This window comes from Fringilla coelebs (assembly GCF_963513975.1).
Source record: "Fringilla coelebs genome assembly, chromosome: 9".
Classification (NCBI taxonomy): Eukaryota; Metazoa; Chordata; class Aves; order Passeriformes; family Fringillidae; genus Fringilla; species Fringilla coelebs.
This window is the reverse complement of record NC_140067.1, coordinates 14,491,443-14,613,283: the sequence shown is the minus strand read 5'-3', so window position 1 is coordinate 14,613,283 and position 121,841 is coordinate 14,491,443. Positions and strand designations below refer to the sequence as shown.

Genomic DNA, 121,841 nt, shown 5'->3' with positions numbered 1-121,841 from the left:
GTGATGTTGTTTTAATCTTCGTCATTCAACACCAGCTTGCACTGAGTGCTTGATTTTATGCCTACTATGCTTACTCATTTATTTTCCTCTATAAACTATTTGTCACAGAAGGAACAAGCTATTTCTGTGTAGTGTTGTTACAGCATTTCTTTTAATGTTTAGACTTTTCAGCATGCTTGAGCTGAAGGACTATCAGCTTACAAAGAGTAAAGGCTCTTGTCTTGAATGAAAACACTACTTAAAAAAATTAAAAGCATAATGATGTCATCCCTTTCACAAACCTTAAAGGACAAAAATAGAGCATAGCTAAGCACACAGCAATAGCTGGGAGGTAGGACTGAGTCAGCCATGGGAGAGAACTTGGTTCTTTTCCTTTTTTGTATAACTTCCTGGGGGTATGAGGCATAATTGAGTTGTCATGGGTAAACAGCGTTGTACCCCCTGTCAGTGTAACAGCTCAGTTTTGAATGAACACATTCGAATTCTTAGTTTTGCTGCATTTATCTTGGCATTAGGAATTGTTGATCCATAGAGGAAAAGAGGGTCATGCCACAGAATGTGTGTCTGGCACTGGTCCTTGGAGGCATGCTGGACCAGTTTTTGTTACTCCAGTCAACAGTGCAGTTTTACTCTGCGTTAGAGGAACACTCAGTGCAGAACTCCACTCTGAAGCAGTACCTGGGTTTCTGAGTCCATGGCAGTGCTGATAGCAAGTCCCAGCTCTGTGTTGTGTATCAGCATAGCTGGGATTCAGTCCTTGCCCTGCCAGATACGGCTGTTCTCTGTTGACATCTCTAGGAGCTGAGAATGTATAACACCGTGCAAGAGCAGGCTTTCCAAGTGTAAATATACAGCCCTGATGATGTAACTTCAGGCCCTGTTTAGTCACAAACATTTCATTCTGCTTGAAGTCCCACACTCTTTTCCTGAAAACATTTATTCTTCTGCCCTCCAAAGGAAAAAATATCTTGAATTGATGTTTATGTTGTTGCTATGACATTCAGTTAAACTGTATGCAGATGCAGGTTCTGTTAATAAGAGAAAAAGAAATGAACTGTGTACTTCAGTGAACAAAGATTACACTGTGTTTGTATTAAAATGTTGCTATGGTAGTGCATATGGTTTTATTTGCTGGAAATCTGTGGTGAAATGGAAAGAAGTCACATGAATGCAATACAAGAAATGGTAGCAAAAATAACTCAAAAGAAATACTGAAACTGAAAGGGAAGTTCTAGATGCCATGTAAAACCAGGTAAAAAGAGGGGTAGTTGTTCTGCTGTCTGTGATTTGATAGCAGAAGTGTGTTCTCATTATGCCCTAGCAGGTCTCAGAGACCCATAGTACAGTGACTTTGCTCTAGAGATGCTTTTGTAGCGAGAGCTTCTTTCCCTCAATGGTCCTGTGCATTGTAGCTTTTTTGTTGTTGCTTTGGAAGCAAAGTTCCCCTGGCCTAGCCTGATTTCACTCTGCTAGCTTTTCCTGCAGGAAAGCATATTCAGGATATTTTACTATAGTTGAGTTTTTTGGCAGGAAAAATCAGTAGGGTGATAAAACATGAAAAGCCAGTAGAGCTTTGGCTACCTTTGGGGTAAGGGAAAGTCTTTGTGCACTCACGATAGAAATAGTGAAATTAATTCCTTTTTATTTGACTGTCACAGTAGTCCTTGTATTTATCTAATCCATTTGCATGAGACTTCTTTTTCTATCAGCTGCATCAGTACAGCTGTTCCTGTGGTTGCATGGCAAATCAGAATAAGGTCAAAACAATCTGCCAGAGAAGGAAGAATAGAAATGAGAAGGGAGAGGGAATCTTTTTTTAGAGAATAAATGACTGCACTGGGAGCTGGCTGGTTCCTGCATCATTTCAGCTGGTGGAAAAGCAAAACTGTTTTTAAAATTGCATTGCCACTTTCTGCATTTTCCTGTTTGAAGTTCCTAATAGACTGCTGGTTTTACAGCCATGGCATCTTGATGTCTGATTTTGTCAAGTTAATAGACTAAGTAGGAGTTGTTCTCAAACCTGGTTGGTTTGAGATGATGAAGGAAATGAGTAGTTTAAGAGAAACTGGTGTCTTTGACTTGGCTGGTATACTAGGCTTCTTTAATCTGACATTCAGTGGTCTCAAAACACTGCTGGGTTGCTGATTGTTTCTCTCACTTAAATTGAGTCCCTTCATCCTGATTGAAACTGCCATTTGTCAGGAGGTGAAATAGTTAATGTTTATGTCCCAGCTGGATTCCCATCTGGGCAAATGTGTTCACCCCACCTTTGAATTTCTTCTGACTAGAAAATGAAAACTTACAAAAAATTGTGTAATGTTTTCCTCCTAGATGGTTGTTACATTCCATCCCATAAGTGGTTGTACTTCAAGACAGATGAAGCTGCTTATGTGAATGGTGCCTTGGGGTCTTTCAGGATCTTCTCCAATATAAATTGTGTACATAGAAGTCATAGCTGTGTAGTTTTATGGAGGGGAACCATAGCATAGTGGATGCCATCTATTCAGTTTCTTGGTGTTTGGTATTTACTGCATGATAGTGAGATGCTTAGTATATTATTCTGTTGGTTGGAGTCTATTTTTGGAGGATTTATATTTTCTAGACACCAAATCTCACTGCATTTTAATGCAGTTTATTTGTGCATTGCAGTGCATTTCTAAGTACCTCCAAAGCTACTTTTATGTTACTCCTTTCCCTGTGACACCTCCTTGTTTCTGTGTGCTGTTTTAATTGTGGCTATGTAATATGCAGGAAGAAACTGTGAAGGTGAAAATGGGGACATGTCTTCATGAAAGGAACTGGCTTGAGGCAGAGCAGCTGGTAAAACTATATTCCCTTGCTGTGTGCTGAGCACTTGGAGCCCTGCATCGAAATAGTTTCACTGATTAAACAAGTGAGCTAAATTGTGCACATGCATTTCTGCAGGATCAGCTCAGAATGGCGAGCATCTGGCAAGAGCAAGCCTCTGGTGTGACACGTTTAACTGCTTCTGTGTAGGTAGGTGGGTTTGACTTCCAACCAGCAATGACTGCCCACTGCAAACTTTTCTGTTTCAGTCCTCAAGACGCGTGAGGGATTCATGCAGGTTCGGTGGACTGGAAATCCTCCTGCAGCGATCCCACTGACCACAGGGTCGCTGCCTGTTCCTGCATAGCCCAGTGGCTGCCCACCAGTAGCAGGGAGATGGCTCGGCTCCAGACAGTGTCAGCGGGAGGGTCAGGCAGCCCGGGGGACTGATCTGCCATGGGCTCTGCAGTAGTTGGTGTGTGGATAAAGAGATTCTCACAGCCCCACGAGGGTTCAGCGGTAGCTCGGTTGTCCCGTGTCAGTGCGGTATCCGCTTTTCCTCCCCCTGCCGCTGCTGCAGAGGAGCGAGCCGGCAGCATCCCACGAGGACTTTGTGTGGTATGGAAGTCCGTCTGTCTGTTCCTGCTTTTGTTTTGTTTCCTGTCATGGAGCACTTATGGAAGCTGAAACTTTGTCTTCAATAATAGTAGGGAAGATTTTATGTGTAACCTCGATATCCCAGCTCTTACCACCATCAAGGAAAAAGGCGTGGGGAGCACAAGGCTGCGCGTTCCTTCGATCCCGCACCTGTAGTGTGAGAAGCGCTCCTTGTGGCGGCAGCACCGCCTTGGGCCGAGTGCCCCGTGCCGGTGCGGCGTGACCGTGCCAGCGGCCGGGCAGGGAGCGGCCAAGGACCGGGGCGCAGGAGAGGGGACAGGCGGAGTGGCTGAGCAGGGCTGCTGTGGAGGGACAGTGCTGCAGCCCGCGCTGGAGGCTGAGGCGGTGCCGCTCTCCCTCCTGGCGTGTCGGGACTCCCCCGGCTCTGCCCAGCTCCGGGGAGCTCCACACAGTGCTAGTGGCTTCACTTTCAGGGTTTGAATTTGCTCCAAATGCACAGCTTTTTGTTATGTACATAATTTATCGTGTTCCTAACTCCTCATCTAATATTCCTCTGGAAGCAGGATATTGATATTTTAGTTTTTGACAAGAAATACAATTATAGTTGTGCTCATTACTTTACCTGTAAGCTCTGCTGCTTCACTTCATGGAATCTGAGTTTATAATCCTTTATATATCCACACCCACTACTTAAGGTTTTTGTTTTTTTTTTAAATTCTGCTGGAACAACAGCAGATGTAAAGGTTTCAAAGCAAGCGCAAAGATGACACACAAAAAAATGACAGTGATTTGTTTTACAGTGTTGTAAAAGTAGTTTTGCCCTGTAATTGTGAAATGCAAAATAGAAGGGAGGACTGTATGGATGATGACCAGTTGGTGTGACAGCCCCACTTTGAAAGACTTGCAGGTCTTTTTAGTGGGATTTATTTTACTCTTTTTATATCAGGATAACTTCACTTAGTGTATTTTGTTTATCTGACCTGCCTCTACAGCTGTTATTCTCCCAAGAGCACATGTTTCCAGTGAGCAGGGTACAGAAGCACCCCTTACCATGGAAAAGCCAAAGGGCAGGTTGTAAATGCCGGGGCCTGGCGAGAGCCACGCTGCAGGCAGGAGTCGGCAGGGCCGCTGGTTGTCCCTGACGTGTGTGTCACAGCCATGGGCTCTGTGCACAGCACGGTCACACGTCCGTGTGATTTGTGGGGAGATGTGACTTGCGTTGGTGTGAAGATGGATGTCATTCACGCGTGCCCTGCAGCTGCTGGGTGTCTGGGAGCAGTGGATCCTCTTCCCTGCCCGACAGTAACCCAGTGTGTAAACTTGATGGTTTCCCAGCGAGCAGCTGACGTCGTGAAGTGTTCAGTGCTAGATCTACATAGAAGCCAAACAAAAGTGCTTCCTTGCTCTGCTGTCAACAAATACTGTACAGACAAGTTTAGGTACAGCTGAGACTGGTGGCCAGGTGGTGAATTCCAAAACAGTTCTACTTTTGAATGCCTTCAGGGAGAAAACTTGACTGAGCAGAAAAAAGGGAAGGCTGTAATTTCTCAGATGAAGCATTAGCTGCCAGAGATAAGCTTCTGAGATATTTGCCTATTTATTTTATTGAGATATTTATGTCTAATTAATAAAAAAATTGACCCTTAACCAATTCTGCTTGTAACTAATGACACTGGATGACACCCCTTCACAATTCTAAAACCTCAAAATCAGTCTGTTTTTTATGAGCAGGATCTTTCTTACTAAAGATTGTGGGAGAATATTTTGACAGAGAAATACCCACACAAGGAGAAAAAAATAATACCCTGTTGCAGGTTTCCTGTCAGTCTTAATCTGTAGCACAGCTTTAGGCTAACAATAAGTGTACAATGTTGGATGCTTTCTCAGATCCTGCTCTAGTTAATTTCTTTAAATGTAATTTTTTTTACTGCGTGCCAGCGAGCTCCCTTCCTTAGCAAAATATCATCTGTGTCCCACAAGGTAGTAAAGTGTAATTGCATATTTAAAATTGGGAAGGGGAAGTGAGGAAAAGAGTAGCTCCCTTGCTTTCTACTCCAGTACTACTAGTTTCTACTCTGGGACTAGTACTTGAAATTCCTCACATTCTTCTCTTGTTAACAGTATGTTTACTTTTCATCACTGTGTTATTAGGATTAACAAAAGTCATTGCTTCAAGCTCATTTAATTTGAATTTAGTGAAAGCAAACTACCTCCTGCAGCCTGTAGGAAGCATTCCTCTGCCATAGAAATGTATTAATTTGAAAAAAGCAGCCATCAAAAAACGTGGGACCTGATGACCGTTTTCACCCCAATGTTCAACATCACCATGCATGCACTGCATTCTAATGAAGTGCCTTATGTTGCAAATTCCAGGACAGTTTGAATAATCTGACAGTCTAATTAACATTTCAGTCTATCAAAGATTTGCATTCAGTGCCAAGAAGCTCTTTCTATGTATACTTTCTAAAGCATGGGGTTGGAGGCTGCAGACACTCCTTCAAAACATCATTTTTCCAAAGAATTAGACTTGGCTATTTAGTCTATTTCTGCATCTGCAGTAGACCTTGCTTTCAGAGAATCCAAACTTTTCAGAATTCCAAGTTTTTACAGAAACCTCTTGCATGTGCTATATTTAAGCCCGTTGCCTATCAGAATACTCTTAAGAGTAGTTAGGTAAATATTTCTTTATTAAATGATTAATTCCATAAATAAATTCTTTTAATTCATTGAATATAAAATTAAAATCATTTACAACTTATTCCAGTATTACAGGGTCTGGAAGGGGTAAAAAAAACCTCAGAGGAAACAAACAAACAAAAAGCTACAGTTTGATAAATAAAATACTCAGCTTTAAAACAACTGATTTCTGTTTGCCATTAAACTACAGTTGGTACATAATAGCTGCCACTGTGAACACCCCACAGGTGCCCACCTCAGGAAGGAATGTAACTTCCAACTTAGTTGGGAAAGGGTGGGAGAAGATTGAAGGAAGGGGAAGAAGCATAGTCTTAAATTGAACAGGACAGAAAAGTTTTCTTAACCAGAACAAAACATTAATCTGATCACTTACAAACAGAAAACAGTATATAATTAGATAAGGTGCTCCAAAAAGAAGCAGTAAAGTTGCTCCAGTATTATGAAGCTTTAAGTATGCTTAAATCTCTGTTGCATTAGTGTCCAGTTGCACAGTGCACTCCTGTAACATCTCGATGTTGCCCTCAAATGGGCAAGGCACCACTTCCATCAAAGGTCCTTTCTCCATGGCTGGGTACTTCAAAATTCTGTTTTGCATCCCACCCCCAACACAAGTTAGTCCCTAAATTTATGAATGTCGTTGACCAGTCTGTAGTAGGGGTAGGCTTCGTTGGCGTGCGGGCAGTTGTAGCTGCATCGGCAGGACTGGATCATCATGACACTCTTGGTGAAGGTCTCCCCGTCATCGCAGCGGAACCTGACCTTGACAGTCCTGGTCTGCTGGGGTGTGCAGCACCTGCCATCCACACAGGAGCCGCAGTACTTGGGCCGGTACTTCTTCACACTGGAACATCCAGCATAAGTAAACTTCACCGGGGAGGGGGACTTCCTTGTCTTGGTACACTTCTTTCCCTTCTGCAAAAGAAAGGCAATAGCATTATTAGCAGGAGATTCTTTTCCAGCTGTTACCCCCTACCTGAAGCAGCTTAGAGAAAAGAGGAGCACCAGAAGAGTCTGTATTTACCTTTAGGGAGGCATAGCTGGGCTGGCCACATGGCCTCACTTCACATATCCTGGTCTCTTTGATGAGCTTGCAGTCAGGATTGTCGTTTGTCACCCTGGTGGAGATGCCAGTTCCACATGTCTTTGAGCACTGGGACCAAGAGGTTGTTTGCACGATGCATTTGGGATTCTCAAAAGTTCGGCTTTGTGGCTCGGATCCAAAAACTGGGAAAGAAAAGGAGGGGTTAGTCTAAATATATTCTCTCACAAGGTTTCTTTCTTTCCCTTGGGGTCTAAGGGGTCTAAGGTCTAGCCACCCTCTAGCCTCCTCCCCTTAACTGTCACCCAGATAAACCCACACTCACCAGGTAGCATTTTCAGGCCTCCCTTCACAATGGCAATTAGCTCATTGTTCCTGGTTAATTCGCCTTCGGAATCATCCGGACCAAACTCTTCGCCGAAAAAGCCTTCCAGCTCCTCCAGTGCATCCTTGCTTTCGTCACAGACCCACTCCTCGCAGCACTGCCCGGGGACTTTGACCAGCCTGGGGCTGGAGCAGCCCAGGTTGGGAAGAGAGAGCTCCTGCGGGCAGAGCGGGATGCAGCCCACAGCTCCATCTATGCACGTACACTGGTGTTTACAGTTCGGCTGGAAGCTCTCGCCGTTCTGGTAGATTTTGGAGTTATATTCACACGGTCTTCCCTCGGACTGTGCTGCAGAGATCAACAGGAAGGGAAAGAAGGGGGTGAGCGGCGGGAATCGCTGGTTTAAGCACAGGTATTTGCTGGTCTGTTAAACTCAATGTACGGCGGAGCTCCCAACAACCCCCCGGGGACGCGGGGCCAGAACAATAACTTAGTCAGGAATCACTTTTCCTTATGTGCGTTTAGCGGAGCCCAGACATACTGAATCGCATTCCAGACTGCTGAAGTCATGTGCCTTTCTGCCAAGCTACCGACAACAAAGCATAACCATACATGGGCTCGAAATTACCGAACCCCGGCACGGCGGGGCTCGGGGTGCGTCCCGGGGGAGCGGGGTCGCCGCTTACCTCTGCAGATGCCTTTCAGGGCGGCGGGGCTGGCCCCGAAGTTGCACTCCAGCCCCTTGGTGTGGTCGCAGGGCTGCGATCGGCTGCAGTCCTCGTTCAGTTGCTTGGCGCAGACCTTACAGCAGCCGCAGCCGTCCGGCACCAGCCCCACGCCCGGGGCGCACTGCGGCGTGGCCGCCGGGCACTGGCACACGGCGGGGCAGGGCGAGCCCAGAGCCTGCGGAACGGAGCGTCCTGTGAGCGCCGGGAGCCGAGCGGAGCCACCCGACCCCCCGCCTCTCCTTCCCTCTCCCCCGGACCGCGGGAAGACCCGCGGCACTTACCAGACGGGCCAGGCAGAGGAGAGCGGCCGCCAGAGCGGGCCGGGTGCCCGCGGAGCCCATGTCCAGCGCCGGTGCAGCGGGAGCCCGTTTGAGCGGAGAGCGGGAGCGCGGCCGGCGCGGTCTGAGGCGGCGGCGGGCGCCACCGCCTTATATAGGGCGCGGGGCCGCCGCGTGCGCCGCGGCGCTGACGTCGCGCGTTCCGGGCCGCGGCCGCGTCCAGCGCTCGCGGCATCCCAGGAATGCGGCTGGCGCGCGCCGCGGCCGCCCCGCCCCGCCCCGTCTCCCGCTCGCGGCCGCCGGCGCAGCCGCGGGGGGTCCCGGCCCGGCCGGGCCGCGCGGGGGGCGCCGAGGCCTCTCCGCCTCACGCGGGGTCTGCGCCCCGCGCCCAGAGCGAGGCAGTGTCACCGGCAGGGGCCGTGCGCACCCGGGACTGTGCCGGTGGCGCCCCGCGACCGGCCACCTGCGCGGGCAGCGGCGGGGGAGCTCCCCGGGCCGCCGGGAGCGCCCGCAGCTGCCCCGCGCTGTGGCACGGCCCGCAGGGTCACCCGGCCGTGCCGGGGATCGCCCCGCACTGCTGCTGCGGTGCGAGCGAGCATCCGAGCGGTTCCCGGCGCGGCGGAGCCCGGGAGCCGGGAGATGCCCGGCGGCACCGGGCCCCGGCTTCCCGGGCAGGAACGGGCTGAGCGCGCAGCGAGCAGCCCCCCTCAGCCTGTGTATCCCCGGGTGCTCTGTCCCCCACTCAAGTTGGGCGCCCGTGAATTGTATTGCCTCGTTGAAGTTTAATATTTGGGGATAGGGAGGAGGGTTTCAGCTTCTGTTGTGGCGTCTTTTCTTTTCCTGGCTGTAAGTACTTCCAGATGGGATTTAGACCCCAGACGTAACAATATTTCCATATTTGGTATGGCAGTAGCCCGCATTTTTCACATTTTTCTGCTCTGTTATCCAACCACAAAGCATTCTTGACAGCTTCAGATGTTGTTAAATATAGCCTTAACTTCTGTTCCCAGGGCAGGAAATTCTTTGGAATTCCTGTTTTTCACGCAATCTGTCCATCATGATTTAGGAGAACTCTGCTGGAGGAGCCAACTGGCGTTCTGCTGCAGTTCGCTTCTTTATTGAAATAGCCCAGCAGTTGGGTCTGCTGCCCAAAGGCGTTACAATGAGTCCCCATTCCAAGGATTTTTCTTTGCAAATGAGATTACTGTTCCCAACACGAGTTTGGGGTTTTTCTTGTCGCCTTCAAGGCCGGAAGGTAGAGAAGCGGATTCAAAGGAGAAGCGAAAGCTTGCAAAACCCCCTCCAAAGGCCATGAAAAGTGGAGGGGGAGAGGGCGAGGGGAGCAGAGGGTGGGGGGGGATGTGATTAACCTGGTTGCGGCATTCCCGTACAGCGGGTGTCCCTGCGTGCCGCCCGCCCGGACGGGCAGCCGGGGAGGGGAGACAGCCGCAGCCCCGCTGCTCGGAGGAGCCGAGCCCGGTCGTCTCGTCGCCTGTCCGGTGCCACGGCCCAGAGGGTGACAGCAAGGACGGTGCGCAGGGCTCCGGTAAGTGCCGCGGGCCCGTGTGCTGCTCCCGTGCATTCCCACACCAGCGGGACCCTGCCGGGGCCGCAGGACGGGGGAGCCCGTCCGGGACGGCGGCAGCGCTGCCGGGTGGTCTCGCCTCGCCACCGCGCACCTGCCGCCGCCGGCCCGGCACGGGGGCCGTGAGGACAGCCCGGCTCTGCCCCCGGCGCTGTCCCCGGCCCTGCCCCGGCCCCGCAGCGGCTCCGCGGGCGGCGCGGGGCCGGACCGGACTGGATGGGGGCTGCGACGAGCGGGCTGGGCGCTGCGGATGGGGCAGCCTCTCCCGCAGAGGGTGCCGTGATGCCGTGACCCCGGGGACGGGGCGGTGCCACGGGTGTCCCGCAGGGGACAGGATGACGCTGCCTGCCGGGCTGCGGGGCCCGGCTCCTCCTGCTCCTCAGGGATGTCCCCGCGGCCCTGGCCGTGCCGGCAGAGGGGCTCATGTCCTCAGCACTGCAGACCCTCCTCCCGGCCGCGCCAGGCCCTGCCCGGGCCAGGCCTGATAGAGCGTTCCCTTTGTAGGGTTTTTCCCCTACTCAATTTCTTGTCTTCATTGTCTTCTTTTCATTCAAGTAAATTGACTTGACTTGACTTTGTGGTAGTTTGGGGGTTGGGAAAGGTGTTGGGATGAAATCTCCATGAACACTTTGCCTGGAACTTGTGCTTCAGAAAGCAGCAGTGGTTTTGTTCATGCCCCAAAATTTGGCCAGAAAAAACAGCTGAGAGGCAAAACCGGTCCTTAGTGATCTGCAGCTCTCTGACTGCCAATGTGTACCATGTAGTGCCATTTCTAATGACAGAAATTATTTTATGTGTCCATCAAGAACTGGAGAGAGACCACCAACAAGCTTTGATGGCTGCCAGTAATGGGAGTAATGACTTTCTATCCCTGCTGATTTAGCTGAGCCCCAGCTGGTGACAAGGAGGAGCAGGGCTCTAGACTTCAAGCTATCCACTATGCTGGTTTTCTCTTAGTTTTACACATGTATGAGTTTTTCTGTGGTACTTTATTTTTAAAAATCCAAAGTACTTTTTTTGATGGGGAATCTGACTGGTACTTTTTTCCCAGGATAACTCTTTACACTGCAGCGTTATGATGAGAGGAAAACGTTTGTGATTCAACACCTTGATTACTGAAAAATTTCAAAAAAATTTGAAAAAGAAGAAGCTAACACACAATTGTGTGTGTAAATTGGCCAGTTTTGCTTTTCAGGGATTTATGCAAACACTTGTTTGTTTAATTACATTTAATTTAAGGACATGCACCCAGCTTTGATCTATGGCTTTCCCAACATTCGGCAAATGCCACAGGAAAAGTCAATGAATAGTGCCTTTTCTCACTTGGTTTCATGTCTTACCACACATTCACACAGCTCTGATGGGAAACTAGCTGAACCTACATTTGCTCAAGAAAAGGTCACCTCAAAAGCTTTGAAGAACCTTTTAACAAACCTGTCCTGAATTTCAAGTAGTTGACAACACTTGAGATAGGTTGAGTTTGTTTGGAGTTCAGGCTAGACTGTGACCCTTTCACTGCACACAGTTCCCGGTCTCAAACCATGACCCAGCACTTGCACTCCAGGCTGTGCTACCTATCCTGGATGTACATCAGGAAACAGGAAGAAGTTTGGAGTATCTTTCTTTTTTTCATTTTGTCCAGTGTAATGTCCTGTTTACAGAACAGACATTTGTTTTTCTACTGGGAAATAGCCCCTGCTTCATGTCATGAAGAGTACTTTACTGGTTTCTCACTTTTAGTGCTGTAGGTAATCACTGGGACCTTGGCTAATGCAAAGCAGGAATTTGATGCTGTTGGCTTACACAGCAGCTATTACAGATTTACTGAGTATATCCTCTCATTTTCAGAGACCTGTGTCTCTCCGGGGAACCGGGACCTGTGTCTTTCTGGAGAAACAAATCAAGAAAAAATAACTGGCTTAATTTCCCTCCACCCAGCGACAGTTCTTCATAGCTGTACATAGAGACCATGGAGCAACCAGAAGGGTTGTGTGCGACAGAGGCTCCCCAGGTGCTCCCACTGGCAGTAAGTATCCATCCCCAAACTGGAGCACACCAGAGGTTTACAACCATGTGGACTCTGGAGGAAAATATTACTAAATCCAGCATCCAGCCCATTTTCTGTACTGTGTTTAATTTCTTCTTTCTCTTTTGTGGATCCATTGCTGTATGCTTCTTCCGTCACTTCTGCTCTTTCTTTTATTTTTTGTTGTTCCACCACATCCTTCCCTTTTCTGCTATGTCCTAGTTTTGGCTGGGATAAAGTTAATTTTCCTCCTAGTAGCTGGTACATTGCTGTGTTTTGGATTTAGGATGAGAAGGCTGTTGATAACACACTGTTTCAGTTGTTGCTGAGCAGTGCTTGCAGTAAGTTGAGGACTTTTCAGCTCCTCTCCCTACCCCACCCACGAGGCTGGGAAGCACAAGAAGCTGGAAGAAGACACAGCATAGACAGCTGATCCCAACTGGCCAAAGGGACAATTCTGTATCATATGACACATGGTCAGTATGTAAACTAGGGGCCCCTGCTTGGGACCTGGCTGGACACTGCTCAGGGGGTGGTGGGGAATTGCATTGGGCATCACTTATTTTGTATGTTCCTTATTCCTATTCCCCTTACTTTGCATCCTTTTCTGTTCTGTTGAAGGGTGTCTGTCTAACCCATGGGCTGTATGTTGCTCCCATTCCTCCCCCAGGCCGCTGCAGCCCGTGAGCGGCTCTGTGGTGCTCAGCTGCCTGCCGGGTGAAACCACGACCGTGTTTACCTACCTTGGGCTGGGCCTCTCCCGCAGCCTCTGCCAGGCCGCTGGTTCCTGCTGCACTAAATCAGTCCTCCCTGACTCAATGGCTCCTCTCAGTCACTCACAGGAGGTGCAAATCCAGTGGGGCAAATTAAGCATAGCAATGCACAGGCAGAGCGGCCAAGTAGCCAGGAGGCTTCGGCAGCTAAAATTCAAGTGGGTTCAGAAGTTTTTCCTTGCTTTGATTTGCTCAGAGTTTATGCTGAATTCTTTTGAGTATGGCATTTCCTATTTGTTTTCTTCCTCTTCCCTACTGCCCTCCCTTCAGCTAAGCTCATGCCTGTCAGTTTTTTTAAGTCTGTGCCTTGCTTGTGGTTTCTAATATGTGGGGTTTGCTTTGCAGTAGTTGTGCAGTGAGAGATGCTGTGCTTTGTAAGTGTGCTGCATTTTCCCCTGGCTGCTGTCAAGGTGTCGTGGAGGTTCCCATTGTGTGGAAGTGCAAGGGGGACTTGTGAGCCTCCTCATCCAGCAGGGAAACAGAGAAGGAAAATCTGATGTCATATTCAGTTGTGCTTATTTCTTCTTTGGTGTGTGAATTGCACGGCCATGCCTGCAGCTTACATGGATACAAGGATACCTGAAACTTACATGGACATGAGGGACACAGCAATGTGACAGAGGCAGCAAGCATCCCTGCTGACAGTCAGGCTTGCCATGCTCCTGTTGAACCCCTGCTGGGCTGTGTGTCTGAACTGCATGGCTTCCTCACACCAAGTTGGATGCAAAAACGTGCAGCAGTTATAGCCAGCTCCTGCTTAGCTCCTCCCCAGTCAGGGACTCAAAATACCTTTGTCGTGGTCATTCAAGAATCTGGTATTAGCTTTACTTCAGCACCAGTAACTACCATTACCTTAGTGAGATGAATTAATTACTTACACATGTTCATCTACTCTCATGCAGGTGTACTTCAACACTAGGCTACATCCAGAAGATGCAGTTTGCATTGAGCACCTCCCTGTAGCTGAAGTTTGCAATGCTGAGACTGTTGTGGGCCGTGTCTCTCCATGCCACAAAATAAAAATCATCAGGTGGTCCTAGCTACACCGGGCTGCACATGTATTAGTTATGTCTATTGTTTTCATCCCATGCATTCATGAAGCTGAAAACATCTTAACTTTAAACTGTGGTCTTCAGAGTGCAGGATTTCCCAGTGGAGCTGTGCATGTGCACTGACATCAGCTAAGACAAAATAACCAAGCTCAGAAGAAAGTTGCTCATGATCTCAAGGAGTTACTGGAGCCAGCTGAACCTGAGATTGCAGTCAATTGGGCTGTGCCTGAGAACTCCTTGATCAAAGCACACTTCCAGGCTGTGATCTGTAATGGTTGTCAGCTGCAGTCTGCCTTAGTCTACAGCCTAACTGCACCTTGGAGGCAACCAGCTCCTGCTGGTATCTGCACTGTGGGACTGTCTGCTCAGAACTCTTTGGTAGGTTCAGGTTTGTTTCTTTTCCTTGTCTACATTTGAAATATATTACAAACTCTTCTTTTCCCAAAGGTGCTTTCTTTCATTATAAATAATAATCACAACTACATTTCCTTAAGGTTAGTCTGTGTTAAGGGTATGGGAATCCTTTGCCTTCCTGCTGATGCTTTCCCTCCCTTCCTCCCTGCTGTTTATGACCTGACAGAATAGTTTTCTCTCACTGATTTGTGGACATTCAAAGGAGTTGCCTAGCCCTTAATTGTATTAACAAGTTTTTGTAGAAGTTTTCTTGAAAAATTAAGGAAGTATTGATTATTTATTTTTTTCTTTGCACGCAAATGGGAGGAGAGGCCTGCTCTGGCAGGATGCTGAACATGCTCCGCCACACAGTGCTTTCTGTCACTTACTGTGCTTTTCAGGCTAGCTGCTGGAAATGTCACTGGATTAATTTCAGAATCCCCTAAGGTGCCTGTTGGCTTTGTCCAAAATCATTACTCATTCTCTGCTATGTACTCATTTTTTGTTACTAAAACACAGTGAGACCTTAGCTGTGTTTGCTGCATTACTGTTTATTTCTATTCTGCTCCATCTGGACTCCTACCCTTTTCCTTCTCCCAGTATGTTATGTGAGCACCTTGCAGTGGCAGCTAGCTGTGTTCTTCTCTTGGGCATCCTTATTTCATGAGCTAAGTGATGCAAGGAAGTCAGCCACCCCCTCCTCCAGGGACACTCCACTGCTGGAAATTAGTTGCTTCACCTCTTGCTTCCAGTCTGTGATAGCGCAGTGGAAAAATCAATAGCAGGCACACAATTAGACGCGATGTCATCCTTGCAGATAGGGAGGACTTGCAGGCAGACAGCAGATCATGTATGTGCCTTAAGAATGCTTGTGGAAATGGAGTTATGATCCAAGAATGTGCAAATAGCTGCCCATCCCAGTGTTGCATGCCTGTGATGGGGAGGAAGTGTTAAACCATCTCTAGACTTGACTAGCGTACAAACACAAAAGATTTGTCTTGTTATGGGAGCTGGTTGGGGTGATTTTTCTAGGTGAGCAAAGAAGAAACTATATTAATGGAATCTTTCTTTACCTTCTCTCTGCTGGGGGCTAAAATAAAACTGGAGGGAGCAAGGTGGTGAGAGCTGCTCTGAGGAAGGGTGCACACATGGGCTCCATCCAGCAGCTGTGTGCAGAGCCTCAGGGAGAAGGACACCTCTTTGAGCCAGCCAGGAAGCCTGTCTCCTGCCCACTGCTTTCCCAGCCACCAGTGTTCTCAGGAAGTAGAAGGTTAGCAGAGGCTATCAGCAGACTGCTTTGGTGCAGAGACTTTTTTATGACTGCATTAACATCACTTTTCCTGTTGTTGTACATAAGTTATGGCTCCTAGTGTCAGGGTTGAGATGAAGCCAGGAGCTCTTCTGCATGAAGCAAGCATTAAAAGCTAGTTGATACGCTAATTGTAAAAGAAAATTAGTGCTGGCCACCAGCTATTTACTTTCAGATAAGTTTGCTTTTGTATTTTAATTCTTTTAACACTTTTCATCCATCTCTATTCTCTTGTACATGCTCAACCACCAGTTTGCCACTGTCCTCTCACTGCCTAACCTGGAGTCTGCTTCTATTAGACCCCCCATGAGCTCAGATCTCAGATTTAAAAGATAATTTAGGATCAGAGCAGAAAATTGGTGGATAGGATGGGTCTTTCAGGTGAGCAGTGTGTGATAACGTGATAATGTTTGTAACTGGCTGTGAGAGGAGAGCCTCTGGTTCCAAGGATGTACCCATGCAGCCTTTAACAGTGCCATGTCAAAATAAAAATCATTGATTAAAATTGTGCCTTGCTTGTGCTGCTAAAAACACTTCTAGATTATACACACTGAAAACAGTAAATATTTAATGTACAGGTTTACTTTTCCTGGTTTATAGAAAGCTCAGTGGGCCTGACAGAGCAGCTAGACAGATGTGTTTATAGCGTGCTCCCCAGGCAGGTACAATGCTGCAGTGTTTGGCCTGTGAGCTCTGCAGGGACATGCTTAAAAAAATAAAAGTGTTCCATTTACATTGGGGGGAAAAAAATCCTGAGAATGTTTCTATTAATATTAGCTGGTGTAAAATCCCAAACTCTACATTTCAGACCTTACATACTTCAAAAGTAGAGGACTGGATGGTAGGGATGTGCAGTAAGAAGTGTTTCCTCTCTTATGTAGCCAGGGAAAGGGGACAGTCATGGGCAGTTCTTCTGGCAGGAGAAGATGGTTGTGGCTGAAATGCCCCTGATGAAGGTGGGGAGTGCAATGAGGGGTTCAGGAGCGAGCAGAGCAGGGCAGCAAACCCTGTGCATGGGGAAGCCTGGGTAGGTGGGGATGCAGGCCAGAACAGAGTGCTTGTGGTTTTCCACAGACAAGGAGCTGGTGCTCAGGACCATGGCTGAGATCCTGGATGTTTATCAGTAGGGACATTTCTAAAAGCTGAGAGGAACCAGATGCTGTGGGGAAAGCAAAATGTGCAGAGCCCTCCCCACCCAGACACACCTCCCACACACCTGAGATGCTGAGAGGAATGGTTGTGAACCTACTTCCATGTTCAAGAAGATTTTTATATCTTAGTTCTGACATTGGTTGAGGTATTTTCTGAGGACTAGCTTCCCTTTCATTATGCTGACATTAAGGCTGATATATCTGGTCAAAATTAATGGCACCAATTAATTAGCACACATTGATTAACTGAAACAACTGACATTTGGGTTTTGGAAAGTTCCCAGGGAATGGGTGGCTGCCTCTCTCTGATTTCCTCAGAAGTTATCTTTGTTTGAGAAGTGAGTTTATTTCAGTAATCTGATTAAATAGTTGGCAGCTTTTGAAGGAAAAAAACCCTAAACTTTTAAAAGGAGATCTTGGGCTGATTAACTTCTCATAAAAGTTTTCTGTTGAAAAAAAAGTGGAATTAGGAAGCAGAAGCCTATCTTAGGGCTAGCTGAGCACTTTATGATTAAATATATATAAGTATATATTTAAAAATATTAACAGGCATCTCACATGTGTGAGAAAGCCAGGAGTCCTGGTGAGATGGTTTTGCTTTCTCCCCAGCTTCACCTGCCAAGGACATTTTTCCTGACTGCAGGTGACCTGCCATCCTGGTGACACATGGGGCTGGGGCTGTCCCCTGGGCACCTGTTCAGGGCAGGACAGCCCCATGATGGTGAAAGCAGCTCAGCACCTCTCCTTCCTGGGGCCTTCCAGCACAGGGGTGAGGGGCTGCCTTTCCTTCAAGCCCTGGCTGCAGCTCCCTTGCCTGCCAGCTCCTTTTGGGACAAGGATGCACAGACCACCCCATTGCCCAGGGAGCATCGGGAAAGGAGGGTGCCAAGAGAAGGGGGATCCTGGGCTGGGGACTGGCACTGCCAGCCACAGCAGCACTCAGGGCACATCCAGGAGAAGTGGCAGAGCAGCACCATCTTTTCTTTGCAAGCTGAACCACAGCCCATTTTTCATTTATGGCCTTCTCCCACCTCTTTGCTGTGCATCAGTTGTGAGCTCTGGCTCAAGCAAACCCGACCATGCTGGACCCAAACTGAGGCTCACTGATTCCAGCAGTCCTGCTGGCCTGAGGCAGCCTGCTGGCTGCTCCCTGGAGTCACGTCCCCTGCATTTATGACCCCCACATCCCTTGATGCTGGAGTGGCACACAGGGCTGCAGTAAAGCAAAGGCTCCTGCCTGGGCCCCCCAGGGGTAGCAAACAGCACATTAACCCTCTGTGAGACCTGGCAAGGACCGGTGACTCTCAATGGGTTTTATGGACACTCTTGCCCAAGTATCACACATTTAGGAGGCTGCACAGTTGATGCACAGTCAGCTCCTGAAGGGCAGCTGGCACAGTGACAGTAGCCTTAGAAAATGAACTAATTGTCAGCTCCAGTCTGGATGTCACCACCATTTTAATGCGAATGGACTTTTTCCTCAGCCAGCCTCCTGTCTGAATGGGGAGCACAGAAACATCCCAATATTTATGGGATTTTAACTAGATTAGTTACAAACCTATAAAGCAAAGAAAGAGACAGTTCATCCAGTATTGGGGAGGGGAGTGTTAAAAATGCCACCTCAGATAAAATATTATGGGAGTTGAGTAACTGTAAATAAGAACTTCGTCTATGAAATAGCTTCTTATGTGAGCTTGGGATGAGGGCCAAGAGAATGTCTAGGGCTCAGGGAAATTTATTAGCCCAGATCAACGGGATTTCTGGGACTCAGGAGATGGGATGGCAAAGAATTTGCCTGTTGGAGTCTGCACTTTCTCCATTCATGCCTGAAGCAGGACTTTCACTTATAAAACTTTCAAGATGGTTCGTTTGCATGTTTTACATTTTCTTGGTTCTCATTAGGAGCTGCAGTTCTGACCTGGAACTTGGGAGAGCTGGGTTCAAGCTCTGGGTTTCCAGAGTCTGCCAGCATGGCCTTGGACAAGTCATTCATTTCCCTGTACTCAATGTCTCTCTATGGACAGTAGATAAATGTTATTGCCTGACTCCTGGGATCAGGAGGGTGTGCTAAGGATGAGGTACATGAAGCAGAAGTGAGAATACAATGGATGCTCGTGAATGATAGGAGCATATGCAGAGCAGCTACAAAGGTTGACCCTTCTCGTGAGGAAGATTGGTATCTTTGTGGGGAGCAACGGGTCTTCCCTTTGACTCCAATATTTTTAGCCAATGTCATGATTTTAAATAGTCAGGCACATTTATTTTGTACCCTCTGCTGGAGCAAGCTGGCTGTCCCGATAGGGTCAATGGTATCATGATAATATCAGGGTCTTCTTGCTATGGATTTATTTTTTTAAAGGGTACATGTACTTCAATAGCACACAATTTGGAAACCCACTACTTTTTATCCCCCCATTTTTCATCTCTCTGTTTCCTGTTTACATCCTTCTGCTATTCTTTGTTTGGATCCAGTTTTCTTTCTGGGGTCTTCTAGATGTGTCTTCCCTCTTGTCCTTTCTTTGGTATTTGTGCTTCCACTTCCACCCTCACTTCCATATTTTGTCTGTGTTTTATTTTTCTGATGTTCTTGGAACCCATCCTCAGCCTCTCCTATATTTCTCTTTTAATCTCTCTAGAGCCAAGAGCTTTTCAGTAAACAGCATCCCTCCCCTCTCCCTTCTGACTCACTTCCCACTGACAGTGGAAAAATTTCATCATGAAAGTGATGTAAAAATCTCCCAGTTTAGAGTGCAGGGTAGGTTAGGACGACCTTGCTCCATGTGTCACGTGAAGAGCCACAGAGTCTAATTCCTCAGCCAATGCCAATTTGCCAATGTATCTCTCGTTCCGTGGTCCTTTGCTCCCACAGCGGTTTAAGCACCTTTGGGTGTTGTGGGGATGCTGCCCCATGCCCTGGATCCTCCTGCTCCTGTGCAGTGCCTGTTGGTAATGTACTCAGCCAAAGTGTGGGAAAACTCTCAGACTTGAACTCTGCTTTGTATTTCCATGCCATATGAAACTCATTGAATATTTGCCGTCCCTTCACATGGCTGCTGCTCTTGGCTTGCACCAACATATGTGAAATCTATTTGGTCCCCTTTTTAATATGGTGCTTACACTATAAATACAAAAGCAGGCAGTGCTTCTGAAGAGAAATAAATGTGTTTGTGGTGGTGGTTGTTGTTATAAATAGTGCAAAGGATTTAGAAGCTATTTAGTCTTTTTGGGCAGGATCCACAAGTGCTCTGTGTATTATAACCTTAAAGCTCTCATATTTAGCTATCGACACCTTCCCAGTTGTGATTGGTCCAGTTCACTCATTACTGTTTGGCTCCCATGCAGGGTCAGGATGCTCTGCTTTTCACAGGAGCAGGGCTTGGCCTCCGAGCCTGTGGTGTGCTAGATCACATCTGACCTGTACATGCACACAGTACCTTAATCATGCATTTGCATGTGTAACCAGTCTATTTGCATAAAGAGCCATGGTATTTCCACACAGGAATTTTTGAGGTTTGTTCCCAAAATTAGTGCTGCATTTTTCCTCTCCTGGAGTGAAATGCAAATATTTATTTATTGACAGAGCTGGAGCTGATCGGTTTCCCTGTCCAAGTCTGAGATGTCTGTTCTGTCAGATGAAAACAAGTAGTATTCTGATTTATTTTTGAAGTGCATTTGTTCATAACTGCATTTAAAACAATTAGTGCCTGCGCTCTGCCAGTCCCAGCAGAGTGCTATATATATATATTTGTGTGTGTATGTATATCAAAAGGGGCTGAACGCCCAGAAATTCTCTTGGCAGCCCTGCTGTCTGGTTAGAAAAGGAAGTGAGCCACAAAATTTGAACATTCAGTTCTGAGACTTGAAAGCTTTCTGGATTTTATTACTGACTCAACAGGGTTTTCATTATGTATGTGGCCAAGAGGAGAGGTTTACGCAAGAGGAACATATTGTAGTTGAATATGTTTGTAATTTTACACATTGTTAAATAATTGAGATAACTAGATGTCTCCTAAATGGACAAAATAAATTAGGTGTTAGTGGCAGTGTCACTGTGGCACAGGCAGTCAATAGGAAAGAGTGGCTGGCCCATCTGAAAGTCGATTTCCAGTGCAGAGGAGACCTGATTCAGTTGCTGAGGGACATTTTGCTGTTGATGTGAAGGAGAGCCATCTTTCCCTCAGCTTGTCTTGAAGTCTCTTGCTGACTCTCAGTCTAGCCTCTTTTACTCCAGATGATAGCATCTTCAGCTTGCTTTTTTTTTTTTACTTTACCTTTTAGTAACCCAGTGCTGTTCCAACTGCAGTTTAAGGCTATGTTTCTTCTGCTTTAATTTTCATGTTAGTTTTAGGAAGAAAAATATTATGGGAAGCAGATTATCGCACAAAGAAAGTAAGTGTGGGATGCATGGAGTAAGCTGAAAATACAGACCAAGGCCATGTCCCGCTGTCCTGGTCGCCTCCTGCAGCAGGGGATGTGCTGTTGGATCCCACCCTGTGGCCAGTCAGTTCTGCCACAAACCAGTTTGACAGCAAAGTGAATTCGTGTCCCACAGACAACACGGTCCCAGCTAATTTTGCACTTGTTCACGTGATGGGTATTTATTCTTCATTGTCTTAAAAAGGTATTTATTTTTAAGCCTCTGTGGTCTCTGGTGCCGCACAGTCTCAGTGCATGTGTTCTGCTGTCAGTGGGAAAAGCTATCTATATGGGCCTCTGCATTTTACACGTGGGAAGCCAAGCCATAGGGAAAATAGAAGATCACTGGATAATTCAGGCTGGAATTCCGAACCGAGTCTGAGCCTCTCTCATTCCTGTTTATGCCTAGCGTCTCTCTGGTGCGCACCACTGTGATCAGTCTGGCTCGGCCAGTGGATAAGGCTCCAGAGGTGCTGGGGGGCGCTTTGCTTCTCCATGGTGACAAGCACCCTTTCCTCAGCCCAGCCACGTTTCTGCTGGCTCCTGCCCAGTGTGCATGCAGGGAGCCGTGCCCGCATCTCTCCTCCCTCCTACTGCAGCCCCGGGGCAGGGGAATCGCTGGTCCCCTCTAGCAGGCACCGTGACGCTGTGCTGTGGCTGCACCGTGCTCCTGTCCCTGCCCTTGAGAGCAAACCCCATGGTCACTAGAACGTGCCTGACCTCGTTTTCTGTCTATTTTAAAAACTATATAGCTTTGGGCATATGGCACCTCCAACATTGTCAATAAGCTGGGTAACCTTTCGTTTCTGCGTCCCATCTGTTCCGTTTATTTTGTAGTGTATCTTCACGGTGAAACATTAGTATCTGTGCCCTTGCAAGAGATTAATGTGAGGCAGTGTTTAGTGCAGCAACAGTTAGCCCGTGGCACTGAACCATGTGCAGGTCAGCAAAGCTCAGTGCTTCCTTGCTGGCACTACATAATTAGTTTCACTGAGGGTAAGCACCATATGCAAAACGGATCCCCTTTTAATGTGAGAAATGCAGTGTGCAGTGCCCAGCTGTGTACCAAACAGATGGGTTTACCAGCCTTTTCCCACTCTTCCCTGTGCTGCTGTGCTGGGTGACCTGTGGCAGGACTCTGCAGGGGTTGGGATGCTCACTGATCCTCACACCCACAGCAGGCACTGCACTGCTGAGCTTTCTGGGGATGCAGGGGGAGCTTGGGAAGCTGACGGTGCTGATGTCCGGGGAGGTAACTGAGAGCTGTCATCACAACTCCCTCCCTCTCCCTCACTGCCCTGAGAGCTCAGGGGTGTGTGCTACATGCATCTCCTGGCCCTGAGAAAGTTTTCATTTGTGGCTTCTAGTCTCAAGGATGTGGGCTGCTCCTGCTTTATATTGCATGTTTATGTAAGGTTGTTATGCTGGCTTTCTTACTATAGGCATTTTTGTTAGTCACTTCTGCCTGCTAGTTTGCCCTCTATTTTTGAGTCCACTGGATCTATTCCAGCCAACCCCGCAGTGGAAGTATTTGTTTCCAAGAGATTAAGCCAGAGGCAGAGCCCAGGAAGGGAAGGTGATGGGCTGGGGGAAGAGGGTGTTGCCTATTCCCCTGGAGAGCTGATGGCCTGAGCCCACCTCCAGTTAGAGGCTGGAGGAGGAATCCAAGGTGGGAATGCAGAGGGAGAGGCTGTGAACACCCTGACCACAGAGAGTGTCTCCTTGGTGCTCGTATGGTCTTCAGACACTGGAAAGTCCAACCGCAAGACACAAATCCATAGGAAATGAAGCCTCATTAGTTCTACTGCCCACAGCTTGCTCATGGCTCCACCAGTGCTTCCAAGTGTTTGGTTTGGTAGAAGGGCTATTGGAAAATGGGCACTTGTCTTCTCTGAGTCACCCTACCTTTGCACCTCCCCAGGGTCAGGGTGTTTCCCACGCCAGGGTGCTGCTAGAGAAGGTGATGTCCAGCTGTCCATCATCATACAGGCATCCAGCCTGCATCTGGTGTGCTGGCACATTGCAAGCCATCCGGTTCCTCATGTTTTTGCCAGAGATTTTACTAACCAGAAAAATGTGGCGTTATAAGAAGGCTGTACCAGCTTGTTATTCATATCCTTTCCCGGGCAAGAAAGAGCCAGAAAGCATGTTTTAAATGTAGCCCATGGTCAGATGGTGTGGCGAGTGCTGGAAACTTGGGATGGTCTGGCAGAAAAATAATTTCCCCTTTTAAAACCACGGAGCAGTTCTTGTTCCTCCACACTGCAGCTGGTTAGCTTGGCTGCACTACCCAGGCATGGAGACGTGGCTGGACCCACCCCCAGTGCCTTCCAGCACCCCTGGGTGAGCCTTTGCTGCTGCAGTTTGAGGGAAGGCTCTGCCCTGCTTTTGGCTGCCAGAGAGGAGAGACCAGGAGAGGAGTTCAAAGGTGTCATTTGCTCTTCCCTCGCTGGCAGCTTTGCAGCTCATTTGTGATGCAGAGAATCTGTGGGGATGTCAATGTCACTGTGGGAGGGCGAGCATCCACACTGGGAATAGAGCCAGCAGTGCTCGGCAGGGAAGAGGGTCAGAGGTGCTGTGGGTGGTGGTGCTGCCTCTTGGGGTTGGGCTCCTGTTGGGACATTTGCTGCCACTCAGTCCTGCTGTCCTCAGGAGAGTGATGGGTGGTAGTACCGCAGCTCCTGTGAGATGCTGTGTGACAAAAAAAAAAAGGAAAAAATAGCCCTTCCAGGAGTAATGCTTGGGAAAAATTACCTGAATGCTTGGGCAACCACTGTTCCATCCATGCTAACACAGGCTCAGATTTTGTGGAGCTGAAAGCACTGCCAAGCTTTTTCCTCCTGCTTGTGTAAAGCTGCGCTTCCACCTCCTGTCTCCCCACTCCAGAAATACAACAGCTCTGTGACACAGAGTTTTCCAAATGTGTTACATTTCTCTAAAACTGCTTTCAAATGTTCCTAACAAGAAACTGTGCTACTCATTTTGCCCATGGTCCCACACGGTCGCCAGCAGCGTGGGTGCACAGCAAGGCTGTGGGTACAGCCCTGCCTTGAGCACAGGGAGCTGCCAGCCATCACAAACACAGCACCACCAAAAGGGAGGTTATGGCTGGGGAGGTGCCCTCAGTGCCCTCTTTGCCCTGCCCAGCTGTCCTGGCCTGCTGGTCTGAGTGCTGTGCCCAGCTGAAGCAGGCAGCCAGCAGCTCCTGGCCAAGTCCAGCACAGAAACGGCACATCTGGACAGGGTGTGCGAACTGCTGCTGGGGATGAACCCTGCACAACCTGGGCTGAGCCAGCTCACCCCTGCTTGCAGGAGGAGGGGTCCCTGGGAGGGTTTGGGAGGCAGGAGGGCAAAGGCGACTGGAGTGGCTCTGCAGGGCGAAGGAATTCGAGTGAAATGCTAATGCCATCCTCTGATGCTCCAGCTCTGTGACCTTTCCATCTTCCTCTGCAAATAGGCTCCTTCCTAAACGGGAGGGGAAGGCAGTGCTTCACTATCAAATCTAGTCCATTAAAAACAAAATGATGGAGAGATTTGCCTCCTCTGAGTCCACCTGTCAGTGTTTGCAATTTTACTATCATATTTTCCAACATCTTCCCCATGTTTTTCTCTCTTCTGTTGCTGTACACAGAGGCAGAGGAAACTTGCTTGTGCAGAGGAAAAAATGAACCAGGTTTTCTTAGATGTTCTAATAACAGCCTGAAAAAGCTTCACACGTTGATCCCATGCCATTTTAGTCATCAGAGGCTTTATTTACAAGTATAGCTTGCTCTAAAAAAACCCGAAGCAAAAGCACTGTAGACCTTCTGTAAGTACAGATCATGTGGCTGCTTGAACAAAAAAATCTCCAAAGAAAATTTTAAGTTCAAAACAATATTGTTTGTCTGTTTTTTTAAAAAATCCAAACATGAATATTGTCTTTAGGAGAAGATGGTACCATTTAAAAATACTAAGTAATTGTTACAGTACAAGTACCCTTTGCAGATCTCCTGGTCTTGTTTCAGGATCATAAATGTTTGAACACTTTGATGCGTTAGTCCCTTATAGCAAAGCTATCAGCCTGGAAGGGCTGCAGCCACCTGGAACCCTCAGGATAGTCTGATACTTCGCAGGCAGGCACTCTAAGGAGTGAGATTTGTAAAATTTTTTTACTGCAAATGAGGATGAGTGGAGGTTGGATGAGAAGGATGCACAGAAGGCAGTGGTGCCAGCAGGGCATTGCGGAGCTGCCTTCTTTGGCAGGCCCTTGCAGGTGACTCCAGCTGTCCTCAAGAACTGCATGTGAAATTTTTTATTTAGTTTGCCTGTTTGAAGGCAAAGATTAAAATGCTTACACTGGAGAGGACTGAGGAGATGGATTCTGATAGCCACAACAGTGCAGCAGGAGGGTTAAGCAGCCTCAGAGGATTTGGAGCAGTGCTAAGACTTCTCTAAATTTTTCAAGCTATTAACAAATGGTAGCTGTTGTCATCCTGGAGTGCACTGGGGTCCAGCCAAAATCTTCTTGTGTCCACTGAGCTGCTGGCAGGTTCTCTGCTTGGTGATGGCACAGGATCACATGCAGTAGAGCATCACCTCAGTGTGGGCCAGAGACACAGATCATCTGTTTTGGCCTGCCCCAAAACTCCCTGGTGCAGAGGATGACACAGGTGGTTTTCAGAACAGTCTCATTTCAGTTAGAGGAAATAAAAAAGGTCAGAAGGCAAGAAGGAGAGGTGATTACACCATGTGTGTAATCAGGTGTCACACTGAAAAGAGCCAGCATGAGACTCTGGGTTAATCTGAAATAGAGAGCAGCAGAGTTGTATGCAAATATTTTATTTCATTTAAAAAATAGCATCTAATTGGTGTGGGAAATAGTAAACTTTGTTTCCAGAGAAGTCCTGCTTTTTAAAAATTTTTGTTTGCCATCATGCACATTGTGTTAGTTAAAGTGAAGTATTTTAGTCAAAGCAAATATGACGCAGAAGATTCAGGGTGCCATTTGATAAACAATGGGCTGCAAGTTGTCAAGGGGCAAAAAATGAGGCAAGTCTGGCACATGCTAAATCCATTCCTTTCTGTGCAGGAAGAAAAATAACAATTTCTTTCCCATACAGCTGAAGTCTTTCATAATCTGCATTGCTCTAAGTTCAATGCTGGCCAGGAGCAGCAGGACATGTGCCTTTAGGGATGCCCTTTCCAAGGAAAGGTGAATCCAGTGGGACACTGCCAAGCTCCCCATGACCCTGTGGCTGATGCAGGGGTTAGAAGCACTATGGGCTGCATCTCAATACTGGGTTAATTCGTTTTCTCTGCCAAAAGCAGCACGCTGAATGCTTTTCTGTTGGGGCCAGGTCTACTCACAGTGCCTGTTTTGGTCAAAGGTTGTTTCTGTGCCTCAGATGCCTAAACTGATTTATTTTACAGCATTACCAATTACTGACTCAAGATGGTGACACAAACAGTGCAAAGTTTGGATCTCGTCTTTCTCATGTTGGCTGACAAGTCACTCTTAAAATAGCAATTATCTAATGGGGAAAATCCCACAGATCTAGGCAAGAAGATTGTAAAAATAGCCACCATTACTGGTAAAAGTCCCAAAGTAACTTTTGAACCATGCTGTGTGTGGCTAAAGACTGTGAACATGTACCTGTTATCAAAAAAAAAAAAAAAAAAGGAGTGAAAGGCTGGCAAGAATTCCCTTTTAGTCTGCCTGGCATCAGTGAGTACCTGCAGGTCAGCAGAGAATGTATTTATAGTTTTAACCACATGAAGCGAGAAAGCCTTATGCTTCCCCTGTATTTTTCCATCAAAGAGGTGAAGTAATTCAGAGTTTGTGAATAGATCTCTGTTCTTGGACCTTCCTTTTTGACCCTGAATCCCTTTATATAACAGTCTTCTGTTCCTCCTGTGGATATTTTTTTTTGCTGGGAAAGTTATTTTTGGAATGATGGTTTATAATTGATATTGATGTATGCAGTAAGGCTTTTATATATATTCTCTGTGCTCACACTTGTTTTATATAATCTCCACCAAAATTCAACCCACTTGCTTTCAATTTTCGTCCCATGTTTACATCCACTTTTTTTTTTCTTCCCATGATTAAGTTTTTTCAAACACATTGTTGGACATCAAGGATTCAGTTCAAAGTCCAGAGATGCAATTATGTCTGTTCTGTTTGTACACAAGTATTGCTGCCATAGTAAATTAATTGTCACATGATGCCATCTACATCAGCTTTTTGTTTGGGGGAAAGCTAGTGAGCTGTTTTAATGTGTTTATTTGCACTCAAAAAGACAAGAGAATGAATCAGTGCATGTTCAAGATCTATTCTGCTTCTTCCATCAACATCAGAAAGGAGGGTAGAGGGGGGGAAAGAAAATTCTTTCTACTCAGTTTGTGGAAACCTAAACCTGTCCTTCTTACAAATAAAGACCAGAAATCCCAGTCTTAAAACCCTTCGGTACAGAAACAGCTGAAATTTTACTGGACAGTGACTTCACAGCACAAAGCCACGACAGTTTTACATTAGAGCTCTCTGTCCATCTGCATTTTGAGATACTGTCAAAATGCAGGAATGAAAACACATTCCAGCAGAAGGATGGAGACTGGAAGCTTTTGCTGGGAGGGTGCTGTTGAATTGAGGCATGTTTTCTTTGCTCCATTTCTCCGCTTCTCTGGAAAAACCTAATAAACACAGCTAATTTTTCTGAGAGAACAGATATAAGGTCTTCTTGCAAAGGGTTTTTTTCAATGTAAACTGTACTCAGACTGGGATCCCTAGCAGTATTATTATGCTCCTAAAATCTTGCTTATCCATACCATTGGGTTGGCCTTGCCTTTCAGAAGCATGTAGGTTTCCCAAACTCAATATGGGCTTCAGAAGCCTTAAAAATCTTTAAAATTCTTGACTTCTGCTGAAATGCCTTAAGACCTGGCAACTAAATGTATGAAAGGCTCCACCTTGTTTGTAGTCAGAAGAATGCCTCTTTTGAACAAAATCAGGTTCAATAACACACATTTGAAAAAGTCCTGGAAGTTTATGATGTTGGTGACTTGTCTTGGGGGGCAAATAATGCTGGGCCTCATACTGGTTTTCTTTAAGGAAAATTTTTACTCTTGTTTTGTTTCCCAGTCCAAGAGGTTTTTTTGTGAATGAGATAATCTGTTATTCTCAAAAGTACAGCTAGGTACTTTTTAGACTGTTGATTCCCAGATCTGAACAGATACTCTCCAACAGGTGGTAAAGTAATTTTGTCTCTAACGTGTATATAGATCATTACAGACTGCATCCCAGAGCAGGTGTTCATGGATGGGGATGGCCATTTTCCATCTGTTTGTTTTATTCCCTGTCTTATTTGTCACTATTAAATGATTACTGCAGTGACAGAACTTCCCAAGTATGCATTACTGAATTTCTATTTCAGCCTGGAAGCAAGATGATAGCCCTGTGGCATGCACACTGCCAAGGGAAGACAAATATGAACAAAGTGGGGCTTTCAGTTCCCATATCTTTGAAAATCTTTTCTTTAAGCCTTTCACAGTTATTTTAGTAATGAGCCTCTGCCAACACAGGCTCAGCTGCAGAGCCATCAAGGGCAGAAGCAGAGCTGAGCAGAAAGCAGGGCAGGAGAAGGGTGGTCAGGAGAGCTCTGCAGGTGATGCTGTGCCCAGGGAGCAGGCAGGGGGACAGATGGACACAAGCTGTGCCCAGGTGTGGGAGCTGCCTCCTGTGTGGCCGAGGCTCTCCCTGGCCAGCGTGCCATACTGCAGGGAGCAGCCAGCTCTGCCTGTGCTGAGGGAAGGGAGAGACTGGGAACCTTGTCCTAGGCCCTGGTGAAAGCCATGGGCACAAGCTCAGGGGACCAGTTCAGTTCAGCCTAACATGTCAAGCTGGACCAATTGAGCAAAATGATATAACCCAGCACTCCTTCTTTCTTGGTTACCAGTACTGTCAGTTAACAGCCTAAAACTAACTTATGAAGTGTATTTTTACTCCACTGCTCTGTTCCATTTGTCTAAAAATATTCCACAGTCTTAAATAAATGCCATCCATAAACTGAAGTGCTTCTACAGAAACATGGCACTATTAGGGACCGATCCTGATCGCTTGTCCCAAAGAGCATCTGCTGTTCTCAGGGGGTAGGTAAGAACCAAGTTACCAAACATGTACCAGATTTAAAGAGCAAGAGTTCAGTTAGCAGTGTGGTGCCTCACTGAAATGGCAGAGCTGTGGGTTACAGAAGGTCTGGGCAGGCCAGTGCCCAGCTGGCAAAGTGCTCCAGGAGGGGTGGGTCAGCTCAGCATCAGGGCTACGAGATCCAAGAGCACAGGGGTTGGCACCAGCTCTTATTTTTAGGGTCCTGAGTCAGTGTAGCCTCCAATGATAAGGGCTGGTTGGTTTGCCATTGACAGCTGTAGGTTCCTGGTGGAAGAGCTGGCTGATCCCATGGGCAGGAGCTGCTCCCTGTGGGCAGGGGCTGTCCAGCCAGGGCTGCAGCTTGTTTGCAGTTCAGAGTAAAGCAGAAGAATGAACTTTCCTGCATCCCAGTACACCTCTGATGCTTGGACTGCTGGTGCTGGTTTTGCAGAAGGGTGGGAACTGTTGGCCCCTGACACCCATCTACAAATCCCTGATGTATTTCTCCTTCCAGATGTATATTTGTCATAAATCTCAGATTTTTAGAAATAGCAGCATAAAGCTTCTGTTCAGCAGCCTTCTTTGTGACCCTCTTCCCCTGCTCCATTGAGCTTAAAAGCCAACTGGCTTTCCCCATAGTGGATGCATGGGGCAGCAGGAGGGCTCTGGACCTGGGGGCCAGCAGCAGGAGCAGCCATCTCCGACTGGCAGCCAGCAGACACCTCTGCCAGGACAGCAGGGAAAGGAAGGAGCTGTGTGCCCTGGCACAGCACACATTAGAAGTGAATGGCACTGAGGGAAAATTTCCTGGGAAAGGTGTTTGCACAAAACACCTAGAAGCCTTTCATGCATTTTTTGAGGTGGGGACAGGAAGGCATTGGGGGAAAAACTGTGGGTTGGAAATGTATTTCCAACTATTTTTAAAATAAACAAATTCCTTTTGAAGTTATGGGTTTGTTGCATAAATTGTGCATTTGACAGAGTAAGTGGTGGGATGTTATGGTAATTACTAATGTCCCCTGAATATTTGGTTAACCACTATATATAATCCCAAATGCAGTAGCCTTTCCAGGGAGAATTTAGATCTACCCTTTGGGCAGGATTAACTGTTACTCTCTTGTTTCAGCAACTTTTCAATTATTTGATTCCAGTATAAGAAGTTTTCCATTTTGAGAGAAAAAAGGTGTCCTTTTGACATCTGACTTTTAAAAACAAGTTCCAAGTACCTGTGTGGTGAGCTCTGAGGTGACTGCCTGGGTACTGGGCAGGAGGGGTGGGAGAACTGTCCCAGCTAAACTCCAAGCTCTGTTGTAGAAATGGATTTGACTTCTTTCCTCCTTAGATCCAGACACAGAAAATGCATTACTGCAATGCTGAGCCCTGTGTTTCAGGTCAGATTCTTGCTGAGATATTAACACTTGACAAGATATCCATCCCCTAACCTGCTTCTCCTAATGGCAACCAGAACATACCCACCCTGTCTCCACAGTTTTTCATCTGCCTGTTATCTCATCCTCCTTGTCAGTTTTTCCTAGGAAAGTCTCCCTTGAGTCAGCACCAGTATATGTAGGCTCAAGGCAGAAAGGTGATCTGTTCTTCCTAAGCTCAGTTTTCTCTGTGGGAAATGACATATCCTTGGGCTATCACCCTTGCTTTGTGAATTTAAAATATTGGTTAAAGACGCAAGCACATACATACAAGTGATTGCCTAAATCAGAATTTTGCTTTTGTGATTAAAATACAGAGAGAGACCTATGCTTTCAGGGGAGTTTCTAGTCTGGATCACTTGCCTAGGCTGGGACTCTAAAGGGTATCAGTATCTCTGTGGTTAGCTTTGGAGCACGCTTTTACAAATTTTATTTGTACCAGTTGTTGCTATTCTTTTTCAGCCCATTTGTTGCCTGGTTGGGATACTCATCTTCCTCTTCATTACTGAGGCAATAAATGTCTCTCAATATGCAGGTCCCAGCTGCCCCATGGTGTGTCCTGTGTGGATTCCAAGCACTCTTCCTGCATGGGCTCACTCATCCATCCACAGCCACTTCTTCCCTTGTTTTCCATCTTCATGACAGCTTGTCTCATAAATTCACTCAGGCGTCACTGGCACATCTCCTCCCTACTGCTCTAATAGCAGAGGAGAAAACATGTCTGTGATGCCTTGATTTTCAGGACATTAACTACAAATAAAATTGCACATTGCAGCCACTTGCCAAGATAAATCCTTATAAGCAAGTTAAAATAAGATCTTACTCATTGGAGTACAATTTGGAGCTTAAGAAAATGTCATCAGTAAGGCTTCTGTATAAAATAAACCTGGATCTAGTTTCAACAAAATTACTTCAAATACAAATTAAATACATATTTCACCAGGGATTGACCTTTTTGTAATCTGCAGAGGTTACAGGACCAAACCTTAACAAGTTCAAATGTTAAGAAACAATGACAATATCTCTGATGTCTTTTTGGGTGTAGAGCTGGGAAACAATACGGTGTGAGGGATTTCAGCATTTAGATATCTGCAATAGAAATCCAGTAGCCCAAATATTCTAAAATGTGGCTAATTTCTTGTTTCATTTTCCATCTTCACATGCTCACTTGAAAGCTTCCAGCATTGGCTTTTTAAAGTGGTCTGAGAAGCGGTCAGCCGAAATGATACATAATTCTAATCACACACAAATGAACTGGGCATAGGAAGAGCATCACTCCTAATCAGCACGAGTAAACATTTATCAAACACTATAAACAAATGTTTCCAAATCTATTCATTTTCATATTATTTGGAAATAGAAACAGCCTTCCCTTCGGTAAATTGGCAGTGCCCAGAAATTTGCTGGGTGTTTTCAGAGAAATTCTCTTATTTGAGATGACAAAAGTTTCCTGGCCAGAGAGCCTAATACTGCAAATTTAAGCATGACCAAGAGCTGACAGAAGAGGGGATGAAGAACATGGGGGTGGGGGCTATGGTGACACTAAGTGAGATGAGTAGCTGGGAGAAGGGCTTGGTTCCTTCTCAGCCTTCCCCTGTGTTCAGGAACCTGTCCTGTCCCCCCCAGCTTGCTTCTTTGGCACCCCACCAGGCAAGCACTCAGAGAAAGAGTTAATTCATATTGCAATGCGACATAAAGCTGAAGCAAATAAATGGGCATTACTGTGTTTGCATTGTGAGCAGGCTGGTGAGAGGGAGTTTGAGGAGGGATTTAAAAGACAAGGTGTGATAAACTGAGCAGAATTAGCAAAACATTTCCTTATGGAGAGGTGGCACAGAAAAAAGAGGAGAGAGCATCAGTCTGGGTGAGCCTGGAAGGAGCACAGAGCAAGGGTGGCAGAAGGGGTGCCATGCTGCAGTCACAACCAGGTCAGCCCAGAATTCTCAGTTGAGTTGTAGAGAAACATTGGAGCCTAGACACAATCTGGGAGGACAAAAAGGGTAAGAAGAAGTGGAAGTTACCCGAATCAGAGAGCTTGAGTGGAAGGGAGGTGGTGAGACTACTGGCAGGAATGGAAAGGAAGAAGAGGCTTAGGAGGCAGGTGAGCCAGAGAGCAGTACAAGGCACAGCTGCTCCCCAGTACTGCTTGCATGAGCTTGGAGGACTTTGGCGTCTGTCTGTCATCCCACAGCCTCTCATCAACCCCATTTAAATTTTAAAGTACATTATGGCTCTTGTATAAAAGTAACTCCATGCTACTCTTTCTACATATTTCTAACTCATTTTCATAAAAATAGCAGGTTTCCACTGAGTGCTGGCATTCAGGCACATGTGTAAGGGAGTTAGTCTCCACTAAACAGATGTACACAGAACCCAGCTGTGAAGGTGCTATGACATTTAGAGCAGACATCTGTGCTATTTAACAGGAGATAATCCCATGCACACCCAGCTACCAGGCTCACAGCCCTTTCCCAAACTATGCTGGATGCTCAAATGTTATGATTACTCAACAGAAAATAATCCAACAATTTCTAAGCAGGTCTTGATTCTGGGTTGAGTGAAGGAAGTTCATTTGCATTTAAATACCCTTAAGCCCCTGAAAGAGTTTAAGTTTTTCATTATGTTTGGAAAATAGCTTATGCTGCTTTTCTAGACCTCAAATGTTATTCTCTTATTTGCAACCAGCCCTGGTCGTTTCTCTGCAAGTCTTCTCATCCATGAGCTGGTCCTTTGCATTCCACCTTTTTCCTAAGGTTGCCACTGTATACAGATGTCTACATAGTCTCAAATTTGGCTGTGTCAGGCATTTCTGTAAACTTCTTCTTCCCTATGGTATGTGAAAAATATCGTAGGTTTTCCTGGACCTTTCTAAGACCACCTTCACTTGAAAACTTTTTCTTGTTTTGGTACTGCTTGTTGTAGACTGCAGAGCAACAGTTTGTGGGTGGGGTGTTCATCCTGGTGGGTCCTTTGTGACACCTCACTTAAAACTGCTGTTTGTGTTTGCCAGGATGATTCTGTGTTAACAGGTTTTTATTATGAAAAGCACAGCTGACCTTTAAAGTCCAAAGGCCATGTTTATGAATGACTCAGCCTGTTCTCAGTGTGGCTGAAGCTTACAGTACGCAAACAAAAGCCTAAGCATACTTCTCCCATGTAACTTTTTGAGAAAGCAGTATTTGCCTCTGGCATTCACCAAGGGAGCTTTCCCTTTGTGTGCAAGAGGAAAATTGGGCAGGCTACAATAAAAGGCATTGTTGGTCCCAGCATGCAAAGAATGATGATCCAAGAACTGAAATAATAGGAAAGTGTCGGGAGGGAATTTATTTCACAAACATGTCAAGATAGCTTCAGGCTTACTCAAGTTTTAATTCAAGCTTCTCATTCTTCTTAAATTCTTTCCAGGCCAAAATGGATTAAGTAGTTGCTAATCTTCAATCATTCAGCATTTCTCTGGGATCGGGGTTTGGGGATGGCATTGGCGTGCCGACATTTCAGCCTCCGGTTCCCTAATGACAGTAAACCCCAGGGAACCCCAGAGTATGCACTCTGCACTGGAGTTGGGGTCTGTCCCTCAAATTCCATTGTCAAGGTCTCGGCAGGAAGGGCCTTCTTGCTTTGTGTCCTGGGGAGTATCTGTCACAATAGTCAGCAAGTATGATCAATATTGCACCCAAAATGTTCATAAGAGGTTATAAGCTATCATTTTTTATGGAGCTGGTTTCCAGACCCAAATGTTGCCTGACAGCTGTGCTCACAAATCATTGCAAATAGGAGAAGAAAACTGGTCTTGCTGTGACATATCTCGACAGATACTGCCAGACTTAGACCTTTAAAAAAGAAAAAAAATTAAATTGTGTCTTTTGGCACACTAGTCTTATTGGGTTGTTGTCCAGTTGAACTGACAACAAAACTAAAATAGTAACAATAAAACATTCTTATATAGACATTATTAATTCTTTTTCCTAAATGTCCCTTTTTAAAAATGAAGTCTCCTAAGAAGTTCAGAACATGTATTTTCCCCCCTCTTCTTCCTCAGCACTGCTGGAAAATCCTCTAGGAGCTAATTGTCAGTTAAGAATTTGCAGTAGCAGCTAAGTGTAAAAACTATGTAATTTATGTCCTATGGCCCTATCAAACATAACTACAAACCATGCTCACAGCACTGCAAATTACACAGCACTTCACCAGGGTGAGAGATGGCACATTGCCTATTGTGATAGACGATCCCACTCCTAGAATTGACTGGGAACTTTTATGGAATACCAAGGCATCCCTTTGGTGCCTGACTGATGCAAGACAGCTGATCTTTTTCTCCTTCAAGGAGGATTTCCCTCAGGCTTTATTTGCAATGGTTTATGTGCATGTGAATTATTTGTATTAAATGAGAATTAGCATGGCATTTATTGGTGAACTATAACACATTGAGATGAAGTGAAAATTTTAACTACTTTTTCCATCAATGGAAACAGCTGCTCAATATTTTACCTTTCTCTGATAGTGGAGACTATTTTCATTAGCTCTAAGGTGCCCCTGTGCTTCTCAGGCAGTATAAATTCATTTATGCCTGCCTTTAAGGCCTCTCTGCCCTTCCAGAGCAGTACACTGGAGGCTGAGAATAAATTGCAACCGAAATGCTATTAAAGTGACCAAAAAAAGTGTAACACAAGCAAATACTTTATAATGTTAACAATACTCTTTTAACCTTCCTCTTCCTTAGATGTAAATTAAAAGGTTATGGATGGCTCACAGGGACTGAGGGGTTCCCTCTGGCCCTTTCTTTTCTCCCTTGATGTTTCCCATAGCTTAGTTGTTACTTGGTGAATATTGTTGAACCCTGTTCAGCTAGTCTTATTTAATATACTCCAACCATTTTGTGCATAAACAAAGTGATTTATGCAACAGAATGTTTGGGCAATGTGGTCTGGAGCTGTTGGGTTGACTAGACTGCTATATTACCTTTGGTTTTTTGGAACTTTTTAGACCTCTTGTTCTTGAATCCATGGGTACTAAATGGATTTTCCCAATATAAATCACAATAAAATGGTAATCATTATGATAAAATAAGTAGCCTAAAATTTAGTGGCTCTTTTCACTATCATATTTTGCACAGCTTCACTAATAGTATTAGATTCAGACCTGACTTTTTGAAAACTTCTGGAAAAAATGTATATTTTGGTCAAGGATGATTTGGAGGAATTCCTGGAAACTGTTTCCACTACTCAAAACTCAGTCCTCCATTAGTTACTTTTATTTATACAGCTCCAAAAACATGCCAAGAAAATTAAAGTAATTATGAAATTCTATGAGAAATTTTTGCTATATTGTACCTTATGAGGGAAGTAAAATCTGCTCTTTCCTCAGAACCCAGACCTGCCTCATTTCACAAAAGATGGATGAGCACTGTAATTACCAAACACATGAAAGATTGGGCTTCAATTCCAAGAGAATCAGACCAGTCCATCCAAGTGCAGCCAGTCTCCAGTGCCCGTGCCGTGCCTGCTGGGCGTTCCCTGCCGTGCAGGGGGTGCCCTGCTGGGTGCCCTGTTTGTCAGCACTGCACCTCAGACACAGCCACACGGGGCAGCAATGCAGGTCTGTGCACTCAGGGGATGGCTGGAAAGGACGTGGGGAAGCTCAGTGTGAGCAGGAGGAACAAATGGCCACGCGTGAGTAGTCAGGAGGGCAGTGATGAATGGGAAGTGCCCTGAACAAGGGAGGGTGAGCTGAAAAATTCAATGGGAGGTGAAACACTGAAAATGCAGGGGATGGGGGAAAACACTGCCCAGAAGGGCCTTGTGAAAATCTCTGTGCAGCACAGAGGCTGGTGGCCACCAAAGAGCATCTGCAGTGCTTCGGGAGGATTCCTCACTGGCGGGGCTGGGTGCAAACAAGGATTTATTTGGGATTTTTTTGTTAAAATATACATCAGTGCCAGCAACAGCAGGTCTGACTGTAATGAGCTTAATGAATGTGGCACAAGGGATGTTTCAGGTAGAAGGCAAAATGTGGGATTTCTTGTGTGTATAATTAGGACACTTGGCAGCTGGGTAAGCTTTAATTGCCATCCAAAGCTCCTGATCTTGCCAAAGAATGAAGAGTGTGAAGAGAGCTATTGATTTCCATCTGGACAAACAATTTACTTTTTAGTGCTCATCAGCCTGATGTGTATCTTCGTTCCCTGTCACTGCTGTGATCAAGCTAAAGCTGCTTTCATCGGCAGATTTCAGGTGGGCTTTCAGCCGAATATGTGGTTAGAATTGCAAGGCGTTAATGGCAAAAGCTGACTCACTTACTACACTGGCAGTGCTCAGTGTGCTGTTAGTTTTGAAAATCTCCACCTATCTACCTCCTTACAGAAAGTGTCTCTGTGTTGTAATGTCCAGTTGTGTCCCAAAAATAAAACAGGCACAGAAGGACCCTTCTTGTCTTCCTGCTCAACAGGAGAAAGTTAATGTTGATTTTATACGATGCATGTTTGTTTATAAATGCAGTGTTACTGAGCAGAGGATTAGATCAAAGAAGTGGATTTTGCATTTCTCTTTGAAGACACAGATGTCCATAGTCAACATGATCATTTCTGGAGGAGGCTTCCAAATTTCATGAGCTAAATGCCACATGTTCTTCCTGTCCTTGACAGTTTCATTGTTACAGGGGGATGTAGCAGGTGCAGGTCATGATCTTGAAAGAATGAAACAAATAGAAAACTATTATGTAGTATTATGTAGCAATGCCACTAGGAAAAAAAGTAAATGGAGTATTTGGAAGAAAAGGTTGAAGAGAGAGAGAGGAGGTAAAATTATTTTTGCAAAGTGATCAAAAACCCACACTTGCTGCAGTTTACAATATGCAAATAGCATCATTAGGCACCAACATTTTTATACAGCTACTCAATCTAACATTGTGCATGTAATGGAGATTGGTGTGCCCATGCAGGGTAGATGTGTGCACACCTTTTTTTGCTTTACCAGGAGAGAGCACCTTTCCTATGAAAACAGGCTGAGAGAGCTGAGGTTGTTCAGCCAGCACAAGAGAAGGCCCAGGGAGACTTCACTATGGCCTTCCAGCACTTAAAAGGGGCTTATAAAAAAAAAGAGCAACTTTTCACATAGGCACAAAGGAATAGTTTTAAGCTAAAACCAGAGAGATTTAGATTAGATGTTTGGAAGAAATTCTTTACTGAAGGATGGCGAGTCCCTGGAACAGGCTGTGCAGAGAAGTTGTAGATGCCCCATCCTTGTCAGTGTTTAAAGCTGGCTGGGGCTTTGAGCAGGCGTCCCATGCCATGGCAAGGGAGTTTGAACTAGAGGATTTTTAAGGTCCCTTCCAGCCAAGGACCTTGTAGGTCCCTTTCTATGAATCTATGAAATGTTTAACATGGATTAATATGGTTATTGACTTGCCATGTCTTGATATATTTTTTACTTTCTTTAGGAAAGATTTAACTTGATGCCTAGGGAAAAAAAGAATAAAATTCAAATAGGAAAGAGTTGACTTTAGTAACTAATCCTGTAGCTTGTAGAGGAAAAAAAGCCTTATATGTGAACAAGAGAATAGAGATTAAAAGGGTGAGTTTTAGACCTATATTTGCCAAATTTAAAGTAGAAAAATGACATATTTTCACTTGGCTGATCTTGAATTATGTCTTGCATATTAGAATGTTTAGAATCACTTACTTTTGTGTGTTTGTGTGTATCTCCCTTTCTAATCAGAAGGTGACAATATACGCAGCAAAAGTCACCTGGTACCTCACACAGTTGTTGAAATACCACAGTTATTGATCCTTATCCCCTTTGCTAGTCAGGGTTGGGTTATAGTCTTATTTTATACACAGCAGTCCTACCATTGGTTACAAAATGCTTCCCTCATGACACTGTCTCATCATCTTCACTGTTTCTGGAGAGAATTTGAGAAATGAGTCATGGTGCGGTATGTCCTACTTAGGATGCTTCAGATGTTCCTTTTTACAAGTGCTTCCCCAAGTCTTTGACTTTCAGGTCTTGAAAGAAGACTACTCAGAAGTGTAATCACCTGAAACCATTAATTATCTTTAAAAATGTGTCTTTCTCCTGCAAAAAATAAATGAAAGAATGCTTTCCCCTGTGCTATTAAAAAGCTGATTTATGTTATTTGTAACTGAAAAGAATAAGTAAGTATATAGTTCCATTCTTGCTGTTAATGCATCTGTTAAAGTGAGCAGATAATTATACTTTAGATCTATCTATCCATACTCTAAAACTATGATCATAATAATTAAATAATTATATTTTCTATAGAGGCACAATAAAATTTCTTCCATCCCCACTTACTGCACTTATCACCATATGTTATTTCTTCCTTGATCCTGAAAGGAATAAGAATATGAGCATTTTGAGGCACTAGTCTATATGTATTTATAGCAGTAAGGAGTAGAACTGCCAAAATGCATGAAATTTTCTGTTACAGCTTTCAGAGAAATCAGTGAGAGGTCTCTGCTTTCAGTGCTGATTTTATCTTTGCAGTTAGATTGTAAAAGGCATAACTCATCCTCTGCATTTGATTTCACAAGTACATTTCAAACAGACCTGAATTTATGTGGTCATCAAAGTTACTGGCACATATTCACTATGTGAACCAACTTCTCCTAGCCATTTATTAAGACAACACTCATTTCCTTCCAAAAACGTGGAAAGCAAACACTGTAAGCAGTGTTTGTATGTCTACCTAAAATTAAAGCAGTTGGATTTCCACAAAATATTAAGTTGCTATCAAATGTAGAAGGACAGAGAAATCTAAATATCAACATGAGAGACAGAAGTGTAAGCATTGGTGCAGAACACCTGCAGCACATAGGAAACAGTATTTTACAGGTCATCACAAGTTCTCAAGGTTTCAGGGGGAAAAAAGACTTGTAGCCATCAGTTTCAAGACAGAACAAGAAAGGGTGATTGAGATATTTTATTGGTGTAACTAGACATAGGTCCCTGGAGCTGAATACAGGCATATTTCCATGGAACTAAGAGGAAGGAGCTGATTTTGGCTAGAATTCTTCCTAAACAAGTGAAAGGATAGGAGGGTTAGTATTATGTATAGAAGGTTGCTGTTGATTTTAACAGCAGTAAATGAGTTTAATCTACTTTTTTCTGTTTGTGGTTTGAATACGCTTGATGTGGAAATCTTTGTTTTGAGTTGTACTGATTGGTGGGAGAATTCAGATGGATCCTGTGCAAACTGAACACTGGGCTAACAGCAGCTTTATGAAGGTCAACAAGAACCCCAAAGATTTGCAATTGGGTAGATCTGTACACCATAGGAACTAACCAGGAGCCCTGCAGAAAAAGATTGAGGGTTCCTGAGGGCTCCAGGTTTAAAGTCTGCAAATAGTGTATTTGGCTGCACCAGGATGATCATGGCCAGTAAACTGAAAGAAATTATTATCCCCACCTACTTGATACTGGTGGGGCCATATCTGGAATACTGTCTCTGCTCTGGAGCTGCCCCATGAAAAGAGATTGAGAAACTGGAGATTGCCCTGCAGAAGACTACCATGGTAATTAGGGGTCTGAAACATGTGGCATGGAAAGAGATTTGGAGAGCTAGGCTTCTTTTGGCTGGGAAATGAGAAGGCTAAAAAAGGAACTAGAAGCAACCTATGGGTACTTGAAAGACAGTTAAACCACAATTGAGACAAATTTTTCTCAACAGACATTGAGAGTAAATCAGGCAGAAGTTACGCCTTGAGAGGTTCAAATTGGACATCATGACAAAGCTTTTGCACTACAAGGATACATGATTCTAATACCAAATACACAGAGATAAGCTCTGTTCTTCTTACTGACATTTGGAAAACAGACCTTAAAGCCCATAGTTGCTTCAGCTCAGCAACCCCTCAGAATTAAACATTAGGTCCATCAAGGGTACAGGTTTATCTGCTGAAGGCAGTGCCCTGCAGGTTTATCTGCTGCAGATTTACCTGCTGCAGGCAGTGTCCTCTGTGCTGCTTCCGATCTCTGTCATGTGTGCTGGCACTACTTGCCAGTGACATTGTTGGGAGTAGTTTTGCCCCTTTCTGAACTGCACCTCAACTGCACCATTCCTCCACTCTATTTCAGCTGGTGACTTTGAGGTATCTGGAAACCTCCTGGTTAAGTGATAAGGAACAGCAGTTCAAATGAAACACTCTGATCACTGATCACCCATTGCCTTTTCAAGCCTTCCAGCTGGTGTCACTTGCTGTGTACTATCTGCCTCCATTGGAAGCACCTACCCATTGGGCCCCTGTGGAGAGGCAAACAGCTGTTAAACATCCCCCTTTCAGGAAGACAAGATCATTTCAAGCCTGTTCAGTGAGGAATTATAGCAAGAGTTATTGCCACCTGGACACACTAACACTATAGCTGATCCATGTATCCTTCATTGTTTTATAACCTTAACTCTGACACTTAGGACAGCATATTAATTAGCTTGGTAGAAAAGCCTATTGAAAATCTTTAACTTTCTCAGCTTGATTTGTGATGTATTTATCTGCTTGTTTGTCTCTAGCACTGATCTCAGTGCTGAGGGAGCTGGCAAAAAAACTCCTTGCCCTTTGCAAGAACACAAAGAAAATCACAAAGTTTTTGGCTCGTGTGCATACACATAGATATAGAAATAGCAATATATATGCACACATACGTTCTGTTTCATGTGGATATAAAAGCTAATTCCACTTTAACAAGTTTCTTGTAAACTTAAAGCTTCTCAGTTGCATTTGCAAGTTATTGACCAAGTCAACACAAAAAATGTACAAAGCTTTTATAAATCAAGGCAAAAGATGCCTAACTGAAAAGAAAGGCTGTGAATTAATTTTCAGGCAGCTGGCTGCTAGAAGGAATGAGAAATGCAAACCATGAAAAGCAAAGAAACGCTACAGCCAAATGTCACTGCCTCTTCCTGCTGAGCTTGCGAGGGCTTTTCAGGCAACGCGAGGGAAGGACAGCCTGCCACACCTGCAGGGTGCTGCCAGCTGGTCAACTGGCTCTACACCAGGCAAGTGGAGTCTTAGGATAAACATTAAAAGGTAACTCAAGTTACATTGCAAAGGGCTTGGATCCTTTCAAAGATATTAACTTGCATCCATCAGCATTTTTAAGCATTTGCTGTTTTAGGCAGTAGAGACATAGTTTTGATGGTAGATATGAAGGGAAGACAAGAACACAGCATAGGCATTTTTCCTCTTGTATCAGTGCAGCCCAGTTTAGCAGCAGTGATTTAGCAATATGCAAATAGCATCATTAGGCACCAACATTTTTATACAGCTACTCAATAGCCCAGCCTTCCCTCAGGAAGCCCCACAGTGGGCACCTACAGCACTTCACAGCAGCTGGTTTTGGATTCATGAGACCCACTGAACAGTACCTGCATAAGTATGAATGGCATGAACCATTCCCCTCTACTGCTAGAGCTGATGCTTTCTTGCCAAGCTTATAAAATAGCATACTTTATTAAAATTACTGTTGATAGCAGAAATATTGTTATGTTGTAGTCACAACAAGAACCATTTGCAAGACACTTATCCTAGCTCTGTCTCTTCCTTCTCATAGCTGGAGAAGCATTTCTGGCATATTTCTGGGAAGTCTGTCCATCAGGGACACAAATGGTACATTTCTATCATTTTCTGTAAGAGATATGTTAACTTATGTAATTCGGTACAAATTTCCACAGACTACTAATCTCATTTTTTTCATCTCATACCTGTGGTACCTAACCTATGGGTTTTTTTTAAATTCAAGGAGTGACTTTTGTTCTGCATAGAAAGAAGGGTAAAAGTGGTCATAAGGCATGGTGAAGAGATAGGAGCACAGAAGGTAAACAGTCAGAATCCTGCAGCTTTTGCCTCAGTGATCTGTTTGCTCAGCCAAGAAAATCCAGAAGTTGATTCTGGTTGTACACAATAACTGCAATCTGTTGTAACATGTGGGAAGACTACAAATGTGAGGAATGCCCTGTGCCTCTGCATGTTGTCCAGGCTGCTTGGTGCCCTGTCACGGCAACAATGCTGCCAAAGCTGACTTGCAAAGAATCGCCCTCTGACAGCTTTGTCTCCCAACAACTGTGTAGCTGTCAGTTCATGGGAATTCCTCCTTGTCTGCAGGATGCAAAATGCCAGCTGAGGAAACACCCAGATCATTATCCCATAGCAGACAAAATAAATATTGTGTTTCCCCTGAACCAGATATATATAGAATTTATCTGACCCCAGTAAGACACTGAGATAGCATGGGTTCACCTCAGGCAAGGGAAAATACTGCTCCCCAAAAGGTTTTCTCTACAGGCTGGCAGAGGCACTCTTGATTGATGCCATCCAGAAGAAGTTCTGGATGGCATAAATGGTCTCTTCTTCCAGAAGTATCTGTTATGTAAAGAAGATATGGCAAACAAATCTGTTCAGCATTTGGAAAATGTAAAAGCACTTGGGAGCTTGTCCATGCAGTGGGGTGAAGTGCCTTGTTGCCTGCCCGATGTGTTCAGCTTCTCGAAATGTTTATTATCTCTTAATGATTATACTTAATTATTTAGTAGAAATACTGAATCACTGAGTCACTGTGTTTTTTAACAGTAGAAGAGCAGAAAGAGAAAACTTCTGACAAACATCTAGGTGAAAACCCCTTTGAGTCGCTGCTTGGGTATCTAAGGCATGATTAAAGTAACATTTTTCTCTTCTGTGGCTGTGAGTAAGACCTGGTCATGTACCTCTTCTAAGAGAATGATTCATTGATCATAATGGGAGCTTTTCCAGCAGTGTTAATAATGATGTTTGGCTGTGCAGTGGTTGCACAGTTTTCTATTGAGCTGAAGAAATCACTTCAACTTTTCTTCCTTTTCAAAGTGAAATTCAGTGTCTCTCCATCTTTCTGGTGCAGATTCCCTTTGTTACAGTGGGATGTGCTGGTGACTGAATGGTTCAGTTGCTGTCTTGTCCTGGCTTTTCACTCTCTAGAGTTTCAAGTAGCATTTCATCAATAGTGTGAGAGATGTTCATTAAGGTTTTAGGGACGGTGGTGATGTTCCAGCATTTTCAAGCAATGGGAAATGTTTTCCAACTTTGCAGCTGCCTATCATGCCTGAGCAATTGCCTGTGTGGTATGCATTTGTATTCAGCAGTGATCCAAATCTTCCTTTGTCATGGTCACACAAACTGTTCAACAGCAGTGGCCATCTCTGACCTTCAGTGACCCAGTTAAGGTTTGTTCTTTTATACTAGTCTCTCCAGCAGGACATAGTTACAGGAAAATATTGGATATTCAGCAAGGTAGAGAATATTTAAATACTATGTTGGTGCCTGTAGCTGACCTATTTTGCATTACTGCATATGATGAATTTTAACAGCACTCCCATAAGACTATGTGAACACATTCTATTTTGTACCGTTAATTTGTGAGTAAACTGATATTTGGATAATCTTATTATAAATATGCACAATATTGCTCTGGGTGCACCTGTTCCTAGATTGTTAATGATGCCTTTCTATTCACCATAAATAATAGAACAATAATCACAATCAGAAAACAGATCTTAATTTGTATTTAAACTGCACAGTTTTATACATTTATGGGAGTACAGATGACTTTTTTACTGTAGTCATTAGTTCTGAAACCTTGTTTTAACAGCTATGATACGTATTTCCAACACACAGCTGTGTGCCTAGCATGCACTATCTCATAGCACTGTGTCTCACAAAGAGATTCTCCAGCCTTGTCACCCATAAAAGTATTGAGAAGTGTCAGAAGTGATACCTGACCAGCTCCCAGGGAGCAGCTGTGGCCACCTGAGCTGGACTGGTGACTGTGCCTCTGGGGCAAGCCTCACTGTCCTAAGGAGCATGTCATGTGTGTATGAGATCACAGAGTACCATCACCTCATAGCCTGTAATTTCAGTGAGATCTAAAAATTGTCACCACTTACAAATACATAAAGTGATTGTGGATGTCAAAAACATCTGTATTGACTATAACTTTCCAATCCATTGGCTGCAGGAAACCCTGGCAAGTTTTAAAATTACTGGATAGTAGCACTTTTTCTTCTGGCTAAAAGTGATGCCAACTAAAAGAAAACCAAACTGTGCCAATGGCTATATCCCAAATATGTAATAAGTTGAAAAAGGCTTTAACAATGGTGGAAGGATTACATGTTATACCAGATGCAGTATGATAGTACTTGTAGAAGTTTTCCAAGAATTTGAAATGTCCTACATGATAGCAACTCAATTACCTGTCCATTTGTTTAAGCAAAGTACTATTTGCACATTATTCAGTGAATGACAGTTATTCAAATAGCTGTGCCTATGCACATTAAGTAAAAGCACCCTTTACAGATTATTTGGAGAAAGTTTGCAAAATGAAAATCTAGTGAGCTGCCATTTTAGAAACACATTTTGGTATTTCCTTCGTGCTGTTCACTAGCATATTCCCAAATGCTGAACATCTGCAGATACCTGTGACAGCGTGGCCAAGGCAGCTGCCGGGGTTTGGTCTGAGCTCTGAAGGGGGAGCACAGAGCTCTGTGCTAGTGGGGTCCCCTCCATGACCAGAGGGACACTGGCAAAAGCCTTGCCAGCAAAAGCAGAGCTGGAAGGAAAATTCACATTCCTTCTTTTATTCTTGTCTGCTCTGGTGAGGACAAACCTTGCAGATACCTGGGTGGCTCGGGAGCAGGAGCAGTGCGGCTGAGGACGGGGGCTGTGGATGTTGCCTGTGGCGAGGTGTGGCACACAGACTCATTTGCCCGCTGCCTGGGAGACAGAGATGTGCTCTGGCAAGGGCTGGCCCTCCTCCGGCATAACCTCCAGTCAGGGTAACACTGGAGAGAATGAAACCGAGGGAAGCGCTTCATTAGGGAAAAGCGTGTGAAACGCTCATCGTTTCAGTCCCTGAGGCGGAGGGGGAGCACAGCGGCGGTGTCCCTCCGACTCCACAGAGGGGGAAAGCTTAACAGTATAAAGGGGTGGGAGCAGGTGGACACGCTCTGCTGGTGAGTGCCCTGTAGAAAGCCATGACAGCACAGCCGGCTGGGCTTATTTCCTTAGGATTCGTATTTGGAACTGCCCTTGTCAGGGGATATTCTTCCTTCGGTCACCCACGTGAACCGCCTGGTCTTCAGCTGCGCCACCAGGCAAAGAAAAGGCAGCGGCAAAGGGCTCGCAGGTGGCCAAGCCAAGGCACCCTCGAGCTCGAGGGTCATCAACCTTCCCCCTGCCCACCCCAGCTGGAAAGAATGCGCCTGGGCGCGGGGTTAGCCCGCTGTCAGCACGGCTGTGCCTCCGCACAGAACTAGCGGAACGGGGCCGGGCCGCCCCGCCGCCCCTCAGGCCACACGCGGGGCCGGCCGGGCCCGCCCGTACAGGTAAGCGGCGCCGCGCGGGGGGCGGCCAATGGCGCGGCCCGGCCGCCGCCGCCAGCCAATGGGGGCGCGGCGGCGGCGGCCCCTTGGAAATGTGCCTGGTGGGGAGCCAATGGGGCGCGGCCGGGCCGCGGGCGGCGCTTTCTGCGCTGCCAGCGCCGGCGGCGGCCGCGCGTCCCTCGTCCCTCTCCGCCGTCCCCGCCGCGCGTCCCTCGCGTCCCTCTCGTCCCTCTCCGCCGTCCCCGCCGCGCAGCATGGCCGGGCTGGGCGGCGGCCTCGCCGCCTTCGGGCGCTGCACGCACGCCGTGGTGCGGGCGCTGCCCGAGTCGCTGTGCCGGCACGCGCTGCGCAGCGCGCCGGGCCCCGAGGTAGACTTCGCCCGCGCGGAGAGGGAGTATCAGCTGTATGTGGGTGTGCTGCGGGGCAAGCTGGGGCTGCAGGTGCTGGAGCTGCCGGCCGACGAGAGCCTCCCTGACTGTGTCTTCGTGGAGGATGTGGCCGTGGTCTGCGAGGAGACGGCGCTGCTCACCCGCCCGGGCGCGCCCAGCCGCCGGAAGGAGGTGAGGTGCGGTGCGGTGCGGGCTGGGGCGCGATGCCTGCGCAGGTGAGCTCGGGGCGGCCGCACCGTCGGGCGTGTCCCCGGGCCCGCCCCAGCCCCCGGCGGGAGCGGCGGAGCGGGCACCGCGCTCGGAGCCGCAGCCCTGCCCGGCGGGAGCGGCCCCGCGCAGCGGCTCGGCTCGGTACCCGCGGCCGGCAGCGGGCTCGCTGTGCGGCGGAGCCCCGCTGTGCTGGGCTTACTGGAGAGCGATGCTCTGCTCCTGGAGACAAGTGGATGGGCAGCGTAAGCTATGACTCATCCATTCTGGGGCGTGCGGGCTTTCGCTCCGTGTCAACGTGCCCAAGCCGTCCGGCGGGAAGGGTCCCTGGCGGGTTGTGCGGGTTTGTGTCCACGGTGCAGCCTTGCTCAGTCCACAGACCCCATATTCAGTACACGCTGAACCCGAGCTCAGCCCCACCCCAGGCAGTGCATCACTGCCTGCGATAATTGTATGTACTGGCTTGTGCATAAGAGCTGGTGTGTGTTTTGCTGTACTTGGTGTCAGCCTTTATGCCCTTGAACCTGATGTCGCCTTCGTTGTGCAACCATTGCAGGCCCCCAGCATGTATGGGGGACACAGGCCATTGGAGAGAGGAGTGGTGGATGCACACCCACAGGAGCCTTACTTTAGATCTTCTTAGTACTTTCTTAATGTCTTCAGCCCATTCATAAACTAGTTTCATCAGGCAGTGCATGTGTTGAAGTGCCACCCAGTTATCATCTCAATGAGCAGCGACAGCCTGCCTTCCTGTAAGCATCTTTTAATGTAACCCTTCTCATGTCTCTTTCCGTTCCCATCACTGCTACCATAGTGCATGGTGAGATCCACAGGCCTGTGCTGTTCTGCCTGTGGGACAGGCCACTAGCTGTAGTACAGCAATAGCTTCTCTTGGTTTTGGTGTTTTTTATGTAATGCCTTTCTCTTATAAATTACAAAGTTTTCTTAAATTCTCCCCAGCAGTGTAGTATCTGACATACAGCGTACAACTTGTACACGTGCACTTCTTGTGCATAACCATGTGTATTTACTCTTTGTAACACCCTGAATCCTATTTAAAATGACAGCACCAGAGTAGTGTTTACCACATGCTACTCTCAGAAGCAGCTGTTTCTTAGCCAGAGTCAAAGCGAGTTTACACTGGTCCTTCCCATGACATGCTGATATGTAGCTCTGTGAGTCCTGCTGCCATCTGTACCATTTCCCGTTCAGAAGGAGGGATTTACTTCTTTCCATGAGTGACTTGTCCAGGCAGAGTCACGAACAAGAGAGAGGCAGAGCTTTCAGGCATAATTTGGGTATTATTGGTGTTCTTGAATGATGGAGCAATCCCTCCCTTGCGTTTTCTATGAAGTAAAACAAAAACAAATCAAACAAGTATCCTTTTAAAGTTATAACAATGCATGACACTGCAGTATAGTGCTTGTCTGAACATTTAACTCTTATTTACAACAATTCTTCTTCCTGGTAACATTGTTACAACAGTGTCTTGTGGAAGGAGGGAGAAGGGGCTCATTTCTGCAGGATGCTGCCTGCCTATTCCTGATCCCTCTCCTCCTGGCGTGGTTACTGTCAGTTTTGTTTATCTGGAGCGTCTGTGTTGAGTAGCTGGTGACCAGGATGTCATATGAAAACAGTGAAATGGCAAAGGCTTTAGAAAGCAGGAATGCACACATGCCTACCCAGAGCTCTGTATTCTGTGGCGGTGTGTGCCTCGGACATCTTGGCAAATGTCTGTGATAATGTCACTTTCATAGAGCCCCCCAGAAATGTCTGTCACTTTCATAGAGCCCCCCAGAAATGTCTGTCACTTTCATAGAGCCCCCCAGAAAGAGCTGCGTGTTGTAGCTGCATGAGAGGCTAGTTCCTAGTGTACCCAAAGCTTCTCTGCTCTTACTGCCTCCAGCTTTGGTTCTGGAGGTACCAACCACAGGTGCTCAGGAAGTCCAGGCACTGAGATATGTGGGCACCCTGTGCTGAGGGAGCTCAGCACCTGCTCCTGACCCTCCTGCTGATCCCAGTGAGTGTCTGTTACCAGCCTCCCAAGATAATCTTCTGAGGTTTGTGTTCAGTCTCTGAATTCCCCATTGAGATAGTTGCTGGAGTCTGATGGCAAGTGATGTTGCTGCAGGGTCTGTCCTACCATCTGTCCTGTCAAATCGGCCTTTTTCAGTGACCTAGAGGAGATTGAGGCGTCTTTATTGAGCTGTGAGTGGCCCCAAACTAGGGCAAGGGTGAGAAGTGATACCATTGAGGTCTAGGCTGTGCAGAGGGTCCTTACCAGGCTGAAGATAGGGGCTGACCCATGGAGACCTCATGGTTGAACAGGGACAGGTGCCAAGTGCTGCCCCAGGAAAGGAAGGATCCTACATCAGTTGGCTGTTGTGAAAGTGAACCGAGACTGTTGCAGTGCACTGTCACTTGTGGTGACAGGGAAGGAGGGTGGATGCAGGATACGTAAGCACTGGATTCTCAAACTGCAATCTCTTATTCTTTTTATGTAACATAAGTGCAAACCCATGAATATTTTAGCAGTACAGTTGGCATGTGCTTGGCTTAACCCAGTAAAGCCCAGCTCCTGATCATGCACTGCTGACCTGAGCCTCCCTGTAAGGCAGGACTCAGCTGGACTTGTCTTACTGGTCTCTTAACTGTTAGAGGTATTTGTGTCCAGAGCAGGCAGGGGCAAAGGAAGAAGGAGAGGTTGAGGGAAACAGGGTTGTAGAGCACCATTTTTACAAATAATTAATAGAGGGAGGGTTTGTGTCCAGGAAGCCTGCCAAAGAGGCATGTAGTAGGTTGAGCTCTGAAGCCTCATCAGACCAGTGAAAATTGAAGAGCACAGGGGATTGCTGAGGTGCATCCCAAGCACAACAGCCTGGCTGCATACACAGCTGGAGCAGTGCTGTTTCAGGTGTGTTGTGCTTTCTGATAAACTGTCTGCCAGATGCATGTACTGAGCAGCGCTGTCTTAATCTCCTCTGTTTCATGCTACTGAAAACCTGTAATGCAATATTCAAGAAGGATACAGCTTTTCTTTCACTGACTAGACTCCTTACTAAGAAGGCTTGTCACCAATTATGGTAACACCATGCAGTAGACAAATTTCTGCAGTAGTTTGTAATAGCATTGATTGAGCTTTCAGGCTTTATAGATATTATTGCTTATCCCCCCAGCTGCACTGGATTCTTTACTGATTGTCTGTCTGGACAAAACAAAATAAAATCTAGGGTTATGTCTGTTCTTGCTCCAAGTTATTGTAAGGAGAAAAAAAAATAATTGAATTAAATTTCGTCATGTTCAGGCAGTACTGGGAAAGAGCCCAGTATTTTTTTAGTAAAGTAGAAAAATTAGTCATGCATTTAATGATTTGTTTGCAAATCAGACTTATTTCAAGGCATTATGTTTCTGTGTTATAAGCTTCTGAAGTTACTTTAAAATTCATAGTTTCTGTGGAGTTTTGATTTGGCAGAAAGGTAGAGATTGTTGAAGGAAGCCAAAGGTAGATTGCTAATATATCTGAACTGGTGTTTTGCTTAGCTATGTGCAGTCACCAGTGCACTTGATGCTTAAGTTGACTAAGTCCAGTGGAAATGTTGTGATCATTGATCAGGTTGCCAGTTCCAGCACCTTTTGTTCCAGCAGTATGTTCTCAATTGTTTATTCCTCCTGTATAAACTCTCAACGTCACCTTCTGCATACAGCAGGGTTAGTTGCTCTGAAGAGCCCTCATCAGCACATTGCTGTTGCTGCCTAAGTTGTCTTAATGTGCTTGGGATAGCACAAAACAGCATTTCTACCATTTCTGTGCTTATGCAGACAGATGGAAACCCAAAGGCTCAGCAAAATGCTCCCACAGTGACCTGGCCTCTTCTCAGCTGCCAAATAGAGAACGGAGAATTAGTTGGTGCTGGGAAAACTACAGGAGCTGCTGCAGAAGAGCTCAGTGTATTTTCTTCCTTGGTTAAGAGGAAACTTCTACCCAAGATTTTGTTTTTCCCTTCACCCCCAAGACACACTGGGAACTCTTATGACTGCATTCATGTGGTGTAGGAAAACTGGTCCTTCAGCAGTGAGGGACAGAATGAGCAGCAGAGGACTGTGGTTGTCAAATCCCACCCTCTCAACAAGAATTGGAGAAACCACCTAATTGGAAACCACCTAACTGCTTTTTCAACATCTCTTGGTATCTCCTCCCAAATCTACTTGCTGTGTGGCAGGATTTTGTTGACAGCCCATCCTGTGCCTGGCCAGGTAACCTGCTCCTCAGTGCTGAGCACCCTCAGGTGCCACCCCCTCCCACCCTGTAGAGCCTCTGCGTGGCTGTGTAGCTGTGCATGAGCCATAACTTGCAGCCTACACTGGCCCAGTGTCCCATCTGCAGCTTACTTCTTGCAGGGATAGTTCTCAGACCAGGAGGTAGAGGTTTCTAATAAAAACAGAAGGCAAAAAGAGTTTACTAAGTTATTTATGTATTGTATACACTGAGGTAATACAACATAGTTGCTGCTAAATGCAAGATGCTTTTTCCACTCTCTCTGTAGGTAGAGATGGTCCTGCAGGTTAATGATGTATGTTTCAAAGTAATAGAAAAGCTAGACTCAGGAGAAAGAGATTTAAGGCTCTCCTGGGCTCCTGAACTTAATTAGGTTATGGGGATTTTATTTTACAGCATACACATGTGAGCCTTTAGAATCTTTTGAGAAGACCTTTAAGATTATAGAGCCCAACTGTTAAGCCAGCACTGCTGAGTCCACCACTAAACCATGTCCCTAAGTGTCCCATCTATACATCCTTCAAATACCTCCTGGGATGGTTATTCCACTACTTCCCTGGGCAGCCCAAAGCTTGACAGCCTTTTCAGTGCAGAAATTTTCCCTAACATCCAATCTAAACCTCCCCTAGTGCAAGCTGAGGGCCTTCCCCCTTGTCCTGTTGCTTCTGATCTGGGAGGTGAGACTAATTCCCACCTCCCTACAACCTCCTTTCAGGTATTTGTAGTGATGAGGTCCCCTCGGAGCCTCCTTTCCTTCAGGCTGAGCCTCCCCAGCTCCCTCAGCTGCTCCTCACAGAACCTGTGCTCCAGACCCTTCCCCAGCTCCACTGTCCTCCTCTGGGCTCACTCCAGCCCCTCAACACCTTTCTTGTAGCCAGGGGCCCAGAACTGGACACAGCACTCGAAGTGGGACCTCCCTAGTGCTGAGCATTGGTGAACCTCATAGAAATGGCCTTGGCTCATTTGGTCCAGCCTGTCCAGACCCCTCTGGAGAGCCTTCCTAGCCATAGGCAGTTCAGTAATGCCTCCCAAGGGATTCTATCAACCAGTCCCTTAAATAGGTAATTTCTCCAGTAATCAAAAATTATTTCATTATTTCTGTTCCTAGGGTGGCCTTCAGCCAGCAGCTCACTCACCAGTCCTTCCCTGTTCACAATCACCATATCCAGAGGGACCTATACATCAGTAACCCCTTGCTGCCATGGATCTGCATCCCCTGCTTCCACAGAGACAGCAAATGGCTGTCTCAGCAGCCTCACTAAGCACACCATCCCTCAACCATTGGTGTGCTGCCCCCAAGCTTATCTCTAGTTAGCCTGGTTTTTACCTCTTTTTCTCTTCAAATCTAGTTTAAAACTCTAGTTAAAACTCTAGGGCTCAATGAGCCCTGCTAACTCCTCTGCAAGGAGAGAGACAAGTGTCTCCAGCAGGCCTGCTGTTGTGTAAACCTATCCATTATCAAAACCCAAAAATTGTGCTGGTGACACCAGGCTCAGAGCCAGGTATTGATTTGCTGGCTCTCTTGTTTTCTTCACTCATCACTCCCTGCAGTTGCAAAGCTGGAGGGGAATGCTGCTTGTGCTCCTGATCCCTTCCTTAACCAGTGGTCCCAAGGCTCTGAGGTCTGTTGGCTTCCCTGAGGCTTCTTGTTGGGACTTCATTGCTGCACACCTGAAAAATCAGTACGGGATAATAATCTGAGGGCTGTATCAGGGGAGGAAGCTTTCCCTTCCATCTTTAACCAGGGCCCCAGGAGGGCAGCAGGCTTCCCTAACAAGTGGGTCTGGTCTGCATGGGGGGCCTTCTGTTCTCTTCAGAAGGGAGTCTCCTCTCTCATGTCAGTGGCCTGTCTTTGTTTCCCTTTATGGTGGCAGTTTTGATGCTGGGCACAAGCTGACTAAACCTCAGCGACACCTCCAAGCTGGATGAACCAAGCAGAGGAGCTCCTGTGCCTGGGCCCCCCTCCCACAGGGATGCTCAGTGCTGCTGGCCAGCCCTGGGGGAAGAGCAGGGCAGTCCCTGCAGCCCGGCTCAGGCTGACAGTGTGCTCCCACTGAGCTCTGTCTGGGCAGCTCTGTCAGTCATGTGGGTGCAGAGCTTAGTGAGGCTGTGGCTTTCTGCTCCCTGGTTGAGCTGGCACTGGCAGGAATCTATCTCCTTTCCATGGAGGATTAGCACTGGCTGGTCACTAGAGAAGCAAGAGATTAAGTGTTTTATTACCATTTTAAATAATTCATGGTTCTTTAAACTGTCACACAAATTGTGGCAGTCCTTTATGTTTTCACTGACCCCTTTTCATATCCTTATTGTGCTTTACCCTTGATGACCATCTTGGTGTTCCACCTAGAAAACTTGTGATAGAAAGCACAGAGGTTACCACGGTGTAATTGCTTAGTACTTGAAACAGCAGGTAACTAAACATGGGCAAACACTTTCCATGAAGACTGACAAAACTTAGAGATGGCACTAGGTACCTTTCCACTTTCTTGTTAGATTGGGTTTTTTAATACATTTCCCATTCTGTACTGAGCCATATGTACATACTCCTGTAGCCTTTTTCATCATGTTCTCTGTCTAACCTTACAATTAGAGTGAAAGCATGCAAGATACTGTCAGCATTTTTTCTCTCATTCTGAAAACATGTTAAGTAGTATCAGCCAGACTTTGGATAAGATGCATACCTGAGTTTTAATGTGGGATTTGGTTCTTTGGACCTATAATTGGCAAACCCAAATGTAATGATCTTCTACAAACTTAGTGTCACTTGGAGGCTTTCTCCAGGATGCTGTGTGATGCCCATCATGGTTACAGAAGGCAGTGAAGTAACTGATATCAGAATCTGCTTCAGTATTTTCTTTTATCATATCAATAGCTTTAATTTTACCTGTATTCTGTATTAGTATATAGACTAAATGAAAAGCATGCAGTAGAGAAGAACAGTTTCTTAAACAGTACTGAGACGTTTAAAAAAACCCCACTCATTTAGGCAACATCAGGTAGACCTTTAGCAGGAGCCAATGTAATTATCAGTATACATAAGAATGGGTGTTTTAGCCTCCTAAAGCAGACTATTTCAAAAATCATCTGCTTCACAGTTACAGTTTAAGTGATGCCTTGTGGTTTGGGCATGTGGTTCTTTGGTCTTAAAGTCCATGGCTGATGGAGCTCTGACCCTGCATTAATAAGGCTAACTCTTTGGGTGACCTGGCTATGCCAAGAACTGTATTTTTTCATTTTCAATTTTGCTTCTGTGATCCCTATTTAATGAAATTGTTAGGAAGTAGCTTCTAGTCAGATCAATATAAGTGGACTGTATTCATTATAATTGGTTTCTATCTATAGAACTATAAAGCAATCTTTAAGAACAGTCCAGGAGCAGCTTGGGTTTTATGCTTTTCTAGTAGAAACCATATTTAGACCTTGTTATTGAATTGTGATGTCAGGATTCTCAGAAATATTCCAGCTGCTGACCAGAAGGCTAAAAAAGTCGGAACCCAAATTAAATGCCTGTTTTTTAAGCTCTTGTGGACACTTGATTATTGTTGTGCAAGCCTGATGTCAGCTTCTGTACTTTGTTAATCACAGTTCCTTTAGCTGTGATAAGTAGCCCTTGTTGAGCTTATGGTTCAGTGCAAATGCTAAGTAGTTAAAGGTTCCAAATGACCATAAGCATTTCCACCAAGTTAAAAGATCCTTTGCTACTGCTCTGACTCATACATAGGGCTTGCAGCTACCCTGTTCCTCCCCCAAGAACTTTCAGCTTGGACTTTCAAGCTGCACCTAAATAGTTGATATTTGGTAGTTTTTTGTTTATGTGTTTTGGTTTGTGGGGTTATGTTTCTTTTGGCTCTTTTGGGGTTTTTTTAAGTTTTTTGTAGCTGCCTTACTTTAAAGCATAGCAAAAACTAGTTTACCACAGTTACTTCTGGAATTGTGGTTCCAAGACTTAAAGGTGGTTTCATAACATCCCCAGTATAGTCTGCCTGATCAGTTGTTCACTTAAACTTCTTGTCTCTCATCATCCCTCTTGGTGGGGTTACTGGGGCATGCATCTTCAGCAAGCCTGGTATTCATTAAAATAAACACACGTAGAGTTTAATTTCTGCCACTATTACTGGTTATTTGGAAGTGATTCTGGAGCAGGTACTCTGCCTCTGCTGCAGGCTCAGCATGGCTCTGCTGAGGATGCTGTGGGAACTGGCAGTAATAGCAGGGTTTAACTTGAAATACTCCATTCATGCTGAACGTTTAGTGAGCTTAGCAGCTCAGTCTGGGAAAGCAGAGTCTATGCTTGTGTTCCTCAGTTTGCAGAGGATTTCTTGTCTTTGTCAAAAGTTTCCTAGTAAATAATGCTGGATCAAAAATGTAGGCCTGGTCATTAAATGCTGACCTGAAACAAAAGTTATGTATACAGAACAGTCTTCATTAAACAGAAGTTACACCAGTACACACACACATCTGTGTAGAAGTCATTGTTTGTGGCAGGTGTGCCAAACAGAGGTTGTGACTACAGAAAATACATTCCTACCAAGAAAGGCATTACTGTCAGTAATTACTGATCATTCATCTCTTTGAAAAAGAAGCCATTCTGCTTTTTTGGTATTTATTATAGAAGCATATCCCTAATCAAGTTTATGGTGTAAGACAGCTTCACTCTTGGTGTCAGATCTGGTCAGTCACAGTTGTAGGGTGAAGATAAATGATGTACCCGAAGCATCATGTGACAATATCTTTTATTGCTGCCCCTTTTATAGCAGTATCAGGAGTTAGTCTTCCAGAAAAAAAAAAAAAAACCAACTGAAATGTCTTATGGCTGAGATGTACCTGAGTCAGGTCTTGCATTCTATCCAAGGCCAGTGATCATCTATACCACTCTGATTTGCTGCTTTTCTGTCTCAGAGTCAATATTAAAACCATGCAAGTAGATAAAAATCAGCTCATTCAAGACTTGCAGAACTCATTTTCATGTCAATAGAGATTCAGTATTTGGCATCATCTTTAAAAAGTGATTGTGATAATTTGTTTCTGGAGGGTTTATTATGTATGTTCACAGCAAAGGATCTGGCTATCCATGCTGCTCTCCGGATGCCAACTGAAGTTCTCTGGCAAGATGAAATCATCTATCTCAGCTCAGTCCCAGCTGGCCACTGAAGCAAACCAAAACAAAACTGCTACATAATTGGACGCTGTTGACAGTGTTGTGATTGATTTTGCATTTCTCTTTGCTTTTTCTGAGGCTTTTAATGTAAAAGCTGTCAGGAGGATGAATCCTGTATCTCAGAAAGGGTGATGTTGCAGGATAAGAATCCTGCTTGTGCAAATGTGTCTGCATTTCAGTGTGGTTGATGTCCCTTGAGCTGCAGGCCAGTAGCCCTGGAGATGGTCATCTCCATGCAAGCCCAGGCTAGAAAGACAAGTGTTTTAGAGATAGAGCTAGTTTTTGGCCTGCTCTCCAGAAATAGCAAGCTGTGTTTTAAAAAATAATTCAAATGTTTAGTGGTAAATTGCAGAAGTAGAGACATTTAGCAGCCCTATCGGAGTTCATTTTGCAAACAGGAGTTAATTTTGCACTTGGAAGCATTTCACCTACCCAAGTACTGAGTGTGCCTGTCATCACTGTGTATAAAATAGTAAAAGTGATGAATCTCACGTTCTTCTGACATTTTACAGAGGAGAGGTGGCATGGCTATTGCTAGTTACAAGGTATTCACTGAAGTTTAATACACTTGTTCGTGTCTTTAAACCTGCTAAAAGACTCCACTGGAAATACTTGTGCCTGTGCTAGCAAGAGCTGGAGTGAGCTCTTGAGAGGCAAAAATGAACTGATAGAAACAGTAGATAGTGATGGAGGATGATATGAATGGAATGCATGTATTTTCCAGTAGAAAAGTCTCATTGAGGTCTTCTGTAAAGTTTGCCAGGTTTTTTTGCAGGTGGTTTTGAGTGACTCCTGTAGCCAATACTCCTGTATTCAAAACTTCAAACTATGATGCTTCCTTGGAGTAGAGGGTGTTAGACAAGAAGGTGGCACAGGGTTGTCCTTTTCCACATTCCTTCTGGCTGCAGCACCTTGAAATGTGTGCAGAGAAAGCTGGTTTTGGTGTAGGTTTCCAAAAGAAATCAGGCAGACACTACTCTGGTGTTGGCCTTACTGATGTTTGTCCAATAATTCTCAATCCCTTTGATCTGAGCTGGTTGCAAGGAAGGAAACTGAAAGGTAGCCCCACCACCACCAACACAGGAGGAGTCAAGGAAGAAGTCAGTGTAGGAGAGGCATGCTGTCAAAGAAAGGGATGGGGAGTGACTGTCTATGTGGGGGAGAACCCTTGTCAGCACTTCATGTATCATACAGGATGCCATGTCTTTGCTGGTGCTGGCAAGTCCCACTGGGAAAATCTAATCCATACAAAATAGAGCTCTGCATTGCCATACAGAAATCTCTTATTTTTATGACCCTTAAAGCAAATGTTTCTGTTAAGCTTCATCTTATTCTGGAATGTGATCTTATTGTCACATAAGATAATATAAAGTTAATAACCCATAATAAACACATAAGAATATATAATAAACCAACATATAATAAACACATAATAAACCAACCAGCCTGCCTTGGCCAGAGGGCCCTGGCTTAGGACAGTTCCTTCTAGATGAGCACCGTATACCTCCTTTAATGCTGAAAGGCTGTTTTCTTGACTTAGCTCAAACTGATTATTCATCTGGACCTTAAATATGCTGTGTGAGGTTTTGGTTACCCGTTTTGGAAATGTAGAATAAGCAGAAAAGGTGTGTGGATGGATGGGAAGACCTTGCTGCAGTGTAGGACTGTTCCTGGATGAAGCAACACTAATTAGATAAATGCCTTCAAAGTTATTTTGGGGAGGGGAGAAATAGGAGAGTCCTACAATATCTCAGATGGTGCAGTGTAAATGAACTGGGACTGACAGTATGAAAACGACATCCAGAGCAGTACCTGGGCAGCAGGTTCCAGCAGAAGGAAGTTCTTTGTCATGCAGTGCACAACTGAACTGTCAGAGTCATTGCCAGGATGTTGCAAGGTTGGGGGGTGGGGGGGGCAAAAGTACATCTGGATGTCAACTATGAAAGAGATATCCATCAATAGCTGTTTTAACTCTTTGATCCAGCTGCAATAGCTGGCTTTGGAAATATGTGCATTGCCTCTTACAATAAGCTGGGGGAAATATATTGGGGCCAGCAGCACTCTGTGCTTGTTCCCTTCAGCTGCCAGTGCCGGCTGCTGCTGGAGTCAGGCTGCTGGGATATCCAGGTCTCTGTGACCCTTGAGCTGTTCATGTATTATGAATAAGCTGTAATCCTGATAGCTGTTCAGCACACTCCTAGTGAGTCGCTTGCTGTGATCCTGAAGGTCAGGAGTTGTTCCAAGCACTGCCTGTTTGGGAGGCAGATGCCCTGTCTTAACCTTGCACAGATTTGCTGGTGTTTTCCTCCCACCTGGCAAGGGAAAACTTGTGTTCAGGCTTAATCAGGGTGTCCAGTGGCATAAGATGGGCCATCACTAGCACCAGCAATGGGTGGTTTGTGGTCAGATGTTGATTTATTTTTTCTTCCCTGCCTCAGGATATCCATCTTAGAACAGATAGCAGGAAATGGAACAATTCCACCATGAAGACAGAGATATTTTATGTCAACAGTATAAAAGAATTCTGTAGCGCCCCCCCCCCCCCCACCTTAGCAAGTCAGATTAAGCCAAAGAAACAGTGCACACTTTGTAAAGCAGAGATTTCTCACTGGGAAATGTCGTTTCTAGCTTTTCCACATCAGCTGTGAAAACATACTGCCATCCAAGCTTTGCAAAATGATTCTTAGAAAGGCCTAGCAGTGAATGCTTGGCAAATAGAGGTTTAATATATTGAGAGTCAGGCTTAAAGGCTTAATGTTGTGGAAGAGAGTGTCCTAGAAGAGCCTTTGCAGAAAGCTGCCAGGGGAGAAGAAGCTTCTGTGGACTCCTGGGGTCTATTTTGTTGTGGGATAAAATAGATTTTTGCTGATTTGGGCTGTGGAAACAATCAACAGGTTTTTCCTGAATAGCATTTTATAGATTAAATGAGCCTGAAAACACCAGCATTGGTAATAGGAAATAGATATTCATTTTCTGGGTTCAAGGAGCCATTTGGGAAAGGTGTCACTCTCTTCTGACCTTATGCTCTGGCTTCAAGGATAACTCAGTCACAAAAAATTGCAGACTAGACCTGCTGGTCCTTTTATGCCTGTGCATGGCAGTAGTGGAGCTGTGTCTGCGTGGTTTGATGAATGGCAATGTGCCAGGAGTGGCATCTCATTGTATCTGAGGTAATGCCATGAGCAGCCTGAAAGCCATTTCTGACAGGAGAGCATCAAACCAGCTGTGCATTGTGCAGGGCTGACTGGAGAGATTGTGCAGGAGCAGGACTAGAGCTGGCATGGCCAGGGTTGGATGGTGAGCATGTTTCTGTATTTCCAAAGTCTTCACAGACATCAGCCCATTGTGTTCAAGCTGGTGTAGACCAGTAACATCACTGATCAAACTGGGATCATGAGAGCCTTGATCCCATAGGTGTTACAGGGCAGGGGAGAGGGGCTCTTGTGTTGCATCTCTGCTTTGGTGCCTGTCACTTGGCTGCAGTAACCCTCCCAGTGTTTTGCCTGACCCAGTAGCTGGAGCCCTGGCTCTCCTGCAGCCCACAATGCTGTGGCTTTGTGTCCTGGCCATTCAGGTTGACTGGGGAGTAGCAAAAGTAAATGCAGGGGAGACAAAGAGAGGTGACTGTTATCCAGGCACTGAACTAAGGCAGCGGTGTTTGTGGCACTGATGGGAAAATACTCCCATGGCCATCCCCTCTGCTAGCTGCAAGCATGTCCTGGCTCTCCTGGGCCTTACTGTTTCGTGGCCTTTGATATTTCCTGAGCATGACTTTATTCTCCTCATTTCTCCATCCTTAGGGGAACTTTGGCACAGATGTCAGCAGCCACCAGAAACCGCCAAAAGCTTTTGTGCAGTAAAAATGTGCTCTGTCCACGCTTCATCTTAGGGACTAAAGGCACTGCTTATAATTCTGCACCAGGCTTCTCTGAATTTAACCTAGTTTCCACTTTGCTTAGTTTCCTTACCCTCTATACAAGATTGCTGCACACAAACCAGAAGCTTCTAAAGGTCTGCCAGTCCTCTAACATGCAGCAGTAGTCCTAAAATTTCTTAAGAGATGGGTTTGCGTTTTTCTGGATAGAATGTAAACCAAGGGCTGCTACTAATACAGTGTGCAAGGTCTCAGATTTGTATAAACCTGAAACTGTGTCTAAAAATAGTGTATTGTTTTGCATTCTTGAAAGCAGGTTCACCACAAACCTACATATGCCATGAAGTGCTGTGCTGGTCACAAACTGGACTTCTCAGGAGTTGTATGAAAAGTACTGAAAACCCATTTTAATTTTATTAGTCCTACAAAATACACATGGACAGTCATGTTAAATATGGCAACACTTGGAATGAGCTGCAGCTGTGGTTCTAGTAGGAGGCATAGGATATGGGAATCTTGCTAGAGAGGTGTCCATCAGAGAAGTGCAAGCATTGATTGCCTGATCTGGAGTAGGAAGGAGTATGGAGCAGCTGGATATAGATTTAGCAAATCCTTTCAGACCAGAAAGAGTGAAAGAATAAAAACAGGCAATTGGGTGTATTCTATATGTTATGTTAGGTTCCAAGAGAAGGGACTTTTTCTTTTGACTGTAAGGCTTGTGCTTATGACGCACTTGTGTAAGTAGATGGGACTCAATCCTGTAAGGTGCCAGTGCTTAATGTAGAGCTTGTAATCAGCCTTACTAGTTTAAAGCACTTAAACTCCTTCCTCCCTTGTGTCTGCTTACTTGCCATCCCTCTAAGCTGGTCTCATGGTCATGTTTTTCACTACTGGAAAGGCTGAGGTCGTGTGATGTTTGAGATGTGGCTGTAGCTTTGAAGTGTTTCTTAGCCTTAAGTATTGACTAGGAGATTTTGGGCTGTAGTGTGGTGCCTGTGAAAGTGTGTGGTTAACAGCACAATAGAACTCACATCCACAGTAATGTTAAATAGAGCATGTAGCAATGTGAAATATATCCTGCAATTTGTTTTAAGAGCAAGCTAAATCCACTTGGAGTGTAGGTCTTTAAAGAACGCATAATCTTTGCCCCTTTCTTTTTGCGTTCTCTCCAGGGCTGGGAAAGCTGTCACGTCATTGTTGGTACATCAAGTATCTGACATGTCTCCTGTATGTGTTGGCTGCCCTAGTAATGAGATTTTCTGTAGGTTTGCCCCTTTATACCTGGTAGAAAACAGATGCTCTCATTTGGCTTTTTGGAAAGTTACTCCCAGAGGAGATGAGGAGGTGACTGCTGTCAAAATCAGCTTTCCTTGTCTTGCATACTCTGTCTGGTGCAAGGCAGTAACAGACAGAGGCATAAGTGATAACTCCTGCCGATGAGATCATCAGCACAATGGTTTTAAAGTGTTTTAACATGCCTGAATAACGGCTCACACCGTGGTGGTGCTGTCCTCTGACCCATCGCCAGAGCCCAGAGTGGCAAATACAGGCTCAGCACTTCTGAAAGTCAGGCTCTTTACTCCTGAGCCCTGTGCAGGATTTAGGAGCCCAAACCAGCTATAAAATCTCATATTGGGAAATCTGGGGCTCTGTTTCCAAGCTCATACTAAAAATATGAGCTTCCTATATGCTAGGGGTGTCATTGGCATGTTTCAAAAGAAGTGCTCTCGCGCCCACTTCCGCTCTTTTTGCTACTGTAAGAAAGCTAAGCACGAGGCAGAGGAGCATGCAATCACATGCTGGAGGTTGGAAAGGTGTTTGAAAGTATCTTGACTGTGGCTTGTATCAGCACAGTGTGTAGCAAGCTGCATTTTCAGTGAAAAACTAGAAGAATGTCCGAGGGTCACCTCTCTTGAAAGGTGCCAGGACCTTCCACACTTTCCAGTGTGGCCTTTACTTCAAGCCAGTGGCATGGGCATACATCCAGACTCCATCTACTGCAAGGTGAGACCTGGGATGAGAAGAAGGTATTTGTTTGAATGCATCTGTATGTGACCCAAATTCTTAATTTTCAGCAAGGCTTTTTTCCCAAGCTGATCTGTCAGGGGGAATTACATTGGTCCAGCAGTGATACCTTGAAAAACGTTCCCTGAAGTACAGGTGTGAACTGTAGCAGCCTACAAGTGTCTGAAATATTTTGTGTGAGACATTAGTCACACTGAGGAATGGCCTTGTCCAGCTGTAGTGCAGGCTTGCATGGTAATTCAGTAGAAGGGACCAGAAAATATGGAAACTCTGTCTGCCTTAGTTCATCATGAGTAGCACTTTGAGGAACATGCATGACAAATCCGTAGATCTTGCCTGAGGCTCCTATGCAGTTTTCCCCAGCTAGGTCATCTTTATTGAAATGCTTACTGGAAGTATCCCAGGGCTCGTGGAAAACCTAATTCAGTGTACTTGGAGGGTCAGTCATTCGTTCTTTCCATAGTATTTGCTTCTCTGGAGCAAACTGCTCCCCCGCCCTACTGTGCTGCTGTCCCAAGCTGTTTTCTGGGAAGCAAATTGTTTGGTCATACCTTCAGCACTGTAGTTTCCAAATTCAGTTAATCTCAGTGGAAGCAGTCTTTGAGCATGGAAGCCAACCAGACACCCACGGCAGCATGGGGAAGAGCTATTTTAAAATTCTAAAAATTAAAAAGTGTTTTTTTTCACTTGCATTCCTGGGTCTTGGCCTGAACAAGGAGTAGAGGTGCCAGAATACTGCGAGAGTGTCTGTTGTTGCAGTATGTCTGGCTGAACCAGAAGCAGGAAATTCTTGTGAGAGCCTGTCTCATCAGATTGCCAGCCAGCTCTGAGCCTTGCTGGTTGTGAGTGTGAGTTGGTGAGGTGGGAATGTGGTTGAGAAAAATATTTAAAGGTAGGTAAAATAGTTCATTGGAAGCGATAGCACGGTATGTGTGTGCAGCATGGTGGTGGTTTTCAACATAAAAACAAGAAGTGAATACATGAAACAAACTTGCATCACCCTCCTTCTTCCAGTGGAGGAGGAAATAGGGAAAACTCTTGTGTGGGTTGAGTGCTTCTCTGCCAGAACTGGTCTGCCTCTGTGCTCTGCCTTTGGGTCTCCCTCTGGCTTGAAGGAGGCCAAATCCAGCCCTCTGGTTCATAACTTCCTTCTTAAAACTTGTAGGTCAGGAATTTTTTCTTACCCTAGGCTAGACTCTGCTCTAAAACTTTCCATGTTGTTGTGTGCAGAGCTGCCTTGGCAGGAGCAGGGATGCAGGCACTGCAGTAAGAGTCCCAGAGTTTAAACCCCCTGACCAGCAGAATTATTCCACCTTGGCTCCATTTCAAGACTATTTAAAAGAGTGTAGCCAGTCTGTGCTGCCGATTTCAGCATTACTGCTCCTGGTGGAACTGTAACAGTGGGAGACTAAAGAAAAAAGACATAATGGAAACTGATTAGAAAAGTGAAGAAAGTCTTGGGACAGAATAAAGCAATACTTAAGGAAAGGCAGGAGGGTGGGTAAGGTGAGCCCTTAAAAGGCTTGTATTCGATCACAGCAGGGCAGGAAATAGCTGTAGGAGAATTTTTTCTTTGGTCCATTCATAACCTGGTTTGTACCTCATTAACTTTCTGTTAGTGCTTTTTTTCTACTGAAATCCAGGGTAGCTTGTTTCCACTGAGGTCAATGTGAAGAGTCATTCAGCACCGAGCACATGAATCCTTTTGTGCAAATTAGACAAGAGAAGCTCCCAGTGTTGCTTTCATGCTGAAGGGATGAGAAGCACATTGAGGATGTGCTGATGATGCGTGCTTTATTTACTCCGTTTCCGTGGAGCTACAATAAGCTTCCCAGAGGTGCCTTTTCCAGGGTGCTTGCACCATTTTTCTGTAATTTACTGCATGATCAAATGACAGCCCCTGTGAAAACAGTTGCACTCTTGCCTGTGGTTGCATTAAGCCCGTTAGATTGTTAGAACCTCCTGGTTTATGAAGGAATTGCCATAAAAGATGCATGGCTTAAAGTGTGCCTGATAAAAAAGTGTCCAAGATCTTAAACACTGTCAGCCATTCCCTGCTTACTTAACAAATGCTGGATTTATGAACTCTTGTTCTGCAGTGCTAAAATTGGATTCCAGGTAGCTGAAACTGTGCTTCATTATATCCTTCAAGAAAGACAGCTGGGGTTTTGTCTTGCTGATGAAGCCTAATTTGAATGACTTTCCTCATCAAGCCCATTTAATTAAAGATTCATTACATTCTGTGTAGTGTAACAGTGAAACACAGAATTGTCCTCTGGGCAGCCAGCTGCCAAAAAGGAGGGATTAACTGTAGCTAAGATAGGGTAAGAAGCTGTGGGATTAAAATGCAGCAATATGCAGGTTTGAAGCTGGGGCAGAATGGGAGGGATAGTGAAGGGCCACTGTGTGTGTTTGGTGCCCTGGAGAGAGGGTTACCTGTGATCTGTGGGATGTACTTTCCCTGCCTGTGCATAAAGGGTAGACCTCAAGCTGACTGCTGCTTTCTAAGGTTTATTGTAGACAGAAGAAAGAGGATGGACCCTAGCAGCCTTTTGCAAAGCCTGTGTGGTAATCCATAAAATGATGCTCTGAGTTTGCAACGGGAGCACTCGTTGTACACCAACTCCTTGGCTAATTTTTGTCCTTGTATCACGACTGTGTTTGTGAATGGGGAAAAGAATGGTTTGTCTGCTTGTTGTTCAGCAATGAACACTTCCAAAAACACTGAAAATATTTTATGATGGGATCCTTGGTGGTGGTGGGCACTGCACTGGGGACATGCTTCATACAATTCCCCTGGATAGAGCAGCAGTGCCACTGGAGCATCCATGCATGCTAAGTTGTAGATCCATCTGCTGCTCCAAGACAGCAATGAGCAGTTATGTCTTGTTTGGCAGCAGAGGGGCATAGGTTAGGGTTTGCTTTTTTTCCTTGAAAAAGATTATATGGGTCTTATTTATATTTGAAAAGAGGAACAACTAACTTGGAGAAGAGCATTTTGCTATGTATCTCATGAGCCTGTAAAAAATTCAAGGCTGTGATTAAAAAGGTTGTTTGTACTCTTTCTGAAGTGCCTGTTCATCTTGTTTGCTCTGATCAAGAGGGAAAATCTTATATTAGCAAACAAACCACGAGAAAGCCTACCATTGCTGGTCAGAGCTGCCATTCTGTGAGGAACCCAATTCTTTCTGTCTGTTGAGGTTTTTTGTTTAATTGAATAGCCTTCCGTATTCAGAGCAACAAAACAATGGGCAGAGTTTCTTCTCTAACATGAGCTTTATGGCTCTCACTTGGTTCCTTAGCAGCTGTGAAGGTGCTTTGATTCTCTGCCTGCAGAAGCCACCAGTTGGTGGCCAGGCTTCCCCCTGCCAGCTCTCCTTGAGCAGAGCTGAGCACCTGTAGCTTCCCTTGACTGAGTCAGCAGGGCAGGGATGCACAATTTTCTATCTATCCTCCCAAAATAATGAAACTCCTGAGCTGCAGAGCTGGGGAGGAGTCATTAATTTCTGTGAGAGCACTTGAAAGCTGTTGTTTTATGTGCCAAGTGTTTGTTGATGTGACACTGGAGTTCAGCTGCAATTGGGAATGGAGAGACACAGTTATATTTTGGTTCTGTTATCTCAGCCTTCCACAGCCAGTGTCTCTGGGTGAGCTGAGGGTGTTCACAGTTTCATGGGAGCCTTAGGATCTCTTGGATTCTGGTAGGTGACAGAGTGCACGGTGCTCCATGTTGCTTTTAATGCTGTAACAGTCAGTGTTCGGGGTCTGATTCAGCATAGCACAAGCCCCCAGTAATTTGGATTAGAGGGCAAAGCATGAGCTTGTCCAAAGGCCAGCACCACTGTTTTTTCAAAGAAAGATCATGTAGCATTTCATAACCAACACTGAAAGTCCTGTGTTGGAAAGCTTAACCAATCATACATTTTTTCTGAGATTTTCCTAATTTTTTTTTAACCAGATGAATGGAAACTACCAGTGTCTCAGGCACAAGTGCCGCTCCAGGTGCCACTCCATGGAAGAGTGGGCAGTTGGAAAATTATGTATCTGAAACTTTTCAGAGCATGATCTGAACATAGAGATTTCAGCTAGAGGTAAAGGAAACACAAAAATAGTGGAGTTTTTGTTGAAAGCTCTGGCATAGTACTGTGACAATGACATGCGTGCATTTCTGCTAGCACGGGGTTACACCAGTTGTGCTCTGTCTTGGGCAGTTTCTTACAGACTGTTGTATGCAATGGGAACTTGCTGTTCCAGGTAATATTGAAAATGTGACATCTCATAGCTTGTGAAAGTTCACTTCTTATCGTTCCCACCCCTGTCTGAAAGGATCTCGTAGGTACATATGTATGTGTAGATGTTCACATGTGTCTTAAACCTGGGACTCAAAGGTAGGAAGAGGAGTGTGCTAAATGATGACTGTAGCTAATTCTCAGAAAGAGCATGGTGTTCTTTCTGCCCACCTTTCTCTTTCATCCTTCTCCTTGACTCTATTCCAGGACATCTTGTGGAAAAAGGAAAAGTCGTTTCCGTTAGAGCTGGCAGTTTTTCTTCTTTCCATAGATGTTTTTTTACCCCTCTACTCTCAAGTTAAATGGGAAAACAAAGTATGCAGTATTTCTGCTGCAGAGTTAAATATTGATGAAGATTAAGATGCATTAAAAGACTGAGGAAATTCATGGCTCAGGAATAAAAATAAGCAAAACTCAGAAAATTGAAAAAATGTTCAAGTGTATGAATAGCTCTTTATCTTTCTACCTTCCAGCATTACTTCCAATAAAATGTTTCAGCATCTTGATGCAAACATTCCGGTTTCACTGAGCTGGGGACAAGAAAGTGCTGTACAGTAACAGTTATGGGGGGAAAATGTTCTGTGCTGTGTTGGTCTTGGACTTCCTTGGAGTATTTTTTGTTCCAGATGTTAAACTGCTGTTTTTTTCAGAAGCTTGTTAAGTTGCCAGAACATTAGATTTTTTTTTTTTTTTTAAGGATTTTCCGAACCCCAGCTGATTATCACAACACACAAGAATCCAAACTTGGGCTTGGCTTTGCTGTGCTGCAGCAGCTGCAGAAAATCTGTGCGAAGGCGCAGGTTTACAGCGCCATCATGGAATGCCCTTATAGGGTAAAAGAGGGAGCGAGGGAATCCTGCTCTGCTGCCTCGTACAGCGCAGGATTGACGTCAGCCACTGAGTAACATCAGGTTCCCCAAAGCACAAATAGCCTCACTCACACACACGTTGTGGCCACGGTGCTAGCAGAGCTCCCAAAAGAGATACAGCAGAGCAACTCAGGGATTGAAGGAATTATATCCCATGTGCCTCCATCCAGCCAAAGGATGACGGTCTGCTCATAGCAGAGGCAGAATCAGTCCCTGGTGTGTTTTGTTTCTGGCTATAACAGCGTTTTTCTGGCTGACAGAAGGTGATGGTGCTGGCAGTCCATGGCACAGACTGCGCGTTGCTTCTCCTCTGAAGTCAAAATGCCACCAGTGACTCCCTGACCAAGGCGCCTGTGCCCCAGCTCCCCCTGGCCCTGTTGCTCACATTCTTTTCAGCCCTTTGATCTAATCCTTATGGAAATAGATGGAAAAATCTCCTAAGCTGTTTTGTCTAGTGAGGGTTGTCAATAGGAAACTTCTCTTTACAAAAGCAATAAATGGATAAGCACCTTTTCCTTTGCTTCTCTCCTTAGCTGCCTAATTTTTGTCTTTGTGCATTTACAGAAACTCTCAGCTATGGTATTCTTGCACTTGATGTGTCTTCCCAAAGCTTAGAGTAGCTCCCCTGCTGCCTTCATTTTGCTTTTAAAGGATTGTCAGCCCATATGAGCAGAAACCTGTGAATATCCTAGTATTAAAGACAGCATGGAGCTCAATGTGTTCGAATTCTTTTCCCTAACCACAGTCCTCTTTTTAGAGCTGAATTCTGCCAACCAACTTGGGTGACACACTCTACTGTGCCAAAGAAAGCCGCTTACTTAGCCAAGCATATCTGCTGTACCTGGAAAAGGGCTGCTTGAGGCTGCCCGAACAAGGCTGTGCCTTCTCCAGGATAGATCCCCGGTCTGCTGGGGGCTGGGGCAGCACTGGGCTGCCAGAGCACATTGCCCAAGTGGTGAGCAGATTTAGCACCCAGCAGCATTTCACTGTCTTGTGCCTGTGCCTGGTCTGTGAGGACCGTGGCTTGCTTTCCTGGGAGCGACGCGGGGTCACAGCGCTCGTGTGGTGCCTGGATGAAGGTATGGATGGGGCTCCCACTGAATGGCACCATGTTATCCCCTGTCCCAAGAGAGAGCCACAGAACAAGGCCTACTGAAATAAACTGGCAGAGAAAAGTGGCTAGAAGTCTGTATTTTGAAATGGGGTTTTGTTTGGTGGGTGACAAGAGAAGTGGCAGCTTGAGGCGGTTAAAGTAGGTAGGAAGATAACAGTGTCAGCTCTCTTCTGCTGTCAGTATTGACGTCTCAAGGAAGGGATGATGAAAAATAGAGTCCAAAATATGAGGTATGAGCAGATGCAATGGCTCAATCACCATAAAATAGACTGAAAAGCTTTTCAGATCACCAGAGCTGAAGTTTTTGCCGGAGATCCAAAGGACCCTTTGCTGTAATGGCATTAAGATGAAACTGGGATGCGAGGGAAGGGCTGTCCCCATCTCCTGGGACCAGGCACTGTTACTCACAAGGGGTTTCACTCGGGTGTCCGGTGTGCCACAGGAAAAGCTCAGCTCATGATTCATGCTTGTAGCTGAAAGGGAAGAGTCAGTGACTTACCCTGTGTCACTCTGTGCCCTCTCTGTGTGGGCCTAATCCCAGTAAAGCTTTTCCAGTTTTGTTTATTTTTTCAATAGTATTTCGTAAAGGATTTGCTTGAGTCTGGTTTTGTGTAGGAAGATAGTCACATGGAGACCAGGGAGGAAATTCTTCCAGAGGAAAATCTGAACCTTGGAGTGAAAACTGGTCAAAGAAGGCAGAAATTTGGCTGTAGAAGTACAAACAATCTTGTCTCTGCTGTGGCAGCCTGATCCTCAACTGGGCTTTGGAGGGTGATAAAGGGAGGATAGCAATGAGTCAGGATAGATATTTGCACTCTGTCGAGGTCCTTCCTGCTATTCCCCTCTGACTCATGGATTGCACAGAGATCTTGAAATATTTCACATGCCAGTGGCCCCTGCAGCAGTAGGCGTGAGATTAAGCCTATTTTTTAATCACTGTGACTCTGGACAGACTACCCCCACTAGCACCCTCCAGACTCTTGCTATTTCAGAGCAATGGAAACAGAAGTCATCCCTTATTTACACAAACTGCTGGATTTGAACAGTTCTTCTTGAAAGGTACAATTATCCTAATTAAGTGAAAATAACCACCGAAAAGTCTGAATTCTCTTAAAATCGAGATGTTGCAGTTCAATTGTATTTCCAGACTCGGGCAAGCTGCTGGAATGCATGCAGTTCAACTTTCCTCTATGATATAATAGTTTAAAAGAGATCAGGGTACATTTTACCATAGTGTCTAGCAATGTGAGTTTATTCAGACTTTTGGCAGGCAGTTCTGCACACTCTTGCTAAAACTGTGAATCATCCATTGTTGGCTGATTGCACTCTAGTTGCTAAGAGATCTATCAAGTGCATACTGAGGCTTAATTCTACATTTGCTCTAAGAAGGGCTAAATGTATTAAATTGGAGCATGTCACATCCTTCCTAAACAAGTAATTAAGACACTGCTATGAGCCTGTCTGATGGAGAGAAGGAGCTGGGAACAGCTGGAAGATTTAACTTGTGTTGAAGTTGATCTCTCTGTCTGGGAACACTAGACTTATTGCATGTTGGATTTTCACAACCTGATGCATAGTGGAAATAGAAAGGGGAGGGAGACATTAAAAAATAAAAAAAGAATTTGCAAAAGAACTTGTTTTTCAGTGTCCTTATATAAACCTCTTAAAATGATCTAATGCTTTTTCACAAAGTGTAATTTTTAGTAATGGAAAGACAATACGTCAGTGTTTCCCGAGCTGCCTTGCCCCCCGCCCCCTCCCAAGTGAACTCTACCACTCACACTGCTCCTCCCCAGTTATCCCATCCCTGGGATGTGTTGCAGTACGTACTGCAGATGCCTTGTGCTTTCACTCAGGAGTGTACACCTGCAGAAGTGGTGAGTAAATGGTACTGTACGGTATCTTTAACCACTTTGTCCTAAATAGCCACAAGCTTTTCCAGGAGACCTTTTAGTACCTGCAAGAAGAAAGGAGATCCATTTGTAGGCAGAAAGCAGAGCACATTGTCTGTTTCTGTGAACATACTCCTGCCTATGCAAAGATGTGTAGCAATTAAAAAAAAAAAAAGTAAATGAAAAAAGTTCTTTAGTCAAGATTTTGAAAGTCATGTGTTCCTAAAACTACATAATTTACACTGACATTACCCATGTGCAAGGAGTGCCTTAGTTTCTCACCAGGCTCTGTATCTTCTACCCCGTCACTGAACAAGAAGAAAAAGTCATGAAGTTGTGCTGTCTGCCAGTCTTTTCTGGTACCCAGACTGGCAATGAGCTCCCAGGTTCAGCATTGCCTGTATCACCTCCCAGATCTGTGCTGTCCTGTTGGGGTTGGGCTGCTTGCCGCCTATGGGTGGCCCTCTGCTTGGGCTCTAAAGAAGGGATAGAGTTAAACACAATCCTTGCTTAGTTATCTAAATGATAAATTATCTTCCTTTTATAAATGAAAGTACTATTCCTGCATCAGCCATGGCTAATGGTTTGCTTAGGGTTAGGTGCTGTATTTGTCAGAGCTTGTTACTGAATTTTGCTTCCTTGTGTAGGTCTCCACAGACATGACTGAAGGCCTTTATAATCCTCTCTGTGATCCTCTTTGAAACAGATTGAGCTCTGTGAATGCTGTTTGATAGGGGTTTTGGAAATGATGCATTCTTTCTGGTGGCTGCTCTCCAAGCCGCTGGTTGGATGTTCTCCGTGGGCTGGATGTGGCACTGGGGAGCAGCTGTGGCAGTGGCCCCCGTTGGGATGCTGGATCAGCCCCTCCAGCGGGGCCCTGCTTGACTGTGCCAGAGGTCTCTTCAGTTGTGGGGCAGTGCTTGAAGCCCCCATGCAGACAGAGATCCTCTGTGGTGGCTTGGCTTACAGACTGAGCAGGTGGGGCATCCCTGGCTGTGGCAGGCAGCCTTCACACTGGCCATATGGCACTGTGGGTTGGTCACTTGTACCTCCTGTGCTGTCCCTGCCTGTGACCTGGTTTGCTCAGGGTTTAACACTTCCTTGGTGGCTGGCCAGTGATGATTGTGTGTCCTCAGGCTACTTCTGTGAAACTTGAGCAACCTTGCACTGAGAGGCTTCTGTTTGAAACACACCTATTCAGCAGTGATTTTCATTCTCATCAGGTCTGGAGAGGTGTGAAGACATTCTGCTTGTATACCAGCAGCAGTGTCACTTGTTTACAGCTTAACCTGGTACATCACTGCTAGTGATGATCAGCATTGCATCCAAAGCCATTTTAAACTAGATGGGATTGACTTGTTATAAACACATGATGATTGGTAGGAATTATTTTTTTCCTTCTATTCCTTAGTACTCCCCTGTCAGTCATTTTGCAGATTTTTCTAGCATCCCCCTGAGGATGATGAACACTACAGAGCTCTTACATAGGTAGAAATCATCCTGAGTTGCTGTTCTAAAACTGCTTGTTAATAGCTGCTGTGTAATGTCTTCCTGTGTTATGGAAAGTATGGGATGAGAATTTCTCTTTGTAATACTCTCTGAATATTTAACTGGCTTTTTACCCATGCAGAGCAGAAATGTTTTCCTTTTGATATGAATTTTGAAATTTCACCTTTTCCAGGTGAATAGTAATTTCGGGTGGTAATAAATCAGCTTTACTGTTGTTCTTCCTGTGGTTCCTAAGGTAGGGAAATAAAGGAGGGGAAAAGAAGGTTCTCATGCATATTGATCCTGATACCCAGAGGTTTTTGCTAGATCCTTTTGCTTGTATAAATTCTCATAATTTCTGATACGTTGCACTAAAAGTTGCCACAATTGTTTTGGGGTTTATATCTGATTTAATTTCATCTCTACATCAATTAACTTAGACTTTATCTCTGATCCTTCGTCTAATGCAGCATTATTTTTTGCATGTGAGAGTGGGTTTTCTGGTCATTTAATGACATTTTCTTAAAACAGCTCCTAGGCATCACATATTTTTAGTGTGGAGATTAGCTGCTCAGTGATTTAGCTCAAGTATTTCAGCTTTGTGAAAATAAGGCTTTTGAAAATTGTTAAGTCTGTGTGTTATTAAGTCTGTGTTATGTAACTGCTTTTGCTTACTAGGAACATCCATTTTGTCTATTGAATCTGCTACTTGTTGGTGTGTTTTTTACTTCGTCACTCGGTCTGAAACAGAAAGGGTGTACAGTATCATCTGTATTCTGACCATATTATCATGCCTTGATAATGTATTGCTCTCTAACCATGGCTTAGGTTTTTCAGGAGCATCATCTTTCTGGTCATTGTAACTAGTGGTTTCTGAGGGAGCACCTGAATGTCTTGCATGAAAGCCAAGGGATTATTGAGAAGTCTTGACGTGTTCCAGTGTGTTGGACGCTTGCTTCCTACCTTTGCCCTTTTTATCAGCCTGTTGCCTGCTGAAGGGGCAGCTGAATGTGAAGCAAGCCAAACAAAATGCCATCTTCTTTTTGCTCTGACCTTGCAGACTGTATTTTTTTCTTCAGCTTCTCTTCGCTGTTGCATAACTGCAGTTATAACTTAATTGTGCCAGCCAAAACAGGTAGGAAAACAGGATTTCTGTATTTGCCTTGAGCACTTCTGACTTGCAGGACATGAAAAGCATTCAGCAGTAGGTAGAGGCAGTAGGTAGTACTGACATCTACAAAGAATATAGCAGTCATTATTTTCCCAGGTTTCCACCTCATTGCTTGACCCCCAGATCTGTAAGAGTGCACGGTGTGGAGTCATTCTGGTCAGCAGAAGACCCTTCTTACTGAAGATGCTAAAAAAACTTGCTGTACAGCATATGCTTGTCTCTGGTCTCTGAAGTGTAACTCAGTGAGTGTGAGGAGTGAATGAGGAACCCCTGAGCTGTCTTCCTTACCTGGGGCTGCATAATTAGCAAGTTTTTTAAAGCTGTTTTAGAAAGGTATTTTTTCTTCTCCAGGATGTTTGCATGAGATGTACCGAGTGCTCAATGCCATAGTCAAAGGCAGCTGTCCATGGATCAGGTGCTCATGTTAATGTCTCCCTGCTGGCAACATGGTGTAGGCATTGTTTCCCTCCTCCTAGGCTGGGTGACAGGGCAGGTACACAACTGAGTCCCTTTGCTGGAGGGCTGGGGTCTGCCTGGCTGGGACTCCTCAGGGAGGCTCAGCCGCCTTATACAGCAGTGAAAGCTTCCCCAGTGGGGCAAGGAGTCCCCAGTAGTCAAAACCAGAAACAGCTGCCAGGTGCTCCCCGTGGCAGGAGTGCATTCAGTGGTTTTCATGCAACTTTTTCATGAGTGACTGTCACTGAGCCCCAGGCTCACCTTCTGTTTGCAGCAGGTAGCTTGCAGGCTTTGGCATCCTCCTTGCCTGAGAACGCTCCAGTTACAAGCTGTCAGGTTTCTTCCAGGCCTCTGCTGGTGTTGATAGCATCCACTTAGGTAATAGTTTCCATTTGGTAACAAATATATAAATTCCAGTGTTTCTCTTTATTTCTGTATGGAGGTGAAGTTGTGTAGGACTGCGTGGAGAAAGGAAAAGCCATTAGACCGACTATAAAGTAATGCTGGAGTCTAATGTATGGTCAGCTCTTGGCTGTTGTTCCAGCAGATGTGCTCCCTGTTCCCACGGGAGTCTGGAAAAGGGCTGGTGTTGCGCTGTGTCCATCAGTCACGGCACTGCTGCTTGCTCTGTGCCATGGGGGTTTGTGCTGAGCTCCTGCATGGCAGGTGTCGCTCCAGACAGGGCATCTGTGAAAAGGATCCTGGCATCACCATGTCCCCAAAGCACAGCTGGCAGCAGGCAGGAGGGCAGAGCTCGGGGGCTGCTCAGTGCAATCCCTTGGGATCGTGGCTGCTGCTCAGCAAAGGGTGCAGTGAAACATGGGCATGCTCTGCCTCACAGAGAGCTGGCATAATTAGGAACTGTAGGTCATCAAAAGCAATTAGCCCAGTGCAGTGTAGCTGGGAAGAGTTCTTACTGTATTTACTTCCTCCTCAGGGTAGTGCTTATTAAAGAATGCTCTAAGTGAAACCATCATTTATAAGATGCACTTAAAAGCCAGCAGAGAGATACTTCCCTCCCAAAATAACTTCACGCAGTGAAGTAGGCAGATACTGCCCCAGGAGTGGGATTGGTGAGTGAGTGAAGGAGAGAGGGCTCAGTTGGCAAATGCACACCTTTTTAAAGGAGTATGATCGAGTTACGAGTCTCGCATCTAAAGTGTCTTTGTACTACAAGAGCTTTAATTAATTTTCTTCAGGTTTTTTTCCTATATCTCTCTGCAATACAAGCTTCCTTTTGTTTAAATCCACTTGTATTTTATGCATGAACACTGGAAGATGTTTCTACAGCAGCAAATGTAGTTTGTTAGAATGTAACACTGTTTCCACCCCCGGTTTCTCTTCACTACATAGCTGAGTGCAATATTTAGCTCTATTGAAAGAATGTGGTCTCAGGATCTGTGAAGGTGTGCAGCAGCTTCTTTGGCAGGGAAAGGAGCAAGGCAATGAACAGCATTGCACCTGTTAGTGCTCTGAAAGTGCTTTCCTTACAGGCATGCAGGCATTTGCATTCTGCATTTACTGTGCTAAATGTAAAGGGACATCTTGAGTTGGGGGAATTCATCCTCTTCTGCCTGCCTAGAGCTCAGGTCCTGTGTTCTGGTTTGGCCCTCCTAATTCCTACCTGCAACTAAATGTTCTCCTGACAAATCTATGTGGAATTGCAAGCATCATTAGTTAATGCAGGTAATCCAAGTGCCCTCTGAGAGCTGAAATGATACTGACTTGAACTTAGAATGAGCACCTAAGCAATTTCTTTTTGAAAAAGCAAAAAGATGTAGTATTCTAATCTAGGTTTGGGGTTGAAACTTGATCAGTACATATCCATTGCTAAGTATTAAAAGGATGTGTGCTGCATCTTAAAAAAAAAAGTTTCAAATTCTCTACCCATATGCCTATATTGCAGAAATTGTTTGGGCAAATAATTGAAATGTCAGTACATTGAAACTCATGTGGACTTAGAGGTATTTAAATGCATGGAGGCCTTGAAGGAATTCCTTTGGCTTGTACTTCATTAGTATTTGTTGCACAGCTCAGGGCTGTGTAGATCAGAGTTGTTTGCCCCTTTTTGGCTGAGTGAAACATCACTGTGTCAGGAGCAGGTGGCTGTGTCCCTTTTCCAAGGTTTTAGATGTTTGTCCTAAATAAGAAAGCCACAGTTTTGCAGGACTGCTGCTGGTGTATCACTTAGATCCAAAGTGATTTTCAGGGCAGACGTGTGCCTTTCACAGCCCTTTTAGTGGAAAGGTTTTGGAGAGGCTTTGGGAAGGCTCCCGTGCTCCCTCCTCAGGGCTGAGGCTGTGGTTCAGCATCTCGAAGGTTGCTGTCCTCTCTTGGGCAGGAGGCTGGATGTTGTCACGTAGGAGGTTTAATCACCATGAACTCCCTGTTCTCTAACTCTCTGGTCTTGTCATTTTTTGAACAACAGTGTTGCGGTTCCCCTGAGACAGCAGTGGGGGAAGAAGGGGAGGCAGGGTTTGAGCGGGCTGGCTAAAAGCAGGAGCTCGGTTTTGTTAGTGATGTGTTAATGCAATTAACAGGTACATTGCAGTGAAGGTAGTTTATGTACAGTTGTTGATGTTTTTAAATTAATTATTGTCTCTAGTTTTACGGCTTAAAAACGCAAAAGGTGAGGAGAAGGCGTGAACTGCAGACCTGTCTGCAGAGGCACAGGAGGGTGGGGGATGTCCTGGCAAACAGCCCCAGAGGTGCCGTTGTCCCTCTCTGCATTTGCAGGGGGCAGAGGAAGCTTCTGGGGACAGAGGCTTTTCACAGCCCTGTGCTGTAGGCTGGGCTGAACTCGTGGTGAGCCTGCATGGAAATGCAGGGCAATGCACTGATTAAAGTTTCCATCTCTTAAAAGAGACTGCACCATCTGCTGTGCCTTGCATGTGCTCTTCATGTTTTGCTGCTTGCTGTTTTATCCTTGTTCCCTTCTTATGACTGTAAGCCTCAGATGGGAAGTTGGTGCCAAAGCAGGACTTGGAAAACTGGCTCTTTCTTTTCCATTGTCACTGTGAGTTCAAGGAACAATAGCCATATTACTTACAGCAAAGTTTTCTTTAAGAATTTATTAAAATTGTCAGTATAGTATTAGACTGGTAAAGGTTATTTTCAGGTTAAAATGTCCCACCTAGCCCTGTGGTGGCAAATCTGATCATTAGATGATTATGTGTTTGCTTTTTTTATATTGAGATGTATTATTGACTGTTTAAAACCATTGGTGTGTCTTCAAGGATTTAATTCCATTTCATGGCTACCAGCAAACTTTAGGCCTGCTGGCATTACACTTTTTTTGTCCGCCAGTGGAAACCTTATTAGAATTAGCTGGGAGAAGGAAAATGGTCAGAATTTCAATTTTCTGCCATTATTGTTGTTATGTATGTCTAGACACCTCAGGGCACTCTTGCAGCATGTGTTAGCATAGCTAAAATATGACAGACAGGTCAACTTCTCTGAAAGCATGAATGAAACCTATTATTAGAGGGGAAAAATGCTGGGTTAGTGTAACCTCTGCCCGTGGGGCCCTTGTTATAAAATAACATGGGAGCAGCCGGATGTCCTCCTGAAAGGCCACTGACTGAGTGAATTCAATGGGAAGAAAAATATTCTTTGTTGCCTCTGAGGATGGCCATTGCTCCTTGAGCTGAATTGGTTCCAGAGGGAGCCAGGACTGGCAGGTGCCCTCTGGAGCAATTGCTTCTTCTCCCTGCCCATCCTTGGCGTGTGGCAGTGGAGATGCGGTGGCAACCACGGGTTGTGTCTGGAGCTTCCCACCAGAGAGACTAAATAGGATCAGGTGTTTGTGATGATGATTCTTGGCCATTTGTGCGGCTGAAATCTACAGGTTGGCTCCCATATACCTCAGAGAGATGATGGGAGATGTCAGAGCTGGGTGGTGATGATGCTTCCCTTCCGGGATGGAGCTGGGTGGGAGCTGCTTTTCAGCAGAGCTGGGTTAGTCAATATAAAGTTAAAGCTTTTAAACACCCTCTGAGAATGACATTGATATGCTTTTCAGTGTTACAAATTACAAAACTTGGAGCCTTCTTGGTACAAGGACATGTGCACACAGCAGACAATGACAGACCTGCCAGCAGCTTGACAACTAACTGTGAGGAATCTAACAAAATCCATTTCAATGCAAAACAAATACTCTTGAAGTTTTTTTGAGAAGTTTTTTATATTTGGTTGATAAAACTAAAATTTAGTGAAGGAAGGATGAAATGAGTTGCTAAACTGCAAACTCAAATGAAAATTTGTACCAGATCAAGCTTGGCTGAATACTAGAGAAGCTAGGAGGTGCTCATACCATTTACCACTGTGTTCAAATTTTGGGCACCTTGTTCAAGAAGCTGCAAAGCCCCACGTTTCCCTGTTGAGGGTATTTAATTATTTTTCATTTTTCCTTTGAAAAGACTCCCCTACCTTAAAATAAGCAGAGTATCCTTGCCAAAGATCTTTCAGCCTCTTTAGAATAGGGCATTTAGATTACTGGGGACAAAGTGAGTGTCTTGAATGCTCTGTGTCAAGGCAGGAACAAATGGCACAGAAACAGTAGTACAGTACAGAGTGAAACCTGACAACTTGGTGTTAAAGGAAAGGAATGCTACTGTATGGTTCGATTGTGATCAACTTATCTTCAAGTGGGTTTATTAGCAATTTAATGGAATATTGGTTATTCAAGAGCCATAATAGCCCTGGTTGAAATGTCCCTTCTGCACGGTTTTCCCATACCCTGTGGAATGAGCAGAATGTGACAGTTGAGCTTTCAACAGGCTTCATGAATTTTAAATACTTTTCAGCTGTAAAATGGGGCACATGGCGTTTGGTCAACGATGGACAAGGAGCTGGCAGCCGCTGAGGGTATTATGGGATATTGAGTGTCTGGGAGATAATGAATGCTTGGCTTATCCAGGTGCATTCTTGGCCTGTTGTGCATGTCCAGACAGAATGGAATATATTTCTCTGTCCAACATTTAACAATTGATCATTTTGTAATTGTAGGTAGAAAGTATTTAGAACATTATTTTCTCAGCATGCCTGTGTACGACTTAAATTTCATGTCATCATCTTTATCCGGCAAAATCTTCTCTGTTTTTCTCTAGCAATGCATTCATGCCCCTTAAACTTTTCCACTAACCTGATTTTATGCTTAGTGGATCTCAGAGAGTCTATTCTTCTAGTGACTTTAAATCCCCATCTTTTTAACATCCTTTTTTTTTCCCGGTGAATTTTTAAAACCTGACTGAAATTGTTTCCACTTGCTGTGGGTTGAAATTTCTGCCCAAATTTTTGTAGTGAGCTGGTTGCTGGCTCCTGCTTTATGGGAAGTAGTGTTCTTGCATTTTAAAGGCTAAATGGTGAAAGAGAGGAAGGAGAAACCCAGGCATGTTTTACCCCTGGTGGGCTGTGTAAAGTTGTTCTTATGTGCCTCAGTTCTGCTTAAATATTAAAACACAACATGTTCAAAGGACAGCCAGATTAATTATGTTTTTAACTGTATGTACCTGGAAGAGTTGATCAAGCAGAGGTTGCTGCTTGAATTCCTGAGATCAGTCAGATTGAAGCTCCCCTCTTGCTTGATCAAGAAGCTTTTCTAGGACAAGAAACCTTAGCCACTACCCCTCACCTGGTTTTCCTACATCTGCCAGTCCCTCTCTGTGCTGCCCTGGTCCAGCTTTTCCATGTGTCCCTTTCCCTGGTAATCCCTGGTGTGGTACTGTGCTCACCCCAGTCTCAGGTCACTCTCTTGGGGCGATGGCTGCTCTACACCAGGTACATCAGCACATCCCTTCAGACTGTTTCAGGAGTAGGGCACTAAGTGGGTTTGGATCTATAATTAGCAGTGCCTGGGCAGTAACAAATGGAATCGTTATCTCTGTGGCCCTTTCTGAGCTCCATGGTTCATAAACCCCCAAAACTGTGCCAGAAACTGCACCTGCTTTGGTGCAAGCTTTGATTAAGCATGAAACTGTCTTAGAGCTGCAATCTAGAGGCATTAGTGTGGACTTTGTGTATCAGGAGAAACTAAGAAGTCGTCTTCTCCTTGAGAGTACAGTTCAGGAGTCCCTTGGTATTCTTTCTTGTCCCTTCTCCCTCCTGTGGCCTCGTTTGATGAAAAATGGTTGAGGCTTGAGGACAAGCTGTTCTGATTGGTATTTTGGCACAGCCCCTGAGCCAGGAGAGGCTGATTGATGCTACTGTGTAACCACCCTGCCACCTGGATAAGGGCCTGGCCTTGGACCTCCGTGTTGGCAGAGTGGCAGGCTATCATCAGCTGAAATGCCAAAAAACCCTTTTTCTGGGCATGTGATGTTCAGCCCAGTTTAGTGAGGTCATGCTCAGATTACTCAGAACTGAGCAGACCAGATGAGATTTGTGTGGGTGTCTGGGAGCAGCATATCCACCCATGTCATCTGGGAGCCTGCTGCTGAGCAGTGGTGATCCACTTTGGGACCAGCCACTGCTGGCCTTTTCCTTTTCTCCCCTTCTCAAAAGAGGCAGTGGGATGTGGGATGGACACAAAGGCCCTGTGAGGGTGAAGAGGGAGGTCGATTGCCAAAGCAAACCTGTCAGCTGGTGGAAGTTTGAATGGCAGGTACAGGATGTCCTTATAAGGGTGTGCTGGTGGCTGTTTGTAGGACAGAGCTAACCTTTTTTGTCTTGCTCCTAACACACTGCATTGAATAGCAGCTCTGGAGCATCTTGTTCTTCTGCTCTTTTCCTGATGAGCTGTCAAGAGCCAGGGCCCTTTCTGGTATCAACCCTGGGAAAATGAGTTGGTGACTGCCACAATCCACACCCCACAAGTTTCTGAGATCAATATGCACAAGGCTGTGCATCTGTGACCTACTTAAAGCAAGAAAACAACCAGGGGTGGGTTTTTCTTCTCAAAAACCCTCAAAACTATTGCAGCACTGCTTTATTTTCTTTGAAGCCTGTGCAAGTCCAGAAAGGCAGTGCTTGTCATCAGAAGGAGACGGACTTCCCTCATGCCCAAACGGAGCAGATTCAGGCAAGCAAGAACGTGGATTATGACCAACATTGGTGTCTGGTTTTGCAAAACTGAAGTCTACCCTTTCTTGGTCCCAGATTTGTTCATCTTTGTTTATAGCCTTTGCTCAGAACCTTGTTGGAAAATGTGTTATATATTGACAGTGGCACTTTGTGACCTCAGAGCTAATGGCTCCAGAAATAATCACCGTTGAGATTATTATAGTCCAACTTTTGCATATGCTAGGTCTGACATTTGCTTTGCACAGCTATGAATGCCTGTTTAAAGCACAATGAAGTAAAGTCTGAAGTGCAGTATTTGTGATTTAACAAGCTGGAGAAATGGGTGGTGGATGTAACCTTTCAGGAGACAGTGCAGTAGGGTGTCTTGGGCTGAGAGCCCTTTTTGTTAGAGCTGTGATCGGTCTCTGGAGAGCTGAGCTGTGCGCACAGGGAGCTGAGCTCTGCTAGCTTAGAAACCTCATTTCACCTCTGCATCATGGCATGGTCTTCTGCCCTCTGAATCTCTCTGCATCCTTTTCTGTAAGACAGGGCTGGAGGCACCTTCCCCCTTTCATCAAGAGTTGGACACAAAGGCAGAGCTGTCGTTGCAGTCATTAGAAGATGCCTGATTTGATACCATCTACAGCTTCTGCCAAGCCCCAGCTGTGCCCCTGCCCATGGGGCATTTTGGGAGCCTGAGTGGCGCCTCACCCATGCCCCAGCACCCAGGGGAAAAGCTGCCCTGCTCTTGGCAGGTGTGAGATGGTGGCTTGCAAAATCATTTCCCTGTTTCCACTGTCTTTCGAAAAGATAATTTCCTTCTTCTGTCAATAACATAAATCCCATAATATGGTTAGTGCACAGGAGACCAGTAAATAATTTAGGAAGCAGCCTATGTTTAGAGTGCATCAAGTACTAATATAGAGAAGGAAAAAATCCCCACACATCAGTTACAGTAATTGGTGGAAGGCACCAGTCCGAAGGGTAATGAGCTCCATTTTTAAAGCACGAGGAAATTAGATTTTTATAAATGTCAAACGCAGTTATTGTCCTCCTTCCTTGAAACAGAGCTGAGCTGGCTGGAGCCCATTGTCTCTCAATCAGCTTTGCTGTGGATTAGGCACATCCCATCTCACACCAGGAATGTGCTTATTAGAAAAATATCGCTGCACAAAGCATACAAGCTTTAACACTCAGCCCGTGTACTAATGGATACACGTACAATGAAACCCAATATCACGTTACAAACCTTAAGCTGACCTGAGATAATAAGATACAGAAATCTGAAAGGACACAGATGAGTGCTCTCTTTGTGTGCAACATTTCTGACTACCTGGGATTTTAGTTTTCAAATAAAGGAGATAAAATGAGGGAAGGTGACTTTTCCTCTTGGCTGCTTCTAAAAGAGCAAGCAATGTAAGTCTTCTTCATAGTGACAATGCTTGTAATCAGGTAGTGTCCAAATATTTTGTGTATTTTACTGGTGTCTCCTGGGTAACTGTGGTTCCACAGAGGACTTTTCTATTCACTGTTTTTTAGTTCTTTCCCGGAAAAAAAGCAAGAGGTGGTTGTTTATATATCAAAGCTTGCTCTGTGAATTAGTCTTTCATTCATAATGAATGAAAATGTCACCAATATGTTTTAAGACACCACACTTCAGAAAATGGCTATCAGTTATTTGGAGAGGGTAAAGGGTGAGCAGAATAGAGGGCTTTGTAAAATCAACCCCCTTTCCTACATCCCTTTTTTAAACATCTTCCTTGAGGATAACAATCACCTGTCCATCCTTAGCTTGAGATTGTATCTCATTCCCTTTCTCTAGGAGCTCTGTTAGAAAGTAGCACAATCCTTCAGGATGGGGGAAGGTTTAAGGATGGAGCCATCCCTTTTGCAGTGGTGAGATAAAGATTCAAGCTGCTTGTGTGGACTTTACCCCATGCTAACCCAACTCTGAATGCTGCATACGCTGTTTCCAAGGTGGAGCTGTGTCAAGGACATTCCATGGCCATGCTGTGTTGGAGACCCAGCCTAGGGCTGCTGCAGGATGGCTTTAGAGATGCTGTGGTGGGGATCATGCGAGTCTGTGCTGTGCCCTCTGCAGGAAACTCAGCAGATGGGCTATTCAGTCCATCCTTTATTTACAAGTGTGCTTCTTTATGGGGTTTTCTTTTCAGTTGTCTTTTTAATAATGTCAGGTTTTCTGTTCAGTCTTCTTCATCTCAGCTGGTGCTTTTTACATCTCTGCTTCAACTGATTGAAGTTTCTGGTGTTGCCTGTAGGAAAAAAAAAGAGTAACTTGAGACTTCTATTTTACACAAGCAAGGGATATTGAAAGATATTCCTAACATGCATGTGTCAGCAGACATGTAAACAGCACTTCCCAATTCAAACTTAAGAATTTCTGCTGGTTGCTTGAAGTCCTTACAAAACAGTGTTGTAGCTTGAATCCATGAGCACCTATCATGGAAAAGTGATCCAGCTATTTATATGGCAGTCATTTTATTTGTTTAAATCTGGTTTTATAAGCTAAAATGAACCCAGCTGTTGGAGGAAAACAATGTGAGGATGTTACAAATATCTTTAAAGGCTTGGACACCATGAAGCAAATTAAACTAGTTTTCTGTGACTTTGGACAACTTTTAGTTCTGATAACTTTCCTTAATGTCTGTGCTACAGCTGCATCAATCCCTGTAAATTAAATAAATAAACAATTCAAGACATCTCTGATATAGCCTGGTAGTTAATCAGCAACTGGTGATTAAAACATCCATATGACTCAAATCACAAATCCAAAGTCAGCATTTGCATTCTGCCAGCCTCATTAGCTAGGCACTTTAGTTAATTGGTGCTCTAGGCAAGGGTTATTAGTTGGCCTTCTGGGCCAGGGATGTGAAGTGCTGCTGCCTCCCTGCCTACTCCTCCCTGGGGAGCTCTGTGCTGCCCTTGGTCCCTGCAGTGGTCTCTCCTCAGCACCCAGCATGGTTTGCAATGCCCAGGTAAAAGCAGGTTTCCCAGCTGCTAAAGGAGCTCACAGCCACACTGGTGACTGGTGTCTCTCATCACAGCAGCTGCTGCCCGCCCCTGGTCGCAGCTCTCATCACAATTGTTGCACATTCCTGGTCCCCTTAGGTCTTCAGGGAGCCTTGAGCCTTCCTCGAGCCTACACTACAGTGCCTGGAGGCTTTGTACCCAGGTTTTGCACCTCTTTGCTCTCTCAGATGTTGTTCTGTGGTCCAGAGGAGCCTTTGTGCCTCCCCATGGAAAGTGGGTGTGGTGCTCCTGTGCCAGTAACATCCACAGCTCTGCTGATGCTTCTGCTTCTGGAGACGTGGTCAGGGAGGAGGGCAGGAGTGGTGTGGGGAGGGGGTGCCTGGCAGGGGCAGCCACGGGCTTGATTTCCTCTGCCAGCCCAGACAGCTTCTGCTGGGAGCACCTGCAGGGCAGCACATCTCCTGAAAGGGCTTTCTCTTCTTGGTGTTTTGGCTTTGGAAGCTGCTGGAGGTTGTAGACTAATTGGAGGGAGGTGACCATGCAACAGGCTGGGCAAACCTGTTTTTCCTTGTCATTTGGCCTTCTGCCTTAAATTCTCCCATCTGATGATTTTATTTATTTGTTCTAACTGCCTGTGACTGGTGTCCCACTTGGGAGTTTGCCTGTCTGCCTCGTGTCAGCACAAAAGAGTGAATCTGTGTGTTCTTGGAATGGAACCCTGCTTTTATCATGCTGCATCTCCATTAGTCCATATTAAACTAGAGTTTTCTTCTTTGGGCTCTATTGACCCTTATGCACGTAGCACCTGCGCAGTAAAACCCACTGGGCTTCACAGACAGAGGAAATCATTCTGCTATCAGCATAGGGGGGTTATGAAATGTTGCCATGTTTGTACAACAGCAGTTTTCCAATATTACCTAAGCTGTTCCCCATTTATTTGTAAAACACCACGTGGGTCCAATCCACATTATAAACCTAATTTTAAAGAATGCTGGAGGTAAAACAACAAGACTAAGAAAGATGAAGCCTTTCTACTAAGCCTGGAGACTTGAGTGCCAGGGTTCTGCCTGAAGCCATTTTAACGTCAGGTGAAAGACAGAGGAGCAAAGAAGAAGTGTTAATTGTAAAAGGCATGCTGCAGGCTCATTCCAGGCTGCATGCCAAGGCCTTAGGTGGTTCTTTGTGTGGAGAGGACGAATCCCTGCAATCAGAAACCCCCTGGATACAGTTCTGAGGTGCAGTATAACCCATCAGAGTTCTGCAGGTGGCACAAAGATCTGCCTCTGTCCTTCACAAGTTTTAACTGAGGCACCTACTTTAACAGTGTGCTTGTCCAGGGTTTTTTCTCCCAAGTGACTGGAGAGTGAGAAGATGCTAGAGAAGAAGAGAAACCTCCAGAGAGCAGATCAGGCTTGGATAAAGTGCTGCCCCCAGTGTATCCTACACAGACCAACATCACCTGTCCTGGCAGCCCGTGGGGACCTGCCCTTGCCTTGTGAGCCTGGGCTCAGGGTTAAGGGGATCACTCACAGATGCCACATTGCCAGGTCACGGAGAATGAGCAGGAAAAGGCAGCTTAGGTGGATCATGTCTGTCTCTTTCCTTATTCCCTAAAGCCAGCACTGCTCTTAGGAAGGTGTGTCAGCCAGACTGTGTGCTGCTCTTGTGCTGAGGCTGCCACAGTGACAGTGAAGGACCTGTCACCATCAGATGTCCTTCCACTGCTGTGGCAAGTGCAGTTTGGCAGAGCCCAGGAGCTCTGCTGGGATTGCCTCTGTTGTTGTATAGTGCAGTAAGACTAGTATGGTGTCACTTGTTTTAGCTTCATGTGCTTTTTCTAGAAATGCTTAATTTAGCACTTTAAATAGATGAGTGACCTGTGGGGCATGCAGAAATATAAAAGGAGTTCACTGTGTTTGGCATGTTTATTAATGCTTTCTGGGCACCTCTAGTTAACCATGGTGAGGAAGATTCACTGAACATGAAGATGCCCCTCTGTGGGATCAAGGGCACATTTCTGTGGATGAGCTCTTATTTTTATTGACATTCTGCAAGTTGTGCTTTTGGTGAGTGGTTGGTTGTGTGTGGGTTCTTCTTTTGGCTTACAAGGCAACACAGTGATGTTGTTTGAACATAGCCCCTGTTCTGGATGGCAAGTGATTTGAGCCTCTATAGAAACAGATTCTGATTTAGGCATCCTCAGCAGCCCTTAGTGGGAAAGAAGGAACCTACTGAAGCTGCACTCCCTGCTCCTAATACAAGCTTCTTTCAGCAGGAAACAGGCTCTGACTTCCAGCCATGTGTGTGGCTCTCCATGGCAAGCATTAACCCCACAGTGTATAGGCATGAAATGTCTTGTAATTCTGAAGCAGGGTAGCTCAAACATGCAAGGAGAACTAGTGCCTAGCAAAATTCCAAAGCCATAAGAAATTTGAACATTTACTGACTTGGGGATTTTTTTTTTCCTGAGGCCTGAAGAGGGGCTTGGGGTAGAGTTGCCACCTCTGTGGCTGGGGGAGTCACCTCTTGTGTCTGAGCAGAGTGGAAGGAATGAACCTCACTCCTCTGCTGGTGCTTCTTCTGCCCCAAATCCGAGGGACAAGGTTTGCCAGAGGATATTACTGTGCAGAGGGACTGGACTCAACATGTGCTTTGGACCCCTTGTCTGTCCCTCCTGAATGCTGCATGGCTCCTCTGCAAAGAGCCTGATCTCTGCCCCTTGCCAGCCCATCCCCCCAGACCACAGAGGCCTCTGACCACAGGTGGGGAACAGCACTTTATCCACAAAGGACTCTGCCATCCATCTTGCTAAAGGTGCATTAAAAGGCTTTATTTCTTATTAATTATATGTATTTCTGGCAGGTTTAAAAAAATGTTTCAACAGTACAATATGTCTTTAATAACTTTCTTTTAAACAGGTTGAAGCCATGAAGAGAGTACTGGAAAGTCTCAACCTTAATATAGTTGAGATGGTGGATGAAAATGCAACCTTGGATGGTGGAGATGTCTTATTTACAGGTATAACAATTACAGGGAGTGAATTTGCAGTTTACATGTTCTGACTGCCATAAAGACTGCATGTTGTCTGATACCAGCATAATAAAATGTCATTCCTGTGGTTTGCTGAATCTGTTGTTTGCTAAATGTCACAAAGGTTGCTGAAAGATGAGTTCTCAGTGCAACCCTCAGTGTCCTGCCTGATAGCTGAATAAATGGAGTAGCAGTACACACACTACAAAGAACAACTCTGTGCATACAGATTTTATTTTAGCTTGTAAAGTGCCAATAAGAAAAATGCTTTCAGTAGTCAGCTGTCTGGGGTTGTTTCGTATGTCTTATTACAAGCAGCTAACATTCACCAGACTCATTTTCAGGACTTGTAAAAGCTTGATGCAGACAATTGTCACTAGTTCAATGAATTAAATGCAAAAAAATGCATTTTTAGTTTATCAAGGATGTGGTGGAGTTGCCTGTCAGATGTCATGAGCCTTACATGCATGGTTGACTTCAAAGATGGAGATACTGCCTGTGTTTTTTATGTCATTAAACCCATTAGGCATTTTCTCACATTGGCTGCACACAGGGTTGCTCCCTGCCTGTGCTGAATAAGCCTGTTTGTTTGGATCAGCATCACAGGAGGCTGGCTGCCTGCCTCAGTGCACCACAGGGAAAGAAGGGTCTCCTACAGAGGCAGAGCAGGAAGGGAGACCTTCCTAAGGCAGTGCAGATCCAGCACTGATTTTCTCTGTGCTGGAGGATGCTGATGACTGCAGATCTGCCTTGAGACCAGAGGAAATCTCAAAGGGAGATGGAAATGGTTAATCAGTGGTGTACTAATCCAGCCCAGCTGTTGTCTTTCCTGACCCAATGACCACTGGAGAGAATTAGAAGAGGAAGCTATTTATGCTTCTGGTTAAATATCTCTTCTGGCAAAGGATTAATTGCTTTAGATTATCAGCTCACAATTGCAGCTTGCATTCTTTTATGCCGAATTTTCAATTTAAATACTCAGCTTGAGAAAAGAAACATGTAACATGAAAATCCTTGAAAGGTTGCTTCAGAATGTCTCTAAAGCTAGTCTGCTTTTTCATTCCAGGCAGAGAATTTTTCGTAGGTCTCTCCAGGCGGACAAATCAACGCGGTGCAGAAATTCTGGCTGACACATTTAAGGTTTGTAGATTCCTTCATGCCACAGGAAATAAAAGCTCTCATTCACTGAACTAATTGAACAATTGTACTGGCTAAGATGTTTGTCATACTCATGTACTTTATTTAAGACCTAATTAAAAAACCCCAAAGGTACAAGTTGCTGAAAGGTTTGAGCATCCTGTAAAGTGATAAATGCTGAAGTTGGATCTGAAATGTGAGATTGCTGCATAACAATCAGTTGGATAGTGGGAGGCTGTTATTTTTTGAGAGCACATCAACACTCACGTTCTTCATGTTCTCATGTATCAGCCCTGTGTTCTTATTGCTGTTTCCTGGAGAGGTTTTATGTACCTACTCTTTAATTAAGCATTTTAATGTATTTCTTTATGGTTGCAACAATAGTAGTATTTGAAACATGTTCTGGATTTTATGTCACTCTCCAGACAAGACAAGCTGGTCCAGAGGAGAGTGTCATACTTAAACAGTTGACACTGTGCCCTGGGGTTGATATTTGCAGAGAGTAAAATTAATTATGGAATGTCTCCATATAATTACAGAACTAGGACACTTAAAAAATATTTATAGCACCCTTCTTTACTCCCATACAGGATTATGCTGTCTCCACAGTCCCTGTTCATGATTCTTTGCATCTGAAGAGCTTTTGCAGCATGGCTGGACCAAACTTGATTGCTATTGGATCAAGTGAAGCTGCACAGAAAGCCCTCAAGGTAAAGCACCTAAGAAAATATTCTAAACAGCATATCTCTTTCTGTTCTTTTTATAATATCTGCTTAAGGATGCTGCAATTTTAAAATACATATAGATCAGTGAAAGAGGAAACAACTACTTTGTGTTAGGGTCTCCTGTGTGTGCAAACCAAAAAGAATGTTTATATCAGGCAAGAGAATGGTGATGTTGATTTAACTTCATTTATCTTAAGGAAATAAACAGAATATGCAGGTTATTATTTACAGCTTTTTAGACTAAGAATCTGATAATTTGGTGTTAAAAGGGAGGAAGGAGATACAGTCAGACCAGTGCAGATATTTACTTCAGTTGTTGCTGTGAGGAAACATGTCTTTTAGAATTGACAGAGGGGTAGTAAAAGTTCTGTCATGAAGAAGGAGGAAGAGGCCCCACACTTGTATAGAGTGTTTATAAACATGAGCAAAATTCAACTACAATACTGGTTGCTCAGTGCTGCAACTTGAATTTGAGCCAGGGCTAATCTGAGAACTCATCAGTTTGATTAAACCCTTCTGCACAGCTCGGCTAATCATCTTAGCTTCAATTTAGCGATTATAACCAAAACCATCTTTTGTCTGACTTGGTCAAATATTGCTGGTAACTAACCATCAAGTAAACACCAGCATTAGTCAAGGTAAAGTCATGAGCAGATACATTTTTAAAAGAACATGATAATTAACAAGATAATCTAGCAGTCTCTGATTGTTGGTGGATACATTTTTAAAAATAAATCAGCTCTCAGTATGTTTCTCTGCACTAGACATTTAGCAGCACATTTGCATGTGTCTGAGGATAAGGTTTGCTCACACCCTGCCAGCTGAGGTTAGGAATTGGGGCTGGAGCAGGGTTTTGTCCCATGGCATGTGCTTTTCTCATGCTCCTAGAGAGCTGACAGGTTACATCAGGCAGCCATGTCACAGCTGCATATGGAGTTACCCAGAACATGTTCCAGTGAGTTGGATCTGGCTGTTTGTCCAGGAGTCTAAATCTCTTATGAGAAACTATTGACAAATGGGTAAATTGTCTGTCTTGGAAATGATGGTATTTGCAGTGCTGCTGATCACCAGCTTCCCCTAACATTTGAATTTTTGCTTTCTGACAGTGTATTTGTAATTGTTTACTTGCCACCAAAGCAAAAAAAAAAAATTCAGTTGGCAATCAGCTTCTTGCAGTCTTGTGGAAATGCAAGTGCAAGAGGATCTTGGAGGAACTGACACTTGGAATTAAAAGCTGCTCCTTGGATTTCAGCAGATGAGCTGAGCTGTAGCAGTGCTGTCAGCTGTTCTCCTGTTTCCCAGCAGAGTCTGTGGCAGCACAGTCCCCTGAGCTCCTGCTGAGTCTGTTGCCTGGCACAGCCCAGCATGCCACTCCTTTATTGTAATAGCTTGTTATTTTAAACTCCTCTTTCATGTTGCCATTTTTTGTGACTGGAAATGCAATCATACAAGCAAGATGATTGAGCTGTCTTTAACCATCTCTGGTAATTGAGTTGTTCTTGCATGTCATGTTAGGCAACTGCTTCTAGTGAACTGCTACATGGTGCTACGCTAACATTTTACATTTAAAACAGGATTTATCTGCTTACATTCTTGTTGGAAATAGAGATTTTTCTTGATTGTTCTTACTGCTGCAACTTATGTATCCTTACAATACTTTAAAAATAGAAAAAGAAATTGCATCTGGTGCTCACATATGGCCAAGTGCAATTGATCGTGAGTTCAGTGCAGTATGTGTAATGTAAAGCTCTGCAAGTGAGCTGGGAAATGAATCCACCGAGTTTAGGATAATAGACCACATGCTAGAAGCAGATAATAAATCAGAAATGACATTTTAACCATTAAATCCTCTTCAGGTTTTGGCAAGTGTAGTGTATTTATTTGGATTGCAGCTGAAAAGTCCCACTTGAGGAAACTTGGTGAAAGAAAGAGACAGATTGAGTGCAGAAAGTACTGGGGCATCTGGTGACTATCACATCTGAAATTTTAACTTCCCTCTGCTGTTTTCAGCATGCATTTAATTCCTTCTTGTAGTTAAACCTGTTTATAATTCCATACATGTAATTCCACATTTGAACATCAGCCATGGCTGTTGAGACGATGAAGCCTGGGATTATTTTTCAGGTCCCTTGGTGAAGCCAGGATTTCCTGTAAGCATGTCACCTTTGGGCTCTGATCAGGCCCTGCCAGGGTTGCTGACGTTCACTGTGAACATGAATGAGGACAGATTTGGGCTGTGACAGCGCCAGTCCCGGTGTAGGGAGTTGATGTGGCAGTGAGCACCCTGCACCACTTTTTCCTCAGCAAGGGACACAGCCCTGGGGTCTTGCTGGGACAGCAAAAGAGCAGGAACTGGCCCAGGACGTAATCCTGTTCAGGTTCCAGCAGCAAAGGCAAAAGCTAGGCAAGGTGACAATGCTGTGACACAGCATCTGTTGCACACTCCTTTCTGTATTCTCTTGCTCTATACCAAATCCAGAAGAGCCACATTTGTGGCTGTTTGTATTGGCTGATACAGAGCACCATTTCCCTCCACTTTGTGATGAGTGAAGACTTGGACAGCAGCAGATGATTGTGGACACAGTCCTTGATCAGACCATCTCTGTCACCCTTTGGATAACTGAGTAGTAATCCCAAAGCATCTGAGGGTCACACATGTTGTTCCTGGCTTTGACAAGATCGACTATTCCCTTGCAAGCAGTGTGGATTGTATCTGTAGCAAGCTCCTACTAAAAAAGTTGTTCTCTCACTGTTGAGAAATGAGTCTTTGGGCAGGCTCTGATAGCAGGCATTGACCCAAGGAGCAGCCCTGGGGTGTCCCCACAGGACTGGCAGAGAAAGCCTCGGTGTGAATGCGCTGCTCTGGGGTAGGGCAGGGTGCAGGGGGAGCGCTGATGGACCTTGGCAGGGAGGGCACTCATCCCCACATGGCCTGAGCTCAGCCCTGCAGTCAGCTGAGTCTGGCACGTTTCCTCTGAGATCTGGAATAAGGGAGTGGCATGTGAAACATCTGGGATGTCAGTTGGTCATTTGAGAGGAGTGTGTGCCAATCACAGAGGCAGTGTGGCCGTGGCAGATGTCAGGACTGAGCAGCATTGCCAGTCAGGGTGCAGGGCAGAGCAGATGATGCAGCTGATAGTGTAACCCCTCATGTCCCCTCACAGACCTGTCCCAGCAGGACCCAGAGCAGTGGTCACATCTGCACTCTGCTGCTGGTCCTTGGTATCTTGAAGTCCAGCCTCATTATTCAATGGGATTTCCTTTTGGTCAGGACTCTGTTGGAATATCTGCTGTAGTGCAATGCCATGACTTCAGCAATATACCTTTCTTTTTTCCTCCTGCTTTCAAAAAAAGGATTGGAATGATCATCCTGCCTTGTTCTTGACTCTCCCTTTCAGTATCTTCTGCTGGGAGTGGAGCTGCTCTTTCTTCCCCTAAATTATTCCCCAGAGGACGCTATTGCTAATGCAGCTGTTTTGACAGTGATCAAGGGAGGCTTATCAAAACCACATCTTAAGGATAATATAGAAAGGAGTCTCTTTTGGGTAACTATGCCCTTGGTCTGTATCCAAGCCATGATCAGAGCAGAGCTTTTAAAGACTTGAGCACAAGGAGTTGTTCTCTCATTGGCAGTTGCCCCCATTCCTTTGATTAAATGCCTTTTGTTCTTACTCCATCTTGTGTAACTGAAGTCTCTGCAAAGTGCCAGCTTTTGAAGAGCTGAGCACTGTTTCCCTGCATGACAGGAGGGTTATAGTGCCTGGTAAAGCAGAGGGGTTCCCAGCTCTGCCCCAGAAATGCCTCCAGACACCTAAGGGAAAACTTCATCTCTTGGGTGTTCTTAGAAAACAGTCTGTACTGCCATGCAGCAGGACAAGGCTCAGCTAAATCTGCTTTTCCTGTTGTCTGTAGAGCAACTCTCCTTTCTAGTAATGCACAAGTTTGCATGAAAACATTATCTCTTCTTCCTTAAGAATTCATCATTTGTGCCTCTGCTTATTCCCCACATGAAGTCATAATCCTCTATTTATGCTATCACAATGGGTTGCTGTGGAAATCATTACTAATATTAATAACCCAAAGAAGATGACATCAGGGAGGGAATTAGCAGAAAGTGCAGATGAATGCTGACTTTTTTGTAATGCAGGAACAAAGAATATTGAAATACAAAGAAGTGTTGAGAACTTTCCTCTTTAAGCTAAACATTAAAAAATGAGACTTTGCTTCTCTCAGCCTTGTAGATAATAAAATTAATCAATTTATAATCAATCAATACATGAATCAACTTATAAAATTCTATATACTTTCCTTTATCTCCTTCTGATTCTTCATTACTTTATGAATTAGGGGTTCATACCGTCTCAGAGGATGTAGGTGTTCACTGAGTGCCAGATGACCTCCTACCTTAAAAGGTCAACTTGTTGTGTTTTACTTTGAATTAATTTTAGATGATGAAATAGTCACTGCACTTATCTGAGTCTTAGTGCTGTTCAGTTTGCATATGTGCAGAAGAATCTCTGGAAGATAAAGACTCAAAAGTATATATTTATATACTAGAGATTATTGTATGAATCAGGTTTGTTTGTTTGTTGGTTTGTTTTTAAAGGGTGAGGAAAGTGTCCCTTTCAGTACATGTTTTTCCTCACCAGTAAGGCTGTCAGGCACAGGGGCTGGGTCAGAGGCTGACTGAGAAGATGTCCTGTGCTTGGCGTAAATGGGGACTCATGTTTCTGTTCCTTTGCTTCATTTTTTTCCCTTTGCCTGTTCTCTCCCTGGGTTCCTGTTCCAGACAACAGGATGTTCGTGCTCCTGCCTTCCCCACTGAAAACAACAGCCGGCGTAATCCGCGTCCTTTCCTCCTTCTCAGGCCGTGGTTTCCCTTTGCAGGGGTGCTTGGCAGAGCTGGCAGGCAGGTGACAGTGTGGCCCTGAGGGATGGTGGCTCAGAGGGGCAGAGCAGTGCAGGTGTGTACGCGACTGGCATCGGTGCCCATCGCATCTGTGATGATGCAAAAGGCGTCCTGCGCCAGGAGAGGCCGAGGAGCAGGGTGGGAGAGGCTGCTTAAAGAACTCTTCCTTCTGGAAAACATGACTGAGAGGGTGCAGCAGGGAGGCCAAGCCCACAGCCCAGCTGCTGAGACCGTGGGTGTTAGGCGGAAATGAAAGCAGCACTCTGGCCGTGGATGGACTGAGCAATCTGGCGTGCTGACCGCGGCAGAGCGGGCACTGCCGCCTTCACAGACATCCTCAGCTCAGTTTGTGTCTGTAGGTCTGGGCTGTCCTGTCCTGCATCTCTACCAGACTTCTCAGTGCCTGACAAGAAGGCTTAGATCATTCTCCTTTGATTTATGCTGCTCACAGTGGCTGTGATGGCCCTTCCTAGTGAGTCTTCTACGCTGCTGTCTCTTCTGCCTGTCTGCACGTCAGAGGGGACACTCCTGATAGACCTTGACATTCCTGCAAGGTTGCTGGCTTTTCCAGCTCTGCTCTTCTGTCCCCTCTGGCCAGCCTAGCCAAGGGTTTCATGGTCACTGCTTTGTTTCAAGGAAACTCTGAGAAGCTGCTGAGTCCCTGTACGAGGCACACAGCATTGTGGCGCAGCTCATCAGCTCCACTCTGTCCTGCACTTTCTTGTGTTGAACCCAAAGGCTGCTGCTTTCTCTCTCCTGTGCCAATTGTTTCTTTAAATATGAAGAAATTAGGAAGAAACTCAAAGGACAGTCAGGGCAGTAAATCAGTGAATGAATTTTGGTTTCAGTGTAAAATGATGTGCAGCCAGGACAGAGAGAATGACAATGCTGAATGCTACTCTGATGTTATTCTGAACATCACATATGAAATAATGTGCTCTGACTGATCATTACTGCAGAAATGAGATCCTGAGCTTGTTGAAGTTTCTAGCTCAGCTGGAAACCAAACAGAGAATATAATTTTCCCACTGATAAAGCTGTGGTGCATCTGCATGTGGTCTGTTGTGTGCGCTTCACATGCATAGGCCCTCCACTTCAAAAAACATGAAGTATGACTGGAAAGATTCAGAAAAGTTTCATAAGGACTGACAGATACCTGGACAGCTTGCCTAAGAGGAGACAAACTAAGCAAGCTATGACTATGACCTAGGAAAAAACCAACTAAGATAGGATTATAGATGCCTAAAAAGTCAGGATTGATGTGGAAAAGGTGATCAATTGTTCACTCTGTCTTCCAGTGCTAGAATCAGGGGAGCTCTAAAAGTATGTAAAGGTAAACTCTAAAGGGGCAAATTAAAAAAAAAAAAAAAAAGAAGGGAAAATAAATGTTTCCTTTCACAGTACCTCTGAACTCTGTAGCTACCTTGCTACATGTTCAAAAGCAAACTGGGCAGACTCCTGGGCCTGGGGCAGTGCTGAGCTGGTATCACACTGTATGACAGCTGATGAGTTGAGTCCTGGAAACCATGCACCAAATCTTGGTCACCTCCACTCCCTGTCTTGGGATGCAGAAGTGGGTACCATCCCCTCTCACCTGAGACTGGAGACACCCTACCATGCAGCACTAAAAAAGAAGCTCTTCTGGGTGTTGTGACAATTTTTAAAAAGCAGATTTGGCAATTAGCAGTATTTTCCCGGTAGCAAGCACTAATTTACCTTTCCCAGCTGTCCCTCCAGATGGCAGTGGACTGGTCAGGTGCCTGTCCTCATCTTTTGCCTTTGCTGCATAATGGCATAGCCTTACATTGTTCCCAGACAAGTGGTCTTTCCTCCAGGGAGCAAAGAAACACGTTGACCTTCCAAACTCCCATCCAGCCTGGGCCCATGTGGCTGCCTGTTGCTGTTATTCTTCTCAGCAGTTTTAGTTGCCCTGCACCATAAAAATACTTCATTTTTGTCATTGTAGGTGAAACCTTGACGTAGTGTAATCTTTTCTCACACCTTTCATTCTCTTGGATCCCAGGCCAAATGTTGCTTAGGCATCAGTGTCAAACGGGCTGTAGTTTAATGTGCTTGGAAAGAAAGAAAAGAGGTGGGATAGAAAAAAGATCTTAAATGGTTTTGATGTGACTAGTTTTCTTTCAAGAATATTTTGACTTAAAGGATTTAAGAAGGGATAGCTGAAAGCTGGTGAGGGAATGATCCCACAGCTGTAGGGTTACATACACTCCACTCAAGCTTAGGTTTGATTTTTCTTTTTAATGTTGACAGTCAGGAAAACAGTGGCTAATCAATACAAACATCAAACCTGGAAATCTGGGTTTCTCTGCATCACACAGGCAATTTAAGTGTGGTGCTCAATGCCCTGTTAGCAAGAGGAACATTCAGTGTTTGTTTGGTTTTGCTTGTGGGGAGTTGGAGATAAAAATGTGCATTGCAGGTGGGTTAGGTCGCTCTCTGTCCTGCAGCAATCTGGATGTGAGTAGGTCCCGGAGTGAGTCCCAGCAGAGCTCAGACTGGGGCCTTCCTCATGGAGGGGGGAACATTTGTAGTTAGGCTTGGCCTCTTTTGAAAGTGCAGGCAGTCATCTTAGTTGTGTCAGAGATAACGGACCCCAAATGTATACACTTTTTCCTTCATGTATAATGCTGCTTCATAGTTGGGATTATTTAGCTTATCCATTACCTCAGCTGTCTGAGGACACACTGTAAAAAAACTATAGAGAAGGCATTTTAGGCTATGTGGATGACTTCAACATAAGGAAAGCATGACTAAGGGCTGAGAGAATGTGCAGTAAAAATTACCCTCTTTAGGCTGAAGAAAATTCCCAGAAAAACTAGGCACACGGGAAATGCCTGGCTCTTAACATAGCTGGTTGTACGTTTGTGGACAGAAAGCCAGCCCTCTATAAATGCATCATATTTTGGGATGTATCTGATAGAAAATACAATCAAAGGACCTTGCTTTTATCTACTTTTCTCTGCCCTGGAGTCAATCTGGCCAGGCACATGGACTTAATGACTTCACATAATAGAAATACAGAAAACCACATGGGTCTGCAAAGTGCCCTGATTGTGTCGTATTGGTGCATTTCTGCTGCATCCAAAGCCTCCCTGTGGGGCAGGTTTGGGGTGTTATTGCCTGGGCACTCTCTCAAGTAAGTGGTTTTTGAAATTTTACTGCAACAGTCAGGCATAGTTATAACAGCGATGAAAGCTTGCAAATACGATTTCCTTTTTATCTTAAGAGCTGAGGAAGAGAGTAATCTTGTGTTGTCAAACCTCCAGTTAGTAATAAAAGCTTTCTTGTGGTGTTGTTCCAGCTAGCTGAGATCCCAGTCCCACTATCACAGCTGTGTCCTCAAACTCCAGTGCTGCTTGGTCTCACTTTCTCACTCAGGTTTTCTGATTTGTTTCTGAACTAATTTAGCCACCGTTTGTGGGCTTTTTAATATTGGAAACAATCCTTTTAATGTGCCCTTGGCATCATCTCCCAGGCTCCCCAAAGCTGGTCCTTGAGGCACTAGAGCCCTGCTGCTTGTCCTTTTTTTCTGCTTGCTGGTGTACTTCCCACTTCAGCATTTTGCAGAGGCAAATGAATGGGAGACTTGTCTTTACCCTTTTGCTTAAGAATTCTTTCATAATTTCATATGGAAGCATTTCACAGTTTTTCACAGTATATTTCTGATGTTCCTACAGGAAACCTACAGTATCAGAATTCTGTTTCCAACAAGGAGTGGAGAAAGAACTGCTTGGGAGCTCAGTGAAATCCAGACATAGTGGCTATTCTTCTACTGATACATGTATTTTAGTGCAGATGTAATAAATGTTTCCTTAGTCAAGACCTAAAAACATTGTATAGGAAGGAAAAGGGAAGCTGCAGGTGGAGGACATGTCTGCTGGCTCTGGTTACCAGGTAGAAGAGCCACACTAGGTGCATTCTACAACATCAAGGAAAGCAGAATAAAACTCATCTTGGCAACATAACAGAAACAAAATTATAAAAAAGAAAATCAACTGTGCTAAGCATACGAAAATACAAAATTACATCTGGTGAAGTAAAGGTGCAAGGATTTTTGCCCAGAGAAACACATTAACCTTTTATGGACGTAGATGTGTCCTTGGGAACTTGGGAGAGTTTCATAACATGAGAAGGAACAAGAAATGACAATCTGATAACACTTCCTCAAGAATGCATGGCATTCTTTGTTGAGAGTTTCATGTTCTCCACGGGATGTGGATGACTCAGGCTAGAACATGAAAAATGCAGACCTATAAAGGAATTACTTACCATAGGTGTGGGCAAGCATGAGTTCTTTGTTGCTTCCCAGTATGTTGTATAGACCTTGTTATGAATCAGCCACATGTAGTATTTCTTTAATGAATGAGAAGTAGTGCAGATGAGTGACCTTGGAAGCAACTTAATGACAAACTTAACTCTGCCTAAAATTGAAGTCTGCTTTCTGCTGTGTGATGTAAATCTCTGGGTTCTCCCTGAGAAGGGAATTTAGTTGAAAAATGTTGTTAACAAAAGACCAGGTTTTTCTAAAGATAATATTAGTGTGAATATTTTAAGCCGAAAAAAAAGCCTTTTCTTTGTGTTTGCATCTTTGCATGTATGTGCAATGTATGTGGGAACACAGGTGGGCAATTTGCTTAGGCTTTCAGTAGGACCGAAGTTTTGGGCTTTGAGCCTTGTTCAGTTCTGTGTTATTCTTGGTCTCTGTGAGGCTGAAGCTGATGTAAAGCTGGAATGCTACAACTGGGAATCAGGCATCTTGTCTTCAGGCTTTTCCCATCCTTACTAAAATGGATCTGATACAAAACATGGGATTGCATGCTTGTCGTGTCCTGAGAGTCTCTGTCTCTGAAATTCCAGCCAGCCAGGGTATACATTTGTGTATGAGCCTTATATTTATACCCCAGACCTCTGCAGGCCAGCAGCTCTCCTGTTGCAAGGCGGGCATTGTGCTGTCCCCTTGGGAACGAGGATTAGCACAGACGTGCCTGCTCGCTCCCCAGCACAGGTGCTTAGTGAAAGAGTCACTGCCTGCAAGGCAGAACAGAGGTCCTTGAAAAGAATTAAGATTGGGCTGATATCCAAGCTGGGAACCATTCCTGTCCTGTTTGGTTTAATTCATACTCATTACATAAATGCTGAACAATGGCTGCTTTTTTTTTATAGGTGCTGAGCACATATAGTCTCAATCTGTGTCAGGAGCAGTTTTGCAAACTCGGTGTGCTATCCTCAAGGAAAAGACCCCACAGAGGATGCTTAGCAAGTGCCCTGCTTAACCCTGCTGCTTGCAAGAGCCATTGCACAAAGGCTTTCTGCTGCTCCTGTCAGTTAGGTTTAGTAGATTCTTCCATAATGATAACAGGAACTATCTGTACTTGCTGCATAGCAAAATGGCCCTTGACTGCCTTGGCAATCACAGTTAGCTGTTTCTGAAGATTCTGTTCTCCCATTACTTTGGGACTGCTAATGTGTTTGATCTAAATGGCTGCACTTTGTCTCCTGGCAGACCATGCAACAGATGAGCGACCACCGCTACGACAAGCTGACAGTGCCTGACGACGCCGCAGCAAACTGCATCTACTTAAACATTCCCAGCAAGGGGCACGTGCTGCTGCACCGAGCGCCCGAGGAGTACCCGGAGAGTGCCAAGGTGAGAGCCCCCGGGCTGCCAGCCTGGCCCAGCAGCTCCCTGGCTGCATGGCACGGGTGGGAATGCCACAGCCAGGCCACTGTGAACGTTCCTGTGATCACCAGTGATGGGATGGCTTGGCACCCGCTGGCAAATCCATGTCTGTTCGTTCTGTAAATACTTCAGAAAGGGGAAAACAGAGGTGTCAAGTGTAATGATTTTTCCCTTACATTTTTTTTCCTGAACAGGTATTTGAAAAGCTGAAGGACCACATGCTGATCCCAATCGCTACCACGGAACTGGCGAAAGTAGATGGGTCGCTCACCTGTTGCTCTGTGCTTATTAACAAAGCTTCAGAATTATGAGTTTACAGAGTCCCTCCCTTGTAACTGGCAATAATGTTACACACAAGGTAGACGAATCTGTATCCACACTTTTATTGTTTTTATTGACAATCTACTGTACCACTGTGCTACTAACCCTTGTTTACAGATTTTTTGCATTGTGAATTTTTATTATGTCCTTGCAGATGGTATTTAAGGTGGATGTAGGGTTTGTTGGGAGCGCATAACTCTGAAGTAAGTTAGTCCCGTGGGCTAGCAGAAGACAATTATAATGGCTAACCCTTAGCTTTAGTGATTTAACATTTCTGTGTGAAAATTTCATGGAACTCGGCTGATTCTCAATATTTCAAGCACCTCTGTTGTCTTTACACTGTTCCCTTCTGTCTTCTTTTCTCTTGCTTCCTTGCTCTACATGTGTTTTTCCTTCCTCAATCTTCTACTTTCAGTGGTGCAAAGTATTAGGGGGACTGAAGAAAACTCAGTGGGCTCATGAACCTTGTGTGGTAGGGAAGCTTTCCATACACTAGCTGGGACAGTGGGCAGTGGATTGTGCTCACTGTCCTGGCCACATCACAGTGCTGCTGCTGCTGGGCAGAGTTGTGGCTGGAATCCATTTCAGACACCAGGTACCAGCTTTGGAAAAGCTTCCCCTGATTGGGAGCGCTCAAGGGCAATGACTGCCTGGGAAACCTGAATGACAGAAGAAGAGAGTAGTGCAGCCACACAAGTTGAATCCTGCAATTCAGGTCCCAGTTTCCTGCTAAGATCATGACTTTCAATGTGGTGAGAATGAGAGAGGAGTTTTTAAAAAGGCCAGATCCTAGAAAGCCTCTGGACCACAAAAATTAAATGCAGAGATGCAAACAAAATCTAAAGTATGGGGGAGTTAAATCTCTGTTTACATCTTAAAATTTGTTTGTCCTTTCTGTTTTCTGTTCATTTGGAGGCCACTTACTAGCAAAATTCAAAAGAAGAGGGTGATAGAAGGAGTTGAAGGACAGCTATTCCTGGATTATGCCCATGAATAAGGGAAGCTATTTTTTTCCTGGAAGATTGTCATTTTTTCTTTATCTGCCCTTGGGACAGTTTTCCTTGGAACAAGAACCATCTTATATTTTTTTAGTGGCATGAATATTCACTGTGGTATTCAGTTAAGGCAAATATAATTTTTGTAGCAAATTCCTCAACATGTTTACCCACTGAGTCATGGCTTTTTTTTGTTCACTGCAAAGTGAAGCACACACCATTGTATTCACATGCTTCTTGTTAAATCATTTGTAAACTAAGGATGGGAGCAATTCCCAAACAGAGGCAGTACTGGGAACTCTCCAGAGACTGACAAATAGTCTGAACATGTTATCAGCTTCCTAGACACCTCCTCCACCTTTCCTGAACCACTTGTGGTGTGTTGCTGAGGTACAGTAGGAAGTGAGTGAGGGGGCTTGGGCAATGTGGTCTGCAGGAAAGCAAACAGAATTAACCAAATGCCCACTGGGATATCCTTTGGAAACCTGTGTGCTGTCTTGTGCAGCCATAAGGGAGGAAACACAAGTACTCTTACTTATAGGTTCTCTCTGGCACATGTCACACTGCATCTCAGTGGTAATGAGAGGAAATCCTCCTGGCAGCTGCCAGAGAACCCCTGATGCTTTGTGGGTGCTCTGTTTGTTGTGATGACACAAGGTATCGTGGGGAAGAGAGCAGTGATGAGTGAATCTATGGTCTGTGTAAAGAACATGGCCCAAAGGAAGTTCTTCAGCCAGCCAAACAGCAAGTGGATTTTTTTTCCTATTTATGACTCTCCTGTCCCAAAGGGTGATCCTAATGTTCCCTCTTTGTCTCTTCCACTCCCATGCACCATCATTCAAACCTGAGCCAGGTGATCAGGCTCTCAGGATGTAAATGTTGCAGTGGGGAATCTTTTTCTGCCTTCCCTTGGTGCTTTTTAAATATTTGATAAAGTATCACACATTTCAGAATAACCTGACATTAAACAGAGATTTTGTGCCAAAAGTGGCCCTGCAGTATTGAGCTCCTAAAGGCAAACTCTGTTAAAAACCTGTGCAGCCCTGGGAGCTGTCAAAGCTGAAACAGCACCCCTCATCCTGACTTGTCCATGTACCTCCTGGGGCCTGGCCCCCATCCATGGCCTTCAGTCCCTCTTCCCTCCTCTTGCTAGGGAGCCAGAGCATCCAGCTACACTGGGAGAGTCAGGCTGTAGGGTTTCAATTTTATTTATTGTTAAATATTTCTGTAGTGTTGGTTTTGGTTTTTTTCTTCCTCTATCCTCTCTCACCTCTCACCTGTCTCCTTCCACAGACTCTCATTTCTAGTTTGCTCATCAAGGCATGATGAACACTTTTCTCATTTAATCCCAAGTGATTTTACCTTCTTGCCTCAGTTCTTACTTGAGTCTTTTTCTTCACTTCTTCTTCACTGTTCACTCCACAGTATCCCAAGCCATGATGGACTATCCTAAACTCACTCCCTCCTTGCGTAGGTGCCAGGAGAGAGGGGTCTGCTTTGGGTCTGAGCAACTTCTTTTGAGCTAGAAGGATGACAGTCAGCAGGAGCTTTAGATTCAGAGGATAAGAAGGGTGACTCCTCGTTTTAAGATTTCTCCAGAAAAAAAGAACCATTTCTGGTGACAGTGCTGTTACCCTGTGTCCTTGAAAGCCGTAGAGTGTGTGACAGTGAATTCCCCTGGTTCCCTAGGGGAGAGAGAGAAGGAGTTGGGATTTTAGAGCTGAGAAAACAGCTGTATAGACAGAGGTTGGTTTTTCATCTCTTGCCATTTAGATTTCTTTGGTTTCAGGGCTGCATTTTGGTACACAGAAAGCAAGGGAGCAGCTGAGGGATCGGAATTCCTTCAGTTGTTGTATTCAAACTGTCTATCTTCAGGCACAAAATTGAGGTGCTCTAAAACCACACCTGCTTTCTCTCTCTTGGCCTCAGTAGGAATCACAGCCTCTTAACATAGCTGCTCTAAATTACATCTTAGTCTGATGCCAAAAGTTACATAAGCTGGTTAGTGGGATCGCCCTCACCTCACAGCTTCTCCTGTTAATCTTTATTCTGGCATTAGAAAGAAAAATATTATGAACACTTCAGTTTATGTATTTGCAGTATGGTACCAAGAACTAAAATCATGCCAAATGCTTCTTGTTCTTGCTGTTTGCTGTTTATTTTTCTGTTGCCCGAACAAAGAATTCAGTTGTGAGGACATTTCTGCAGTGACACATGTGCATCTAATGCATGTCCTGTACATTTTGTCACCAGAACATTTCTCAGATGCCTGATATAAATCATCATCCTTGATTAATATAAATAATAAAATAAAATCCCAAACCAAAAAAGGAGATGAGACACTGAATACTGATAGTTGCCCACATAAAACTCTTGATAACAACTGTCAGGCTGTATGACAGAGCTGACCTGTACAGAAGTTCTTGTGGTAATAGCTCAGCAATGGGGCTTGAATTACTCATCAAAGGATTTTTCCTTTCAGCAATCAGTTTAGCTAAGTTGAAATGAAAGAGCCAGAATGTGCATTATAGGTATTTCAAGGTTATCTTTGCTAAGAGTTTAGGGAGAGGTGTGATATTGTGGGTTTCTTTCTTCAACAGAATGTGAATACAGTGTCTCTCTCTGTAATGAAAATGTGAATGCATACTGTACCTTATAAGATAAACTTGAATTCTTCCATTTATGTATTTTTGTGTTTACGTGCTAATATTCAGTTCTAAATAGATGCCACTGTGTGAAGCTGTGCTCTGATTTTTTTTGGTGATTTCCATGTGATAGGAATAGAGCTCATAGGCACCACTATGTCCAGTTTTGAAAACAAAAAGCCAGTATACAGAATGCTGTTTGTTCACAGCACATTGGAAAATATGGGGAAAAAAGCTTTTGATTTTGTTCAGCTTCATATATGTTTTATCAATGAAGTCAGAGCCAAATTAATAGAAAACATCAACATCCACATGGAAACATTTGAGGAAAGTAATTTACTATTTAAGATTGTCTATTTTTGCTTTTTTCAATAAGGAAGCTGAAAAGATAAGCTTGCTTAAACAATGGTATTTGTTAAGTGATTGTGAACAGAGTAGCAGTGGACCTCATGTATTTTCAGAGAAGTTTTAACTGGACGTGTGATGTAAATTGTATGGAGTTGTATGTGAATCGTGTTAGTCACTGTTTTACATTGTATTGTTCTGCAGTGCACAAATGTGACTACTGAGCACAGAAGCATTACATTCATTAAACTTCATCTTGTTGCAGTATATAATTCCCCACTTTTTGTGCCAAAAACATCAATACATTCCATAATCAGTTCTAATAGAGGTTTGCACTTTGATTTAATTTTTTTTTGTGACTCTTGCAGTTTCACTACTCTATATCTCCATCACGAAGGAATAAAGTGTCAGTTGTACCATACTCTGTGCAGTTCGTGCTTCTTCTTTTGGAACTGAAAGTATATGTATTTAATTTAATAGTGTTTCATGCTGTCTTTTTATTTCCAAGCTTATTACATACCTAGAAGTAAAGCCAATTATAGACATTAGCACTAAAACTCTTAATTCTGTTTGGGGAAATCTTGACTCTTGAAAAACAAATTATCATTTTAGACTCAACATTTAAGAGGAGATACTGTCTGTGAGTGGTCATGGTTAATTTTATTGCTGTCCAAGGTAACAAAACAGATGTTAGCATAGTACAGTGTGTGTTTCTCTGTAATGCCTGCATTTACTGTAACTTGCAAAAGTTGAAACTACAAAGGTTTAGTGGCATTCCCATTATGGTTAAATTATTCACACAGCTCTTGTGTCTTTTCTCCCCCACAAGTCAGGAGAGGTGACTGCACTCCAGAGACTGATTGCTTTGAGGTAACCTGACAGATAACTGCATGTGTTATATCTAAATACTTCCTGTTGTGTGCTACAAACTGCTCCTGGGGCTGCTCTCTGCTCGCACCCTCGGGCTGCAATGCCAGCAGGTGACAATTCTGGGATCCAGGAGCAGGGTGACCCTGCAGTCACTCTGGCTCCATCATGGGCGTGTGTGCAGGGCTCGTGGGCCATCAGTGCCATCTCCTGGCAGCCCAGGAGTCAGTGGTTCAAAACTACAGCCTTCAAACTGATTTTACAGCATTGGTTAAAAGTATGATTTTTAACGAATATATTTAAATCAGTGCTGTGCCTAATGTGAATACATTTAGTGTGATGCAATTAGTATTTTCAGCTACTTCATTTACATGTGTACCCATGTCTACAGGAGAGAGTTGGTATCAATTTACTTGAATTTATTTCTTAATGGCAATGATTAAAAATAAGTAAATATAGACAAGCCACACCCACTTGCCGTATTAAGAAGTTTCCCATAGAATACCAAACCTGAAAAAAGCAAAATTGTAGTAATTTAACAAGGGGTGTTCTTTGCAAAACTTAGCTGTAGGATATTACTTCATCGAGTAGAGAGTTCTACATTTGAGTGTAGAGAGTCAGTCCTCACTCTAAGTACATGCTGCTTAAAAACATCAGTCACTGTCTCCTGCATCATAAAGCCCAGACATTCTGGGCTCTCAGCAACCTCACCCCCCAAAATTCATGACCTGTAGGTTTATTGCTGTGGTTTAGTAGCTGAAACATACCATTGGTTGCTGCAGGTATCTGTTGAGTTTGGGAAGGGCCCTGGATCTGTAACTCAACCAAACTCCTTCCCTTCTCTCTGTCTGGCAGCTTCCTCCTCCCTAAGGAATTGAGCTGTAGAGTCCCACAGCTCTCACAGGGGCTGGGCTGTCCTGCCAGCACCAGAAGGGGCTTGTCCTGGGAACCCAGACCAGAGCCCTGGGCGAGGATCAGGAGGAGAATGGGATGGGAGCACATGAAACTTCCAGGGAAAGGCCCCTGCTCAGCAGTAAGGACGTGCTGCCTGGAGAGGGCTCGGTCACTGAGGGCAGAAGGGGAACAAAGCCTGGAGCCAGTCACAGCTCTGAAAAGCTGACTGACCTCTTGGGCACTCTGACAGTGTTACAACATTTTCTTTATCTTCACAGGGAGTTTTGTAAAAACCCCTGGGTTGTAAACAGTTTTCAAAATTTATTTTGGAAATTTAGTCTAGAAATTTATACTAGATGGACAGTACAGATGTACACACTCATACACCAATGCAATGTCCAAAATCTTTCCAGCTGCCTTGAAGGAAATGATCCCTGACTCACTCTGCATTGAGGCTCACTTCTGAATATCGAGTGGCTGTTACTCTCCTGAAATGAGTTTCATGCAGAGAGTAGCCTTCTTCCTGCTGCCTGGACCATTAAATCCTGGTAGGGTGTTTTGGCATTAAGTCTGCTAAAATATATTCTGTTCTTGTATTTGCTAACCACATGCTCTCTTCCTGACTGCTGAAGTGAAATCATTCCAGTTTGTCTCCTACACAGCTCAGGAATCAGCAGCCTAACCCTCCAGACATCACATGGCTTTGAACTGGACCTCTTGCTGAGCAAGGTTATTAACAAATACTCTAAATCCAGAATGCATGATAGATGTTTTTATCAGCAGTGTTGTATGGAGCCAGCAAAGTCCACAATATAATTCACCCTGAAGAGGAAGAGCTGAAAGGCATGTGATATAATAAACAGAGGTGGGAGTCAGGGGCTGGGAAGATGCCTGGCTCTGTTTCAGAAGTGCCACAATCAGTTCCCTTGGAAGCATCAGAGGAGCTGAAAGCTTTCCATGTATTTTGGGTGCATAGCACAGATTAGGGAAGATGAATGTCGGCACTTGAACTTGGGGAAAAATCGTCAGCCCTGCAGCTCTCTGAGCAGGAAAATGGGAGATAAATAGGTTACTTTGCAGAGATACACAGCTTTGAGAAATTCAAATGCACTACACCAAAAAAAGGCTTCTGGGGGTGGGAATGACAGGAGGCCATGGGCTGTGAACAGGTGTGCCCCAAACGAGCAGCAGCCAGGGCTGCCTGAGAGAGTTTTCACTGGCCGGAGGAGCCTTCCCAGCAGGGTCAGGGAACAGAGCTGGCTGGCAACCAGTCTGGGGAATGCCCCGATTTTAACACCCAGCTCTGCAGAAATCAGTCCAGTCACCAGGTGCCTAGTCCTTTATTTTTCAAGTGTTCTGGGAAGGATCTTCGTGTTTATTCTAAAACTGGGACTGCTAGCACTGTGAAATAGATGCTGTCACAGTTAATATTTAAAGTACTATTGCATTAACAAAGCATGTCAATCAAAGACTTTGTAAAACTGTAAAACTACCATAAAACTGGTAGGTTTCCTTATTGACAGCAAACCTCAGTGTTGATCGCTTCTACTTATGTTCATGTTTATCTGCCGAAAGGAAGATATGCACTCCTAAGAGTTCCACCCGTGTCAGCTGCAAGAGCACCGCCTGCTGAAGTTCAGCGCTCCCTCTCGCTGGGGAGGCGGCGCCGTGTCCCGGTGGGGCAGCGGCTCCCTCTGCTGCTGCCTTGGAGCACGGCCCTGCGCACGGAGGGGCCTTTGAACACCGCCAGGCCCCGAAACCGGCGGGCGCCCGGCACCGCCAGCCGCTGTCACTCGTGCCAGCACCCGCACGAGCCGCGGGCTCCGACACCGCTCCGCACGCTCAAGGCGCTTTAGCGGAGGGGTTGCCACACGTCCCGACAGGCCCGGCGAGGGGCAGGGGCGGCTCCGGCCCAGGGCGCAGCGCCCGCGCCACCGAGCGCCCGCCCTGAGGGCCCGGCACGGCCCCGCGCGCTCCCGCGGCCGCCGGCGCGCACGCGCCACTGGGCGGGGCCGGGGCGGAGCGCCAGTCCTGAGCTCCCATTGGCGGGGCGGGGGGGCGGGGCCGAGCTGGGGCGCGGCTGCGGTCTGTCCCAGCTGGGGCGGGGCGGAGCCCCATCCCTGAGCGCCCATTGGCGGAGGTGGCGGGGGCGGAGGCGGCGGGGGCGGGGCCGGAAGGAAGCACCGCCCCGCGCGGGTTTCCCCAGCGGCGCCGCCGAGGGTTCCGCCATGGAGGGCCCGGGGTCGTGGTCGAGCTCGGGGGGCGCGGGGCGGCCGCTGACGGAGGACGAGATGGCGGAGGTGAAGAAGGATGTAAGTGGCGGGCGGGCCGGGGGCCGGGCGCGGAGCGGCGAGTGGGGCCCGCGCGCGGGCGGGGGAGCGGAAGCGCTGTGGGAGCGGGCGGGGGACGCGGCGCGGGGGCGGCGGGCGGGACGGGACCGGCCCGGCCCGGCGGCGCGTCCGGGAAGGCGGCGGGGAATCTCGAGCACGGCTCTGCCCTCCGCGGTCCCCCGGCGTGAGGCTGATCGTGACTCGCGGATCCCGGGCCCGGAGCTCGCCCCGCGCTCCCGCCGTGCCGGGGCCTGCGCTGCAGGGGCAGGGCTGCGCGGCTGCACGGCTCGGGCCTCCCGGTGCCTGCGCCGCCCTGGAGCGCAGGAGGCAGCAGACGGGAGGAGTAATGTGGTACCCAGAGCATGGCTGAAAATGTGTGTGCTGCTCCTGGTGCCAGTAAAACTCTCTCTTAGAAAGCGTGGATATCTTCGTTGGGTATACTTAGGTACTTTTTATTGAAGCTTATTGTTCTCTAATTTCTTGAGTTTTCCCCTATACTTGTTCACCGATGTCTGGAATCTGAGGGAAGACTTCATCCTGATTCACTCTTGATTAATTTACCTCAACCTGAGACTGGGAAGCAATGTACTAACCAACCTCAAAAAGTGATTGCTTAATTAAAAAAAAAAAAAGAAAATCACAGTTTATCACTTATTTTTTGCCTATCCATGGTTCTATTTGCAATTTACAGTATCTTAAGTTTGATTCATTAGGGTTTTTTAATATTCTTTTAAAGTACAGTGAAGACTGCCCGCAGTTTGGTTTTTGTTTCTTTCTAGCTTGATGCTTAAGTGATTTCCTTTAAATGCTTTGTCATAGTTCTGTGAGACATGTTTTCAAGCTGGTACTCGTTTCCACAGGGTAATACTGCAATAGGTGCCATTGGGTAGTTACACCAAAAAAGGATAAAAGCTACTTGAGTCAGACACAATAGATGTAACATGACAGGTATGTTAGTCTGGGTCAGGGACTGAACCCACGGCTGCATCTCACAGAAGTGCATGATTGTCACTTCAGCCCTTAACCTTACAGGTCCTCCCACAGTGCTTGGAGCAGAAAGGATGGAAATCTTAGGTAGAAACAAATAACATTTGTTTTATCATCAAAATGCAGTCCCATCAATCTGACTTTAGAGCTCCTGCACTCAGATTTTAAATGTTGTGGCTTCACAACTGACTTGGCTCTCTCAGAGCTGTTCAGGTAACTTTGATGGGATCTCTGCAAGCCTGGGTGCTGTGTTAGCAGAAGCACTGTGTGTGACAGGGGACAGCATACCTCAGGAAGCTAAAACTGGCAAGGACATCCTGGTCTGGGCAAGCTTGTCTTGGGGAGGAGTTATAAAGTTTGGAGTCATGCAGTTAAGAGCTGAGAAGGATGAGGATGAGCCGTATAAAATCACTCATACAATAAAATAGGGCTACAAAAGACAAAAAGTAGCCACTAATGTTGTTGAGAGTACATACGTTTATGGATAAAAGTGCATGTATTTTGGATATCAGTAATTTGTTGAACCTGTCAATAGTGTAAATAAATAATTAAATTTTGTAAATAAATGGGTTTATTTACAGACCTTTTGAATTGTTAGTATATTCATGCTGTTGTTTTGAGCCTGCTTTTGCTCAATGTACAGCAAACATCAATAGCTGCAGTATTTTGGAGTTGTGGCTCAAGGATACAACGGTATGGAAATGTGGCAATCAGATGATCAGTGAAAATGGGTGTATTTGTAGACAGTGAGTAGGTGCTGTTTGCTATAATTTCATTTTTACTTGACTGTTTTGAAATGTGCTAACCTCAGACCTTATGTAAGCATAACTTCTATGGGTAGTCACCATATTTCTTAACAAGTGTTGGATCTCCTGAGTTCAAAGAGATAATGAAAGCGATAATTAGGGAACCGTCTTTTAAAAGAATCTTTTACACTGAGAAAAATCTCAACCAAGTAACACAGCAGCAGCCTTAAAAATTCTTCTGCTAACCTGCATCAAAATCATATAGGTTCCAACCACAGGCTTCTAAATAATGTGAAATGTTGGCTAATACTAGTTTGTTTTGTTTTCCAGGCTTTGGAAAGGATGCGTCCTTACCTGTGTGATAAGATCATAGCTGAGAGACACTTTGATTACCTGCGTTCCAAGAAAATACTCACTAGGGAGGACACAGAAGAAATTTCTGCTCGATCTTCCAGTAGGAAGAAAACTGGGAAGTTATTGGACTACTTAGCAGAAAATCCAAAGGGACTGGATACTTTGATTGAATCTATCAGACGAGAAAGAACACAAAACTTCCTGTTACAAAAGATAACTGATGTAGTGCTAAAAGTCAAAAATGAAAAGCTTGAAGCTCTTAAAGGTAACAAATTTTTAATGCTGTGTAAGACATAGGTTTTATTTGGAGGGTCTGCAAAATTAAAATCCAAAACTAAAGTCATCCTCTGATATTTGGAGCAACATATTTGGAAATATTACTGGTTTGTGTTTAAGATCCTAGTGCATGTATCCTGGCTTTTCCTTTTTACTGTCTGAACACGTCCATCATAAATAACAAGTAGCAAAAAAAAACCCTGTTGTATTGTTATGATGGATAAATCTGTCTTCACATTTCAGTTTTGCTTTACAAATATGTATGGTTATCTTCCATCTTGCATTTCTCTTCGAGCTGTTTGCTGCAGGGGCAGGATGCTCTGGTTTAGTTAAACTTTGTGCTGAGCAGAAGATACACTAGCAAACGCAGCTTGAGGGGAGTTCCCTTCAATGCCACAGCTTTAAAGTAGACACTGTAAATACATGTGTGTGTTTTTCCATACAGGCTTAGAGGTTTTGCTGACACCCAAACCTTGAAGTGACTGTGTGTACTCACAGTTTAAGGCAGAGAAAGAAAGCATAGGTTTTCTACACCAAAAGTGTTACTTCCCCTTCCACACCCATCAAAAGGCAAATAGAGAATGAAGAAGTAGGTTCTAACCGTAGAGATGAAGGGCCGGAGGTTTGCTCTGGCTTCAGGTAAAATAGCCTGAAATGCTGTCCACTTTGGAACAAAACCAGCAGGTGAAGCTCTTAAAAGTTTGAAGAACACAGTGAGAAAAATTTTTAAAAAGTTGGACCAAAGGGCTAAAGTGACTTTCTAAAATGGACTTTAAGTTACAGTGCATCTTTGTCAAGTACTGTCTGGTACTTGAGTACAGAGAAACTATTCATAGTTTCTATTCTAGACACCCTGCATGTTTGTTTTTTAATTTGTCAGAAATTCTGGATGTCACAGGTGAGATGAAGGGTTAGTCTGTTGAAAATATGGACAGTTGATTTTTGACAGTCTTACTGATATTAAATCACAGCACAGTTGAAGATGTCCTCATACTGTAATTAAATCCAGTATCTGTTTTTTTGTCTTAGGTTTAAGCTGCAGCACCTGTATGACCTCACTGTATGGAGGAACAAATAACCTTTCTAGATCATTTTCTGATGAATCTAATTTTCTGGATAAAACAAAAGACAAAGAATCTACCCAGATACATCACCCAGAAGAAGATTATAGCACCGCTGCATTTGTGTCTGCTGTCTCTCTTCATTCAATGAATTTGCCAATTGCAGAGATGGGAAATTCACAGTGCAGTGTTTTCTCAGCCACCCTCCCAGGGCCTGGAGACCCTGGTGCACCCCCCCTGCCCCCAGAGCTCCAGTCAGACCAGCAGGAGCCATGCACTAGTTCAAGTGACAATTGCTTCTTGCCTTTAAGATCGCGTTCCGTTCAGCCACAGTGAACGCAGTGACTTTCATCTGTTCATCTGAATGGTACTGAAGCTTTGTGGGATGGCTCATGAAGGTTAAAAAATGTTTTCAAACTGTTAGGAAAATTGGAGGAAATAATCTATGCAATTTCTATTTCAATTTTGTAATTGTGTGATGCTGGTGCTGCTTGACTTTTTTTGTTTGTTTTGTTTTTAGGGAGCTTTGTACAAAATATTGTGGTGTTACACCAACAAATGTTTCTTTTTTAAACCAATGTGTATGAGATTTCACATTTAGTGTATTAGATTTCACACCAGCAGATACTTTAGCTGGACTTATAAAACAAATGGTTTTTTTCTTTCTGCAGAAACTAACAAATCAGCTTTTCTTAATGTTTCTGTGATGGGCACACTGGGGAAGATGGTTAGGAAAAATACTGAGTATGGAAAAAAATCTGAACTAAAAACTTAAGCTTACTTAACTGGATAAATGAGTTTAAGCTTTTTGGTAAGTGTTTCTCACTAGGATAAATTCTGCTCTCCATGTATATGTGTGCTGCTCCATTTGAAAAAAAAACCTCATGCTTATTAGCAAGGAGTTTCTTCCATGTGTGAACTTTGTCCTACTGGTACATAAAAAGGCATCAGTATCACAAATACACTTCTGCAGGCCTCAGTGTATTCTTCTTGTATATTAGTTAAAGATTCCTGATTTGAGATGCACTTTAAATATAAATTCTCTTTAGTACTGGAAAAGGAATGTAAACTGCTCTAATGGCATTGTGAGGGCTGTAAGAAAACATTATTGTAGGATGCTCTTAAGGAGCAAAGCTTGTATGCTTTGTCCCACTAGGGAAGCAGAGGAGAAGCTGTGTGACACAAAATATCTGTACCTGAAGGACTCTTGGAAATACGGCACTTCAAATGCCTCCTCTTCAAAGCAGACAGACAGGTTTACATTTCAAATTGTTTAGAATCAAATGCATTTTAAACTGTTTCAACATGGGAAGGTTCTCATTTCTTGCCACCATGTAACATACTGAATTCCTCTCATACTCGAATTGTAGCCTACCTTTTGTGCAGGTGCCTATAATAATTTCAAAATGACTTGGTGGATTCTTAATTTGACATGTGTACAGCTGTGTTCTGCAGTACTACACTCTAAAGTGATGGGGTGTTTTCAGTATATCAAAGGGCAGGTTTGTATTTAAGGTCCTAAATGATTTTGGCTCTCATGCTAAAGAATGGCCATGGAATGCCACTCCAATGCACTCCAGGGTATTGTTACTAAACTGTTCTCCTTTTGTGGAGACAGGCCACCTGCAGGACTTCAGTATAGTCTCTCTAAATTGCTGTTCACTCTTATTCTGGTTCTGGAAGTAGATTAAAATCAAATGCAGTGTTCAACTACACTCCATCCCAAGTATATCAACATCTTACATGTGAGAAAGATGTGCTTATAAAAATCCTTGTTTTTCTTGTCTACATCTACAATCATATACTGTCCAGACAGTGAAAATGCTTTTCAGTGGAACTGCTTAGATGAGATGGCACTCTGGAAATTAAGTGCCTAAATATGCAAGCCAAACTTTGTTCTTTAACATGAAATTAAGGATAGGATGAACTTCCTCTCTTCCTTTAACTTGAATTGTAGTTGCACCTACCTGGGACATCTAGAGAGTGATTTGTCTAAATGCCCACTGTAACCACTTAAAGAACTGTGCTTAGGCTTAAGTCCCTTCTGGGTTCTTGTAAAGAGAAGAGAGTGAGCAGGGTTGGCCTTAACAGAGAAAATGCACCAGCTCAGGGTGGAGGCTGCCTTGCTGCTCCCCATCCTGCCCCGTGCAGTGTGCAGCCTGCAGGGACCACTCCCAGTGGAGCCTACAAACCTGAGACCTTGAGTGAATGTATTGTCTTTCCAAATGTCTGTAATGTGCATTTTTAAAACGTGTTTTTATCACAACTTTTGGAATAAAATCTTTTGTATAATTGCCTGTTTTTCTGTCTGCCTCTCTCATTTTTAAGATGTACAGGTTGCAAGAGCAGTTCATGCCATTACCTTGATGTGTGGTTTTGGTTTTGTTCTCCTTGTCTTTTTAAGAAGTTTGTCTCTGGTGGAAAGACTGACTTAATGTGAAACGCCTGTGCCGGTAGGACTGCACTCAAGAACAGCCTGTAAGGAAAACATGCATGTGAAATCACCAGCTCTGCTGCTTAAGTAGTTCCTGCAGTTCTGACTACTAGTACTAACCTGAATCTTGGTTTTTTTCAAATGACTCTATTGCTCAACTTCCTACGGATGTGAGAAGAGTTGCTTCCAACCACGCATATCTTGATTTCATTCTTAAATTAAGATTTTTATTAAAAGCAGGGGAGAAACAAAAACTTTGAGTGCTGAGAAGCATGACAAAAAAGGATTTGCAAATGCTGCAAGCACTGTGGTGTCTCACTTCAGTGGTCGTTTTCATTGTACTTTGTGTATAGGGCTTACTTCAAAAGAATGACATAGTATTGATTATGAGCAATCGGCTGGATATGGTTGAGTGTCTTTACAATAAGGAAGTGATCATAGTGTAACCAAAACCAAAACCCCTTCCTCAGATCTTATCCTGCTTCTGGTAGTATAAGTCATCTGAACATAGAATCATAACATGTGCTGAGTTGGAAGGGACTCATGAAGACCCCCGAGCCCAATTCCCAGCGCTGCTCAGGACACCCCAAGAGTCACAGCCTGTGCCTGAGAGTGTTGCCCAAGCCCTGAGCTCCGCCAGGCTGGTATTGTGACCGCTGCCCTGGGGAGCTGTCCCAGTGCCCAAACACCCTCTGGATGAAAAAGCTTTTCCAGATACCCAACCTCAGCCTGTCCTGCCCTTCATCCCCTTCGAACAGCACCAGTATTTTAGCTGATGCGGTAATGTGCGTATGAGTCAATCACAAGGGAGGTCTAGTACAAACTTGGTCCAACAAATTTGAAAAATCTGTTTTGGTCCAGATATCTCCTGGAGCAGTGATAATCAGCGCTGTGTCTGCCCTAGGGTAGCCGGTGGTCGGACATTAATGAAAACTCGTTTTCCCTCTGCTTAGGCCTCCAGGTGTGAAAAGGGAGACAGGCGGGTTGGCTCGGTTTCGTGTCTGAATTTCGGTGTCTGGTGACTCGAAGGGAAGCGCCCCGGCTCCGGCGGGAGCCTGCCGCCCCCCGCGCACCGCGGCTCCCCTCCGCCGGCCCCGCGCGGGCCCCGGGCCGGCGGCAGCGCGGGCCGGAACTCTCGGCGCGGGCGCGGTTTCCGCGGGCGGTGCGAGGCGCGGCCCCGCCATGGCGGCGGAGGGGGAGGACCCGCTGGGCTATTTCGCGGCCTACGGCAGCTCCAGCTCCGACTCGGAGCCCGACGAGCCGCGGCCCGAGGAGCGCCCGGCGGGAGCCGGCGCGGCCTCGGGGGGCACCCCGGGGCGGCCGCGGCTGCCGCCGCCCGACGAGCTCTTCCGTCGGGTGTCGCAGCCGCCCGCCTTCCTCTACAACCCTCTCAACAAGGAGATCGACTGGGAGAGCCGCGTCCTGCGGGCGCCCGAGGAGGTGCGTGGGGCGCGGGGCGAACCGCGGCGGCGCCGGGCCCGCCACGGGCCCCCGGGCCGCCGTGACGGGCGCTCTGCTCTCTCCCGCAGCCCCCAAGGGAGTTCAAGGTGTGGAGGAGCAACGCCGTGCCCCCGCCGGAGACCTACAGCCCGCCCGAGAAGCCGCCGCCGCCGGCCCCCACCCTCGACATGGCCATAAAGTGGTCCAACATCTACGAGGACAACGGCGACGACGCGCCCCGCCAGGCCGGCAAAGCCAAGTTCCTGCCGGACGAGGAGCAGGAGCCCCTGGAGTCGGGTGAGGCGCTGGCTGAGGCGGTGTGCCTCGCGCGGGAGGCGGTGCGCGCTGCCGGAGCCCTGCCGGGCGGGCGGGAGGCTGCCCCGGCTGCCCTGCGTGCCCTGGGCCCGGGGGAAGCTCTGCTGGCTCCTCCTGCTCCACTGCTGCCCAAGGGCAGAGCGCTCTGGCCGCAGGGGTGGGCGGGCTGCAGTGCCGGTGGTTTGGCTTTCCTGGATTCAACACAGACCCTCGAGCAGTCCCTCTGCTCCTCTCCCTCTGTCATTAGCAGGGAAGCATCAGAGTCTGTGGCACTGTAGTTCTATGAAACCAACAGGTTCACTCGTGGTGCTACTAAAACTGAAGGTGGTGTAAAAGCTTCAGGTGCTTTACACTGAGGTGTTGACCTTAGTAGTAGAAGTAGGTCATTACAAGCTGTAATGGTAATTTAGGAAGTAAAGAAATATTTGATAGGTGGGAGGATTTGTTTTTTTTAATTGCTGGAGGAAGAGAATAGCCAGCAATAACCAAGAGAACAGAACCAAAAAAGAAATTCCGAGCTTTCAGGACACGCAGTAATGTTTTCATTCATTGGTAAATTTGTCAACAAAGCTTTTCCAAAAGAAGGATTTTTTTGCTGTCTTGCCTGTTTTTTGGTTCTGGGTGTTCTTTCCCAGCAGCAGTTTTTATGACTTTCTCCATGTGTTTTGTGTTTTCTCCGTCCATGCATTTCTCTTAGTCAGCCTTCATCCAAAGGAAGAAGATAAAATGTTAATTGATCTTGACATTACTTCCTGCTTCAAAAATGTCATTTTCTAGCTTTTCCTATTAGCTAGTCAAATAATATTTTTTTTTTAGAACAGGTACTGTATAGTAGCATAAAGCCTCTTTTTAGTTGCCTACAGTGGTTTGTGGCAGTAATAAGAAGTAACCATTCCTGTTTTGTACACATAGTGTCTGCATTGCAAAAATGAGGATGTTGTCAGTTAATGCTACAGTGTCTTTTTCCCAGCTATCTCAGATGTGGTTAAGTCGGTTGTTCTGAGACAGGATGGTGTTGAAGAGAAAGAACTGGCTTTGCTGACTTTCATTAACCTTTCTTTTATTTAAAGATGGTGAAAAAGACGATGAACCAGCTTCTGCTAAGAAACGTAAAGTAGAGTCTGGAGAGCAGGCAAAGAAGAAGAAGAAGAAGGTATAAGCAGGGTGTTTTGGATTTAGACATAATGAGAATTTCAAGGAACTTGGATTCCAGTGCTGGAATGGGAAACAAATATGTGTTTACTGCATTTCTCTCTCGGGTAGGGAATTTTATTTCTGTAGTATGCTTGCCTTTTGGAAAGCACACAATTAAATGGACAGTGTTGTGGTAGAACTTGTTTACAGAACAAAATTTAAACCTGTTTATTTGAAACAAGGATTTAGGTGAAAGATCCATTGCCATGGATACTCGTGCTCGTGCAGGTTACAGGGCTTCACAGGATTTTGTTTATCAAGAAACCTGGTAACATGCGTTTTTCTGGACTGACTTTTCCATTGTGTCAAAACCTTTTATAAAGGAGTATGTACTAAAGATTTTTTAGGTGTGATATGTTCACATAATGTTGTTTTTAAATATATGTATAGATGCAAATAGTCACTGGAATAAAACGACATTTGAAAACATCTGTGGTATAAATATTGCATTGCATGCTTGGTGAAATAGGAGCAATGAATTCTGTATTATATGCCATTCACTGATATGTGACTTAACAGATTCCTCAGGGCTTTTTTCTTTAAATAAATACAGAACTACAAACTGAAAAAAAATGGACCTAAAATTGAGTTTAATGTTTTATAATTATTCTGATATTATCAGATCTTCTTCAGTGAAACAGGAGACCAACTGATGGAGGGAGAATTGAAGCATGTAATGTGTTCTTCCTGAAACAGAAAATAGAATCAAGATATTTATGTGGACAAAAATTATGACAAAGCTATGATAGAGTCTTTGCTGCCAAATTGTATTTATTTCAGTACAAACAGTTGGTAGTCTTCTCAAAGTGCTACCCAGTATATGTTGCATTTGTGGTATGCTGCTGACTGGGTTTTTGGGTCTGTATATGTTGGTACCAACTTGTACTGGATTGGAGAAAAGGTTGCTGTATATTTTCAGATAAAGATTCTGTGCCTTAAAAAATCTGCAGTGAGATTAGTGCCTGCTAGTAGAGGTTCCTGTAATTAAATTGTTAATGTAAAAATTTTTGTTTTCTATTTTCCTTCTGTCTTGGACTAGCTTTACTTTGGCAGAACAGATTCTATATACATATGTGCTAATATGGTGTTCATATATTTTAAGTGATTTTAAGAGATTTTTTTAAACCTCAATATATAGAAAAAATGTATTCATTTTCAGTAAATATATGAAGTTATTAAGAAGTTATGCAATTCTAGCCTTGGCAGTGTGATAATGCTTTCTCTGGATCCTTGTCTACCTGCAGACTACAACTGCTCCTTGCCAGTTTCACAGGCTGTGGGGCCAAATCTGTGATACTTGACACAGCTGAGGGCTCCTGTGCCCACCTTTCCTAGTGCAAACCCAGGTACCAGCCACTGTCCTGGCAAGCTGCAGGATGAGGGATACTGTCATGGCAGAGCTTATGGAGTGCCAGCTCTCTGTAGGGTTTCTCAAAATACCCCATCTGCATTTTTGAGTCTTACAGTAGTTGTGTTTGCTAGTGCAGTGCTCCTTGAAGAGTGTTACAGCTGAAGGTTAGTGTCACCAGCTCTGAAATAAGATGCTTTCCCATGACTGCTGTGACCAAGGAGGCTTTTGTCCATTTATTTTTGCTATTCCACAGGGCAGCTGAGGAAGTTATCCTGCCAATTGCTCCTTCTGTTTTCAGACCATTTGATATATGTAGTATCCAGTTTTCTTGAAGTTAATGCCATCTGATACTCACTTTCCAAGAAGAAAGCCAGCATGGCTAGCCTGGGAGAAGAACAATTAATTGTATTTTTTGCAGGTTGAGGGAATCTTCATGGTAAGCAGAGACCATGGCAGCTTCCCTGTTCAGGAGAAATGGCACAAAAAACTCTTTGCCTTTTTCTGAAGTAAGACATCTGAAACAAGGTTGTCAGAGCCTGTGTGAAGCTGAATTATTTGGATAGATTGGTTCTGTAGCTGGAAGTTTTTCAATAGAGATGCTTCAGAGATAAGAGAAGTGGTACAATGCTGCAGCTTCTGAAGCAACTCAAAAGACTTCAAGAAACAGACTTAGAAGTTTTCTTCAGGTTTGGGCAGCTAATAATGAACATTTGTCGACACATCAGGCACTGTGAAATGTGAGTAAACACCAACTAAACTTAAACTGATAGCTCAGATGTTCAGAAAATCTCTGACTGCTGAACAGTTTATCCTGGATTGTCTTTCAGGGGAAGACAGTGAGAGTGAACATACACCTCGGGCCTGGGCACAGGCATGGTGGTACCAGTGCCCTACAGAGGGGCATTGCTGACAGGCCAGTTGCTCTTGCAGCAGCTGAGTGGGAATGGCTGTCCAGGCATGCTCAGGAGGAGATGCCATCCCCTGTGTAATTCACAGGAGGGCAAATGTTACAGAGGAAAAGAATTCTCAAAAACACTAGCATAAGATGTGATTAGAAAACCCTTGAGCAAACGGAGGCACCTTGCTAAGAAATCTGATTCTGTTCCTGCCAAAGGCATTTTCTGGCTGCACTGGCTGAGGTGAAGTTCAACAAATGATGTAGCAAGAGGCAGTGATTAGCTGGGCAGGCTGTGGCTGTCTCAGAATGTCAGGACTGAAGAAGAAGCGGGATTTCTGTTTGTGCTGCTGGTTCTTTTGAGCTGCAGGAATTTTCAGGGAAGCCTGTGCCTGTGGGGCTCTGTTGATGTAAGAATGCAATGAATTCAATGAATGGAGATAAGCATTTTTAGTCCTTATCAAATAATTTTATCAGGGCTCTTCATTTAGAAGATGAAGTGGTCTTCATCTTTAGAATGCTTTAGTTTTGGTAGCTTCAGAAGACAAAGATATATTCGCTTTGCTGTAGCTGTGAGCAGCAGCACAAGAACCTGGTATTTTCTTGTCTTCTAACTAAGTAAACTTGTTTTCTGGAGCAAACCCTGATTTTCCATCCCTTCCCATACCTTCTCCCACCATGTGTTTCTTGCTGTAGATGGACTGATACAAAAACAAATACAGGATTAATACAGGGTTACCCCAGGAAAGTGTAATGGGGACTTAAACCTAAACCACAGCACTTGAGGGGAGGATTAACACACTTTCCTCAAACCAAACCACACAAACAAACAACCCTGCCTGCAACAGGCTCACAGCAAAAGTCACTGGGGAGTCTTTCTGTTGGAAGCAGAACATACGCCAGCTTTGTTAAAGAAGTAACTTTTCTGACACTGGTGAGGGATGTTTTGAGAAGCCAGGCCAGGTAATGTGAGAGACTAATTTCACTTCTGTTGCAGAAAGGATCACTACTTCTTAATGAAGGCCTAAAGAAGGGGTTTTTTTACACACACAAAAAAGTTTCTCTGTTAGGCTTCTGATCTAAAAATGTATCACTTTCTGTGGTAATCCCTTCCTTAGGACTGATAAAATTGTATTTTGTGTGACTAAAAGTTTATACATTGTCTGAAATGATTGAGAGTTGCATTATTAAATGCAATTACAGGGTTGGTAATGGCCAGGACTAGTTCAAAACATACTGTTTTAATAGGAATTTTAGGAACAGTGGGGTTTGTACAAGATCTAAGGTTTGCTTACCATCAGTGGCTTGTTCTCACAGGAACATTTCTGCATGGCTCTCGGATCCTTGTAAAGAACCTGTATCTCTGGCAGCTGTGTCACCATCATCTTTGGCAATAGTAATGAAATACTGCTTCCCCCTTGAAAACTTGCTCTTTTTAAAGTATCTCTCTAAAGGCTGTTGCAGGGTTTCCAGCTGTGCTGCTCCAGCAGAGAGCGCTTTTGTTACTGCTGGCACAGGGCCTGTTGGATCATCTGCAGCTCAGCTCCACTCTACAGAACCCAACTCCCTTCTTATTTTCCTTCTAATGCTTGGTTAAGTGTCTCTTGAAACAGTACACATCTATTTTGTTTACTTTCTTAATATCCTGTTCTAGATAAAGGCATTTTAAACAGCTTTTGCACTGTAAATTTCACATGATTTTTGAATGTTGTGTGGGGAGATTACTATAATCCTTTCTCTTTAAAAAAAATCATTCTTATATTGATGGATCATGATGAAAAAAATTATTTGGCACACAATTTTAGTCAGATGTGTGTCTCAACAAAGCAATGAAAATCAATATGAAAATAATGAATGGTTAAATGTCATGCTAAATGTCTATTTCAATCAAACTACTGAGTTGCAAAGTTTCTAACTTAGAAGAGGAAAGCCCAAAAAGGAGTTTTTGATCTTGTGCTTGAAAAAGTATAATTGGTTTAAATTTAAGAATACTCAAGAAAAACTTTTCTTACTGTAAAATAAGAAAGTGAGGAAGAATTGGCCTTGAAAAATTGCATTTTTCTTATAATAGCATGGACTTCTAACCTTCTTTTATGGAAGGTTACAAAAATAAGGCTGGAATGTGCCTTCCCAAGATGACCCAGCCCATTGACTGCCCTAGGCCAGCCAGGCCCACACCATTCCTGTCAGACCTCTTGGCTTTAAAACAAGAGGAAGACAGTGATGCAGTGACAGTGACTGCTCAGAAGGGCCCCAGCAGCCCTTCTGCCTGTGCTGGCAGCTTGCTGCCTTAGTGAATCAGTAGAAACCAGCAAAAACATGCAGTGAAACAAGAGAGTTTAACTTTCTTCATTTTGGGGAAGCATATAACCCTCTCTAGCAACTCCCTGGTCTCTACAGAGCAAGGACTCCTGTGTAAGCACAGGTGTACATGGCTCAGGATGACACATTCAGGCACAGAAAATGTGATTTACCTCAGGGTTTGCCTTGGTTCTTTGGTTGTGGCGTAGCCAAGGGAATATAAAAAAAATTAATGCCATTTTTTTAAAAAATTAACTAATTCTGGACCAAATGACAGAATTATAGCAAAAGACAATTTCTGAGGCTGATTTATCTGGTCACAGAACCTGCTAGAGTGCGCTGCTGCCAAGTTTCCTTGGAACAGACTCATGCTGAGGATTTTGTTGCTGCTGAACTGGGGTATCTCTGGACAGCATTTAACACTAAGGCCCTGCAGTTCACTCAGAAGTTAAATTTGCCTTTAAAACCAACTTTTTTTTTCTCAAGCTTATTCAAAAAGAATGAAAATTATACTCAAGAGAAGCAGTGGGGATCCTAGAGATGGAATCAACCCACTGTATGCGTTTAGGGTTTTAATTAAAGGACCTCATTTAATTTTTCACAACATATGGAGCTGAAAGATAATAGTCTTGTTCACTGAAAATACCTAATGTGATTTGCCTATAGGGCAAATCCTTCCAGGGCTGGATATGCCATATGGTAGGAAACTTCACCTGATGCCTGCTTTGGCTGCAACAGGACAGTAATGCTGGGGGTGGTGCAGCTGTCTTCATGGACTGCTCTGAAATTCAGAGTTTACTAAATAATGTGAAGGGGCTTAAATTAATCAGTCAGTTTATATTGGGAATATATTGTAGACCCTGATTTTTTCTTTTCCTTCTCATGTTGCAAAAATCCCTTAGATTTTAATAGCATTCTGCTGAAGTTGACCTGAAAAACTATTACCTTTAATAACAGCACTAATTCCCATGAAACTCTCACTGATTTTCTGTCAGAAATGTGTTTATATCCCAGATTGTGCATACAGACTTGAGCATTAAGAACCAGAAATACTAGCAGCTGGGAGATTTGCTCCCCTGGCATTTGGGAAGTGATCCATTTCAGGTGATCAGTTCCATCTTGAACATTTGTTTGTTTTTTCAATTACATTGCATATGGCTTTTGTTTGCTAAATTAGTAGCTCTTCTGTTTTATAAGAATAAGGTTTACTGACTCTCCTGGTTAATGCTGTAGGGTTTTGGGGAAGCCCTATGTGACTGGTTTTATTTCTGATATCATGCTAAAGGATGCTGTTTTAACTGGGGCTC

The 121,841-nt window shown here is 44.8% G+C and overlaps 4 protein-coding genes across 4 annotated transcripts; 3 read left to right on the top strand and 1 right to left on the bottom strand.

The window, feature by feature from the left end:
- Nucleotides 1–6,070: 6,070 nt before the first annotated feature.
- On the bottom strand, nucleotides 6,071–8,584 carry CCN1 (cellular communication network factor 1). Its single transcript, XM_084211538.1, has 5 exons — nucleotides 8,476–8,584; nucleotides 8,153–8,369; nucleotides 7,467–7,814; nucleotides 7,124–7,326; nucleotides 6,071–7,014 (listed from the first exon to the last, which is right to left on the bottom strand). The coding sequence occupies exons 1-5, from the start codon at nucleotides 8,533–8,535 to the stop codon at nucleotides 6,715–6,717; spliced, it is 1,128 nt and encodes a 375-aa protein (XP_084067664.1). The 5' UTR covers nucleotides 8,536–8,584; the 3' UTR covers nucleotides 6,071–6,714.
- Nucleotides 8,585–46,337: 37,753 nt separating this feature from the next.
- On the top strand, nucleotides 46,338–99,103 carry DDAH1 (dimethylarginine dimethylaminohydrolase 1; the record flags this gene model as incomplete). The annotated part of the gene is made up of 6 exons (XM_084211658.1): nucleotides 46,338–46,643; nucleotides 86,200–86,299; nucleotides 87,378–87,451; nucleotides 88,039–88,158; nucleotides 98,607–98,750; nucleotides 98,978–99,103. 6 exons carry the CDS (start codon nucleotides 46,338–46,340, stop codon nucleotides 99,092–99,094), a joined length of 861 nt encoding a protein of 286 aa, XP_084067784.1. The 3' UTR covers nucleotides 99,095–99,103.
- Nucleotides 99,104–107,029: 7,926 nt separating this feature from the next.
- Nucleotides 107,030–112,905, top strand: BCL10 (BCL10 immune signaling adaptor). The gene is made up of 3 exons (XM_084211648.1): nucleotides 107,030–107,162; nucleotides 109,244–109,532; nucleotides 110,573–112,905. Exons 1-3 carry the CDS (start codon nucleotides 107,079–107,081, stop codon nucleotides 110,938–110,940), a joined length of 741 nt encoding a protein of 246 aa, XP_084067774.1. The 5' UTR covers nucleotides 107,030–107,078; the 3' UTR covers nucleotides 110,941–112,905.
- Nucleotides 112,906–114,208: 1,303 nt separating this feature from the next.
- On the top strand, nucleotides 114,209–116,922 carry LOC311156792 (UPF0690 protein C1orf52 homolog). The gene is made up of 3 exons (XM_084211033.1): nucleotides 114,209–114,478; nucleotides 114,568–114,775; nucleotides 115,864–116,922. Exons 1-3 carry the CDS (start codon nucleotides 114,221–114,223, stop codon nucleotides 115,950–115,952), a joined length of 555 nt encoding a protein of 184 aa, XP_084067159.1. The 5' UTR covers nucleotides 114,209–114,220; the 3' UTR covers nucleotides 115,953–116,922.
- The last annotated feature ends 4,919 nt before the right edge of the window (nucleotides 116,923–121,841 follow it).

Excerpts from the sequence above, each read along its gene's own strand:
- LOC311156792 (XM_084211033.1), top strand. The coding sequence starts at position 114,221 with ATGGCGGCGGAGGGGGAGGACCCGCTGGGCTATTTCGCGGCCTACGGC. Across the intron at positions 114,479-114,567 it reads TCCTGCGGGCGCCCGAGGAG|CCCCCAAGGGAGTTCAAGGT; the intron begins GTGCGTGGGGCG and ends TCTCTCCCGCAG. Across the intron at positions 114,776-115,863 it reads GCAGGAGCCCCTGGAGTCGG|ATGGTGAAAAAGACGATGAA; the intron begins GTGAGGCGCTGG and ends TTTTATTTAAAG.
- CCN1 (XM_084211538.1), bottom strand. The coding sequence starts at position 8,535 with ATGGGCTCCGCGGGCACCCGGCCCGCTCTGGCGGCCGCTCTCCTCTGC. Across the intron at positions 8,370-8,475 it reads TCCTCTGCCTGGCCCGTCTG|GCTCTGGGCTCGCCCTGCCC; the intron begins GTAAGTGCCGCG and ends TCCGTTCCGCAG. Across the intron at positions 7,015-7,123 it reads CCAGCTATGCCTCCCTAAAG|AAGGGAAAGAAGTGTACCAA; the intron begins GTAAATACAGAC and ends TTTCTTTTGCAG.
- BCL10 (XM_084211648.1), top strand. The coding sequence starts at position 107,079 with ATGGAGGGCCCGGGGTCGTGGTCGAGCTCGGGGGGCGCGGGGCGGCCG. Across the intron at positions 107,163-109,243 it reads TGGCGGAGGTGAAGAAGGAT|GCTTTGGAAAGGATGCGTCC; the intron begins GTAAGTGGCGGG and ends TTTGTTTTCCAG. Across the intron at positions 109,533-110,572 it reads AAAGCTTGAAGCTCTTAAAG|GTTTAAGCTGCAGCACCTGT; the intron begins GTAACAAATTTT and ends TTTTTGTCTTAG.